The sequence below is a fragment of the Rhinolophus ferrumequinum genome, chromosome 21 (genome assembly GCF_004115265.2).
Source record: "Rhinolophus ferrumequinum isolate MPI-CBG mRhiFer1 chromosome 21, mRhiFer1_v1.p, whole genome shotgun sequence".
Classification (NCBI taxonomy): Eukaryota; Metazoa; Chordata; class Mammalia; order Chiroptera; family Rhinolophidae; genus Rhinolophus; species Rhinolophus ferrumequinum.
This window is the reverse complement of record NC_046304.1, coordinates 45,313,545-45,457,723: the sequence shown is the minus strand read 5'-3', so window position 1 is coordinate 45,457,723 and position 144,179 is coordinate 45,313,545. Positions and strand designations below refer to the sequence as shown.

The 144,179-nt window shown below is 44.0% G+C and overlaps 2 protein-coding genes across 7 annotated transcripts; one reads left to right on the top strand and one right to left on the bottom strand.

Annotated features, from left to right (window-relative positions):
- Positions 1-66,396: 66,396 nt before the first annotated feature.
- On the top strand, positions 66,397-108,241 carry FAM20A (FAM20A golgi associated secretory pathway pseudokinase). Of its 3 annotated transcripts, XM_033091155.1 has the most exons (12): positions 66,397-67,467; positions 95,768-95,952; positions 96,687-96,737; positions 98,173-98,251; positions 101,800-101,892; positions 102,653-102,768; positions 103,303-103,483; positions 104,505-104,632; positions 105,363-105,444; positions 105,950-106,009; positions 107,495-107,556; positions 107,643-107,755. In XM_033091155.1, exons 1-11 carry the CDS (start codon positions 67,064-67,066, stop codon positions 107,526-107,528), a joined length of 1,413 nt encoding a protein of 470 aa, XP_032947046.1. In that variant the 5' UTR covers positions 66,397-67,063; the 3' UTR covers positions 107,529-107,556; positions 107,643-107,755. The 3 variants fall into 3 exon arrangements, with proteins under 3 accessions (XP_032947046.1, XP_032947044.1, XP_032947045.1); XM_033091153.1 differs by lacking the exon at positions 107,495-107,556 and having other exon boundaries at positions 66,403-67,467; positions 107,612-108,241; XM_033091154.1 differs by lacking the exon at positions 107,495-107,556 and having other exon boundaries at positions 66,407-67,467; positions 104,523-104,632; positions 107,612-108,241.
- A 3,758-nt stretch (positions 108,242-111,999) lies between these two features.
- Positions 112,000-130,294, bottom strand: PRKAR1A (protein kinase cAMP-dependent type I regulatory subunit alpha). 4 transcript variants are annotated; one of them, XM_033090460.1, is made up of 11 exons: positions 130,142-130,294; positions 126,740-126,922; positions 121,474-121,644; positions 120,595-120,686; positions 120,322-120,383; positions 119,242-119,288; positions 118,395-118,553; positions 117,080-117,140; positions 115,851-115,972; positions 114,819-114,900; positions 112,000-114,470 (listed from the first exon to the last, which is right to left on the bottom strand). In XM_033090460.1, exons 2-11 carry the CDS (start codon positions 126,914-126,916, stop codon positions 114,298-114,300), a joined length of 1,146 nt encoding a protein of 381 aa, XP_032946351.1. In that variant the 5' UTR covers positions 126,917-126,922; positions 130,142-130,294; the 3' UTR covers positions 112,000-114,297. The 4 variants fall into 4 exon arrangements, with proteins under 4 accessions (XP_032946351.1, XP_032946350.1, XP_032946349.1 ...); XM_033090459.1 differs by having other exon boundaries at positions 130,042-130,234; XM_033090458.1 differs by lacking the exon at positions 130,142-130,294 and adding an exon at positions 129,732-129,889.
- Between the last annotated feature and the right edge of the window lie 13,885 nt (positions 130,295-144,179).

Sequence of the window (144,179 nt, the reverse complement as noted above, 5' to 3'; positions counted from 1 at the left end):
GAGTATATTTCCCCCACATGACAAGATGTCCAGAGGAAGGCAGTGCAGGGCTGGTAGGTGGCACCACGACGGCATCAGAGACCTAGGCTGTTCATGTAGCTTTCTACTTCTCCTTATTCTCATGTTCCCAAAATGGCTGCTCACCTCTGTGCATCACATCCACATTCCAGGCAGGAAGAAGACAGGTGGGTGAAGAGAAAAGAGAGAGGCACATTCTAGTTGAGTACCAGAAAACAAAAACTTTCCAAGACAACCCTTCCCACCAAGAAATTTACACATGTACACATACATACACGTGCACACGCGCGCGCAATGGAAAAAGCTAGATTAAAATATATCTTACTACTGGAAGTAAGAGTTAACTTTTCTTTAAGGAAGGGCAAACCCTAATAATTACGACGGTCCAAATTCTGGATCTGATGCAAAAACTAGTCTGGCATCCTCTCAGTGGGAAGATGGGTGTCACCAGGTGACCAAGGCCATGTCTCTTTTCTTTCATCAAAGGTTGCTTTGATGTTCATGACATTGGCCTTTGTGCTCCGGGTCCTGATTAAAGACTCTCCTTAGCCCTCCTCCAGGGCATGATTGACACATGCATCAGCTGGTGGCCGCAGCTCAGAGTGTGGATCTGAAAAGACAGACCCTGTTGGCTCTGATGCCCCACGATGTATGTGTAGAAACCGTGTGTGAGATAGGCTGACACATCCTGCCTCTAAACCACTTCATGATGCAAAGCAGCAGGCTTTGGTGTTGTCCCAGACCACCAGTGAGCCAGTACACAGGAGCCTCAGTTTACAAACTGTTAGCGGTGTCACAGTTAAACAACACGGGGTCGGCAGTGTTAGGGTTTGACTCACACCTGCACCCATTCCTCACATGGGCCCCTGGCCAAGTCCTTCAGCTTCCCTGCACCATTATTCCTTCACCGGTGTATTCGTTGTTTCATTGCCGTGTAACCAACTACCACAAACTTAGCAGCTTAAAACAACATCCACTTATTATCTCACAGGTTCTGTAAATGAGAAGTCTGGCACGGCTCAGGTGGGTCGTCTGCTGACGGGCTTGTCTGAGGCCCAGGGTCAGTGGCAGAATCCATTGACTTACAGCTTTAGAACTGACGGTGGCTTGCTTCTGCAAGACCCAGCAGGACTTGAGTCTCCAACCTCTTGACCCTCTTTTAAAAGGCTCCCCGAATTAGGTCAGACCCACCAGGATGAGCTCCCTTTTCATACATTTAAGTAGTACAAAGTGGTAGTTATAAAAGAGTCCTGGGTTGTAAAGTACAGCATAGGGAATATAGTCCATAATATGGTAATAACTAGGTCTGGTGTCAGGTGGGTACTAGACTTCTTGGGGGATTGCTTTGTAAGTTATATAAATGTCTAATCCCTGTGCTGTACATTAATATAATAGTGAATGTCAACTATAATTGGAAAAAAAAATAAAACCTCTTACCAAATTGAAAAAAAAAAGTCAACTGATTAGGGACCTTAATTACATCTACAAAATGTCTTCATCCTTGCCGTAATGGAGCGCAATCGTGAGTCATTTCCCGTCATATTCGTAGGCCTTGCCCACACTCGCGTGGAGGGAATTACACAGCGCATGCCGAGTAGGGAACAGAAGCTTGAGGCTTAGTAGTCTGCCTACCACACCCTGTAAAAGGAAGATACTGATAGGACCAAGGTCACATGGTTGCTCTGCAGATTAAATGAGATGGTGACCATAACAGGAAGTACCCAGCAAGCAGCAGCTGCTATAATTCTTTGAGCATTTTCTGAGCACTTGCTACATGGCAGGCCCCATGCTAGGAGCTGGGGATTCTGGAAAATAAGAATGCAAACCTTGCTGTGAAACAAATCGTGGCATTTCTCCAACGTTAATCGTTCCCCAGCCCCACCCCATTCAAAAGTTGGCAAACAGCAATGAAGCTTTCATCCAACTAAATGACTTTTTGATACAAAGACTCGGTTTTCTTGGCTTGTGGAAGCCACTGTCGACCATAAAAAGTGCTGACTCCAATCAAATAACTGTAATCCACCGGCTTATTATTTGCACCCGTAAAAGCCACCTGGTTTGACTGCTAATTTATAATCAGAGGAGCCACTATTGCTTCAGCACGATGAACTCAAACTCTCGCCCAGCCCCATGGCTGCACACATTTGAATCACCCGGAGGGCTTGTGCAGGTCCCATCTGCCAAAACTCAGGTGCATTTGGCCTAAGGTATGCCCCAGGGCTGGAATGCTTTAAAGCCCCTCGTGTCCAGGAGTCTCGGATACACTACCAGGGATGAGAACTGCTGCGGGGGCCAAAGGTTGAGAGTTTCCCAACAACGATCTGAATGCCGAATTCCCCTTAAAGAGAAACTGCTGAAGACATTACAAGCCAAAGAGACATGTGCCTTTTCCCATTTACTCTCAGCAAAGAAATTGAAATTCAACACATTTCACACCTTTTCAAGTCTCTCTCCCAGGTCTGGACTCCCAGGCGGACAGCCCACCTACGGTGGGGAAGAGCTGGGATAGTATTGAGAAGAAATGAAATTGCCCACATAGCCAAGAAAGCTGCTGGTACTCAGCACGTTTTCTGCTTGCTCTCTCAATGTTTACTCTGTCACCAACATACATTAAGCACCAACTGTATGCCAAGCTTCGTGCTGGGTGTTGGAGCTTCAGATCAGTAGAACACAAACTGCCTCCAAGAGCTCAGTATCTAATGCCAAGCTGCAGGTACCCTTTCTGAACCAGAGGAGAAGTGCTTTCAGGATTGAGGGCATGGAGCTGGTTTCTAGGTTATGAATAGTGATTTTTAAAACTTCCTCAATCTTCTATGATGATGTGTATCTCCAGGGTTTAATCACTCCCCAAAAGCAACTCTTTCCAACATCCCCTCCTTCACCCCCACCCACGCTCCTCCCCACCCCCTCCTCCCCCCCCCAAAAAAACAAACTATTACCAAGGATAGAAACTGAAAAACTGACAAAATGCCATAGTTATTTCACAAGGAAAAAGAGCAGGAGGAAGCGGCAGCCTCATTTTCTCCCACCCCTTCTGACTCACAGGTCTTTCTCCCATAATACCCAGGGGCACGCACACTCCACAACCCAGGAAGGCATCCAGAGGCGGGTGGGGGGCGAGCCCCTTCTACCTGCTGATGCTTCCTTGCAGGAGGGTTGCAAAGGCAGCAAAAAGCACACGTTTATTAACTGAGGAGACTTTGGCAAAGCCCAAGGAAGGTGGATTCCTCTTTTACAATAACACTGAGTCAGTGGCAGCTATTTGAGACAGAGAGCCACGTGTGGTCTGGTGTTGTAAAATTAAGACTGGATTTGCTTTGCCTGAGGTCCAAAGAACTTTCCCCCAAAAATATCACACGCTCCTACAAAGCCTTGAGATGCAATCCGAAAGGAAGTTCAGCTGGAGGGAAACCAAAGTTCTTGTTGAAGACAAAATCCTCTCCAAAACCCCTACCCCCTTTCATTTGTTTTCCAAACATTTATTGAGAGTTCACATTCTGCTAGTCTGTACTAGTCCACCCTATTCCCACCAGGGGAAAGTTTTTAAATATCAGAATCCCACTAGGGTCTCAAAAATTAAGTGTTTTGGCGGATCCCAGAAAGAGTCATTCTGAGTTAATTTTTTTATATACCTACTCTGACATCCTGGCGAAACTGCTATGTTAAGCTTACTTCATTCTCTATTTTTAAATTTTGTTAGAAGAGCAATGCTTCACCTCGGGCTGCTGGAAGCTTTCAGGAACCACATCAGCAAACACCACACAGGTTCCCCCCCTGGGCTCTCCACAACATCAGCTCCTAAAATCTGGGGAAAAGGAAATAAGCACCATCCAAGGTCATGGCTGAGAGGAAAATGCCAAAGAAAACCTAGAGATGCAGTCTTGCCATTATTTACCCTTCAGTGCATATATGTGGGACAATAAATAACTCTGGCTGGCAACATTAAGAAGTCAGATTACACTGAGACGGAACTGCATTGCATCCTTGAAAGTTGGTCAGGATGAAAATGGGTGATTAAGGGACAATGAGGACCTCATTTACTCTAGGAGTTGGGTTCCATTTTTCTTCTTCTCTTTCTCTTTCTCTTTCTCCTCCTCGTCCTCCTCCTCTCTCTCTCTCTTCCTCCCTGTCTCCCTCCCTCCCTCCCTCTTTTAATAAAGGAGAGCCTTGTATCCCTAAGTTGGTTTAAGTGTGGTCACACATAAAATGCAGAACATGGATTGGACGACTTCAATGTCCCTTGGAACACTAGATTTTGTCATTGAATTTGGCCCGCCAGCCTGGGTTTGGTTTGTTTAGTGCCTGGTCATGGGCCTGATGTCTAGCTTGCATTTGGATTTTGAAATTGCTGAAAAAAACTTCAGCATACTCATTTCTGTTTTGGAAACCAGCACTTGTCTCCTTGCAACAGGGGCTGTATTGAGGCATCACTAGGTAGGAGTCAGCGAACTATGACCCATGGATCAAATCTGTCCCACCACCTGTTCCTGGATGGCTTGCTAACTAGGAATGGTGTTTCCATCTATAAATGGTTGAAAAAGAAATCACAAGAATAATATTTTGTGACACATGAGAATTCTGTGAAATTTTACGGCACCCACAAATAGTTTTATTGGAACACAGACACACCTACGAATTTACATGTTGTCTATGGCTGGTTACCTCTGCGCTATAACGGCCATGATGTGTAGTTGTGACGGAGCCCACAAGACCCACAAAGCTGAAAATAGTTACTCTCTGGCCCTCTTCAGAGGGAGTTTGCTGACCTCTGTACCAAAGTAAAAGAATAATCCTGCACAGATGCTGAAAAATGAGTCATATGACTCATTCTTTAATCGACCTAATGAAATGACCGGGTTGGAGCCCCCGAATGATATTCCCTACTCAGTTAACCCCCCAGAGTGAGAATCACCTCAAGTCACATGGCCTTTAGCAAAACAACTGACCGATACTGCACCTGGCAAAGAGAAGAGCGCGTCATGCATATCACACTCTCAGCTGCCAGAAAAGTTCAATTTATCTCCTAACGAGCTTTCACTCTTGGCTCTTTCATTCCTGGGTTGAGGATCTGCTTCCTTCTCCATTGCACAAGCCTCTCCCTTGTTATGCCGAAGGGTCAAACACGAAGAAATTAACCCTGGTCTAGCTGGGGAAGAAGCAAGCACTGTGCAGGGAATCTTACAATGCGGCGTTTCTCTCCTCGTCTCCTTGGAACAGATTCGAGGGTGCCAATCCCCCTGAGACCTGCTTATCCACCATTAATCCCAAGTCCGAGCACCACCAAACCTGTGGGACGAAGCTGGGAACTGTCTCCTCCGATAACAAAGAGCTTCCAAATACACGATGTAAGTCTTCCAAGGATCCCTTTTTCCCCTAATCCTTTGCAGACTGAGAAGTGAGGCTGTGCCCCACGCAGGGCTGAGCTGAGCAAACGAGGTGCTGTGACTGACAAAGACCCAAGGGACAAGAGTAAGCGGTTTCTGTTCACTGCCATCCCCAACCCACCCCCATCACCTGCCTGCATGTGAGACCAGTGCAGGGAGAGAAGTGAAGCCCGCAACCCCGGTCATAATGCATTGAGCACCTCATTGGGGCTCCCTAAAAAGAAAAAAAAGATATCCTCAAAATCAGACCGTTTTCTGATGTTCCGAATGGCCTGTTTTGCCCCAGACACCTCTGTTTCTCCTCCTCGTCCTGAATTGCTGCTACACTTCCACTGTGGAATACATTGTGAGTCTTTATCCCCTAACCTTACCCTCTGGTTACTAGGTTCATTTCACTTTGTGTGAAAGACATGTTTTTGAAAAGTGTGGTGGTAATCTAATCCTTTGTCCTTATTGTCTTGAAATCCAGAAATGGCCCTCAAAACAATTACCTGTTCATGTGTCAGACTTCTGTTGAGCACCTACTATATGACACAATCCATGTAGATGGATAAAACGCAGGCCCTGTTTTCCAGGAACTCAGGGTCTAACTGGGACATGACTGAGTAGACAGACACATGCAGTAAGTCAAGGGGGGTAACAGACCCTTGGGGTAAATGGTTTGGAAGCCCACAAGAGGAGGAGCTAACTCTGAGTGGGGGGACAGAAAGGACTCTGGTGAAGGTGACATGTTATTGGAAGCCAACGTCAGAGTCCTGAAAGATGACTAGGACCAAGGCAGGAGAGGAGGCAGGGGAGGAGGAAGTCGATGCAGACAGGAGAGGGGACATATGCACTTTGGCCCTTATATTAAAAATGTGATGGTGGTGGTGGTGGTGATGACGACCCTTCTCAAGAGAGGCAACATGACAAGTCAGTGAAAGGTGCAGAGCTAGAAGAGGCCAGGGGTGGAGGCCTCTCTCATCTTTCACTGCAGGTACCGCTCTGCTCTCGGTCAGCTCTGGCCCAATCCAGGGTGATCGGGCTGGTCTGACCCGTGTAAGATCACGGACATCAATCTGCTTTCTTCAAGGTGGACTCTGGGAACCACCTTCCTTGGAACAGAGTCACCACCCTGAAGTTATGTATGTGAATTTAAACTTGATGCAAGAGAAGGTGACAGAGACCTCGGGAGAGTGCTCTCACCTTGCTGGGTCTCTGTTTCTCCTTCTGGACAAAGTGGGGTATTTGGTCTCTGAAATCCCTAGTGGCCTCTGAGTTTTGTCAGCTCCTCTGTCTCCAGAGCTGCTATCGCAGTGTCCTTCTGGCACCTTATGGTCAATGCTGGAAGAAATAGCATAACACACATCTTTGTTTCCTGCTGTGTGGGAGACAGGAAATGGCCTAACCCCCGAATTGGAATGAGGTTCCTGCGGTGTGTCCAGCCGAGCACTCCTCAGCACACCCCCACTTCCCAGGGGGTACAGCCAGAAAGGCGGACACCCTCAGCCATCAACAGCCAGAATCCATCCACTACCACCATCTTGCCAACCATAACCCTACCTCTGTAGGGTGTAAAATAATCAATATGTAGATAGACACAGCATCTGCTGAGCCTCATCTGCACACAAGGGAAAGCCAAGCATGACTGGGGTGGGCCCTGTGGCCAAGAATCTAGGCTGGACATTAGTCTCCCATTGGCCACACATGGGTAGAGCAAGAAGAGGTACCAGCTCTTATGGAGAAACTGATGAACAGGCAGCATTCGGGACTCTGTTGTCAGTCCAAAGAGGCTAGGCCAGAAGAGACAAAGCAGGTAAAGGTGAGATGATCAGGAACTGGAAAACCAGTTGAGAGCAAGCGTCAAAGCAGTTGAATGTCAGGACCTGGTGCTGCCACAGCTGTGGGAACCCAACAAGAGATGGCTTCAAAAGAGAGCTGGTAGACCCGTGGGTGGGCAGGAAGGGCGCTGTGAAGGGAAATTCTCTGGCTTGGAAAATCAACTGGGCACCTTGTGTCAGTGTCTTTCCTAGTGGAATGCAAACGGGGCTCCTTTGCTCCTCAATTTCTAATAAAAGTGAGATTAGAATCACAAGAGAGGACCCTCCATCACACAATCACACATCAGATCCTGCCTCCTACCTCCGGGAAGGATGGCCTTCAACCTATGGCATTCTTGATGTGCCAGTTTCACATAAACCATGCCATTTCAAGGCTGGAGGAGACCTTACTCCATAATCCATCATAGAGGGGGATGGAGAGTGGAGGTCCCATGCTGAGATAGCATGGAAGTGCCCTGACCCCCAGTCTACTGCGCACACTCCCAGCAACACCTGGGATGGGGGGTGAAGGGGGCTTGTAGCTGCCTCCCAAGGCCACAGAAAATTAGGAAAGGTAAACGGAAGTCCACCTAATGAAGGAGAGGCACGAAGAAGAGCTGCCTATTTTAAACAGCACACCTTGTCTTGGGTGACCCCCTGGGACTTGGTAACACGTGCTCTCTGGGCTCCTGGCTGCAGGTGCACGTGGCTGGTCTGCCCCAGCAGGGCCCCTTTCGGTGCTTCACTGACATGAAGGCGGAGAAGAGACTGGCGGGCCGGAAGGAGCGTCGCAGTCGCTACGGACACGTCAACGTGCACAAGTGCTATCAGTTTGGGCAGATCTTCTCCCCTTTCCATGCCCTCGCCACCACGGTGAGCAAGTTTTCTTCCGTAAAGGAACTCAAAGTCCTTTAGTGAGACCAGTGACAAACTCCAGTTCTTTCTCCTTTTGAAAAGCGGGTTAGTCAATTCCGGCCACAAAAAAAAAAAAAAATTATGCTGCATAACAAACCACCCCCAAACTCAGTGGTTTACATCACAAGCATCTGTGTTTCTCACTCCCTAGGCTACAGACAAATATCCTCATTCATTGTTGTTTACTGTAAGCTCCTCGGTTAGGAGGGAGTAAAGAATTGGGAACAATGATCCCATCTGCCACAAGAGACCGCCTTTAGCCTACCTGAAGGTCAGTGACCTGAGGTTTAGGGGAAGGTCTGAAGGCAGGTGGTCGCAGCTGTGGTGTTCAGAAACAAGGCCCTTTCAGGGAGAGGAAGCTGTCTGGAGAAAGGGGCTGTTGTTGTGATAAAGGAAGATGGTTCTGGTTCCCATCCCTCCATCTCATCTGTTACCTTCTGGACTCAAGTCAGTTCAAGTGGGACCATTTCAAAAACGCATCTCCTTGAAACTATCACTGTTACATCTTTGTGATACTTTCCAGCTCTACATTCTTGTGGTTCCAAAATTTGGGAAGCCTGATTCAAATGTGGTTTCCTAGTTGGGAAGGTCCTGGGCGGGGCCTTGGAATTGCCTTTTATAACAAATTCCCTCTTCACCACCTTTATGTATCAGGACACAGTCAGTGGTTCCCAACCATGCTCGCATCATCAGCTCTCCAAAGTCTGAAGAGGGCCTGTCTGTCAGGCCCCCTGGGACCCATTCACAGGTCCAGTGTGCATGGGAACCCAGGTCAGGGACTTTCACTCATCAATAGCTCTCATCCTTTTCTGAACTTCATTCAGAACCTCCTGGATAATCAGCCATGACAATGCCCAGGCTGGTTATCCAGTTGGTTCTGAATGAAGTTCAGAACCTCACCCCAGACCAATAAAATCGGAAGCTCTAGGGCTGGGTCCCAGGAATCAGTCTTTCTTTTTTGTTAATTTTATTGGGGAATGTTGGGGAACAGTGTGTTTCTCCAGGGCCCATCAGCTCCAAGTCATTGTCCTTCAACTTAGTTGTGGAGGACACAGCTCAGCTCCAAGTCCAGTCGCCATTTAGAATCTTTAGTTGCAGGGGGCTCAGCCCACCATCCCATGTGGGAATCAAAACAGCAACCCTGTTGTTGAGAGCTCGCCCTCTAGCAAACTGAGCCATCTGGTCGCCCCGGCATCAGTCTGTTTTAAAGCTCCAACTCATCCTGCTTTTCCCAGGACTTACTTTCAGATTTTCCCCCGGGACTTTCCATCCGTTAGCACTAGAAGTCCTGAGTCCCTCAGTTCTGGTTTTAAAACTGAACGTCTCCGGTCCCTGGGATTTGTGCAAACCAGATGGCTGGTCACTCTAGCCACACACGATTCCAATGCGTAGCCACGTTTAGGACGACTGCTCTCTAAACATTCTAGAAAGGAGCCCCAGTTCCTCGTGTCACAGGTAGCGGCTGCCCTTCTATGCACTCACTAGCTGACATTCACGCATGTGCACAGCCCAGAACTCAGCACTCTGGAAGACCCGGGAATGGAAACTTCTACCCTACTCTCAAGGAGCTTCACGTCTGCCAGGGAAACTGAACCACGAGCCAAAATCAGGCTGCGAAGACGCATGATGAACCGTTACTAAGAACAGCTCCATAAATTGATAGACCCGGGATGAGATGAGGGTTATCCAAATTTGACCAGCTTCCTGCTAAATCCAACCCCCTGAAGTCTTGCTGGAGAACAAAGTCTGCAGATAGGGACACCCTCCCAGCTCACAGTGCCACTGGGAAGAGCAGGTGTCTGAGCATGCGTGGGGAGCAATGGCAGCCGTGTAGTAGTGAGGTCTTACTATGTGCCAGGAGTAGTGCTAAGCTTCCCAAACCCTGATCCCTGCGAACCTCTCCCTATAAACACCATCCTCGTTGTATTGATGAGGAAACAGAAGCTGAGACAGGTTAAGGAACTTGCCCAAGGTCACCATTGGTCGGGGGTAGAGCCTGCGGTGCTGGAACAGATTCTCACAACCCCAGATGTCATTTCATTGCTTTACAGGAGATGCGGAAGCTTCCGTTTCCCCAAGACCTGCCCACGAGTCTGCACATGCGCAAAATGAGCATTGCATGCAGCAACAAAGGGAATCTCCAGGACTTATCTTTGTTTTCCACAGAGCTGGGCTTGGGGAAAGATTACAACATGCATGAGAAAGAAAAACCAGCGAGTCACATGGAAACACCCTTATTCCCCCCAATAGTTAAAGTGACAAAATCTCATGACGCAAAATAATAAAAACTGCAAAACTGCTTCTGACTCCCTGCTGCAACGCTTTGTACTCAGTCAGAGACCAGGGACTCGAGAATGCTGAAAGGTTCTCCAACCTGACTTTACATTTAAATAAGTTGTAATAAAAACTACTCAAAAGTACAAGCAAAATAACAATTACCCAAGTCACACCATTTAGAGACAACTAGTGTTTGCGTCTGAGAACCCTTAGATTACTTTTTTGGCTCTTGCGCTTTTTATCATTGGGCCTAGTTCCCTTTTTCATAGTTTTGATTGGGTTGTTTCTTGACACCACTGTCTAACATCTCTCAGAGTGTCACCCCGTCCACTTCCAGGTCCCCTCCCATGCGGCTGTGGCTACCAAAACCATGGCATCTGTTTGCACGATTGCACTGTCCCCAAGCAAGTGGTATACGCTGTCCCTGTTTCGAACTTTTGAATATATACTAAACAGCCCCCCAAAACAAAAACAAAATCTGTTCCTTCATGCTTCATCCTTAACCGTTTTCCCAGGTTCACAGAGGGCTTAATTTTTTTCCTAACATCCTCATGTTTATTTCCGAGCTACGGGATCTGCAGCAGACACCACCACTCCCCTCCTTTCTGGCACATGTCTTCCTTCCATGTGGGGTAAACACCTCCCTTGGCAGCTCTGTTGATGAATTCAGTTGCCTACTCGCTTTCATCTTAGTGATATCGTTTACAATTACACAGGCAGAATTGTGTATTTTAGTATTTCCCATTTCTCCTAAGCCAGGAACCCACGAACTATGGCTCTCGGGCCAAATCTGGCCCTCCTGTTTGTGTAAATAACGTTTTACTGGAGCACAGATACACCCATGCGTTCACTTTTGTCAATGGATGCTTTTGTGCTACAACAGCAGAGACGACGAGTTGTAAGAGAGACGCTACATCTCCACGAACACAAAAATATTTACTCTCTGGCCCTTTACAGAAAAACTCATGACTCTCCCTTTAGCCAAATTCCCCTTTATAACTTCTGGCTACGGGATTCTACTTCACTGATCTCTGGTTTTCAGATTTGTCCTAAAGGCTCGAGTCCATGACTACGTCCATCTACCAGCATAGGAAGTCAAGAACGTATCCAGTTCCCTTCCTAGAAGGACCTGCAGTACACAGACACATAATGCCGCACCCATCACTGCTCTACCTGTTCATGGGCTGACTTGTCATCTGGATTAAGAAACCATCCTGCCTATCTCATGCATGACCTGGCAGTGTGTGTACAAGCTTCTGTCTTTCTCTCCTTTTATTCTAACCATGAGCCATCCAGTCCCCACCTATTCTGTTCTCAGGGAGAGGGTTCTATTCTCAGGGGGAGGGTTGCATACAGAAGGGTAGTGTCATGCAGGGTCTCAGCTCTCGCTCCCTGCACAAGAACGCAGGATATGGTGAGGCCAAAAAGGAACACCAACGGAGCCATAGATAGGGCAGTCATAACACTATATTCTCACTGGCGGCTGGGTTGGAAACACAGGAGGCAAGAGCCGCGATCTGCTGTCTGCTTCTCTGCCAACCAACTAACCAACCCCACTTGCTAGCCTCAATCCGCGCTTGCTAGCCCAGACACAGCAGTTATATTAGTGGCTAATGGCTAACTGGTAACCTTCGCTTTCTCCGGCCTATGCTGGTTGGAGAGCCGTCCACGTCTTTCTACCCCTCCACGGGGGTCCAGCTCCCAAGAACAGTGGCCACCGGGCGCCACACACTGTGTGGGGGCCACATGTCCTCCCACCCAGAGTCAGACATCATTCCTACCTGGCTGGAGTCCCTCTCACCGTGCCAGGTATCCGAGTGGGTGGAGGCATCGGGGTTAGATGTCCACAACTCTAAGAGCCCATGGCAGCAGTGGACCACCGAAAGAAAGGTGATGCCCGCCACAGCCAACAGGGTGGCATGCCATCCGGAGGCTTGAGAGGCCCACCAATTCTCCGAGGGGTCACATTTCTCCCAAGCAGATTGCACCTCCTTTTTCTGGTGCCGCTCCTCACAGGCTTCCTGAAACTGAACTTTCATAGGTATAAACTACTCCATTACCCCTTTGGGGAGCTTAGGCTGGCACCATACTCTGCTCGCTGCACCATGTGTCATGCAGGGACTCTGGTCCCGTTCCCCGCACAAGAACACAGGACATGGTGATGCCAAAAAGGAACACCAATGGAGCAATAGATAGGGGAGTCATACCACTATATTGGTAGACACAGGAAGCAGGAGCCGCAATCTGCCATCTGCTTCTCTGCCAATCAACCAACCCCCTAACCAGCGCAGCCATGGCAGTTATATTAGTGGCCAATGGCTAACTGGTTACAGCTGACGGCCAACTAGTCACAGCTGATGGCCTTCTACTACCCGAGCCAGCACCTTTCCACGTGAGGCAGAGAGCCTGGAAACTCTTCTCCTGGCTCTGTCCCCACAGGTAGGCTTCGTATGGGTGCCAGGGAGGGCACCCATCAATGCCACTCCACCTGGGCGTGTTTTCTTTTAAACAAGGTGTAGCCTTCCACCCAGACCCAAGCAGAGATAAAGCTCCGGGCAGTTCCAGGGCAAGGCAATGGAAGTGGGAGGTGCACAGAGATTCCCACCACTTAGATCACGTGCCCAGGCATTAAGAGGAAGAACTGTGGATGGAATTCACAATTGATAATAAATCTCATCTCCCTATATTTTTGCAGGAACCCATTAATACACAAGGCAAGACCTGCATGGATAAAGTGTTCTGTCTACTATAGGACTTGAGCCAGGCAGGACTCATAGGTGAGAAGTAATAATAATGGCACCAGCCAGCATATCTTGAGTAATCACTTTGTTCCAGGCACTGGGTTCAAAGCTTTTGTGGATTTACCTCATTTAATCCACACTATTTGTTCCACTATAATAATCCATGATTACTACAGATGAGGAAGCTGAAGTTGCAAGAGATTATAACTGTGCTAGCACGCACCTACTATTCCCTCTTCCATGCAGGCATTTGACTGGGTGTCCTCTGCAGCTCAGACATGCTCACTCTCCCAGGCTGGCCCCGTGCAAACAGCCCCAATGAGAAATCATTTATATTCGGCCCTTGTTCAGAACCATCACATACATTCTTATCCCGTCCTGCCCTGCAGTTTATTCATTCTTTGCTCTTTTCTTAGCTCTCTTGATAAAATAACCCATGAGTAGATGACAAATGCTAATGGAGTCGTTTGTCACTGCTTGCAGATAACGTCTTTCAATTTTGGCTGCTGCCTTCTAGAGCTAATTTGTCAAAGTGAGAACATCAAGCTCCTGGCAGCTGAGTGGGGCAGGCAGGTTCCGTGGCAAGAAGCCCATAAGGGAGACACTGGAGCTTTGAAAGTGTTCGGGTGCCACAGGCAGGGAGCTTAGGAGGGATGGAGGGACAAGTGGGAGTCTTCTGGGATGGTGAGGAGCTCAAAGCCACTTCCAGTTCTGCCACTGGCGACGACAGGACCTTGGGCAAGGTGACTATGGGATGCTGAGGGGCCCAGCTCCTGGTGGAAAGCCTATATGTGTTTTCTCAGGCCTGACTCTATGCAATTCCAAGACTTTCCTTGGCAGACCTCATGGGGAAAGAAAGCTGCCCTCCCCACCCCAGGCCTGGTGGCAGCCATGCACAGCAGACTCTGAAGGGAGTTGCAGTCAGGGACTCAGCCCCCTATGTCCAGCCATGCTTTTCACACGGGTACCTCAGTTTTCGAACGTCTCCATTGATGAACATTTTGGTTTATGAACGCTGTAAACCTGGAAGTACCTGCTTCGGTTTTTGGACACGACTCCGAAGTCGCACATGTCACACAGCTTCCGCTGAGTGCAAGATCCTGAGGCCTAGCTGTTGGCTGTTTTCAAACGTTTCAGGACCCGTGAATTACATTCAAATACCGAGGTACCACTGTATTTGTGTTCCCAGCCCCGGCACCTTCATTTCCAGGTGTGTTTGTCTGAGGCCCCAGGTAGATGGAGTTCTGCTGAGGCTTCTTATGGGGCGAGGGTGACGAGGAAACTTAAAGACATTTTTCCCTACACTGACTCAGTACCCAGTACTTTTCCACTCCCAACCTTTCCTCTTCGCCCTCCCCTCCAACTTCAGGGTCCATCACCAGTGAGACAGACGCTCCATATCTGCACTTCCCCACCTGACCTTCTTGGTTCCATAGGCGAAAATGGACGGGGGAGAGTCCACATTTTCTCCAGTTCTTGCTTATACTATCACAGTAAGAGATGAAAGGCTTAACTCTTTCGTTTAGGGCTTATTGCTTGAATCGGCTGCTCGGAACACCTGACAGCCCAGCTCTCTTTCTCCAGCTTGCTGAGCTCCTGACAGCTGTGCCCCTCACTCTTTCTCGTGTGAGAAAGGAGATCGTGGCAAGCCTCTCTCACACCAAAGTCATGTGTAGAAAGTGTCTGGCACGTAATGAGTGCAAAATGGCAGCTGTCATTGCTTTCCTCCTACCTTTTCCCAACACTTGTACCATGCTTTCAAGACACTCAAAGGGGGTCCACGTGGCTGGAGTGTGAGACAGTGAGGAGGAGAAAGTGGACCAGGTGAGGGTAAACGGGCACCAGCCCCTGGTGCTGGGGGTGGAGGTGTCACAGAAGCCATGACAAAGACTTCCGATCTCACCCTAAGGGCAGCAGAAACCCACTGCAGGGTTTCAAGCCTGGGAGAATCATGCCATTTTGTCTGTCAAAAGGATGACTCTAGTTGCCATGTGGAGAGAGCAACAGAGTATCAGACAAGGGACTGATGCCATCATTCAGGCAAGAGACACGATGGCCTAGCCCAAGGGGGAGGCAGAAGAGGTGTACAGATGGCAACAGGTCAGAGGTACATTTCGGGGTACACTGGCAACACTTGATGTTTGAGGGAATGTCACAGATGTGGGAGCAAAAGTTTTCCAAAATAGCTTCTATATTTCTGGCTTGAGCAACTGGGCGAGTGATGGTGTCATTTGTTAGAATAGGATTATATGCCCAAACTGGCCTAGAGACCCATCTACCACCATCTCTGTGCAAAACTTAACTCCAAGTTCCAAGGCACAGATCTGGCAACAAACTACTGGAACAGGGCTCATGTAAAAACTGCAAATATCTTGTACTTTTATCATTCTAGCAATATCAGGTATTTTCAAACAAGGCTTGCTCTTTATAAGCATACCTGGGTCTGAGATTATCCATGTCCTTAAGAAGCAAAACAAACACATACACACACACACAAATAATTCACTTAGCTTTATTTTGTTTTGTTCCTATGTCTTGCTGACTAGAACTAAATGCTGCCATATGCTCCTAAAATGTCCAACGTTTGCATGTTTGTCTGGTTCTTTTTTAATTTAGTTTTATCTGGTCTAGTCAGAGCCTTCAGCTAAGTAACCCTATAATCTGTACTTCATGAATAACCATGTAATTGAGCAATTGCCGTAATCGTTGAGGGCTGCTGTGTGGACAGTAGGCTTTTGGGTTTTTTTCCCCAAATTTTTTCTGGAGTGCCAGGAAAGGGAACACTTGAGTCTCAGGGCCCAGTGGCCTTTGGAATCAGCAGCCTTCCTCCAGAATTAATGAAGGTGAGGAAATAGGGCCTTGGTAAACCAAGTGAATCCTACCCCAGGCTTGGAAGTGTTTTCCAGAATGATCTTCTGGGTTTTGTTTTTTTTAATTGAAAATCTGGGGATTAACTAAATCTGCACAGAGCCTACCTGAGCTAGAATGGGCTTTTTAAAACTCTGAACCATGCTATGTTTAGAGTGTCTCCCATGTCTCTGTGAACTGATATATCAACACTACATTGATACTACTAGCCTCCATTTTATCCCTTCTTCCACCTGCCCCATCCCCCTGCGGTTCAAGCCATTGTTTCTCAGTCTAGTTGTGTAGGACACAGCTCCCTGGCCCACACGGTGTTATGAGCCTTGCGCTCACCCCGGCTGAGGCAGTCGGTCGCCGGTTGGTCGGTCAGCAGCTCACAGCAACTCACGGCAGCTCTCACTGGCTGCCGATGGCTGCCGATGGCTGCCGATGGCTGCCGGCCACTCACGGCCCCCCCGCCACACACAGCCACACATGGCCATACACAGCCGCTCTTGGCCACACACGGTAGCCGCTACCAGCTGAGATGCTGAGATCCAGGGAGAGCTGTTGTTCCCAATCTTAGCTGTAGAGGGCGCAGTTCACTGGCCCAAGTAAGAATCGAACTGGCAACCTCTGCATTAGGAGCACGGCGCTCCAGCCACCTGAGCCACCAGGCCAGCCAGCCCCTACTGGTCTCTATTTTTCAGATGTGTGAGGCAGGCTGGTGGCTACTGGGTAATCTATAAAAGCTCAAGCTGCTCGTAAATTACAGCGACAGAAATTGAACCCAAGCCTGTCTAATGCTCAAAAAGATAAAGCTCCCCATTTTACCCTGAAGTTGTTGATCTGTGAATAAAGTGCACAGAGGTTCTATAGCCCTGAAACAACACCATTTGTATCTATATCCCTCTGCCCCTGCGTTCTAGACTTGCCTGGGTGTCTCTACATTCAATATATCCCAAACCCACAATATCACATTCCCTCCAAAGTGTTTATTCCCTCCCACACCCCCCCGTCTCATTTAATAAAGCTGCCAAATTGTTGGAACTGGAACTCTTGGGCTTCCAGTTTTAACATCTGTCTCTCCTTTCTTCTGTGTGTGTGTGTGAGTGTGTGTGAGTGTGTGTGTGTGAGTGTGTGTGTGTGTGAGTGTGTGTGTGTGAGTGTGTGTGTGTGAGTGTGTGTGTGTGTGAGTGTGAGTGTGTGTGTGGTATCACCCACCTATTGCTCCTACCTTCTAATCATCTTTCATATTCGTTACGTCCCTCATCTCCATCTCCCCTCCACTGTCTTAGCTTTAACCCTCATCATCTCTTCTCTACATTTACAATAACCCCATAACCATTCTCCTTGTCAGAAAGAGTTTTCTGAAATACAAACATCATTATGTCTCCCCACTCCTTGAACGGCTCCCACTGCATCTATACAATAAGAGTCAAAATCCTTAGCCTGTCACGCAAGGCCCGCTTCATCTGTTCCAGCCTCGTCTTCTGCTTCTCCCCACCTACCTTCTTCAAATTCCACAACCACCACCCCCCACACACACATCCAGGCTCCTCCACTCACACCAAACTTCTCTTCATCTTGGGATATCCTGGATTCTTACACTCTTCTGTAGCTTTGCACATAACATTCCCTCTGCCATAAGTGTCCTTCCTCTCCTTGTCTCCTGGGGAACCCCTCGGGAATCAGCTGGAAAGTCACCTTCTCTCACAAGCAGAATTAGCGCCCTCTATGTTGCTCCACTGTCATAATGTTTATCACAATGAATTGTGGTTACCTGTTGTCTGTCTTAAGGCTCTGCATTTCTGAAGAGCAGTAATTATGTATTCTTCACCACTGTATTCCCCCACACCCAGTCCAGTGCCTGGTACTCACTGGCTACTCATTAAATGTCTGGCAAAGAAGTAGATGAATGGAAAAAAAAAAAAAAAAAACATGGCAGCCAGGCTTTGGGAGATCAAGCGTGGTTTTGCACTAATGAGACAGCTGTGACCAGGAACTGAAGAAGATGCTAAAGAGAACACAAGGTGACTCAAAGGTGAGGGCAAGTGAGATGTTTGAAAGCTCCAAGAACTAAAAATGAACGTCAGCAGACTCCCCTGCAATTGGCAGATATTTTCCTTAAGCAGCACTGTGTGTTCTGTGTAATTGAACCAGTTCTGCCCATCTTATAAATCACAGTCTCAAAATGGCCACATTGCAGCAGCTTGCGGGGGGACAGGAGGGCTTTGCTTGGAGATCTTCCCCTGCCAGGCTGGGCAAGCCATTTCCCAGATCTCATTTTATTTTAACAGGAGTATATTATTCCCCTATTGGGTACCTGCCCTTTTGCTTTATACTGTCATGAAATTTTTTGAAGTATTTAAGTATTAGTTCTCTCTCCACTCGGGAAATTGCAGTCTCACTGGAAAAGCTAATATATGCACGTGGAATTATTACAAGTCACAAGACCATATGAGATCAATATCAGATTGCATAAAATGATTTGGGAGTAAAGAAACACCTAGAGGATAGATGGATGGATGGAAGGAAGGATGGAATGAACCAACAGACAACTAAAAATTCTCTGGACTTATAATTGCTTCAAGCTAATCATAAGATACGTAAGAAAATTATAGTACATTAAGGTACCAATCTTTCAACATTCCAAGTAGCACAATGATTTAGCCCAATTTAAAATACTCAGTATTCCTTTAAGAAATGATACTGATGAATGAGGCGTGAAAAGTGAGAATTTTTGGAAGGTTTCAGGTACTGATATTTTTTTTGGTCCCCAAACAGCACCTTCTTTGCCTGCATAAAATGCTAGTCCTGGCAGGAAGTGCCAGCAACTCCTTACCACTTAGGAATGAAAATAAGAGGCAAACAGGAAACCATGTTTATTTTTTACCACAGGTCATCCAAACTCCCACACCTATGCTGTGCATTTCCTGTGTTGGGTGTTATAAAATGCAATGAGAAAATGACGCTCCCTTCCTCCCTTTCTCCCAAGAAGCTATCTTACTGTTGCCTTGCTGGGTATAGAGCCTGTGAAAGATTGCAGTGGACAGGGGAAAAACACTCCATCCTCCACCTAGAATTCCTCAAGAGAGTTGTTTTGAATCTCTCCCTCGTAGGAAGCCATGTAGCTATTTAGCAATGGGCATACTGGTAGGGACAAGGGAGCTTTTGATGAAAAGCTCTAACGGAACATGACTGAGTCACAGGGTAGCCCAAGCTGCTGCTGAAAATTGTTCCGTAATGGAAAGACTTGGAAGAAAACAATAGAACCATGAGACATACTCCATGTTTCTCAAGCTCACTCGCCAGGGCTGGTAACGTTCACCCTCAAAAGGTGATTTGGCCCATGACTCCGTCAGTGAATTTTCTTTATCCTGTAGACACTCCTCAAGAGACGTTGGAACGTGAGTACCTGTTCTAATTTAGACTGCTCTTTTAACTTCATTTAAATTACTATTATCATACCCAGTCTTCCATAATGATGCACCTTGGTAGGCCAAAATGTCTCTGAGGTGCAGGCCCTTAATAAGGATCTTAGTCCAAGAGATATAATTTGACCAGTCTGCCATGAGGTATTCACCAGCTCAGCTGGACATTGTCCCCACTTGCACTGAACTTCCCTCGCCTCCTCAGGAAGCACTCTGCCTGGTTCTTTCCCATTTTCTTATGAAACAGGCACCTCACTGTGTCTTTCTTCTTGGATCTGCCTGTCCATTCTTCACATAACAATGACATCATAGTCGAACACTAACAGGCAGCTTGAAGAAATCTCCTTATGCATATTCACGTGGGTAAAAATACCATCTTAAGGTTGTCCAGTTGAGAACAACGTTGCTTTACAATGTGGTTGCTCTCCATTTTACACCCCTTGGGATGGCTATTATTTAAAAACAAAAAACAAACAAACAAACAAAAACAGAAAATACCAAACGTTGGCAAGGACGTAGAGAAAGTTCAACCTTTGTAAATTTCTGGTGGAAATGTAAAACGGTGCAGCCACTGTGGAAAACTGCATGGCAGGTCCTCAAAAATTAAAAATAGGATTACCATATGATCCAGTAATTCCACCTCTGGGTATGTAGCCAAAAGGATTGCAAGCAGGGTCTTAAAGAGCTATTTGTACACTCATGTTAAACGCAGCATTATTCACTGTAGGTAAAATGTAGAAGCCACCCAAGTGTCCTTTGGTAAATGAATTGATGAGAAAATGTGGTATGTAAATACAATGGAATATTATTCAGCCATAAAAAGGAAGGAAATTCTGACACATGCTACAACATGGATGAACCTTGAGAAAATTATGCTAAGCGAAATAAGCCAGTCACAAAATAACAAATACTTTATGATTTCACTTATATGAGGTACCTAAAGTAGTAAGAATCAGAGAGACAAAAAGTAGATGGTGGTTGCCAGGGGCTCTGGGGAGGGAGAAATGAGGAGTCACTGTTTAATGGGGACAGAGTTTCGGGTTCACAAGATGCAGAGAGTTCTGGAGATGGATGGTGGTGATGGCTGCACAACAGTTTAAATATATTTAATGCTACTAAACTGGACACTTAAAATGGTTAACATGACAAATTTTATGTTATATGTATTTTACCACAATAAAGAAATGTTTAATATTGTTGCCCTGAGTTTTTTCATATATTGAAAACTGGATCATTCTGACCTCTACATGCATACGACAGAACTGGAAACTCTTCTAGGAGTTTCAGAAAAGCAAACTGCCATTGTTCTCAGTGTAGGAAGAATCTTGACTTGAAATTATGCTGTGTTTCCTTGAGGATACAGGCATGAGGAGGTATCATGAGGGGCCTGATGGGCATATTGAATCATTTAAGGTTGATCCAATAAAAAAGTCTCAATCACTGGGAGACCAGAGGCCATTTTTGTCATTGCACGGTATCTGTCCCTCAGACCAGCCTCTCATGGACTTAGGTCCGAGTCCCAGGAAGAAAGGAGCTCTCAGTAATATAATGGAAATAGTATGAGACTGTGGGAACCAAGACCGCACTGGCCTGGAACCAGTGCTGGTAACACAACACAGACAGGGGATTTCCTGTTTGGTAGAAAACGTGAGCAACTTTGGTATCTCAAAGCACCACAAATTAGCCGTGCCCAAGGCTGCAGCACTGACAGTCTGAACGCCTGGGACACAGCTGTATTGGGAGCAGGAAGAGGCACTAGCAGCTCTGGGCCAGTCGAAGACAGTGCCCTTCATGGAGATGCCAGCATGTTTGACCAGCAGCCCCTCCCGCGGGCAGTGCCAGGCCAAGGCCCCTCTATAGCTCAGCAGGTAGAAAATAGCATCAAAGTTGCCTACGGCAGAAGACAAAAAAGATGGCTGAGGCTAGGTGAAGAACAGAGATTTACTTATGAGCACCTATGAGGACACTCAGGAGTAAGGAGTGGGGATATAGAAGGGAGCACTCCATCCTTCGTCAGTGAGTGGAGCACATCCAAAGTCAAGATCATTTATTACTTTTATTAATGTGAACCCATTATGACCCCCAGGTAGGTTGGCCTGGAGAGACCATGAGTTGTATTAAGATTCTTAAATATATTTGTCACATGAGTAATTCTCACCAAGCTATGTGTATAGATGGGCATAGGGACATATGGGCTATTACCTCCCTGTCCTAGGATGGGTTCCCTGTGAAACAGACTCTGAGATGGGGGTTCGTGTGTGGAAGGTTCACTGGTGAAGGCTCTTAGCAGCAACACTTGCAAAGGAGTGAGGGAAGTGGGACAGGGCAGGTGGGGGCCGAGCTGTGACGCAGTGGCAGTGGGGCCTCAGGGCATCCCACGGGCGCTCTGCAGTGTAGACGGCCCTTCCAGAAGGCTTTGTGTGTACTCCTGCGTCAGCCAGTCACTGGATGTGGGCTGCCCAGGAAGGCACGTGTTCGTGAGGAGGGAACCTGTCTTCGGCGCAGCGGAGGGGCTCCACTATAAGCCACAGAAAACACTGGGGAGGGACATCTGTAGGAAGGAGCACCTGGACCTGCAGTGCGGGGGTCTTAGTGGCACATGGCAGCATCCACTCCACCGCCTTTCACCCACCTTCTCTTTACTGCGCTGCACACTTAGTCCAGGGTTATCCTGGGAAGTAGAACAAAAAGACTCAGTTGTCGATGGTTGACCTTTCCACCTCCCGTCCCCCAAACTCACTTTAACCAGAAGGGGAAAAAATAGGGGAGGGGAGGGGATGTTAAGCAGAGACCCCGAGGAGGGAAGGAGACAGCACCAATAAACTTTAAATAAAATCATAGCGTACGTCTTCGGTGCCATCTGACCTTCCCTTCTTCATCCTGCCCCTCTTCTTCTTCTTGGTCAAGAGGAGTGAAATGACGCATGTCTTCATTTATCCTTATCGATTGAAGTCCTGTTCTTTCCCAGGCATTGTGCTAGAGACACAAGGGTGTACAGACAGACAGGACCCCTGTTTTCATGGAATTTCCTGTCTAGTTGGGAACACAGGTAAATGCTTACAGTATAGTAATGAGATGCTACAACTCTTGCAGTACCGAGGATGCAAGGAAGGGGACTCTAACCCCAACATCAGGCAAGACTGGAGGGCACGACTTCTAGGGGGACCTGTGAGCACTGAGAAGGAGGTCGGCAGAAAACGGGGGAGTAAGTGGGAAGAAGGAGAGAGTGGGAGGTCTGCTCATAAGCAGAGGGAACAGAGGCGCAAAGATGTCAGCTCGTATCATTGATTAGCCCTCTATCTGAAAATAAATAAGTTGGCTGTTGTGGGCCGTGATATGATAAAACAATATGATAAGCATGTATTATGGTTGTCCTTGTTTCTCTTGTTGTTTATTACAGTATTGCACCACCCACATTCCCTACCCCTCTACCCAACACACACCCAGGCCTGCCTTCAAACTTCAAAGTTTCTTTCCTCTCAACCCAAACTTCCAGGAGTTCTGCTGCCTGTGACTAAGCATGGAGTTGGCTGCCGGTCAGAGCAGTTAATACTAAGATGTTATAAGAGATAAATCGATCATCCCTATTAGCATTTTGAACTAGAAGACTCTAAATCCTAATGGCCTTCTACTCTGCAGAATTGAGCGGGAGAGATTTTTGTACCTATGGCTCTTGGCTCTCCCTCTTTTTAGAGCACCTCCCTACCCCCACCCTGTAGCTAGTCTGCAAAGGATAATCAGCAATCGATATTTCCTAAGGATCCTCAGCCCTTCTTCACCTTTACAAGAAAGCTCTTCAAGTGGAAAACGTGCACGAAAACATTCCAGGTATTCTCTGCAAACAGAGGGCCTCCATCCAGCATGTGACCCCAGACCCAGAAAACCAGGGAGGTGGTGCCAGGTTTGGGAAGAAGAAAAGAGAATCCTGAGTTCCAACCCCAGCGGTGCGACCAACAGTTGTGTCCTCTTAGACCAGTCACTTTCCCTCTTTGTTTTCTCTTATGCAAAATGAGAAGACTGCTTGCAATGAATCTCCTTTGGGGTCCTCTCTAGGTCTGGAACTCATTCTTTTAAAAGGTAGTCTGGGATCTCCAGGTTCTGGAAATACCTGCCTGGCCTGGAGTGACTGCACAGAGTGGTGCTCAGGGCTCCCAGAGCCAGCAGGCCACGTATAGAGATGTCAACCTGCCAGAAGCTGGAAGAGAGAAGCATCAATACGTGCATCATTGCATATACCATCACCCAGCTGGTTTGCCTCCAACCTGGATCCATTCTCATGTCTGACTTTTCTTGGCTTCCTTTTAAGGTGGAGAATTTAGCATCTGGAAAGTTGAACAGCCACAGCCTTCAAGAAGGTTTGCCAGCTGTTGTTTTTTTTGTTTTGTTTTTTTGTGGGATTTTTTTTTTATCTTGTAGGTGTTTTTTTTTCTATACACTTTTTTTTATTATTATTATTAGTTTCAGGTTTTTTTAATCAAAACCATACCACCCTTATCGCCTTCCCTTCTGGCCTGGCTAGTCTCTTTATTTCTTACCTTCCTCCCACCCCGCCCCAGAGTTGCAAACACCATATACTCAGACGCTAAGTAACAGATCAGTATGTAGTGTTGGCTGAATAAGAAATAGAGCAGTTTGCCTGGGAGTGAAGGGAGGTCAGTGCAACATTGGTTTGGTCACATTTAAAACCAAAAGCAGGGAAGGATGAGTGGAGGGAATAGTCTTCCTTCGTTTCCCCACCTCCCATGCTTACCACTATGCTGTCCAGAGGTTAAAATACACACTTAAATATTTGGTTCGTCCAGACGATCCAAACAAAATCGCCTCTTGTGAGTGGTTGGCTGCAGCCTTTTGGTCCCCAAGATGCTGACCTCGCATCTAAAACCAAAGGAAGTGCTGGAGGGAAGGCAATGACAAGGCAGGACTTGAACATTAACTACTGTTTCCTGAGGCCGGATGGGTCTGTCCTTAATCCTACTAATTGGTAGGTGACTGCTCTTATGGACGCCCTGGCATTTGGGCCTGGTCTGGTCTTGATTTAAGAGAAGAAAATAAGTCACAGATCCTTACGGGTAAAGATAATTGCAATGGGACATGTTTTTCCTAGCCAAAGTCTTTTCCTCATTGCCACTGGATTCAAGAGGACTCCATCTCACCAGTCTCTGCCACCGCTGCCTCCCCAGAGCGGGCATCTGGGTCCTTGCCCCCTTGGCAATTAATGTTGCTGTTGACTAATGTTTGAATTTCTCTTCTTCTACTTTCCACTAGGTATTTCCTGAGGCTTCATAGAAAAGTTTCCTTTACAGAAATAAATTTAAATTGTCCAGATAAAGGATTCTGTCCTTGTCTACCTGAAGTCTAATTTTTCAATTCATAAGTCAATGAATGAAGTGGTCTCTCATTTGTACATGTACTTGTTTTGTGAATTGGCCCAAGGGTCATGCACAACTCCTGAGTTCTTTTGGGAGATAATGATAGTTGCTAAAAAAGTTTAGAGTGGGAAAGGTTTAGCTATTCTCTCATAACTTTCCTGCCACGTTATAAGGAAAGAAAATCTCAGAGCAAATTCTTCCTATCACATGGACATTTATTCAACAAACATTTATTGGCAAGTAGACACAAAACAGCTCATGCAATCAGTTCTGAAGACTCAAATGAAGTCCCAGTTCTCTATCTTTTGTAAATTATGAATACCACCTTTATTAGAAAGGTTTTAGGGTTGGCCCAGTGGCTCAGGTGGTTGGAGCGCCATGCTCCTGACGCCGAAGGACACCGGTTCGATTCCCACATGAGCTAGTGAGCTGTGCCCTCTACAGCTAGGATTGTGAACAACAGCTCTCCCTGGAGCTGGGCTGCCGTGTGTTGCCGTGGGCTACTGTGTGTCGCCATGAGTGGCCGGCGGCCAGCGTGAGTGGCCAGCAGTGAGCCTGCTGTGTGCTGCTGTGAGCAGATGACTATCGACTAGCGACCGACTGCCTCAGCCGGAGGAGCGCAAGGCTCATAATACCAGTCTGGGCCAGGGAGCTGTGTCCTACACAACTAGACTGAGAAACAACTGCTTGAACTGGAATGGGCGGGGAGGAGAAAGAAAGGTTTTAGTCAAGACAGACACAATGTTCCAGAAGGAGGATTCAGTTACTCTCAGATTCAGGCAACCAGATATATTCCAAAGTCAGAGGCTGAACACAAGATTATTCACTGACCCAGCCTCAGACGCCCACTCTAACAATACGGGCTACACCCTGCAAGATTTTCATACCCTGGTCATGAAAGTTAAGAGGTGTCTCCAAAACATTTGAGCCAACACACAAAACCTGAATACGTTCCTTTCTTCAGTGAGAGTTCTTTTCTAACACTCATCATGCTAGATAACAAGATGTTATTTTCACCAATGAAAGTAGTTCTAATAGTACCATATTATCTAGAAATTTCTGCTGTTTTCAACCCCCCAGCCTGTAGGCATTTGTTACAGAAGACAGGAAACTAATACGACATTGAAGAGGAGACATTCAGATGTTGGTTGGCTCCATGGATCTGGAGCTCGGAAGACTAGTATATGAACTGCAAGTGAACAACAAATGGATGGTAGCTAAAAGAAAAGGATGAGGTCGCCCAGGAAAGGATATGTAGAGGGAGAAAGGCAGTATTGGACAGAGCTAGAAGGAAGACCAATATTCCTGGTCAGAGAAAGAGTGGCCTGCAAAAGACAGGAGTTTGGAAAAGCAAAGAGAGATGAATGAATGTCCTGAAACTTGTCACAGTAGCTCCAGGAAGAGATCTATTTCCAGAAGCTTGAAAGGTGGAAGTGAGAAATTTGTTGAGGATTGGGGCGGTTAGATGGTTAGAGTGCGAGCTTTTAATAACAGGATTACCAGTTCAATTCCTACATGGGCCAGTGAGCTGCGCCCTCCACAACTAGATTGAAGACAACGAGCTGCCGCTGAGCTTCCGGAGGGGTGGCCGGATGGCTCAGCTGGTTAGAGCGCGAGCTCTCAACAACAAGGTTGCGGGTTCAATTCCTCCATGGGATGGTGGGCTGTGCCCCCTGCAACTAGTAAGATTGAAGACTGCAACTGGACTTGGAGCTAAGCTGCACCCTCCACAATTAGATTGAAGGACAATGACTTGGAGCTGATGGGCCCTGGAGAAACACACTGTTCCCCAATATTCCCCAATTTAAAAAAAAAAAATTTAAAAAAAAAAGAAATTTGATGAGGATGAATGTAAAGAACGTGATGAAATTAGGGTAGGTACGAGATAGGGAAGCTCAAGAGACCGAATGAAGCTCGAGACCGAATGAACAGAGTACGACCAGGAGGGCCTGGGTGAGATGGGAGGAGGGCAACAGAATGCAGAGATGTGCGGTGGTAAGTATGGCAGGAGTGACACAGTGAGAAGTAGGAGACAGGGTTGACAATGAAACATCATCGTAGCGCTCTCTTGGGATGTATGGAATCCTACCACGCCCTACATCCACAACACAGTCACGAAGAGCAAATCAAAGCAAGTCCGGGGCATCCATATTAGTCTTTTTCTTTCTTTCTTTTTTTCCAATGCAGGCCTTAAACTCAAGGGAGGTGAATGATGTCCTAGAATTATAACTATTTATAGACTTGCCTTGAGGGGCCCCTAACGCTGATATCCCTTCACTTCCTTTGAAAATGGAATTCCTTTGAGTTGGCAGGATTTAATTCACTGGAGTCATTTGTATTAAGAAGCCCACACGGACCTGGGAGTATAGCTTTATTCTATTACAGCCTATAAAATGCTAATAAATGCAGATCTGACAGTCTCCTAGCTACTTTAGAGAAAAATAGAAAAGAAAAATTCCACTACAAACAATCCTCATTGAATTTTGATGATGATCCTAAAGCTTTCCCTCTGGTACCCAAAGGTAATTACACTCCATTGCGGCGAAGAAATCTTGTTTTCTAATTACAGAACAGATGTTTTATAGAAGCAATTACCCCTATGCCACCAGTAAAAAAAAGAAGTCAGCTAAAAAACTGATCTTTGATTTACAAAACAGCTGTGTGATTCTGCCAGCCACAAACACTTATTAGGAAAAAAAAAAAATGAGTCCTCATTTATAGACCAAATGCATTTCAGAGCAGCTTTTCCTGATTTCCCAGAATTCTGAGATTCCAGGAATTGAGAGCAAGTGCCTGTGGCTGCTGGTTCTGCGGAAGCAGATATGGGCAGAGGGTAGGGGTGGGGAGGGAAGAGACAACACACTTGATCTTGGCAGAGGGGAATTTCATGAATACACCTCCCATCATGTCTGGGTACACCTCCCATAATGTCTGCCCCGTAAAGGTACTGATAACTTTCGACAGGATGGTCCTGATCAATCACTCACTTAATTTTCCACCTCGCTGAGCACTGACAATCTCAGGCATAGTATCACTGACTGCCCTGCTCAAAAAACTTTCAGTCATTCCCCTGTTGCCGAATAAACTAAGCGTCACTGCTTCACCCCAGAATTGGAGACCTTTCATCGGTGCTCCTAAAACCCTCTTGCAGCCTCAGTTCCCTCTTTTCTGTGCTCCCACCAAGTTAGACCACGTCACCATTTCACTAGCATTCTCAGCTTTCCTGCCTCTCCTCCTTCCCACCCCCCTGGACCTTCGCAGCTAGAGGGAGTCCCGTTTTACATAAGGAATGTGTTTCTTCGACTCATGTTATCTTGGGACCAATTATCCTGTAACAACATATAGAAAGTCTGGAGGGTGTGTTCTCTGAACACATAAAGCTAGAAGCAATTTTGTTCTTACAGATGTGTAACCACCGGGTTTTCCATTTTCCCCATGATTGGGTCCAATGACAGAATTTTTGTGAACCTAAGTTGTTCCCACTGTAAAGTGCTCTCTGTTTTGTTATTTCTCAGCATTAGCACTCAGGTTTTGCAGACAGCAATCTTCTAAATTACCATTACGGCATATCGTACCACTGCTTAGTCTCCTTCAGGGCATTTTACCATATCTAACTCCATTCCGAAGTTATTGATTGTTTTCAGGCACATTTTTCTGTATCAGGCTTAGCACCAGCAAATAATAACAGTTTAGATAATATCATTGCATAACATATAAATATTTTAAATTGTTAATAATTGTAAAAGTTAAAATAATAGTTTAATAATGGCCGCAATGGTTCATAGAATGTCCACTACCCACAATCAACAGAATGGCTTTTGGAATAATAATATAACGACATGGAATCATGAGTATTTTGTTTTACCAGCAAAGAGGCATCGATATTTGTTAATAATTTAAACACAGTCTACTATTGTCTCAGCCCACCGGAAATTAATTTTATAAGGAATCGTGTTTGTGGTTGGGGGAATAAGAATAATTCCAAATGTTCTGCAGTCAGTGAGATTTTAACATCTCTAGACATCACATCTTCAAATTTTAGGTAGGACTTGGGGCTTTCCAGGAAATAAATGAGGGGGTGTGATAAAAAACAATGCATAAGTGGGAGGGGGTTGTATCAGTCAGTGTCGCCTAGAGAAGCACGACGAGTAGCAGAGATATATCAGGAGATTCATGGCAAGGAATTGGCTTACAGGATTGTGGGGACTGGCAAAGCAAGTACAAAATTCATAGGGCAACCAGTCAGGGAGGGCAGACTGGCGCTCTGGGCTGAGACTTGAAGCCACTGCTCACAGCTGGGATTTCTTTCTTTTTCCTTTTTTTTCTTTTTTTACTCTTTTAAAATAATTTTTTATTTTCCAATTACAGTTAACATACAATACATACAATATCATATTATGTCAGGTGTATGTACAACATAGTAGTTAGACATTTATATAACTTGCGAAGTCATCACTCTGATCAGTCTAGTACCCATCTGACACCATACACAGTTGTCACAATATTGTTGACTTTATTCCCTATGCTGTACTTTACATCCCCGTGACTATTTTGTAACTACCAATTTGTACTTCTGAATCCCTTCCTCTTTCCCACCTATCCCTCCACCCCCTCCCATCTGGCAAGCATCAAAATGTTCTCTGTATCTATGTGTTTGTTTCTGTTTTGTCTGTTCATTTATTTTGTTCTTTAGAATCCACATATAAGTGAAATCATGTGGCATTTGCCTTTGTCTGCCTGACTTACTCCACTCAGCACAATACCCTCTAGGTCCATCCATGTTGTTGCAGATGGCAAGATTTTTTATGTGTCTATGTACCACCTAATCTTTAGCCAATCATCCATTGATGGACACTCAGGTTGCCTCCATGTTTTGACTATTGAAGTAACGCTGCAGTGAACATATAGATGCACACCGCCCTTCAGAGTAGTGTTTTGAGTTTCTTTGTTTGGATAAATACTTGACAGGTAGGATTCCTTTTCATGAAAGTCTCAGCTCTGCTTTTAAGCCCTTCCAACTGATGGAATCAGGCACACCCAGATTATTTAGCGTAATCTCCCTGCCTTTAATTCAACTGATTATGAGCTTTAATCACATTTACAAAATACTTTCACAGCAACAGCCCAGCTTAGGGACTGCTTGCAGTAGAGACTAGTCTAGCTAAACTAACACATCAAAAAGACCATCAGAGTGTTCTGGATGAGATGGCCCCAAAAGAGTGACATTTGAGTGAAAACTTGAAGAGAGAGAGAAGCCAGGCAGAAGGAGAAACAAGTACACATCCCCTAATATTGGAACCATCTCAGCCTGCTTAAATTACTACAGGGAGGCCAACAGGCCTGGTAGGAGGAAGAAAGAGCAAAATTAAATGGGGTTTATCAAACTGTGTGGGTCTCTGAGGTCATAGAAAACTGTGTGGATTTTATTCTAATTAAAATAGGCAATCACTAAGAGGTTTAAGCAGCAGAGAAACAAATCTACATAATTTTTAAAAAGATAGCCGGTTGCTATGAAGCAAGACCAGTTAGAAGGGGAGCCGGGTGAGAGTGGGTTGTGGAATGACGGGATGCTGGTGGTGGAAATGGAGAAATAGGTTTGGGAAATATTTTGGAGGTATACCAAGGCAGACTTTGCTTCTTAACTACAGGCGTACCTTGGAGACATGGCGGTTCCGTTCCAGACCACCGCAATAAAGCGAGTCACACATTTTTTTGGTTTCCCAGTGCCCCTGAAAGTTATGTTTGCTTTATACTGTAGTCTATTAAGTGAGCAATTGCATTGTGTCTAAAAAAAAAATATACATACATACCTTAAGTAAAAAACACTTTATTGCTAAAAAAAAAAAAAAAAAATGATAGCCATCATCCGAGCCTTCAGCGAGTCATAATCTTTTGGGCGCCAAGAGGTTGGCTCACGATACCAGCTGCCACAAACCTTCAATCTGTGAGAAATGCAATAGTTGTGAAGCACAATAAAGTGGAGTGCAATAAAATGAGGCATGCTTGTATCCGTATTCATTCTCCCCGGTCACTGATCAACAGAGTATTAGTTTCGTTGGAGGTAGAAATACGAGGTCTGACAATTAAGTTCAAGAACTTGTTGCAACGACATTGCTAACCTTTTTTGATATCAGAGGGATTATTCATTATGAATTTGTACCAACTGAACAAACAGTTAACCAAGTTTACTACTTGGAAGTGCTGAAAAGGCTGCATGAAAGACGACCTGAACTTTCCTCCAACAATTCATGACTCTTGCATCACGACAATGCACCAGCCCACACGGCACTGTCTGTGAGGGAGTTTTTAGCCAGTAAACAAGTAATTGTATTGGAACACCCTCCCTACTCACCTGATATGGCCCCCAATGACTTCTTTCTTTACCCAAAGATAAAGGAAGTATTGAAAGGAAGACATGTTGATGACATTCAGGACATCAAGGGTAAACGATGACAGCTCTGGTGGCCATTCCAGAAAAATTGCTTTGAAGGGTGGAGTAGGCACTGGCATCAATGCATAGTATCCCAAGGGGGAATATTTTGAAGGTGACCGTAAATGATATTCAGCAATGAGGTATGTAGCACTTTTTCTAGGATGAGTTTGTGAACTGAATTGTCAGACCAGTATGCCCAACTGTAATGCTCATTATCCCCAGCTGTCCTGCTTCTGGAGTTGACCACTGATGTGTGAGACAAAGTTGCTGGGCAGGATTCCAGGAGAGCTCTTTTTAAGGACAAGCTGGACTGGCTTTATTTTTACCCTTTTGCCCTTCACCTTCTTCCTGCCTAACCTAAGTATGCAGTTTCAGGTACAGCAGCCATCTCTCAAACAGGAAGACAGAAGCTACACACTTATGTGTGTGCATTTGTGTGTCCATCTGTCCTAAGACAGGGTACTCAGATGTATATACACTAGCGTTGAGAAATGGAATCCATTATAAATGAACTAATTTGTTGAGTCTGGACTTGAGTTACCAGGAGTAAAAGTTCCAGAAATGTCTTGAAAAACAGAGCACACATTTGTCTTTTTTTTTTTTTTTTTTTTTAGCAGGACCCAATTAGGCCTTGATGTAGATATGACAGGTTCAACCATTATGATTCCATCCATCCTGCTCATAATTCCTTTTGTGCATTTGCATTTCTAAGGAACCAGATCAGAATAAACAAACTCCTGGCATCTTCTCAAATTTTGGTGTCTGGCATCTCTCTCTTAATAATTTCCAGAAGAGATGGTGGAAAAAGAAGCGAGCGTTCATTCTGGGTCAGCTTCCACGGCAACTGACTGACGTTAGCTTTGAAATCTTTCTTCTGATAATATCTTTAGACGAAAGAGACAGAAGTGTGGGTGTGATGCATAATCCCCATTTATTCTGAAAGGATGCAAAAGCCTCAACAGACATGTTTACAATCTTGTGCTTTTGGATCTTCCTTCCTTCCTTTTTTTGGCTTTGCTAGTTAGTTTTGTTAGGAAGATACCTCCAACTTGTTTCATTGAAGGTAATGTCACAGTGGCCTTTGGACTAATAGGACTTAAGAGTTTATTTGTAGCATCTCTTGTTATGAAACTAGAAATAGCAACCCTGGAGAAGCATTTGCTGCCCCGATGTTCTGTTCTCTCGGTTCTGGTTGCCCTGATTTTCATCTTCCTTACACATGAGAGACTAGCCTGCCAGAAGAGCAAAGGCCTACATTTTACAAAGTGCAGATTCTAGGGCTAATCCTCAAACCAACAAAGCAGAAACTTTCGGGGTGGGACCTAGGAATTTATATGTGATTCTGAGTACCTAGGATTCCTTCCCACCGTTCAGAGTCCAGGATTTTGTGATGTCTTCTGGAAGCAAACAGAAAAAAGGCATAAAGAGTTATCCAAAGGCCATGTCTGTTGAAATCAGCCAAGTTCAGAGCTCCCTATAAAACCTAGTAGTATTGGGAAATATGCAAGAGAAAAGCTACCAGACTTGCCACCATTTGTTGGGAAAATCCAGTCTATTCACATGGTAAAATGTTTCAGGAATAACACAGAGCAACATGCAGCAGAAGCAAGAAAATCAGCCATAAATGCTGACAGGATGAGTGGTAAAAGAATAATCAGTGTTTTTTTGCAAGAAAATCAGTTTGATTTCTATATTGGGAAACTGCACATCTGCATAAGTAATGTTGATTTGGTGACGATTATAGATTAGAATTAATTATTTTCAGCTCAGAAACAGAAGAATGAATATGTAGACATGTAGTATATGATGTAGTATGCTCAAAGTGGAGGGGGAAAATTATTTAATAATTGTGTTGAGGCTTTCCATTTTCAAAGAGGAGTTAAATCCCTTCTCATGCTATATATAATACAAAAACAAATTCCAGGTGGAATAAACATCTAAAGATAAAACACAAAACTACAAAAGCTGTAGAAAACATAGAAAAAATATAGTTTGAAGGCTAAGAAAGCCTTCCTACGCTGAGAAGGTATAAATGAAAAGATCTGACAGATTTGACAACACAAAAATGGAAGATCTGCACTACAAAAGACACCATCAACAAAGTTCAAAACAAACCAATAACAGCCTGAAAAGAAAATATTTCCAGCAAGTATAATAGATTTAAAAAATAATGTACAGAACGTAGAGTTACTGCAAATCAATAAGAAATGGGCAAACTACTCAACAGAAAACAAACAAACAAAACCAGGTAAAGGGTAAGAACAAACTCCAGGAAAAGAAACACAAATCATGAGCAAATCACAAAAACATGCTAACCTTCATTTAAACTCAAAAGAGATAAAAATTATTCCAGCACATATTTAACAAACATTGATAATACCCACCGTTAGCAAGAAGGCAAGATCAAAGACACTCTCATACACTGCTGATATAACTGAAAACCCATAAATTTTAATCAATCAATCACCTAATTGCGCCCCTATACCTGGAATCAGAAATTCCATTTCTAAGAATCTATCTTCCAAAAATACCAGTGCCACTACTACAAAGATGTGTGTAGAAAAACAAGTTCACTTCAGAATTGTTCGTAAAGGCAAAAAAATTAGGAACACCTTAAAGGAGAATTCTTTGGTCAAAGGTAGGAACCTTTTTAAGTTCCCTTTCCCTCTGGGAACTTAAAACTCTGGGAGTTCAAAACTCTCTGTACATTCTCTACATAGAGCTTAGGATAAAAGGAATTAAACGACCCTATAAGTATTCATTCAACAGTATTACAGCTCTACTGCTGCTCTGTACGCTGCACGAGGGCAGAGCCCCTGCCCAGACTGTGCCTGACAGTCGTTGTGGGATGAACAAAGCTTTCCAAGCCTTGATCAAACACCAAGTTCTGCTGAAATAAATAGCTTCAGCTATGTAGGATGGTGTGAGAGTCCAAAAGTGCCCTGCCTTGTTGAATGAACACCACATTAAGCTAGGAATTAGATGACTTCAGTTAAACTGCACCCATAACTCACGTCACCTTGAGTCATTTAACCTCACTGATCTCCAATTAACACATTTGCAAAATGAGGGGAATAACGTCTGCCCTTCTAAAGGACCACTCTGAGGATTAATGAAATAAACCTAGGCAGTGGAGCTTTAGCTCCGTACAGACCTGGAGTATTATGAAGAATGAGTATTTCCTGCAATAAAATGAAAATGGAAAGATCCTCATGGCAGCTAATTGCTTCCTTCAGGAAACAGTCCCTTCAGATTCTTAGAGACACTTATCATTTTACCCTCTCCCTGGCATAGACATATCCACGGAGCCAAGAGTAACCAAAATGGGTAACTCGTTCTGAGCTGTCAGGAAACAGGCTTCTGCTTCAGGAAAGGAAACAAATGCTTGTTGTTTTCAGCCTCACACATGGTGCCGGGGTTTTCACATGAAGTTAATCTTCACATCACCTCCTGAGGATGTGAGACTGCATCACAGCCAAATGTCAGTGCCAGTACTACGAAGACGTGTGTGGAAAAAGAAATTCACTTCAGAATTGTTCGTATTGGCAACAATACGAACAATTAGGAACACCTTAAAGCAGAATTCTTTGGTCAAAGGTAGGAAACTTTTTAAGTTCCCTTTCTCTCTGGGCTATTTCAAAATTCCCTGTACATTCTCTACATAGAGCTTAAGTTCAAAGGAATTAAAAGACTTTATAAGTATTCATTCAACAGTATTACAGCTGTACCGCTGCTCTGTAAGCTGCCAAGGGCAGAGCCCATGGGTAATTTTCAGGGTGCAGGCCCAGCATCCCGTGGCCCTGCCATTGTGCCCCTCTGAAAGCCATTGTGTGTGCTGTGACCTCATCCCCTGGTCACAGATCATTGGTCTAAAAAGGGGCAGCTTGCCTAAGCTGCACTAATCGGAGTGTCTCTTCTAGGAACTTGGAAAAGTCCAGCGTCTCTAGTGACTAAAGCTGTAAACTTGAACCCTGCATAGGTATAACAACCTTCCTCTGTATAGTCACTAAAGTGGGATTTTTGCATTTCTGCAAACTTCTATTCTGTCCCAACAGGATAGAATTTATCAGTAGAGGTAAGACTAAAATCAAAACCTGTTACCTGTTTCTGGCTTAGGTCTCTCTCTCTTTCTCTGTCTCTCTCTCTGTTTCTCTGTCTCTCTCTCTGTCTCTCTCGCTCTCTCTTTCTCTCTCTTTCCTTCCATCCCTCCCTTTCTCTCTGGTCAATCTTTTGTAATCATGCACATAAACAAAGGGGTAGGTAAAGTCACAAAACATTAGGATGTGTCGTGAACAATTTTCCCCCACTGCTGTGCAAATTTAAAAAGAAAACAAAACAACAACAAAAACACCAATAATCGGCTTTCTCATCCACACCCCCCACACTCTCCACCAGTTGTTGAAATATTATAAGCCAACTAAACAGCCTGTGGCTGGACAAACCAGCATACAGAAGCAGACAAATCACTTCTTAAGCCAGCAGCTCACTTGGACGCTGTGGGGAACATGGTGTGGCTTTTTCTGCGCACTTGAGGCAGATTTTTTGTAGCCACTGACACACACAGCAGAAGCTAAGCTGTGTGATCTTTGGCACTTCCGTTCGATCGATATGAGAACCAATTTTACAAAAGCCCTGTGTCACCAATATGGAAAGTCCCCAAACAAGTATTTGAAAATTATGACTTTCACAGCCAAGTTTACACAGATATCCTCCCTACCCCACCCCACCCACCCTCCCCCATAAGTAGCTGAAGCCAGCTTGGAGGGTGGGGTGGGAGAAGAATGAAGAAATTGGCAAGAGAAAAGGAGAAAAGAAAGAAGAAATCATTGTTCCTGGGTTTCTGACAGCTTTCCTCCTCCTGGTCCCTTTCCTTCTTAAGTTACAGGAGGCACTCCAGCAGCCTTAAAATAAATTCTTCAGTGTTTTGCTGAAGTTGGCTTGAGTGAGGTTCTGATATTTGTAACAAAAGAAGTCTAAATAACACTGAGAGACCTTACTATTCCCCTTTTTTCAGTGAGGCGACCGAGGGCCAATGAAGCTCAGTAACTTGCCCAAGGTCAAAGGGTTCTCCTCCCAGGTTTATTTATCTCTGAAGCCCAAGTGCTTTTCGTGGAGCTGATGAGGACAGGATGTGTCAGAGCCGATGGCAACGTAAATTACCAGGGTACACTGTCTTGTTGATTTCCTCCTTGGTTCTCAGTAAGAAGTTATCTAATGAGAGAATCTCATTCATTCAATGCTCCTAGACTCCCTTATGATTCAGTTGTCTTCCCGTTTTTCTGGTGAGAACTAGAACCTTGTTCCTAGATACAGCCCTGAAATCTCTAGGTCATGGACGACAGGTCAATAAGAGAGGAATTTGGGAACGAGAGTTTTTGGTACATCTCCTCCTCTCAGACTCAAGGCCGGAAAGGATGCCTGTTGTTCACCCCTGTATTATTTGATTGCGCACTTAAAGATTAAAAAGAGGTGGTGAATTTAAGTTCTCCCAGCCTGCAAAAGATCAACACACTCAATCTTCCCTCCCACTTTGTCTCACACAAAAGCCATTTCTGAAATGGGGAAAGTGGGCCCTGCCATTTAACAGAATTGACGTATTTGAATTTTCTTTATTTTTGTAAAAAAATAGAGGAATGAAAGTATGTATCATCCCAAATCCTACCATCCTAGCACTATGAGTATTAGAAATCTAGTACTTTTTTCCCATCCTTTTTGTTATGCGTCTGTTCCATATAGAGTTGTTTGGAAGGTATCTAATTTTGCTTTTTTTTTTTTTACTTAATCTCATATCATAAGCATTTTCCCTGTTGCTGCACGTTCTTTACAATTCTAAATGTAAGGTTAGGCGAATTTTAAGGGTATAGTATAATTATGGGGGGCATTTGCAAGGGTTTTTTTGCTACCCTGCATTTAACCTTCTTCTCTCCAAAGGTCAACGGGCTTATTGTTAGGAGCTGAGCCAAATATTCCCTCTTCCCACTTCCCGGAAGCCAAGATATGGGAACAGTCTATGGCTTCAGCCATACAATGCGTTAAGCCTAGTGAAAGAAATGTAAAGAATTAGTGAGGATCTATCGTGTACCCGTTCTAACAGGGCTGTCATCTCAGGGAGAGGCATGCATAGCTTAAAGCCAGCAGAGGTAATACAGGCTTTCTATTCTGGACTAGGGTTTATACCTAGTTCAACCGTTTGGAACTTCATAAGCACCTTAACTACTGACATCCGTCTAAACTTTGCTCAACTTTAACAACAGCAGTGATAATTGGGAAGCAAACTTATTTTCTGTGAAAATTTACTCTAGAATTCCACTAGAAAGCAAGTTCCACGTGAGCAGTGTGTTTTTTTGTTTTGTTTTGATTTGTTTTAACCATGATTCCACCTAGTATATTTCTATAGCCTTTTTCTCCTGTGGTTTATATTTTCTTAATATTTTTGTTATTGAATTTTTTAAAGTCAGTTTTATATAGGCATAATTACATAAAACAATACACATTTTAAGATACAGTTTCGTGAGTTTTGAAAAACATAAACACCTGTGTAACCACCACTACAATTAAGATATAGAACATTTTCTTCATTCCACCAAGTTCTCCCTCTCTACCCCCAGCCCCAGGCAACCACTGAATTGCTTTCTGGAACTATAGACTAGTTTCGTTTTCTCTGCTATAGAATGTCATACAAATAGACTCATATGCTATTCACTCTGCCTTCTTTCAGGCATCATAACATTTTTGAAATACAGCCATGTTGTTGCATGTACCAGTAGCTCTTTCTTTTTATTGCTGAAGAATGATTCCACTGAATGGGTATGTCACAATTTGTCCATTCACTGTTTGACGCACATGCGGGTTGTTTCCACATTTTGTTTTGTTTTGTTGTTGTTGTTATTGTAAACAAAAGTGCACAGCAAAGGTGGAAGATGAGGGGTACACATAAGAGATGAAGGAGAGTCTGCAGATGGGAAGACAGGCTTCATGGGGATATCCCAAGAGGATTAGCTGTGTGACATAATAGCAACCGATCCAAGTAGGAACCGAGAGGTTGGTAGATGTTTGTCACTCGTAAGCTTAGGCTCCTGGGTAAAAAGGATCCCAGAAAATTGGAGCAGAGGCCCAGAAATCATGGTAAGGGCAGCAGACCAAGTTTCTTCTCATTTTTGAATGCTCCAATGGTAAAACTCAGTTTAAAGCACTGCAGATTTTACCGGTCCCTGCTCATAGGCTTGTGAAAACCTGTCTAGAGCTTTGCAACTTGTGAATATCCAGCCTCAATTCATGTAAATGAGCTGTGCGTTCAGGGTGAAAACATCCTTCCCTTTGCCACCTCCAAACCACATGTCTGGCTTTTGGGCTATGAGTCCAGTTGTGATTGGGCAGATATAGCCTAACTAATCCTCCCAAAACAAGCATTTGGGAATATTTTACAAGTAGCCATGCCTCAAGTCTTGTCTATTAAAACCAGGGTCTTAAGTTTGCTAAATCAACATGCTCAAAATAAAGTATGTTAGAGCCAAAATTTCTACGGTGAAGGGAATGGCGGCAAACTTACATCAGAGATGTTACCTGCTTTCAGGCCTTAAGTGTAGTTAAAGAAAGGTCTTTGTCCCTCTTGGGGTTTTTTCCATCTCCATAAACAAGAACCAAACAAAGAACCTCCTTGAAGATAACTAAAAGGAGGAAATTTTTAGAAAGCCAACCCCATTTGTGTGATTATTTTTATAAATGAACATTTACTCTCTGCTTGCCAGGGGCCAGGCAGTGCTTGTACCACAGTCTTAGGATGCATTGTAGTATCTCATTCAAGCATTTATACAATCCTACGATACACTCCTATTATGTCCATTTGAAAAATTGGTAAGGTTGAGTAGCTTGCCCAAGGTCAACAGTATCAGAAATGCCAGAGCCAGGAATCAAATGTAGCCTTTCTCGCTCCAAAGCGGATGTCTTCACCACCACCCTCCAGGACACAATGAAATGATCTTCACACCACTATGATCTCAATAATCGAATTACTTACCATTCGTTTCTCTCATCTCACTGAAAACAAACATAGGATGGGCCATCACTCCCAGCCACATTTTCAAAACCATGACTCAACGAGATTCTCAGGTGTGTTCTGTTCCCCTCCTTCCTTCTCCAGCTCCCCCCGCCCCCACCTCCCCTAACTCCACAGTTCTTTGGCAGAGAACAGGTGAACTGGAGTAATGAACAACACATATGAGGAATAGCTTCTAGGAGAATGACAGTATCATTAAAATGTGTACCGGGTGGGAAAGAGTCTCAGCACACACGGATCTACACAAATTATGTCTGGCAATTCGTCTGGGCATTAGATGTTTGTGGAAGGTGATCAATTTCAATTGTTAAATCTATGTTCTCTCCTTTGTAGGCCCTTCTGTCATTTTTAACAGCAAGGCTATTTTATGCTTATTGGTTCAGGGAATGATGTAAAGAAGGAAGCAAAAGGGGAAAAAAAAATATTTTCCTGGCTCTCATGTTTTAAAAGCCTAGGATGTTAGGAGCCTGGAAAGGACTCTCAGCCTAGACAAAATATTTCTTGGAAAACATCTTGAATTAGAGGAAGGCCATGTAGGAACCATACAAACAGGAACAAGGAAGTCTCTATGGTAACATGCTTGGCCAATGAGGGAAAATCAAACTGGGTGGCAGATGTCCCACCCAACGCCCTCATAACCAGATTACATTAAAGAATAAGTAAACCCATGGGACATCGAGTTCCCCCACAATTTACATATTATCCTAGAGCAGGAAGAAACTCCAAATTAACTGATTAAATTTTTACCACCCTGATGAGATGGGCTTTGAAATGGAAGGGAGACTGAATTTCAAAAATTTAAGCAGTTTTTCTTATACACTCAAACTTCTGGGATAAGATTCACACCTATGAAAATTTATACAATTGAATGCAAACCCGGAGAGTATTGCTGGCAGACTCCTGTCTCAAAGAGAATCTTGAGAGAAGGTTGAAAGGATGAGGTTACAGGCCACTGGTTTGGGAGATTTCTGGATAGCAAAAGGGACAGGCCATGCTTTGCTGCCAAGTTCATATAAAAGGACAATGTGGCTTTTTATAGACATCCCAGAGCAGGGCCGTCAAACAATTTCGAAACACTTATTTTTAGGGAAAGGGCCAAAATGTTACATAAAGTGAAAAAACAGTTTGCAGCCCATGGCCCAAGACTGAACCCTCTGCAAATGTATTAGGAACCCTGTTGCCCCGGAAAGGGGGAGGGCTACAGCTTTGTGCTGTGGCCTTGATGCCATCGTTTGCTTTTCTCTTTGAGAGGAGCTGGGAACACTCCCTTTTTAGCCAACAGATAAAGAAAGGGAGAAATCCGTAGACATCCGTGTGCTGAATCTGCTTCCCTCCGATTGCCTAGCATGCACATGAAATAAATGGATGCCCTGGAGGCAGCCTAAGTGACAAAAGAGCAAGAGAGGGGCCTGCTACAATCAGAGAAGGGTCCTGGTCTTTCTATTCCAAGTGCCATCCAAGGAGCCACATCATCTGGGGGCTTGTTAGCCATGCTGGACCTAGGGCTCCCCCTAACGTGGGGCCCAGAAGATTTTTAGGGCGGTGAGAATACTCTGTATGATATTATACTGATGGGTAGATGCCATGATACATGGGTCCAAACCCACAGAATGTACATGAAGAGTGAACCCTAAGGTGAACCATAGATTTGGGGTGATTGTCCATGTAGGTTCATCAGTTGTAACACAGGTACCATGCTGGTGAGTGAAGTTGCTAATAGGGGAGTCTAGGCCTGTGCGGAGGCAGGGGATTATGGGGAATCTCCGTACCTTCTCCTCAATTTTGTTTTAAACCTAAAACTGCTCGAAGAAATATTAAATCTTTTTTTAAAGAAATGAGGTTCTCCAACTGCTCCAGCAGGGAGGATTCCTTGGATGGGAGGTGTGTAAAATCAGACGATGAGCATGGAGAGTACAGGCCCTGGAGTGAAAGTGCCTGAGTTCAAATCCGACCCTCTGTAGTTCCTAGCTCTGGAACCTTAAGCAAAGTGCTCTCTGGGCCTCAGTTTCCTGATCTGTAAAATGGGGACAGTGATGATAATAATGGAATTTAGTTTCCAAGGTGGTTGTAAGGATTCGATGACATGACACACATAAAACATTTGGAAGAGTGCCAGGCACAGTGAGCCCACCATAAATGTTAGCTTTCAGTAATTTTAAGAGCAAGCGTTTTGTGTTTTGCATACCTAACAAAGATGCTGAAACAACCTTGGAGATTCCTTCCATGTTCTTTCCTTTCGGTTGCAGAAGACAGTGGATGATTTTAACTGACAGGTCCATGCTAAGAAGAGGGTGGCCAATTCTAGGAGGGAATGGTGTAAATCAGTTTCTCAAACTTTATTCATTCCAGAAACATCTTCACTTTTTTTTTAAGTACTTTCATATCCAACACATATGTTTTATTTTTACTTAAATCAATTTACAAGGAATTTGTTTTTTACAGTCATATACTAAGCAATAAATAATATCTATGAAATCAGTAGTTTGATGAACTAGTTGTGTGTTTTTGTTTGTTTGTTTGTTTGTTTTTCCTAATCCACATTAAAGTGAAACCCTAACTATGGAAAGCAAAACATTCACACACACATAATATGCTACTTGGAAGTCCTGTAAGTCTCTTCATTCCTACATTAGCATTTTATTAGCTCTCAGCTGCAGTGCTAAATGTTTTGACATTAAATCTCTTCACCCAAGTGGTTCGAGCAAAACCTTTTTGGCTTTCAACTCATCCAGTTCATCTGGAGACCAGAGTCATCAAGTGATTTGCCCAAGATAACACAGCCTGTGCAGGACAGAAAGTTTAGATCACAGCTTTTCTGAACTACAGACGCAAGTCTGCCTCCCTGTTTGGTGACTTTTGTCTTGTTTCTGTCATTATTTAGAGCCCGGTTCCTTTCACATCAATATGATTGCTGGGTTCGTACTACAGAGCTAGAAGTAATTATTTTGAAACGTTATGGCTTTCATTTTGCAGTTTACCAACCTCAGAGGGGCCCAATATCTTTCAGAGTTATCAAGGTTTTTCTCACATAACCAAGGCGGCGGCCGATTTTCCTCCCCTCCTACTTGTCACAAAGCAGATTTCAAAGGATGAGCCTCCTGGGCCACATTCCATTTTCCTTAAACATGTGAAGTGACTACAAAAGGAATGCATGAGCGAGCTCCCATGAGAGACAGCCTCCAGCCCAATTATTTCTTACCCATTTTTTTCTGTGAATTATCTAGCAATATTTTAGCAATTCTTAACAACGTTAATTAATGCATGAGGAAGGAGAACAAATTAGCAGCAGTATCTGTCTGCTCTGCTTTATGGCCAGAATGATAATGTCATTGGACATTGTGTTATCAACATTCAGGTCAATTCAGTAAATATTTTTTAAGGATTCCGGACAAGTCACAAGTGCTAAATGCCGCAAGAGTTACAAGACTTAGATCCGGCATCTTACAGCCCTCACACAAAACGGATGTGTCTTTTCCATCGGGTCAGCCAAAGGAAAAGTTTTTAATTTGTGTTTATCTAAGTCATGCATTCTCAGTGGGGGCAATATTGCCCCTGAGGGGACAAAAAAATGGTTCTTGAAAGTGAAAATATCTTAGATACTACTACACTCAATTCTACCCAACGAAATCTTATTCTAGAGGATTTAATTTTTCTCACCAGACAGTAATGTATTAATTAATTTAAGCAATTTAATTAATTTAAGTAATTAATGTAATCTAATAATTTAGGTTAATTTTTTTCTTAGTGTGTGTGGGGAAACAAGGTTGAGAAACACTGATCTAAATGAAACTATATTTCAAATGTGCTTCTCCTTTGACCTAGCCTCTGTGCTTCTAGTATCTCTCCTAGAGAAAGAGGCCCCAAAGGAAGTATGCATACAAAGTTGACCTAGATCTGTGCTTCTAGTATCTCTTCTAAATAGGCCCCAAAGGAGGTATGCATACAAAATTGCTGACTGTGTCATCTTTTAAAATAGCAGAGCAACCTCAAGGTCCATCAATTGGAAATGGTTAAATAAACTATGATGCTTCTGTAGTATGAGATACTATGTGTCAGTTAAAAGGAATGGGGTGAGTCTAGATGCAGAAAGAGAAACTGACAGGGAGAAGCGTCCTTATCTTGTCACTGGATGGAGAAGGCAACCTGCAGAATACATACGCATGATCACATTTACATTAAAACAAACACCCACTTTACGTTTACAAAAAAAATACCATGTTTTCATATGCACGTGTTATATGCACAAATGCAAAAGAAAATGAAAGGAAGGATACACACCAAAGTAATAAATCCGGGTTATCTCTGGAGAGAGGAATGGAATGGCAGAGAGGTGGTTGAAGAGGTACACGGCTTTTTATTTATCTCTTTCTATGTGCTTTGTTTTTGCACGTCTCACAAAAATGAGTTGTGAATAACTTGTCTAAGAATAATAAATAAACGAACATTTATAAAAAATAAACCTTGCCTCGACTACCTGACTACTGCCTTGAAGAAAAGATTAGTCATTTCATTTCTGATAAAACTGGAAATCAAAAAGCCTGTGTGCTCCGCTTGTATTAAAGTTTTATCTTTTTAATCAAATTATAGAAAAGTGACATACAGGAATGCCAAGTCTCTGGAAAAAAAATAACCTACTAACATTTGAAGTAATAGAAGACATCAAAAAGTAAAGAGGGATCAATTTTACTATGTAAAAATGAACAGTGGGCAATATTTCTAGAGGGTGATTTGGCGATATGTATTAAAATGTAAATGAGCATACCTTTTAATCAGCGGTCACAATTCTAGGAATTACACAAGAATATTTATTGCTGCATGCTTTACAATAGAGAAAAATCAGAAATCACTTAAAAGTTCATGAATAGAGGATTAGATAAGCAAAATCTGGCAGGTTCATACAAAGGAACACTTTACATGCAATCCCAATGATGGTCTATTTATCTCCATGGAAAGAGATCCACGGGATGTTATTGTATTAAAAAGCAGGTTATAGAAAAACACAAAGATCTTATTTACATAAATATTTACAACCACTCTGCTCTGGCTGTTGGCAAGAGGACTCAGTTCCTCAATCATACCCTCTGCTACCCTCTGCTTGAGTGGCCCCATGACATAGCAGTTGGTTTCCCCCAGAGTGAGGGGTCTGAGAGACTAAGATGGATGCAGCAAAGTTGGACCTACCCTCAGGCGCCAACCCTACCAATCCTGTAATATCCTAATGGCCGCATAAGTCGGCCCTGATTCGTGTGGAAGGAGATTGCATAGGGCATGAAAATCAGGAGGCAGCAATCACTAGGGAACCTCTCGAAGGCTGGCTACCAAGGGTATATATATTTTTAAGCTCTTGTAAATCTTACCGAGGCAAAAATGGGACATAAATAAAGTAACAATAGTGCTATTACTTTAGAGTTCACATGTATTACTGTTTTTTTTAATCCAATCTAAAATACCAACAACTGAAGGGCATACTGTTGTTTTCTGTACCTCTTAAAAATAAATAAAATGCTGCCAATAAGATTGTGACATGATGCTTTCTTATCACTTTGAATTTTTGTTTACTTACGGAAAGAGCAGCTTCAGACTTACATTTAGTGCTAGTTTATCATACATCGCTTGTGTGTCCTCATGAGAAAGAAAATAAAAGAGAAATAAAACGTTCAGAGTCTGAATGTCCTCAATCATTTTTCAAATCAGAGCCATCGATGTCCATGTTTTTTCCACACAAAAGCATCCTTCAAGCTAAAGACATTCTGCTCTGAGGTTTTTCTTTTAATACTAGCACCTAGCCTGCAAGTTTTTAAAAATTTAGTTCTTTATTTTCAATTCCAGTTGACATTCAATATTATTTTGTATTAGTTTCAGAGGTACAGTGCAGCGGTGAGACATTTGTATGATTTATGCAGTGATTCCCCCGACTAGTCTAGTACCCATCTGACACCATACATAGTTATTACCGTATTATTGACTACATTCCCTATGCTGTACTTTACATCCCCCTGACTATTTTGTAACGACCAATTTGTACTTCTTAACCCCTGCTTTCTTGATCTGCTACAATGAATCACAACATCTTGTTGCTTTGAAATTTCTTTCATCTAGTCTGTGGAATTTCACAATTTCTACTGCCTTCAATTGCACTGCTTAGCATGGGATTAAAAAATAAAATCCTCTTACATGTATTGCAGGAAAAACAAACAAATAGCACAGCTTTATCTCCTCATGAATATCTTCCTTTGGTTCCGTGAAACAGTCATTGTTCTGTGAGGAAAAAAAAAAAAACATGGAATTGTGGTCATTTCTCCAATGATGAATATTTACTTCACAGGTATCAAGTTTATAGCCCACCTCTATGGCAGTAATTGCAAGATGCATCCCTGACTTCAGAGATGCTAAAATATAAAAAATATGCATCATACAATTACCGCAATGTAGTGTCCTATTTGAACTTCCCTACAGCCTTTGAAACACTTACTGTTTTTACAGCTGAGGATGCTGAAATTTAATTAGATATAATAGCTTGTCCAAAGTCACACCATCAGAAAGACAGAATAGAGATTCAACTCTAGGGTCCTCTGACTCTCTCACCACGCACACAACCTCTGTGCTGTACTACACTCGTCAATATAGCCATTCCCGCCACCGGCAGCGTCACCAACACTGCCATCGTCATTGTCATTCCCTCACTCTTGTCGTCCTTATAATGATCATGGTCATGTTTCTCATTGTCACCGTCGTCATTGTCACCACCACCACCACCATCAGGCTAATATTTACAGAGCTTGACTTACTACGGGCTAACTCTGTGCTAAGGGCTTATTCAGTTTGCTTCGTAACTACCCTGTAGGTAGGTTTTATTATTACCTTATTCCACACACATGGACAGGGAGGCTCAACAAAACTAAGTAACTTGTTCAAAGTGATTCCGTTGAGGCTTGAGTTCACACCAGGCCATCTGACTATGGAAACTACCCTGTGACCTACCACCAGAGTAAGGATGGTACTCAGTCAACTGGAAGCACTCAAGACTTGTGCCTGTCCCAGTGACTGGGACACAGAAAACCAACAATTATTAATAACAACAATAATAGCAGTTACGATGTGCCAGGCATTAAGCTAAAGACTTCATATTTATTTCTCTTAGTCCTCATAGTAGCCTAATGAGGCAGGCACTATTTTTATCCTCATTTTACAGGTGAGGAAATTGAGAATTGGGGAAATGAAGAACATGCCCAAGGTTATACAACCAGTTAATGACTCAGCAATAATTCAAGTCGAAGAAGTTGGATTGAAAAGCCCATGTTCTTAAGTCCTACACAATATTGCCTCTGACAAGGAGTATTATGAGTGAATTTGTTTGTTTTCAGTGACTCACCCCATAAATATTTCCTGAGCACATACTGTATACTGCATGTTGTGCCAAGTGCAATGGATGCAGGAAAGAATAAGACAAATATGAACCTTGCTTTCATGGGAATTACAATCTGGATGAAACATCAGTAAAAATGAGAGCTGTGAAGACCATTTAGACAGATGGTGATGGAAGGCTCACATTTACCTCCTACCCTTCCCAAAACTCTAGTAAGAAGATAATAAGATTGTGATGAAAACTAACATTTACTCAATGCTCTCGTGTGTCAAACATTGATCTGAGCATTTTAGATTTGTTATAACATTTAAATCTTATAACAACTGTTTTATAGATGGGAGGGAGGGAGGACAGGAGGAAGGGGGAGGAGAAAGAAAAAGGGGGAGGTGGGGCAAAGAAAGGAGGAAGGGAAACAGAGAATGCAGGATATTTTTTAATGCTAAATGACATCCTTGGAGAGATATAAGAAGATAATGTATCCACAAAACAAGAATTTATTAATTAGAGAGCAAAGAGGATTTCTTAAATAATAAAGACAGAGCACCAAAATAAAAATTTCCATGGATGAAATTGAAGATAAAGTTCATCCTAGTTTCTTTCCCGGAAAGAAAACAAATAGAGATAAGGAGATGGAAAATATTGGGCGGAGGAGAGAGAGACATGAGGGAAAGAGTCAGTCCAAATGGTCTAGCAGCCAAATAACAAGGACAAGAGTTCTACTTCCAAACAGAAGACAGAAGGCAGAAAAAAATATACGAGTATGTTCAAGAGTGAAAGGAAATTCCTGTTTGAAAGAGCACTCTAGGAGCTCAGCACCAGAAGTAAAAAAAACCTACTTCAAGTCACAACATCACAGAATTTTACAAATCCGGGGTTAAGAGCCACCAACAACACCTCCCCCAAAGCACGAGGTAAATCATGTTTTGAGGTTGAGACACTGAACTTACAAATCCTCACACCTTCGAACCCCTTGATTTTCTGCCACAGCTATTTTGCCAGTTCCTGACCCTGAATAAAGTCAACCATCCATTTCCTCTGTTCCTGCTCCCAGACTGCCAAATATCGCTGAAGGAAATTCTAAAACCATGCCAACTGGTTCTGCTGCATCCAGGATTCCCAGCCTCAGCTGCGCTCGCTCTGTGGTTCCTGCCCAGTAAACAACCTTTCTCACCCCCCACGGCAGCAGGAAGATAATTGTATACATATGTATATTCATATATATACTGATACATTTATACAGGTATATGTAGATATAGTATATGTGGTTTATATATATATATATGTATATATATATATGTGTATATATATATATATAGGTATATACATTATATATAGAATCAGATAGTGCTAAGTGCTCTAAAATGAAGTAAGTTGTTCAAACTCACCACATTTCCTTCCTGAATAAGACTTTCCCATAACGTATTGCCCTGTTTCTAAGGTTGTTACAGGCACCCTGTTCCCTGGGCAATTCTTTCTCATTGTTAGTGTCTTGATTCAAATCTCCTTTCATCCCAGAGGCCTTCCTTGACGCCCCAACACCAACATATTGAGGTGCTCAAGGGAACCGTGGGGAACTCACAGGGGGGCACCCTGGGCTCTTTTTCAGTTTCAAGGGAAATGATGCAAAGATAGTTGACATCTGTTGGACATGGTAAGAATTCCTAGTTCAAGGCATGTTTTTGCAGTTTCAACATTAGGTCACTCCACTCCTTTTGATGACCCCAAATGTGAGCAAAGTTGGGTTTGGGGTATTGGATGTGGTAACAAAGGCAATTGCCACCACCTGAAAATCAGTGTGGAAAAGGCTATGAGGTGACCATGTCCTATCTGGTTCCAAGGTTTAAGAAGTTGTACCGTGCTCCATAGGCACACGCATCTTAGAAAGAAATCTTTTATAGGAACCAAATTACAATTCCTATTTATATGTATAAATAGAATTAGTAGGACATGAATACTAGGACATAATTGTTAGGACATGAATACCTGTCAAGTGTTTTGGACCTGGCCATGTCGTGCACAGAATGCTTAGGTATTTCTTTTGGCCTAGGGTACTGAGAATGGATTCCTAAGCCACCAAGGGCTCTGTGAACCCAGAAAAGTTGGGAATCTCTGTCCTTGACTTACCTCCCTTCATATAGCATTCATTATACTTCATTGCAATTACTTGAGTAGGAAAGTATCCTGCCTGCTGCTAGGATAGACAACACACACACACACACACACACACACACAAACCATTTGTCTCCTTTCAAATGCATGAGAGCTTTCTTCATGTGTAGTAGGCTTTTTAATGAGAAAATTTGGGGGGGGGTGAAATAAACGAAGTGAGGAAGAAAGCAGGAAGGTAAACAAAACAATGCGTGTGCCCGGCTCACCTCCCTGGGTCTCTTGGAGCTCCGTGTAGAGGGAAGACGCTAGAGGCAGAAACCAGGAAAGCTGGTGCAAAACTCCAGACAGAAGAAGGGATCCTTTGTAAGTGCAGGAGACAAAGTGGAACACAAATCATGGACAAAGACCCATCCAGAGGTGTCCTCTTGCATGTAACATTGAGGTTTTCACGAGCACAGGTTTTCTTCAGGCAATGGGAATAGAACAGATAAATGGGAGCTGGAGTAGGAGAGTATAAGCAGAACAAATGTACTTGTGACAACTGAGGGAGATCAGCTGGCTTCTGGGCCCATTCGTTTGGAGATTCCCCTAAAGCTCTGGGAAATAGTTTGGATGAGGGTTGAGGGCCTGCCATTCACAGGTGGGAAGAGTTTGGATCAACTGTAATCTGGATGATACAAGGACAAGATCTGGCATCTTTACTGCTGTGTGTCCAGTACCTAAGACAGGGATCACCACATAGTACATGCTCATTTATTTGTTTTTGTCTATATGTGTTTCTTTGTTTATTTCTAACTCCTTGCTAGAAAAGTAGACATCTTTCCAACTTATCACACTCAACATATCCAAAACGAAACTCACTGTCTTCTCTCCATTTATTCCTCCTTTGTCTTGGAAGGTTCTTGACCTATCCCATGTTCTTTGATACCCCATATCTAATCCTCCAGTTCTTTCTCCGACATTTATCCTAAATACTGCCTCCTACAATGAGCCTTTCCTCCATTCTAGCCCATCCTACACACTACTTCCTAAGATGCAATTGTTTGCTACTCTGCTCAGAAAATTTCCATGGCTTCTTATTTCCTATTGAATACAGACCAAATTCCTTAATAAAGCTTGTGAAGGCCTCTACCACTTTCATTTCTTCCGTTTCCCTCCCCTACACTGCATACCAGCTGCCCTACCTTGCATGTCTGTATTTCTATCCATGTGTTAGGCTATTTCTTCTCTCTCATGCTAGATTTTAACTTCCTTGAACCCTGGGACCTGCCTTATTTATCTTTACATCTCCCTGTGCTTAATACAGTGTGCCTTGTTTGGGGAGGAATCCTTAATACACAGCCCAGGGGAAGGACATTCGTTGGTGTGATACTCAGGACACTCTCTTCACTGTCAATGACATTACCCCAGGGAAGGAGAAGATGACTTACCTGGTTCATGAGTTTGGCAAAAGGATCTGAGTTTGCTCAACTCCCCACCCTACATTTTCTTTTTGAGGAAACAGCCACCTGTCGTTAACCTGTATTCTCATCGAACGCTCATTTCTCCTTGGCCACTCAGAAAGTTTATCGGGCAGGATCTTTCCAGCAAAGAAGGCCTCTGGTTTGAGGGAGGGCTACAAGTTTGATCCAGTAGAGTATAAATAAGCTTGTTGGCCAGATTAACCCATGCCCTTCGGTATAGTGCTTTATGAGTAAGAAAGGTGATCATTTTTATCACCATCTGTCTGATTCTTCCATCTATTTTTTTCAACTCTTGTTAATTACGGTAGATAGGGGTGGGGGGGTGTTGTATTTTAGGTCATCTCAAAACCTGGTGTCTAGTACAGATGATGTGTCCCCTATATGTGTCCTTGATTTAATTGACTCAAGTTCCATCCTCGAGATTTATTTCCAGCTTTCTCATGCTGAGTAAGATTGAGCAAACAAAGCCTGACTTATAAATAGTATAACAGTAATGTGGCATCTTTCAACTGAGGAAATTGAAACATTTGGGGTTTGAGAAACATCATTTGTTATTTCACAAACAGCAGGAGGTTGGGAAAGCCAAAAATGGATTTTCCATGTTAACTTTCTCTTCATCTGTAAATCCTTCCCTTCCCATGCAAATTTATAGGTTTCTGACTTCTTTTCCTTTTGGTCATCAAATTTAATTTCCCAGGAGGATTCTTTTTAAGTTTGTAGTCTAAACTTGTAAAATGTTCGCAATTCTTTTTCTTCTTTTTTTAAGCATATATATATACATATATACATATATATACATATATATATGTATATATATAGATATATGTATATGTGTGTATATATAAATTTTATTGGGGAATACTGGGGAACAGTGTTTCTCCAGGGCCCATCAGCTCCAAGTCGTTGTCCTTCAATCTAGTTGTGGAGGGCGCAGCTCAGCTCCACATCCAGTTGCTGTTTTTTATCTTTAGTTGCAGGGGGCGCAGCCCACAATCCCATGTGGGAATTGAACCAGCAACGTTGTTGCTCGCCCTCTAACCAGCTGAGCCATCCGGCCACCCAAATGTTCCCAATTCTTGATGGCCCAGATCTTTTCCTTTCTCTTTAAACAATCACTTCTAACCTATTCCTTCCCTCTATTTCTACTCTCTACTTTTTTTTTTGAGATAATTAATTTCCCTTTATTTATTAAATTTAATACGTTTTCATGATAGTGTACAGTTACTGCTCTCTACTTTTATTCCTCGATAGATTCAGAGATGACCTGCTTCTCTAAGATCCCTTTTGAGCTTTTGTACTTCTTTTGTTGTCATCTCAAAACATCCACCAACTTTTTTCATCCGCCCTTCCAGCCTCCGATTCTTTGCCTCTCTTCCTCTAAAAAGGGAACTTTTCACTTCTACACTCTTTAGACCTGGGAGAACCACATTTCTCCATTTCTGTTCATCCGTACACTCACTTCTTCCCACCCACCTTTAAAATTATCCAGATCTCCCTGTTTTGGAAAACCTCTCACTTTCCACTTCATTTGTTGTTCCCCTCTCACCTGCTTTCCAGTGACTATCAAACGTCTGAAAACATCATGACACATGTTCTACCTGTATTTCCATATCATTGGCTTGCTCCACAGTTCCCTGACCTTCTGCTTCCAACCCAACCATCCAACTGAAAGAATTGCTCTCCAAGTTGACCAACAGTTTCTTCGTTGTCACATTTTTCACTCTCTTTTCAGTCCTCATGCATCTTGACTTTCTTGCTATAGTTGACATGGTGGACCACTTTCTTATCCCTCTTTTTATGTTAAGGGTACTACCCAACCAACACCACTCGCTTACATATCTGTCTTTTTCCTGTATTAGCCTCAAGGTCTATCTCTCAAAACTGGGATGCAGTCCTGGGTCTTGAGGAACTCTGTGGCAAGCACTTATGGTTGCCATTTTCACTTTCTCTCTTACTGACAGAACAAGGCGCTCAACCATTATTTGACAGCGATTGGGGTAGAGATGGGCATGTGGCCCAGTTCTGATCAACGATCAGGGAACACCTCCAAGGGGCTCAGGGAAATATTTTGCTTCCTATATAAGAGGCACATATGGAAAAAAACATGTTGTCCTGCCTTTCCCTTCTTTCTTGGAACGTTATCACATAAAATCACGAAGCATTGAGCCATGTCATCTTGCCACCATGAGAGAAGGTCAAGAGAAGAGCAGAGAAACAAATGCTGTCCTCTGACATCAATAAACTGCCACTATGATGCCAAATAAATAAGTTAATGATGTCACTATCCACATGCTTGAATAACAACAGGTCTAGATTTAAGTAAGCAACTATTGGCTATATTTCTATTACGTGCAGCCAAATACATTGAAGCATTCTTCCAAAACTCTACTAATCCATCTGTTCTCAAGAGATATATTGTGATGTCAATGCTGATCTCATCAAATTCCCTATCTGCAAAGGTCTTTTTCATCCCAAAACTCCCCAAGCACTGGATATTTCCATTCAGATTTCATATCATTGGATTAATGCAACATGTTCAAATCCAAACTCATCATTCTCTCCTTAAAATCAGCTAGTCTTTTGTCATCTTCATAAAGATTAAGAACCCCTTCAAACTTTATTAGAATATAAGTTCCAACTTCACTAGAGCTCCCAGGTGGGGGTTGGGGGACATTGTAGACAGGTAAGACAGAATTTAAGATTTACAACTTAAGGTGGCTTATTCCTGTGTGGGTTATGCTAGATATTTCACAATGGCATGTAGGTATAACACAGCATGTCTGAGACACAGCAGGAAATAGCCAAAGATAAAGCCGAAATGGGAGCAGTCATCAGACCATCAGAGTGGCCTTTCTAAAGAGTTTCACCTTTACGGTGTGGATAGTATAAGAGTTCAAGCTATGGAACAAAATGATTAGATTTACATTTTGCAAAAATAGCTTCAGCAGCAGCATGAAGAATGGATCAGGAGGTGCAAGACTGAGATGAATAAAACAATATAAAAATACTCTAGCCTGAAAATAATGTGGTCATAAACCAAGATTCTGGCTGTAGCAATGCGGAAGTAAGGGAATATTTGAAAAATAATTAGGATAGAATTCACGAGACCATAAGACAGATTGAATATGGAAAGTGAGAGAAAAAGGAGAATATAAAACGAGAGGTTTTGGTTGCCCAAGTAGTTGGTGGAATAACTGTATAGAAGGAAACATAATAATTATTGTGGGTCAGTATAATGGAGTTCATTCAGTTTAGTACATGTTCAAATTGAGTTGCCTTTGGGACATCCAGGTGGGAATGTCTGGTAGACAAAGGAATACATGTTTCCAAATCTCAGAAGAAAGGTATGATCTGGAAAGACAGATTTGGGAATATGAAAGATACTATGGATATAGATGCTCAACATCCATTCCAATCCTCTTATTGCATGCTTTCTTTCCTGCAGAAGCTAAAATGTTTACTTAAAAAATCTATATTTCTCAGCTTCCCTTGCAGCTAGGTGTGGCCATATGACTATGTTGTGATCAAAGATTTAAATAAGAATATGTATGGGACTTCTAGAAAAACCAGTTAAACTTAGATGACTCAAATGGAAGTAAGCTCTTTCTTCTCTTCCACTCTTCCACTTTTCTTCTGCCAAGATGAAAGATGTGATAGCTGGAGCTCCAATAACCATTTTGGCCTGAGGTGACCTTGAATATAAAAGCCATTCACTAGTATTTTAGAGTAGAATGATAAAAGCATCCTGTATTTCTGGTGAACATGGAGCCACCATACCAGCTGTGGACTGAGAACATTCAGATTTACATTTAAACCATCGTTATTTTAGTTTTATGTTCTATGCTCCCAAATGCGATCTTAACTAGTACATCAAATTATTGCCAACTTAGAGGTAATTCCTGGCATAGAAGATAATAAGAGGCCACATTAGAGCCATGAAAGTGGAACAAATCTTTCAGAAATAGTCTATAGAATTGGGGAGAGGAATAAGCAGAGATTTCTAGGGAACCTCAATGCAAAGAATAGAGGAAAACAAGTCAGCTAATGAGACTTGAAAGGAAGACTCAGAAAATCCAAAGAATGTGTCACACCTAGAGATGTGCCACTCAGATCCCCCTTCAAGAAAGGACTTGCTGTCTAGCTGCAAGTAGTGTAGTTAGTTGACATCCTCCAGCTGTTAACTCCATCATGGTTCACCTCATCTTTTAAGGTCATTAACTGAGGAAGGCAATGATAGCCAAGATCACTTCTTCTTTGGACAGTCCTCTCAATGACTGAATAAAGCATGGTACAAAGTTTCTACAAAAACAGGATTCCTGTAACAGGCCCTCTTTGCTCCAGGGCTCTCCATCGGGCTGATAGAGACTATCAGATCTGCATTGCAGTCAGATGGCCCCCTCGGCCCCACAAATCTTTTGCACTGCTAACTCCATTTCAGCATCTGCTTCCCAGACAACCCACCAGGTGTGGAGGATATTAAGAGGCTGCATGAGTTAACACATATTATTTGATTTGGTTACATAAGGACTGAATAAGCATTAAAGTGAAGAGGTAGGAGGTTAGTGTTTACTCAACTAAAAGTACAAAATACAAACCCAAACTACCAAATACAGGTATTCTTATTTAAAGCAATTCACTTTCCAATTAATGGCCTCAGTTCTCTCTGGTTTTTTTCTCTGTTAATCCAGAATATAACCATATTTCATCAACAATCCCTGCAAAATATCATCCATTTATATTGTCTCACTTTCCTCTTAAATTTTACTTTGCAATCAAATATTATGTGGGAAAAATAAACATGAACTAATAAACCATGAGTAAAGGATTTCACTCAAGCCCCTTTGTGTATGTCATTACTGGTTATTTTCCAGATTCAGCTATATTATAGCATAAACCACAATCATTCAACACATAACTGCATATGGCAAATGCTCTGTATAATAAGATGAACTTGTAAGGCAAGGACTAAACCTGTTCCCAGAACATAATGGCCAGTGGAATTAATTGAAAAGATTCTTGTTTCTGAGAATCTAACCATTTATTTCATAAAGACAGAGATTCATTTTCTCTTACTTCCTTTTCCGCCAATGATTTAGTCCAAATTAATCTTCCAAGAAAAGCACATGTAACTGCAAATATATTGTCATTTCTTTCTTCCAAGAAATACAACAAAGCAGATAGAAATCTGATTCCCTGATGCTAGAGAGCTAATATTATTGGTATACTATTGCAACTTTCTGATATTTTCTTTCAGGGGTCAGCAAACTACCACCCATGAACTTCATCTGGCCCACCACCTGATGTTGTAAATAAAGTTTTATTGGAACACAGCCATGCTGCTAGTTTATGTATTGTCTGTGGCTGCTTTACTACTACAATGGCAGAGTTGAGTCATTGCAACAGAAACCATCTGACCTACAAAGTCTAAAATATTTACTCTCTGGCCCTTAGAAAAAAAATTGCCAACTCTTAGTTTAAAAAGTATGATAGGTTCTTACATTTCTATTTATATTCATTCATTATTATTCATAACATTTTAACTGACATCTCAACATGTTAACATCACTGTTAATAAGTGTCAATCTGAAATCAGCAATGATTTTTAAAGAACATAATGAATGCTCTCCTTTGCCTTTAATTAATAGGTAGTATGTATTTCTTTAATAAACCTACTTTTTAAAAAAATTATCTCCTACCCAGAAGACAGAATCTTGAGTACAGCACTTGATATTCACCCATGTTTTAGGCTGGCTTTAAACATCAAGCTTTAAAACAAACAAAAAAAAGATTAGTCTTCAAAAGAGACTAGACATAAAACATCTACAACTTTAAAAGAAATAAAAAGGTAATGATACCATAACTCCCATGTTTTCCTTTCTTTCCTTTTGGAAAGATTGCCTCTCTAAATAAAAGATGACAGCCTTCTAAAAGGCCTTTCATCCTCAGATCTGGATGTCACAGATTTGCCTGTGTTAGTGGAACAACATCTTCCTAAGAATTCGTCAATGGATTAGAGCAAAAGAACAAGAAGAAAAGGGAGGAGAAGAGGTCTGCACGGAAAGACAACAATGCAGGGAGATTCCACACTGGTTTGCGGCTCTAGATGGTGAGGGCTAAGCAGGCCACAGCCTTGCTCAACTCAGATGCCCAGAAGGCTGAGCATGGGTTTCCAGTTACCAGCTTCCCTGTGTCCAACTTTTTCTGGGAACTCTTTAGGTTTGCTCTAGAGCATAAATGAACATAGGTCTCATGCAATGAATTGGCCCCTCCAGCTGAGTTTTAGCTTCTCCTACTGTTTCCTTGTCTAAGTAGGTACAGTTATTTGAGATTTTGTGAACTATGGGTTTAACCACGTCTTCAAGATGATTAAATCAGTACGTCTCAATGTAGTCCCTCATTTCTCATCTGCCAAGTAGTTTTTGACTGTCTTTTTATTTCAGAAGTAATACAAAGATTTCTGCATAAAAGTCATAAACATACTGGTAGGCAGAACAAAAAGAAAGTAAAGCAAGAAAAAAATATTCAGAGTATCTATAAATCCTACCTCGCAAGGAAGCCACTATAAAATGTTGCTATGTGTTTATTCACACATGTAGTGGGCTGAATGGGGCTCACTCACCCTCTCAAAACATATGTCCAATGTGATTACATTAAGGATCTCAAATGAGATCATCCTGGATTGTCTGGTAGGCCCTAAATTCAATGATGAAAGTTCTTATAAGGAGAAGAAAACCCACAGAGGAGAAGGCCATGCAAAGACGGAGGCAGAGTTTGGAGTGATGCTGCCACTAGCCAAGGAAAGTCTGGAGCCCCCAGAAGCTGAAAGGGGCAAGGAAGGATTCTCCCCCCAGAACCTTCAGAGGGAGTGTGGCCCTTAAGTTCAGACTTCTGGTGTTCAGAATTGTGAGAGAATAAATTTCTGTTGTTTTAAGCTACTAAGTTTGTGGCAATTTGTTACAGCAGTGCTAAGGGCTAATACAATACATTTGTTGATTAAATATTTATAAAACAACTATGAGCCAGATATTATACCAAGGAGTTGATGAATAAGACACCAAATCTTTCACAGTTGTCTTCTATGCATACATAGAAATATATGTATAAATATATTTTAATGAATCATAATGTAAGTTATTAACATAAAATTTTCACCTAATAATATAAATGTCTTTTCATGATAATAAATAAATGTGCCTTCATCTTATAGATGACCATGATATTGCTCAAGCAGTTCTTAATTTTTTGAACATTGAGCTTGTTTCCATTTTTTTCTGTACTGCAAGAACCATTCTTTATCTACATCTTATGCATACCTTTAATTATCTCCTTAAATTTTTAAAAACGAAATTCTGGGAGAGGATCCAACATGGTGAAGTAGATAAATGCTGTGCTTGCATCCTCCCATGATCACATTAAAATTACAACTAAATCTAGAACAATCAACCTGGAGAACCATCTGAAGTCTAGCTGAACTGAAGTTTTATAACTAAGGAAATAAAAAGACACATTGAGACTGAAGGAAAAAAAAATGAAATAAAAATGGAATTCTGAATTCAAAGTCTATGCCAGTTATCACTTTATCGTCTCTCAGTTCCAAATTGACCCTTCGTTCCCCTGCTTGGTGAAAAAAGAAGCTGGACCCTGTGAACATTTCCCCTCTTCTAGTTGGTACAATCGACTTTGCCAATAGAGGGCGCTGAAGGACCACCACCAAGCCGTAGTGACAGGAAGACACTTCCTTTCTGAATCCCAGTCCTCCATTTTATTCCATGTAGCATGGGAGCCCAGCAGCCGTCATATACCAGCTCCAACCACACTTCCCCTTCACTCTGTAGCTATTTCCAGAGTAGCTCTGGCCATGGCCTCAGGCATCTGTCTCGCCTTCCCATGGACACAGCTACAGATTAACATGGCCTGCTACATGGAAAGTTTCTTCACCACCAATGGCTGGGTTTTCCAATGGTGGACACAGTCTTCAAAGACATCTAAATTTCGACCTTGGGCTGGGGATGAAGGTAACAGCCCTAGTCCTAAATTCCCTCATTGTCCACTTTTCCTCATCCTCCATGTCATAGCTTCTTTTCTGCACATGCTACCTCTAGATCCTTTAGAGGTGTCTTACTACTTTTACTAGTTAACAATTATTTTGATTGTTAACTCTTTAGGTTTGCTATATCAATGGACATAGGTCTTGTGTAATGAATTGGCTCCTCCTCCTGGTTTTAATTTCTCGTACTGTTTCCTTGTCTAAGTAGGTACAGCTATTTAGGGTTTTGTGACCTGTAGGTTGAACCATATCTTCAAGATGATTAAATCAGTACTTCTCAATGTCGTCCCTCATTTCTCATATGCCAAGTACTTTTTCACTTCAAAAATACAAATATTTCTGCATAAAAGTCATAAACATATGGGTAAGCAAAAAAAAAAAAAAAAAAGCAAGAAAAAAATATTCAGAGTATCTACAAATCCTCCCATGAAGGAAGCCACTGTAAAATGTTGCTACGTGTTTATTCACACATGTAGTGGGCTGAATGGGGCTCACCCACCCCCTCAAAACATGTGTCCAATGTGATTAGATTAAGGCTCTCAAATGAGATCATTCTGGATTATCTGGTAGGCCCTAAATCCAATGATGAAAGTTCTTATAAGGAGAAGAAAACCCACAGACAGAGGAGAAGGCCATGAAAAGATAGAGGCAGAGTTTGGAGTGATGCTGCCACAAGCCAAGGAAAGCCTGGAGCCTCCAGAAGCTGAAAGGGGCAAGGAAGGATTCTCCCCTGGAGCCTTCAGAGGGAGCATGGCCCTTGAGTTCAGACTTCTAGTGTTCAGAATTGTAGAAGAATTTTGATCAAATTTTTCTTGTTTAAATAACTGGAGCATTTTCAGTCTCCTGACTGATACAAAATCAAATGCATTTACATTACCAAATGAATTTTCAGAATACTTGCTTTAATTTAAAATTCCTTTCCAAGCCCTAATCAATTTTGAATATTTTCATTCATTTGTGGCAATGACAATATGATAAGAAAGAAATTATATCCCCTTGTCAATTGTTTTCCTTGGTTTTTCTTTAATTACCAGTAAGAGGAAAAACTATTTGACTATGCAATGTAGTGAAAGGAGTCATACCAAACCAACAGTCGTTACCTCCGGAACAGGAAATGAAATGGAGAGAAAGAAGGATGGGGTCTTCCACTTATTACTCTAAAATCTTATGTAGTGTCCAAATATTATGCAAAGAGAAGATATTTGTGTGCTATTTATATAATTAAATATATATGTATCATGAAAATAAGGTGCTGCTGAGCCCTCTGTGACTACCCAGGACGGCTGCAGTCAGAGTTGTTGCCTTCCTTAGCAGAGCCGAGCAATCAACTTCAGAAACGAGTTATCTAGACCTATAACCACAGACCCCAGTCCTGACCACTGACTCATCTTTCTGAGGCTGCATCTAGAACACCAAAAGGAAATGAGGACTTGGCATCTGTGCCTGGTCATGGCAGCTGTAGTTCCTGTATTTTCAGGGATCGGAGAATCATGATTTTTTTTCATGCCCTTCCCCATTGCAAGAGCATGTGTAAAACTATGAGTTGGACCCTAAGTTCAGATTTTCAGTTCACAAACTACAGTCACCATACATCTTGGGAAGACCTGAGGGAGTGTGTAGAGACCATAGGGTCCATTTGCCTTTTCCTATCGGGTGAACACAGTTGAAGCTTGTGAAATATGGGACTTAGTCTAAAATAGAGAGAAGAGGGCATGACTAGTTCAGCACAGAGATGGGTAATAGTCATGTTTCCAAAATGATCGATCATCTTTTATACCATCCATCCTTGCTTCCAAATTAAAAAATAAAAACAGCATGAAGAGAGTTAAGGCAATGTAATTGTATTTACAATTGATTTTATAATTCTTTGTCTGAAATGGCTAAAATATTGTGGTACTGTATTACAAATACTTGAAATCCTCCTTTCAGGAAGGAAGGATTCTTTAATGACCTAGCCAGCTAGTGGACCTCCGTCAGCCTGAACTATGTAGCAAATGGAGAAGGCACTGGCAACCAGCAGGCGCAGGGCAGATTGCCCTATATATGAAAGGACTCGGGGCCATGGGATAAAGAGATGAGAACAGCATGGTGGGGTGGAGTTGTGGGGGTGGGAGACAGAGGGGAAGAAAGGGAGAAGGTGGAACATAAAGTATGGACTTTGTGAAGAGAGAGAAATGTATGAAGGTTGTTTAGAAAGGTATAGAGTCATCGTATACCTGACTAACGTAATTCTCACTTCTCCAGCCCCTCAAAAGTTATTGAGTCAAGACCTATGTTAATTTTCAAAGCTTTCTGGAGTCATTTCTATTTATTTTAGCTGTATTGATATTCTGAGACTGAACTTTGAGCCAGTCCAAAATATTTCTTTGTGTAACATTTGTTTAATGTTTGTCTCACCCATTAGCAGTGAATTCATATAATGGATTAGGAGTTGCTAGACAACAGTTAAAAAATTTTAAGACATGACTTTCTAGAAGCCCCCAAAATCCCAACCTCTCACCTTCGTAAAATAGACATGCTGTCAAGGTAGTAAAAACGGAAACAGAGAAAACACGTCTGTTGTTAGTCAGGTCCACAAAGCTCATACAACATGCGCAAAGATGCTGCTTAGAAGAGCTACACAGTCTGAAAGCAGCTACACACAAGGGCGTGGGCTTCCTCCAATTCAAACTATAACTAGGGCTAATTTACGTTGAGATTATTCTCACGCATATTCTTTGCCCTCTATCATGTATCTCCTTTAACAAGGTGCAAATTTAAAATGGTGCAAATTTCTTGACTGTTGACTTTCACTAACCTGGTTAAACTTAATATCAAAGCTCAACCCTTTCGTTCAACTGTCTCTTTAAGGAGACAAAATAGTGCAGGATATAAGGCCACAAGGTAAATCAAGTCAAGTTTTTAATGAAATATGATAAGTATACAGAAAAGTATAGAGAATAATAAGACCAACATCTATATACTTACCACCCAACTTTGTCAAATCTCAGCATTTTGTAATATATCCTTCAGATCTTTTTTTCTAAGACATAATTCATTACAGATACTATTGAAGTGCCATGTCTAATCTTCAGCGGTCCCATTTCTCTCGCTTGACTCTCATAGTCAACCACTATGCTGAATTTAGTGTTCATCATTCTCACGCAATATCTTTGTAATTTTACTACATATATATTTATCCGTAAATAGTATCAATAATTATTTTGCCAATTTTGAGGTTTATCTAAAAAGTATCATACTGCTACACACACACACACACACACACACACACACACATCATATATAAATATTCCTACCCTTCATTGCTGGTAATGAATCTCTTAGTTTTCATTCATATTTCATCATTATTCCTGAAGAAAATTCATTCTAGAAGGGAACTGTACAAGTGCCTAACTTAAGGCACTCATTTTGCATATGAAGAAAATGAAGCCCAGAACTTTTAAACAATTTGCCCCCATGTCACCGAGCTAGTTGATGACTCAGCCAGGACCAAAGTCCACACTTCCTGACTCTTAGTTCAGTGCTCGTATGCTTCCTTGATTGCCAACTGCTTCACTCTTCTCAAAAAGAGCTTGATTATCATGTGCTAGTACAATAAAAAATTATAAAATTATCATTTTTTTCCCGAACTGAAAGGTACCTTAGAGATCATTTATATCTGGGATTCATGTTTTAGATGAGGAAACTGAGGCCCAGAGAAGGTAATTCAGTTTTCCAAAGGAAATGTACTAATAAGGAGAAGAATGGTTTTTTACAGCAAGACCACACCATTTGTAAAGAATGGGTACGGGGGTGATCTGCTGGTTGGGTTGTTGGGAGATTGCTTGCTTCGTTTTCCCCAGTAACAGTGATGGATTGTGCTGGGCCAAACACACATTCTCTCTCTGGCGCCATTATGACCTTAGGATACAAGTTAGACAGGACTGGACAGTGGATCCTAGCTAGACAATGTATAATCAAATCTATGGCTGTTCTCTTTAGCACTATACTCTCCACCAGTGATTCCCAAACTTCCGTGTATATCACAATTGGACTTCAGGGTGTGCAGAATCTCACAAGCTTATGAGAATCAGCTTACTGAAGTTGCACATTCCTGGCCTCACTTCCAAAGATTCTGATTCACTAGATCTAGGATGTGACACTGGAATTTGCATTTTTATGAACATCTCTAGTAATTCAGATCCACCAGCGACGCTTTGAGAAAACTCTGGCCATATTGACGTATTATGTTTTGGTCATAAATAGGAAAATTCTGGACTTCCTGGCTCAGAATGAGAAAAGAGACTGGGTAGAACACAAAATCTGTATCAGGTTTCTTAACCTCACTCTGTTTTGGATCTGTCATCTAATTGCCCCCCTCCTCCCTCACTGATCGCTGAGACAGCTGGCAGCTAAAGGTAACGTTGCCCTCACACACACCCATACAGTGACAAAAGGCCTTTGAAAGCAAGAAAAGGAAGGAAAAAGCATGGTGACGTTGTACTCATGGAGTTACAGTCCAGTGTAGAAAACCCCACAAATGAAAAACAACTAGTCTTTTAAACAACATGTGAACATATATGTGAGATAAAAATAGAGTACAACCTTCACGGATTGAGGCATTCTTGTGTTTAAACGTGGACTCTTGTTTTCATGATTTAATTCCTGAAAGTAGAGAGCTTGATATTTAGCTAGACGGAAAGGAAACACAAGTGCCCTTTGCATTTCTCCTCTGAAAGCGTGCAGTGTGGCACATATTCCCTAATCTTCTCAGTGTACTGTCTGGTACTTTTTCTGCATTGTCTTATTGGTACAGACAGATTTTGTTTCTCTAATAATCATAAAAGATGCCGGAAGGCAGGAGCCATGTTTTACATTTCTTCTGTGTCTCCTCCAGGGTCCCAAACTATGTTATTTTATTATAACCAATAAAGCCCTCTGTACAAAGTGTACAAGCCCTATGTAAGACGCTCTGGTTGCCGAGATGCCTTAGACCCCTGCCCTCTATGGTTTCCCTTCATTTACGCAGCGAAAATTTCTTGAGCATTCCCCCAAGTGAGAGTCTCTGTCCTCAGAGCTCCGCTTTCCCTCCATGCTGAAGAGGTCAAGCGCCAGTGAGGAAGGTAAGCATGCGTACTGTATTAGATCACAAGGGCTGTGGTAGCAAAGTACCTACCACAAACTGGGTGGCTTAAACAACAGAAATGTACTGTCTCACAGTTCTCAAGGCCGGAAGTCTAAGACCAAGGTGTCAGCAGGGTTGTCTCCCGAGGGCTCTGAGGGGCAATCTGTTGTGTGTCTCCTACCCATCTTCTGCTGATTTGCGGGCAATCTTTGGTGTTCCTTGGCTTGTAGAAGCATCAGCCTGGTTTCTGCCTTCATCCTCACACGGGGTTCTCCCTGTGTGCATCTGTCGGTGTCCAAATTCCCCCTTTTTATAAGGACACCAGTCACATTTGATCGAGGGCCCACTCTATTCCAAGATGTCCTCATCTTAACTAATTACATCTGCAATGGCCCTATTTCCAAATAAGGTCACGTTCTGAGGTACTGAGGGTTAGGCCTTCAACATATAAATAAATTATGGGGGGACATAAATCAACCCATAACGCATACAAACAACTACACACAACATAGCCAATGGTTTAAGAGGAGTACATGCGAATAGCCGTGAGAGTATGTGAGAGCACACGGCACTGAGATAAGTGGACAAGAGGACAAACATCAGAGAAAATGGGACAAGGGGGACCAAAGCTTGAGTAGACCATGAATATTCTCCAGGTGGGGAAACAGAACAGAGCTTTTGCTTAAAGGCCTGTCTGTGAGAACATGAAACACTTGGGGAAGGAACTACATAAAGTACTATGGGGTAAAAACTGGGGGTCATATAAAGGAGAGGTGGGAGATGAGGCTGGAAAAGGAGACAGAAGCCGAACCATGAAGAGTCACATCACAAGTCCCCTAATCCTGAGGCAATGAGACGTTCTGGAGGCTTTTCAACCATGCGAACATCATGGTTGCATCTGCATGCTACAAAGCTAACTCTGGCAAGAGTTTTGATTCGATCAAAACACAAGGTGGGCCCTGACTTGGGGCCATACTGGAAACAGAGAGACCAGGAAGGAGCCTGTTTGTAAAAGTCTAAGAAAGAAATGATGAGGTCATGGGTACTTTCAAGAACAGTAGAAATGGAAAGGGGGTATGGACTTGCAATGAGAGGCTTGAAACAGAACGATGGGTCCCCGTACACAGCAGTTGGGGACAATTTGGGTGTGAATGGAGGGGATGTATATGAGGCTGGTAAGGAAAGCCAGAGGTGAAGAAACAAAGAGTCAGTGCAGGAGCAGAAAGGAAATGCTCGTTTCTGGGAGGGAAAAGGAGAGATTTAGACAAACCTTAAGGATAGTTGCATCTGACTGCCAATTCTGCCTCCAGGATGGCCACTCTCCCAACCCAACCTCATTCACACGTAATATCTGACTTCCACATACAGTTTTGCCCTTGACTTTTACAGGGCAGGAAAATGTGTTTAGATCATCTCCAGTAGAGTTAGGAATTTTATTCCCTGAATTGAGGCCAGACAAGAGTCCATTCAGGGGGCATGACCCCAGGGGATGGCAGAGAATTAAAATTACAAGACTTGTGATGGCTTCACATCCATCTCCTTTGCCAGCCCAGAAAAATGCAAACCAGTTTGCCACCTAGTCATTGCATATGCAGCACCGTTCAGCGCCTGACTTCTTCACCCACTGCCCATAACATGTCAGAAGCTGCATAGTTTCTCAGAAACTGGAGACCAGTTAAAATTTAATTCCAGATAAAAAGAAGGAGGTGGTTCAAGAAACCTTAAAAATGCCCAACACCAAATGCCGATGAGTGAAGCAGCTGGCAATAGTACCATCTTGGACTTAACACGTGGACTGGTCATTCCGACCACTGTGTGTTCCTAAAAACAGTCCCTTTCTGGTATCTTCCTTTTTCCATAGTTTTCTATTTATTCTCCCACTCATGAACAGCCTCTAACCTACCCCAACACCCTGCAGGAACCAAGAAGTGATCCTATTTGTAGCAAACACATATTTCACACAGTGCTGGGGGCTGTTCCAAGCAAGTTATATACGTTAACTCATGGAAGCCACACAATAACCCTATGGAGTAGGTTCTATTGTCATCTTCATTTACAGATGAGAGGCTGGCGGAGGGCATGAGAATCTCCCCTGAACCACAGGCGGGGAGAACTCTGGCCTGAACCCACAAGTCAGAGTGTGTCTGAGGTGCTTGAATCCAGCAAGGGAAGGAGGTGGTTAAAGAGTAAGATTAAAATACATGGGAAGGTTTGCTGCCTCGGCAGGCAGCTCAGGCAATAAAAAAAATGCTTTTTCCTGAACGTTCAGGAGGGCAGGGTACCTCCCCAGTCAGATTTGACCTTCACTCTCCTACCAGGTCATTAAATAGAGGAGCCAGGCGTTCAAGACTGGGCTTTCCCTCCCCCTTCTTCAAAAGGAAAATGGGGTGGGGAGTGTAAATTACCTCACAGAGTACCAGGAGAAAGCCTAACATGTGTCCTCCAGGGATTCACTTGGGTGGACTACTTTCACACCACGTTAAATGCAAAAGTTCAGAGTAGGGTCATCAGGAAGCCCCTCCAACCTTGGGTGCAAGAAAAATTTCCTCTTTGTAAAGCACAGGCACAGTTGGAATCAAACGCCATCCAAACAGGAAATCTCCAAGATTCTAGGTAAAACTGGTGCCTTATTTTTAAAGGTCAAACTTTTTCATTCACTAAGTGTTTCCTGAGCCCCTATTTAGGAGCCAGGCACATGACACATAGTTGTTATGGATCTGGTATGTGCTCTGTGGGAAGAAACGAAGAGAGAAACGACAACACACACACACACACACACACACACACACACACACACACACACCTAGCCAATCTACAGGAGAAAGGCTTTCAGGGAGCTGTCTTTTTTCTGAAAAGCACAAATGAAATTAAACAGGATTATGAAATTAAACAGAAATGAAATTCTCATACACACACACACACACACACACACACACACACACACCGCTCGAGTCCCCATAAAAGTCTGGACTGAACTCTGAGCAGGGAAAGTGGGAGGCCTGGGAGAGGGGGGATGGGCGCGACAATCGGCTGGGCGACCAGGTGGAAGGGCAGAGCCCGCAGAGGGATCGGAGTTGGCTGGCGAGCTGCGCCAGAGGCAGGTGCCAGCTGAGAGTGGGCGGAGGTGCGGGCGCCCGGCCAGGCGGGGGAGGCCGGCGCTACCTCTGCCTCTTGGAGTCGGGCGCTCAGACCAGCTCGCCGGGAGGAGCCGGGGCACGGGCGTCCCCGCCGCCCGCCGAAGGAACCGAGGGAACAGTCGCAGCAGCCGCGCAGCGCCAGCATCCTCTGGAGAGACGGCCCAGGCTCGGCGGCCGCCTTGCTCCTCCCAGAGGCAAGCCCCGCCGCCCGCGCCGTGCGCTCCTGCCGGGAGTCGTCCAGCGCCCCCCGCCCGTCCGCCCGCGGGGACAGCCACACCCGAGCCCCCGGCCCGTCACCTGCCACGGTCTCCCGGGCGGGCGGGCGCGGGGAGAGAACGAGCCAGAGACGGGCCAGGGAGACAGCGTTCCCTGGTCTCCACTCCGCGCTGACAAGGAACGCCCGCCAACACTGCGAGCCCCTGCGATCCCTGCACCCAGTCCCCAAGTTCAAGGGTGACACCCATCAAAAGCGGAGCTCTCCGGCGCGGTGAGCACTCCGGCCTCATCGAGCCCAGCCGGCCGGCGGCTCTGCAGGCGGCCCTCTGCGCCCGTGCGCCCGGCGGGGCCATGCTCGGGCTGCGCCGGGACCGCCTGCTGACCCTGCTGCTCCTGGGTGCGCTGCTCTCCGCCGACCTCTACTTCCACCTTTGGCCCCAGGTCCAGCGGCAGCTGCGGTCCCGGGAGCGCCCGCGGGGCTGCCCTTGCGCCCGCCGCGTGTCCTCTCCGGCCCCGGACCCCGCCGCAGCCGCCGCGGACCTCCACACGGCCGCGCACAACTTTTCCCGAGCCGGGCGGGGAACTGAGCGGGACCATAGCGGCCGCGGTGGCCCCGGCTCCAAGCTGCAGGCCCTCTTCGCCCACCCGCTGTACAACGTCCCGGAGGAGCCGCCTCTCCTCGGGCCCGAAGACTCGCTCCTGGCCAGCCAGGAGGCGCTGCGGTATTACCGGAGGAAGGTGGCCCGCTGGAACAGGTGAGGACCCCGCCGGGCAGGGGAGGGCGCAGGCGCCGGCCCCGGTTTCCCGCGGCCCCCCCACCACCACCCTGCCCCCGGCCCTGGCCTGCCGCGGCTTAGCCCAGCGCTCCAGCCCTGGCCCTGAGGTCCGAGTGTGTTCCCCTCCAAGACCCCACCAGCTGTTGCGGACCTCAGAGTTCAGCCCCGAGTAGATCTCAGTGCAAGAAAAAGTTTCTTCTGTTCAGCAGCACAGGCAAGAAATGCTTCCAGCCCCTCCTCTCTTGAGCTTCTTGTAGTTCACTCCTTAGCCAGACTTCTCTCCCCCCCGGCCATTTCCGCCCTCTCTCTCCTTGTCCTGGTGTGGAAAGCCGCTGCTGGACTTCGGTTTTCCAGAATCAGGTTTCCAAACAGAGCAATTCCAGAGCTAGTTGGAATTCAGCACTTAACCTCTGCTCGTTGGGCAGATCTGAGAGCCTTCCAGGAAGCGAGGCTTCTCCCTGAAAACGCAGCTCTTTCCCCCTTCCTTATTCCTCTGCCCTGTCAGCGATCAGGAGAGGTCAGCTGGGGCAGAAAGTAAACCGTCATCGCTCCGTTTTATTGAAAACGTGGCTTGTCCCTCTCTGGTAAGGGTTATAACCTGAAGTCAGCTTTACTATCCTGGTGATTTGGGTTGACTTAGATCTGTGGCGTGATGCTTTCACAGAGGAAACAAATATCTACCTGAGAGTTTTTTAAACCCAAAGCAAAGTGTACGGGCGGGGAAAAAATGCCAAACATATTTAGGATAAAAATAAGAAGGATGTTTTTGTAAAAGAGCAAGGGTGTGGGGGGGGGTGGAGAAGATGGACTCTGAGATCCCCAGCTAACGGCAGAAAGCTGTCATATGAGTTAGGACTCTGTCTTGAAGTACACACTTGTCCAAATATCACTCACATCCAGAGTTCACTTTTCTTAATACAAGAGGCTTCCAAATGAGATGTCATCGGGTGGTTTTATAGTCCTTCCAGAGGATGGGGAGAGCAACAAATCTCTGTAGAAACTCAGTGCTAGCCTTAACTGTTTGCTCATTATTCTGGAGTGCTGAGACAGACTGTCGGGTGCGGGGAGGGTGGGGGCGAAGCTTCAGAAAGTAAAAAGAGAGGCTGAGAATTATGGGATCACTGGTGAATTTCAATTGCCACTCGGATGATTTTACATTAGAAAAAAAATGGTACTCAATTCCATCGCTAATTGTGTGCAACAAAAAGGCAGTTTGTGGTTGCTTCTCAGACACTGTCATTTTCAGTATTACCTGTATTGCATCAGTAGCCACGGGAGTCCGGATCAGTTAACTTAAGAAATTTTGCCCTTAGAAAATTACCTGCAGATTTACGAATGAGGGGCTGTGGGCAAAGTCACTTGCTTTTGTCAATGTAGATCGCCATTCACTGAGTCACTTTGCTGTGACCTTAAACTTCCCTATGATACTTTGGTTCTGAAGGAAGTTCCAGAGGAACAGAAAAGCAGACAAGCAAAAATATTTCTCACCAATCTGTGCTATAATCGATTTTGAGGTTGGTTTGCTACACCGCTGTGTGTCACCAAGACACATTGACTGACCAGAAATGATCTCGGTCATTTAATCGAAGATCAGCGGGGGCTGGTGACCTTGCTGTATTCAGAGGGAACTGAGCAGTTTTATGTGGTTAGCTGAATGTGAGAGTGGTGATATTTAGTCATCATGTCCTTCTAATAATACATGGGATTGCAAGTGAGATTTGTGGGCCGTAGCAAAGTGGTCAGCTGCAGGAGGGTCCAGTTGAAACTGGACCTCAGAGGCAGAGAACATCCTACCTGCACCCAAACTGCATTGCAAACGTCAGTGCGATATTAATAAACACATGCATCACTACATACATCAGGGTTACAAATGGAACATGGAAGGCTCGTTAACCAGAGAGAAGTTGAGTCACGCTCAGAGCTCTATTGTGAGAGATAGCCACACATTACCTTAGGGGACAGAGTGCCCTGACAAACAGGATGACATGTAAAAGCACTGATGAAGCCCACATGCCTGCTGCCACATGCAGAGCCAGTGAAGGCTCCAGATCGCGGTGCAGACAAAGAATTAGAACGGACAGCAAAGAAAGAAAGGAACAGCCTTGCTAATAGCTTATCTCTCGCACAGATAAACCCCCATTTGTAGCTACAACACAGCCAACATTTAAAAACCAGGGATTTATAGACATACGTGGATGCTACCATGCATCCAATTGCCTCGCGTTAACTGCTATCCAAAACAATCGTTATCAGCAAACCATCTGCCAGACCAGTAGACGTACAGGTAATAAAAGAAGCCACGTCAGCATTATTCACCACTTGCCCAGAAGAGACCATTAGTCTGAGTGAGTGATTTATTTCTACCATTACACTAATAAGTAATGGTATGAAGCCAGAAATCATCTTTCTGTAACTTAGGCTCATTACCAATAGGAGATAGGTAATGGCCCGTCTTTTTCCCTCTGACATTCCTTTTTGATTTCACACCATGGAACAGGGAGCTTATACACTGTTTTGAATGTTTCAGGTTCTCAATCAATATTTGTTAACTGGATGTCAATATTTAGTGAAGTCGAAATGCAAAAAAAGTGTCATGTGTAGGATGTCCTATCGTGTGCCGACACACAAGCTTTCTGCAAACCTCCTCCACCTGCTGTTCTTCCCTCCCTTCCTCAGGTTTCCCCCCTCAATATGTAACTAAATGTGGCACAATCCAGGTTAAAAATTTAATCAGGGAAAGTGTTTCTGTCAGGTGGTGGGCCACAATCACAGCAAGTGAGCCAGCGCCAGGCTCCATCAGGCACGATGACACATTTGGCACCTGTCTTGAATCGTGAAGAGAAGAGAGCACAGGGAACAAAGGAAATGCAGTCTTCACTGCTTCAGACCATAAACCAATAAGCCAGGTGAAGCCTCTTCCTTTCAAAGTAATCAAGGAAGGCAGCACTTACCTGGAGCACAGGTAACTAACTGTTCATGTTATTGCTAGCCTTGCATCTTAGAGACTGAGTTTCGGATTTCTTCCCTGCCCACAAGCTGCCCAAGCCAGACAACATGTGTCCTTTGACATGTCAAAATCGTTCAGCTTGGCCTGGCCTTTTGCCGCACATATATTTGGTTGGTTCTTTTGGATCCCTGTGGTCTTGACAGGGAAGGTCAAATAGGGTCATGCCTCCCTCATGTAGAAACTCCAGCAGCTACAACACAAATATGGGTTTTCTACTGTCTGCTTTTCTTTCTTGACATCTTCCTCAGGTATCTGGAAGGTTATATTTTCCAGCAACTATAGATCCAGCATTCTTCAGAAGTGTGTGTGTGTGTGTGTGTGTGTGTGTGTGTCCCACCCTTGGAAGCTCCTATCTTTACCTCTACTCCTACCTTCTTGCTGGCATGGAAAGAAAGTCCAGCCCTGAGTCTCTCTTTGAAAATCACAGTGAAGAGACTGGGCAGCTTTTCAAAAATGACAGTTGCTCAAGGGGAATAAATTAGCCCGCGGTTTTCTGGGGGAAGCTTTGAGAAGACCCAGAAGCTGAGGCAGATATAAGAGAAGGGCGAGAAAGAGCCAAGAGAAAGGAAAAAGAAATCAGCTGGAAGTGAGAATTGTCTAGTCTAGGAGTTTTTGAACGAAACGCTTCTTCCCACCATGGCATCTGTGGAATGAAAAATACAACCTCTTTATTCTCACTCCCACTTTTTAAAATCTCTTTCCTGCTTATCTCATGCTGGCCCAGACCGTTTGGAACATTGATTTATAGGTAGCAGGCAGTTCAACCCACAGAGTGGATAAAAGTTCAAGTTCTTACTCATGGGTGGTGGCCATCTGCCTTTCCCCAGAGTCACCAGGGCCTGGCCCATTATCTGATTCTTCCGCCAATGATGCCAGGCTGAGAGAGGAAATGGCCTTCTTGGATTTGAGATGGACCTCAACCACGACCTGTGTGCGGTTAGTGGAGGGAGTGAGAATATCCTGACTTCTATTTCCCACTTCTCCCAATTAGAGCTTTGCTTGGCTGGTTTGGGAAAAGCTATTATTTTGGTGGTTTCTACATCCCTGGATTGTAGCTGGAGGAAGCCTCTTCACTTTTCTGAAAATCAGGAGCTCTGAGCAGATGGGTTCTGAGAGGACTAATCCAGAGGCCATTTTCCGGCCCCTTCTCCCTCATTCCAAAGCCCCATCCACGGCTATTACCACAGCAAAAGTAGGAAGGATCTCAGTGTTGTTCATCCGAGGAGGACAGGCACTTCCTGTTTCTAAATATATCGAAATGAAACTCCTTAGGCAAGAAGTGGAGGATGTTGTTCTTCCGTTGTTCCATTGTTCCCAACCCCGAACACTCTCTTTCACCCCAACCAAGTTCTCACCGATCCTGGGGACTCAACTCGCTCATTCTTTGCATCCAAATCTCTACCTGAATGAAACATGCTGAATATGTGCCAAGAACTTTACCTTCACTTGCTAGCTCCGGCCTCACACCTTCCCTAGAGGTAGGTGCATGTGGTGGACAGACCCTCAAGACAGCCCCCTAGGTTCTGAGCCCTGGCCTAACACACACCTTCTCCTGAGCAGTCAAACAAATGCTGCTCCAGGTACTGCCACAAAGGGTCGTCAACGGGATGGGGAGATTGTCCAGGTGTGCTTGACCGAGTCACATGAGCCCTCTAAAAGCGGAGCGTTTTCTCCAGCTGATTGAAGAAGAGAAAGTCAAAGATTCAAAGTACCGTATGGATTTGCCAACTCGAAGACGGAGGGGGCCATGTGGCAGGCGAGGTGAGCAACCTTTAGGAGCTAAGATTGGCCCCCAGCTGACAGCCAGCGAGGAAACAAGGACCTCAGTCCTACAACCACAAGGAAATGAATTCTGCCAACAACAAGAAGAAACTTGGGAGCAGATTTTTTCCCCAAAGCCTCCTGCCAAGAATTCAACCTCACCGACAACTTCACTTCCACCGTCAGCCCTGTGCAGAGAAAGGCACACCAAACTTGACTTCTGACCTACAACGCTGGGAGCCCATAAATGGGTGTTGTTTTAAGCCACTGGTTTGTGGCAAGGTTGTCACACTGCAATAGAAAACTACAGTACTGCTGCTTACTTCATTTTATAGAGGAAACCGGGGACACGGGGGTTATATAACCCGCCTTCTAAAGTCAGGCAGCAAGCAAACCACAGGCAGGCTTTGTACCCAGAAGGTCTGGCTCCAGAATCCATGCGCTAACCAGCAGCTCCATTACCAGGCAGCCTTTGATGTCCACAGGTCCTCACTGTTCTCCTTCTGGAAAGGCTGTTCCGGCTACCTCCACCCACCATGATCCTTCCCTGATGAGATGCACCCTCTCCATTTAATACCATATTACTTTTTATGACTGTGCACTGTCCAGCTTCATGGCAGTTGTCTGGAGCCCCACGTGAGAAGGCATAGCCACTTGCTCCTGGCATGCTCATGGTCACACTAACACCTTTGTTTCGTGGTGTCCCATAGAGCCCGAGTAAATATCTGTGGAGCAAATAATTGGGAGCCGACAACATCATGATTTGGGTGCTGCGAGTCAATAGCCTGTTATCTCCTATGAAGAAAGCCTTGAACAAAAACAATCCCAACTATAAAATCAAATCACCTCACCTCTAACTCGTCTATTCCTCCCTATAAAAGTCTAAGGCAAAACACCACCTTCCTGAAATGTGGATCGGGGGTACTCTCCCTATTGCAGTAGCTTAAACAAAATCAATTTCCAAAAAGAAAAAAAAAAATGCCCTGAAGGAACGTTGAGAAGGTGTCATTTGCCAAAAAGAGGGAATTTACTCAGCTTCCTGAGAAAGAGCAGCGAAGACTTCTTGCACTGAAGAAAAGTGGGAACACAGAGACCCTGACTTAGCCAAAGCAATCTCTGCTCTGCCCGTGGGCAGGTGCTGACCTGTGTTTTTCTTGTGATTATTCATTAAGCTGGAGGCTGATGAGAGCCTGCGGATTCTGCTGAAGTAAGCTGCAGATGGCTACAAGCCGAGTGGGAATCCCATTCTAAAGAGCTGCAGTGTTCATGGAGGAGAAGTTACTAGACATAAGAGCATCTGTGTACCTGTTATTATAGGCAGACACTCACATATAAGCCACATGAAAACCATAGGATGGAAATTTTAAACAAAAGGGCTTAGTTCGTTTTGTGGCCTGTCACTTGGCAGGATGTCCTCTGGTTGAAATGTGAAATCAGGACAGAACTGAGTTGGAGCGCCTTGGAGAGCTGGCATCCAGGACTTTCAGTCCCTGGAGCCTGACCTTGGAGGCCAAGCCCTGGCAACAGCCAATATAATTTGGCTGGAGCAAGAGGCAAAGTTTAAGGGCCTATTTTATTGGATTCACTAGTAACAAACCAGATACATTTGGGAAGCCACAGGAAAGAGAAAATGGTGGAGGATTACGGTTCCTAGGAAGCCAAGAACGTGTAATAAAATTCAGCAAACTATGGAGAGTGAAAGAGAAAGTTAAAGAGTGTTGGCACAGGGACACATGGACTGAAAAGCTGGAGCATTAAAAAAAAAAAAACAAGGTGGCCTGGGAAGAAAACTTGGGAGAGGTTGATGGGTTAGGAAAAAGCGGTGCTGGCAGAACAAACTGAAAGCTGTTCAGCCTGGAAAGTCAAGTGCAGCTTCCCCATAGCAAATTTGCCTTCAGCTCTCACTACCTGGGTCAAGCTCTGTAGGTCGTAAGTAAATATTGTTGACCAAAAGGGAGTCTACATGGAGGGACAAATGGTCTCTCCTGACCAATTCATGTAACCCACAGGGTCTCAATTTCATCCGTTTCAAATGGGATTTTCGTGTTTCTCACTCTTTTTCTTCTCTGGCTGGAGGGAAGGTGTATGTAGCTGCACTCACAGCTCAGCTCATGTTTTTTCAGTCTTAATTAAAAATTATGCCCGACCAGTAGCAGCTTATTTATACATTCTATGCTCCCCTGATCATCCAGAGATACTAGAGAAAGTCAAATTGACCAACCACAATGCCATAATCAAATCAATCCCTTTATTGTCCATCCTTTCATTGCAGGGGTGTTTTTCTGTTTTTTGGTTTTTTTCAGAAATAGTTTTCAGTGCAGGTGTTTTTTTGTTTGTTTTTAGATTTTTATTAGGGAAGGGAAACAGGACTTTATTGGGGAACGGTGTGTACTTCCTGGACTTTTTTCCAAGTCAAGTTGTTGTCCTTTCAATCTTAGTTGTGGAGGGTGCCGTTCAGCTTCAAGTTGTTGTCCTTTCGGTCTTAGTTGTGGAGGGTGCAGCTCAGCTCCAGGTCCAGTTGCCGTTGCTAGTTGCAGGGGGCGCAGCCCACCATCGCTTGCAGGAATCGAGGAGGAATTGAACTGGCAACCTTGTGGTTGAGAGCCCACTGGCCCATGTGGGAATCGAACTGGCAGCCTTCGGAGTTAGGAGCAGGGAGCTCTAATGGCCTGAGCCCCCAGGCCAGCCCTGCAGGGGTTTTTTTAATTGGGGTCCTTAGACCCCACTGATGAGGTCTATAGTTCCCTTAAAGTTTATGCAAATTTTGCATCCTATGCATATGTTTATTTTCTTAGGAAATAGTTTATTATGTTTGCAAAGTATTGTCTACATTCACCAGGATCCTTTGGTTTCAAGCAACAGAAACCCAACTCAAACTAAAGTAAGCAGGAAAAGGAAATGCAGACTCAAGAACCATACCTCAGTAAGGACAGCTGTCTCTACTATCCCTCTCCTTGGTTCTCATACCTCTCTTAATCCCCTCCTGTGGTTTCAAATACCAACAGCCCTGGGACCACAGCAGTTAGAGGGCTTCTCTGATTTCCAAAAAGAAAGATTCTGGGCAAAGACGCTGATTGGCCAGGTCTGGGAACACAGCCTGACAGTAGAGGGCTGTGATTGGCCCAGCTTTGAGGCGGATGACAAATTCTCAACCAATCATTGACATCGGGGAGGCGGAGTCATTGGAAACGCTCCATTCAGCTCTCCATTCAGGCCATGTGACTCAGAGTGGGGAAGGGCAGTTCCCCCAAAACCTAGCTGAGTGCCCAGACTGCAAGGGTCCTAGAAGAAATGTTGTTACCAGAGTGATGCGGGGAAGTTTCTCAGCTTATGCCTGCTACAGGTTCTGACTCCTACAGCCACTGTTCTGGAGTTTTAATAAGACGTTTTAAAAACAAATTTATTCACAACAAATTCCTAACGTGCAGATTTTTTTATACCAACCATCGAAATCCTCCCAAGAAGATAGAAATCTTTATTTAGTTGAGCTTTCCCTTAAATCACCCTTACTCTCTTAATGGGAGCCTAAAGAAGAAATTGATGACCCAGCTCATTCATGGGCTCATGTCTCTTTCTTCTGAAAAGAGATTCCACTTGGAGCCAACATACCTGTATTTTAATCCTGAGGAAAGCACTTACCTTCTTCAGGACTGTTTCTCCTTTTGAAATTAAGAGGGTGAGCCTGTGGTCCCCGAAACTTTCTGAAGCTGTTTTCCAAGCATTGCACACCTTCAATCAGGATTTATTCTGCAAAGTCTTTCACAGCGAAAATATGGGACATTTTCCAAGTGTGCTTCACGGACTTCTAGGGCTCTGGGTGGCACTTCCTGGGTTCTGCAGATGATTGATTAAATTATCACCTTGGAAAAAATGTGCTTTAAGGTCATTTTGGTGTACTAGGAAAAAACTCGCTGTCAGTTGTGTTAATGCACATTGTAGCACGTTGAGTCTGCCATGGGGAACTTATGCAGACAGATGGCTTCTCCTGTGTGTTTAATTGAGGAGTATCCTGAGATTGCAAGGTGAGCTGTTAAAGTACGTCTCCCATCCCAACTACTTACCTGGATTTGTTATACTCTGCTACCAAAAACAATATGCAGGAATTAATTGGGTACTGAAATAAGACTATTCCTGTCTCAGCAGGAACCACAAGTGCTGCCTCGTACTGAAAGCCTCAGAGCCCGGACCTCTCAGAGAACTCTCTGTTGAAATGGACAAAACTCCCTCAGTGCAACTCAAGGGCATCACAGCCCACAGGGAAAAGTTGGTGCTCTGTGTTTATTATAGTCATAATCATTATGTTAATATAATGGAGAGAAAATGAGACTTTCATATAACTTGCTATCAGAAAGTTAAATACACCATCAAGGATGGGTTTGATACCACAAACTGTTCTGCATCAGTAGCCTGGACCCCTCACCAGAGAAGCCTTTATGAGCTGCACAGCATCAGCTGGGTGCCTGAGATGTCACACTTCCAGGAAGCTGGAAGTCAGGTGTTTAAGCCATCAGATCTCTTGGCATTTCCTGAGCAAGTTCTGAGAAGGAATTCCGTCACTGTATTTTTTTTCTAGGGCTACCGTAACAAATTGCCACTGTTTAGGCCACTGTTGGTGGCTTCAAACAACATACATTTATTCTTTCTCAATTCTGGAGACTGAGAGCTGAAATCTAGGTGTTGGTGGGGCAGCACTCCCTCCAGAGGCACTATGGGAAAATCCGTTCTTTGCCTCTTCCAATGTTTAGCGGCCGCTAGTGTTCCTTGATTTGTGGGTGCATCACTCCAATCTCTGCTTCCTTGATCACATCACCTCCTCTTCTATCTGTGTGTGTCTGTGTCTTCTCCTCTTCTGTCTGTGTGTCTCCTATAAGGACACATGTCATTGGATTTAGGGATCAGCTGGATAATCCAAGACGATCTCATCTCAAGATCCTTAACTTAGTTACATCTGCACAGACCTGTTTTCCAAATCAGGTCATATTCACAGCTTCCCAGGATTGGGTCATGGACATATCTTTTAGGAGAACACCATGCAGCCCACTATCGTCACGTCCAGTTTGAATACAAAGGTCACGCACTTACCATTTTCATTATTTAAAAAAAAAAAAATTTAATCTTTTACATAAAAGACTATCTGCTAGATAATCTTTTAGATACATCATAAAGATAATGATGATATCTTATTATAAATAAATGTACAATGGTTGAGAAAATGGGTCAAAGGGAAAATAAGGACACACAAGGCCGACGGAGCCAAATGGGAAGAACTCAGAACACTGGCCATGAAAACCTACTCCCTGAAGGTGAGGTCTGCTCGGGGAATCCACCAGCCATATCTGTAGGGTAAACAACCAGCCAGTGGCCCAGGAAGGGCACAGTAATTCCTGGCAATTCCATGCACAACTCCCTCCTTCCCTCCTGCACCTCATAGGACAGTGTGGTGTGAGGACCAGAGTCTCCCACCTTGGAAGAGTTCCCCATTGATGGCTCTTAGTGCCGTCCTCAGCATAAGCGGGCAACATATCCCAGAGCAAGTCCATAAAACCAGGTCCATACAGGCCCCCACACTGGCCAGTCCTGGCACTCAGGTCTGCCGGCTGGTCTTCTCTAAGGAGAGAATTTAAAGCACTGGGGCTCCAGAAGAATGCGCGGTGGGTACATCCTGTGGGTAGTCCTCCACAGTCTTGCTTTCTTAGCAGAGCTTCTGATCCGCATTGAGTGGCAGCGCATTTAGGATGATACTCCAGGCAGCACCTGGAGGGCAGCTTGTCAGGGGTATCATTCAGCACAGAGACACAGACTTGGCAATTAGCTGAACTTGGAGGTAGGAACAAAAGGCTCTTTGTGAAGGCCGTGGACGGGAGAGTGAAATCAAAGCCACCGACCTCTATCCAGAGGGGAGCCCGAGGTCTGAGGGCGGGCTGGGTTCTCCTCAGACAATACTTTTGAATCTCCTGTGACAGGCAAGCCAATGGTTAATCAATGATTAATCAATGTAAGTCAGAGCCGTAAGCCATGGAATGTGGCTGCAAAATGTTGGCTGGAAAAATATTGAAATAGATTATAACCAAATTCTCACCTTAGGTATGACAAAAACCATCAATAAAACAATCATTGAATGCCTAATTTGGGCAGTGTAACTTACCCGTGGCCCCTTGGGTTGAAGTCATTGCAAAATGTACATCCCAGGTAACCAAATGAGGTGGCATTCTGTTCTCTTATTAGCTGTGAATCCATTCAAAGGAAGGGGAGGTCAGCTGAAAACCGTGAGCCTGGATATATAGCAATTGATTGACAGCCCTTCTTTTTGGCAGGAACAGAGCTAGTGGTCTGTGTAGGCTACTTGTACCTTGTGACATTAAAACCACTTGGTCTGCATATATGAACATGCTTCTTCTTCACTCTGCTGGCAGGGGGTGCTGTGCCCAACTCATCCAAAAATACTATTTTCTGATTAAGGTATAAATTAACAAGCGAATAGGCAAGAATGGCTGTACGCCACGGAACATGGTCCGCTGGCTCTGCCTCGTCCTTCAAGTCTCCTTCCAGAGCTGCACGCTCAGAGAGGGCTCTCCTGTTCCCCCCAACCTAATGGGACCCCAGACCCTTTTACCAACTCCCGCTTTATTTTAACATGATTTAACTCCTTGTTTATAGATATACTTAGCGTATAAGCTCACTAGATTGTAAGCTTTATAAGGATTGTACTGAATTGAATGGATAAAATCACATCTTAATCCCCAGAACCTATCACCATTGTCTTATTTAGGGGGGGAAAGTCTTTGCAGATATAATTAAGTTAAATATTGAGAGAACGAGATCATCCTGGATTATCTTGGCGGACCCTAAATCTGACAGGTATCCTTCTAAGAAAAAAGCAGAGCGAGATAAGGCACAGACGTAAAAGGGGACGACAATGTGACCAGGAAGACAGAGAAGGGAGCACTGTGGCCACAAACCAGGGCACCCCTACAGCCACCAGAAACTGAAGACACAAAGAGTGGATTCTGCCCTGCAGCCCCCAGAAGGAGCATGGCCCTGCTGACACCTTGATTTCAAACTCTTGGATTCCAGAACTATGAGAGAATATATTTCTGTAGAAAGCCACCCAGATTGTGGCGATTTGTCACAGCACCCACAGGAAACAGAAGGGTGGAGCTTTATTTGCTTCTTTGGCTGTGTAACCCAGGTCGAAAATGCTGCTTGTACATAGTAGGTGCTTAATAAGTGTGTAGTAAACAAAGGAGTAAAAGAGTACTCAAGAGGCTTTGTTGTTGGGCAGTCCTGGGTTTAAATCCTGGCTCTGTCACACAAGCCCTGGGAGGCTCACACAAGACCTGAGTCTCATTTCCTCCAGCCTCAGGTTCCTGTTCCCCAAGGGGTGTCGGGCGGACACAGTGAGGTCACGAGTGTGACGCAGAGTGCAGTGCCTGGTTCATGCAGCTCTGAGTCACCAGTAGGTGAAGGAGCACCAGGTGGTCATTCTTTTATGTTCCTTATGGGTTATTTGACAGCCATTAACATGCCATATTGATGGCTATGATCCACTGATGCTTGATGCCTAGGCTGATGATAAAGAAAGAGCTTTCCGGAAAAGTACCAGCACTTCCGGCCTGGCCACTGCCCCGGCTTTCCTGGCTACATCTGGGGCTTCCAGAGAGAAAAAAGTACATTTATCGATCTCTCCACGGTCATTTGATGTCAAATACCTAATGCTTGCGGACTGGGAGGAAACACAAACGGGGTCAGTGTGCAGTTTAGCCTGCCTGTCTCAGAAATTACACACACACACCCAACACACATATTATGGAGGGAAAACTGGTCAGCTAACATTCCTGAATTACTTGACGTTGAAATGACAGAAATTAAAAAAAAAAAAAAGAAATGACAGAAATTTTTCGGATTCCAGGAATGACTCCTTTTCTTTTCTCTTTTCTCCTCTTCTCTTTTCACAAAGCATTTCTTAAGTCAGTTAAATAGGCTGATCCCTGCTCACTGGAGACCTTCCCCTTCAAACCCCGCTGCACAAATTCTCTCATTTAACCCTGACAGCAGCCCCAGAAAAGAGGAATGGTGCTTAGCCCCATTTTCAGATGAAGGGGAGGCTCAGACAGAACCTGGATTTCAAAGGCAGAAACAAATCTGAGATGAGATTTGAGGGCAGGAGGCGGAGAGGGCAGCGCTCCCAGAGTGCCACCCCTGTCATCAAGGCCCAGAGGTAGGTGGCAGAACGGCTTCCAGGTCTCTGCTGTGCAAGTAGAGATGGCTGGGGCCTTGCTGGACGGCAAGTTGCCAAGAAGCATTAAGAGCTTGAAAAGTAGCCCAACTCCATCCATCCTTCTACACCATAGACCTAATTTATTTTTACACTGAAAATATTTGCTTTTATAATCATTGTTGGTAGAAGCTCTCGTCCATGGTGATTTCAGACTTGGGTTTAGTCACAAGCCTGCCACTTCCTAGCAGTGCGATCTTGGGCAAGTCGTCTGCGCTGCCCTTCCCGGGTTCCTAGTATCTGTAAAATGGAGGGAGTAACAGTGACCTTATCGGGAGCTTCTGTGAGGATTCAATGAGTCAGAACTGGAAACTGTAAGACAGTGCCTGGCCCTGTGTTAGGGCTGTGTGTGGGAAAGCTACTTCCCTTGTTATTATTCAGACCTATAGACCCATTTGGGGTTGCTGGTTCCTCTTGAATTAATGTGTGCTTGTGAGGACGTGGTTCTCATGTGTCTGACAGGCCCCTTCTCATTCGGGCCTCCTCTCAGCCGGGTCCACGCCAGCTCAGAAGCCCCATCAATCGTCTAAATAAATCTTTGACATAGCATCTCTTTCTCTGCTGCCTCTGTGAAAGAGCAGAGACGGCTGAGGTCAGAAAGCCTGGCTGTTGGTTCCTCCTTTCCATGTACTATGTTGTCACTTCCACATTGTGGACCTTAATTTCTTCCTCTGGCTCAGAGGTATGGTCTGCTCACAGGGCTTGAGGGGACTAGAATAAGATAATACATGAGAAGAGCCCAAACAATATATTTGTAATAAGCTCTACGCAAGTGCATCTTACTAATAGCATGACATGAAAAGACACATTCGACATTAAATAAGTACCATGAGGCTGTGGCAGAGGCACCGAAGTCCGCATGTCCCCCTGTGTGTCCCAGCCCCATTGCAGCTAGGTGGGGCCATGTGACTATTTCTAATTGACGTGAAGTCCATCACTTCCTGGCCAAAGCATTTAAGAGCCAGTACTTTACCAGTTCCTTCCTTCACTTGCCCTGGGGACTGTGAATGACACACATTGGGATGTTGGTGTGTCCGTCAAGCTGGGTCCCGGAGTCACTCATCAGACTCCCTACTGACCGTCATTAGACAGGTAGCATGAGTGAGAAAGCAGCCTTGGATGTGTTAAGCCACTGAGATTTCAGGATTAAATTGTTACTCTAGCAGGACCTGATTTCACTCCACAAACTCAAGGGTGAAAGACATGTAACATTGATTTCTTTTCTCAAACTAAATCAAACGGGACTTAGCCCCTTTTCTGTTAGGTTGGTTAGAAATGCAATGTAGGTCATCACTGGAGGGAGCCCCTTTCTCCAAACCCCCTAGTGTTGGGGGAATAGTCTTAGGGTCTTAGGTAACAAAACATTTGAGGGGGACCCTCTAGTCCCTGCCCCATCACCTGGTCTCTGCAAGTGGGTGGCACTGTTGGCACTGTTGTTCCTGTGCCAAACTTGAGCTCAGGATTATTTGCTGAGGTAGGTGTCTGGTGCCCAAAATGCAGGTTCCTAGGCATACCACACGGCCATTTCCCAGCATCTTGGCTCCCCTCCAGGAAGCAGGCCAGACATACGACTCCACAACAACTTTCCTTTCCTAATTTTGGAGCATCTGTGTATTTCCCCAAACGTCTATGCCCCCCGACCCCCACCTCCCATCTAGCATATTCCTTTACTGAGTTTAGGTTTTCGAGAAATAAAAAAATAAAGCTAGAGAGGGAACAGGGTAACCTGTCTAAACATCTGCTTGGTCCTGGATCAGAAACACCCTCTGAGACAAGGACACACAAACGCCCAGCTCTCTTCTTAGAACAGGGTGCATACAATTCCACAAGAATTTTAAAAACACATTAATATCTCACTAAATTACCCTGCCACATGGGTGACTGCTCATGCTGTGGAGGAAAATGGGCCCAGCTCTGCAATCATTCAGTTTGTAAATCAGATGGGAAAATGATACCATGCAAATTGGCCCTCACTCACAGGCCACGGCCTTGAAAGAATTGAACCTGTGGGTGAGCCACCAGGAAATTTGCCTACAAACCAGGAAAATAGGTGCCCCCAGGCTAACCCCCTATTGCAACCCCCTACACTCTGACCCCTCTCTCCTTCAAAGGCCCATGACTGTGTGATAGGCAGGAAGGCAAAGTTCAAAATCTTTTTAAAATAAATGTGTTCTGGTAAACCCTGGATTATTAGAGGTCCCAGGGTGTGGTTTTTTTTTTAAAGCTCCTGCGTTTTCTTAGCCCACTCTGAATACTGCCTTTAGATCACATTTTTTGTTTGCTGCACTTAGGAAAATGGTAGAGGAGAGGACATATATCCATCCAATGTCAGTGTCATTTGCGGGGTGTGTGTGTGTGTGTGTGTGTGTGTGTGTGTAGATATAACAGATATTTGTTTATTTCAAACATCCTTTCACAGTTGGAGGATGAAAAGAACCAAAATTATGACATTTAAATGATCAATATTGCATCTTTTGCAAGTAACACGTGTGTTTGTATTTTATCAATATGCTTGTTAGATTGGTCTGACAACTAAATGACTGTGACTCACATGTGTTTTTTAAAACAATTAAATAACATTTACACTTTTTGCTGTGCTGGAGATACAGAAGGTGTGTAGGAGGCCCTGAGGAAGGCTTTTATGTTATCTATGGAAAATACCAGACTGCAGAGTCCAGAATCCACCCTAGCCATTTTTAGGTCCTCGTCAGAGGATTAAGTGCTTTATTTGCTGGGATTCTAAGGCTCCCACCCAGGGTTTCTCAATCTCAGCACTACTGACACTTGGGGCCAGGTAATGTGTCGTGGTAGGCACTCCGGTGTGACAGCAGGATGTTTACCAGCATCTCTTAGCCCACGTGCACACACACACACACACACACACACACACACAAACGACTATGACACGAAAATGTCTCTAAATATTGTGACCCCTGAGGGGTGATGTTGTCCCATTGAGAACCTCTGGTCAACAGCAGGGAGTTGATCGTCCTATGGAGAAAAAGTAGTCTGCAGCTCTGGGACCCCTGCTCTATGAATTGTCACATCACAATTAGGCTGAGGGGCTCCTCGGTCCAGGGTTAATATTTCGTGTTTCCCAACATGTGTTGTGTGTGACACAGAATCCCGTGAATGTCGACAGGTGCTATGTAAAGGAAGAGTTTACGAAATGCTCTCTGAACAGGAGGCCTCACTGCAGGACTTCTCAGAGCCTTGACTGCCATTATATAACTGCAACTCTCCCAGAGGGGCGACAGTGTGCAGCTCTTTCCAAAGGTATTTGTGTGTGTTTGGTAGTCATTTTGGTGCTTAGCTCTGTGCCCAGGACGAGAATCAGAAGCCTGACCCAGCTAGAGGGTATCTGCTACTTCCCTGCCTTGACTCTGGGGACCCCTTAGACCAGGGCTCATTTTGCCCTTCTTCTTCAGGGTGTCCAAACTACTCACATTGTCAGCGATTGATCTGGAAGTGGTTTTGGAGATAGAAAAGCAGATTTCTCACTGAGGCCGTAGTCCCAGCTCTGGGAATGTCCCTTCTAGCTTTCCATAGGCATCTATCTCATGCTGTGAGAGTATCCAAAATCAACAAAGTCTGCAAAATGGGCAAGTCTAGTCACTTTGATAAGACCATGAAAAAAAAAATCACATTTTGGGTCATAAGGACCTAGATTTCCTCATTTCATCTCAGATTTTTCTGTCACATAAGCAAGTCACTTTATCCCCAAGTCCCCAACTACACGTAGCTAATGTCTTCTATGATACCTTCCACCAAATGTCTGAAAGATGGCTACGGTGATGCTCTCCCTGCCTGGATTGAGCCTCCTGGTTGCATTTATGGGCCTAGAGATCCCTCTCCCTGGGCTGGGAGGAGCAGGGTGGAGCCTGGGAAGTCAGCGGGTAGCCTCAGCTGAGAGCTTCCATGCGGAGGAGCCAGAGGGTGGTAAATGGACGAGATGGGAAAGGCATGTAGAGTGGTGATGAAGAGCTTGACCTCAAAAGCCAATTAGCCAGATTCAAATCAGCTCTGTGGCTGCCACTCACCAGCCAGGTGACCTTGAGCTATCAAGACAGTGTCCTGCTTGTGTCAGTCTCCTCATCTCTAAAAGAGGGCTGACAGGTGTGATTATCTTCAGGGCCCACGCAGATAATCCAGAATCATCACCCCATCTCCAGATCCCTAACTTAATCACCTCTGCAAGTCCCTTTGGTCATGTAAGGAAACATTCATGGTTCTAGAATTAGGAAATGCATATCATAGGCGATTACTCAGCCTGCCACAGGGGCCATGCTATAGAATGCAAATTAGAGTTCTTGCTCTTACCCTAGTAAGCAGAACTCAGGTAACTAGGAAATGAAACAGTTGTTGCAAATAATTCTTCAGAGTCCTCCCCTACCCACATAAGACATACAGACCAGATCATAGTGATAATAACTCATGTAAACAACTATTAAATTCACTCAGTCCTCACCAAAATCCTATCAGGTACATTTATTATCTTTTCAGATGGCGTGAGGCACAGAGAGGTCAGATAACTTGCCCTAGGTCACACAGCCATGAGTGGCAGCACCAGGATTCAGAATGAGTGGCCTATGTCTCCCACCCTCCCCTCTCTCTGCATCTGCCAACTCATCACTAAGAGCGACTCTGATGTGTAGATACAGTAGCATTGCTACCTGTCACCTTCCCCTAAAAATTGAGTGTTGGTCCATGAGCTAGCCGAAGTAGATATTCCTTTAGGGCTGAAAGACAGACTCCAGAGAGTGAATGCACTTCTATCTTGGGAAGTGAAATGAGGACACATGAAGCAGTTGGGGAACTCCCTTGGGGGTCTGCCGGATGGCTGCAGCTCTCGCTCACTAACATTGCCTCACAGCTGCCATGGACTTCCCTTCCACTCGAGGGCACAGAGATAAATGGATGAGGAGGCAGATCACCAGAAAGGGACGCCATGGGGATCCTGCTCTTTGAGCCCATGGGATGGAGCGGTGGGGAGACATCTGCAAGCATTCTGTGGCCTGTTTATAATGAGCCACAGGATTTTGATGGTGAGTCAATCACCCTGCTGAAGATGCATTTGGGGAAGAGCTGGACATTCCACAAAATTCTGTAGTGAGCCCATGCAAACAGCAGGAACTCAGGGCTTGGTCTCAGGAATAAAGTCCATTCGAATGGTGAACAGAAAAACCATTTCCAAAAGCCCATGTCCTCCTTGGTCTCAATCACGAGCACTCAATGCTATTGCTCGGACGTTCTCAGGTACTGGCCAGGAGAATTGAGAAGGTCCATTAGATAGGGCCCTGACTTCCCTAAAATAATGTGCCTGAAAGTGACATGCTAAATATTCAGTAGGTATTTCTGGGTTGTGCATTGCACAGTTGCCTGTCAGAGACAGGTTTACCATAACGTTTCAGCCCAGGTGGGTACAGAGAGCTGGGGTGGGGGGCAGGGAAGTGAGCTGGTCAGGCAGCACGTTGCAATCAAGAGATATTTCTTGAAGTATGAAATCTCAGAAGAAAGAGATCTAAATCTTCGAGGCACTTGTAATTTTTTGACATCTTTTCTCATTCTAAATTTTTTAAAAAATCACTCTCATGTCTACTTTTGTATTGATAATTTTGCACTGGTCCGCCAAACTGTGTAAGCACCAGACCTTGCTAAACCTGGGTCCTTCTTGGTCACAGGAGAAATAGGACAGTACAAAGGAGGATTTTTCCAAGCTCATAACCACCATAATAAAAACAACTCTGAGAAATGTTCTTTCTAAGACTCATGTCAAGAAAAAGAATATCAAAACAGACATATGGATCAAACAGATGCACAGATTCAATTCAAAAGCCAAGTCCCACAGAACTTCAGTATAATGCTTTTTCAATTTTCTTTATAGCAAAGTGCTTTTGGAAATTCTTAACATGAGTAAGACCAACCTTATGCATTCCGTCCCAACAGAGAGAGAATTCTAGTGCAATTCCTTTGTGCAAGAAGAGATTTAGTTCCCCCAAGACTTGACACTAGTGTTTCAGAGTCTGGTGGAGCTTCTGCAGCAGGATGCCTCTACAGGCATCTCAGAATCGGTTATTTATAGAGCACTTAGTTACTGTGTGCATAGAACTTCGCCAAACGCTGAGGAAGATGCCAAAGAAATCCAAGGCAGGTCCTTGCCCTCAAGAAACTTAGGGAACGCTTGAGAAGAAAGCATGTGGCTCTGAAATCTTTCACTGTCGCTCCATCTCTCTTTCAATGCTATGGCACCGTGGTCACTCAAGTGAGTTCCCAACAGAGAGAATTTTGACTGAGTGTGTCACAGATCCACTCCCACCTCCCTCCTGCTCTTCAGAATTCTGAGTACAGATGGCAAGGACTCCATGAACCTCCCTAGGTCGTCCATCCCTCCTAAGCCAGGTGATGGAGCAGGGAGCGCCCCATCATACCTCTCCACCTGGTACATTGCTCAGGAATGAACAGCTCCAAGAAATGTAATTAGCAAATAATTAATGGACTGTCACCAAATTCCTCCCCAGGGGACCCTAGTATGGGCTATTAAAGCAGATGGTGTCACTTCTCATAATAGCTTCATAACCAGTGAATTTCGCACACTATAAATTCCATGGCACGCAATTTAAACAGCTAGGTTTGAGAGGGCTTGGCCTCGTTGCTTTTGGAAGGGAACTCATGTCCAGACACCAAAGGGAGACTAGTTACTTCACTGGAAAGGACACAAGTTATGTCTCAACATCAGTTCAGTCCATTCTGACTCAGGAGAACGGGGAAATTTAAAAAGCAACACAGTTCATAAGAGGGTGGCAGGTAGGATTTCTGGAGATTTGAATATTATAGCCAACACATGATATGCAAAAAGCATGCACATCAGCTTCTCTTGAGTAAACCTGTGATTCCCATTAGCTGTCTTTCCAGAAAAATACAGAGGTTAGTTCTTATAGAGTTGTGCATCTCCTATGGGTGAGAGCGGAGCACATTCATTCAGGAAATAGTAAGTGACCACCTGTCACATGCCGAATGCTAAGGATCCAGTGTCAAACAAAAACAGGAAAGGACTTTTCCCTTGTAGTGCTTGGGGTGGATTAACACAAGCAAATGTGAAATGAAGGGTAACATGTATAAAGGAGGATACATGATGCAATGGAACACAGAAATAGAGACATGGGATCTGTCACTTGCAAGGAGGTGAGGCTTGAGCTAGTGGACAGGTGAGAAGGACTTAAGTAGGCAATGAGGAGATGAAAGAGTGCCCCAAAGTGTCCTATTCCCAGCCCCCACAGCGGGATGGATCCATCACCTCTGGGGCTGGAGTGCAGGGATGTGGGTGTAGACTGATGCTGTCCAAAAGAACTTTCCTCAATGACCACGCAGCCAGTGATGTAAGAGCAAAACCAAGAGAGTTCCTTAAAAGTCAAAAGACCAGAAAAACATCTTCGCCGCTGTTCATGCATGTCTATCTCTGAGGACACTGGAAGTTTTTATTTTCTTCTGGAGAATAGCATTTAAAACCATCCGTCAAAAGAAATGTGCTTGGTCCAGGACTTTCTAAAAGATTTTGCATTCAGTTATTTGGAAGTAAGTTTGGCCTGATGCAAATAAAAACGTAAAGCGCTATCCCTTACACCTATGCCCAGCCTTGGTTCTCAGTGACCTTCAAACTCAGAGAGAGCTGTCCAGCCTTCCCAAACCTTTTGCTATTTACCTCCCTGACTCACGTATATCATTGCCTCATTCCCATGGAATTCCCTAATGTAGAAATTTTCCAAGACAACTTGGAGTGAAATAATCAAAGACAAGATTTGTCTTGAATTATCAACCATCAAATCCCTGAAATATTCTGTAGCCCCTCAGTACCAAAAGAATATACTCAAGCCATAGCATATGTTGGTGCTACTTGAGAGCTTCCAACCTCTTTCAGTAATAAATGTGAGTGCCTCCTTTTCAAGGGGCTGGGTTAGGTGGCATCAGGGGTGCAAAGATGAACAAGACATTACCGCTGTTCTTGATTTGGGAGAAGGAATGAGAAACGTGACTAAACCTGCTATTCCTCAGCATATGGCCAGAGCCATAGGAGAAGTGGGAGTTGTATGAAAGTTGGCGGGAGAGGGAGAGAAAGATCACATCCGGGTGTGGGATTGGAAATGCTTCAAAGAGGAAGGAAGTTGCATGGGCGTTTGGCCCTGGAGGCTGGGAAGGGTTTCAGGAGATGAAAACGTGGAAGAAGGCGTTCCACGGGAAGAAGCAGCGTGAGGCGGGAAGAAAGTCTAGGAGCACTGAACACTGAGCTTAGGTAGAAGGGCAATGGGTGGGGGTGGGGAGGTGAAAAGATGAAAAGAGGCCACACTGGGGAATGCGGGAGTTAGGAGTTTGGAGGATTTTGCCGAAAGGAGGCGCTTGGAGGCTGTGCTTTACAGTTAATTTGTCCCCCCTGCCCGGAGTGAAGAGGGAAAACCACTGAATCATGAATATCAGTTACGAGAATATTCCAGTCTCCAGGTATGAGGTGTCCCAGGTAGCAAAAAGAAAAGGAGAATTTTAGTGGTTGTGGAGGTGAAATTATAGGATTTAGAAATGATTTGGAGGGGAAAGCCGTCCAAGATGCCTGCCCTTGGGAACGAATGGTTTGCTCCTTAGTTTTGAGGAGAGCGAATGGAGGCCTCGATTTCCCCTTCCAATACTTTCTTGGCTTCTCCACTTTCACGGCCAGTGGAGAATAGCCTTGTGTGTATATTTGTGTGGCCCAGTGACACAATTATTCCAAAAGGGCCTGACCCCAACCCACAAGAAACCTGTAAATAAAACAGAGGCATCCATCCTTGAAACCAAGTAGGGAGAGGGAGTCAATCCTATTCCTTCTCTTTCCTCCAGACAAGACAGTGTAGGCACCGAGGAGGTTTTTCAGACCTGAAACTATGTGGTCAGTGATGTGGAGCACGGGGGCCTGCCCAAGCCTCTGAGAACCTTCCAGATCCTTCCTGAACCATCTGAGTCACAACTCTCCTCCCTCCTTGCCAGGCGTGCTCACAGCACCTGGCTAATTAACACTGCACCCCAGTGGCTCTGCCCTCAGGATCCCAGAAGGGACAGGGGCACGGGTTGTCAGACTCCACATGCTCTCAGCTCCCCACATCCCAGGAAGAGGATCCAGACCCTACTGAGCCCAGCGGGAGCAGCTGAGGTGCCCAGCTCCAGGCTTCCTACCCCTCTCCATGCCAGCAGACGCCCATTCTAGGTCCCAAGGCCAGACATGCCTGAACACGCAAAGGATGGAAAACAGCGTTTCTGTCTAAGAGAATTTGGATACTGCTGAGTGTGCACATGCAAAGACCACAGACAAGCTACAGCGGGATTCTGAGGTCCCGTGGATGATCCTGGACCTTGCAGGCATGTCAAGCCACGCCAGTGGTTGTGTCTAATGCAACAGTAAGACATAGGTGTCATTCCCTTACTTGTGGGAGGTTCCAAGAGGTTTTGCTCTGGCTTGCAACGCTGGTTGTTCCTAGTTACCCGCTACAACTGTGTTTTTGAAAACATCATCCACCCTGGTCTCTAGTCTTTATAATCACTAACAGTAATAATTAGAGATAGCAAGCATTCTTGGATGCCTATTCTGTGGTTGGATATTACTACACTTAATTCGTATGACACAATGATGTAGGTGTCAGCGTCCCCATTTTCTGCAATAGGTAAACTGAGGCTTAGAAGCATTAAGCTACTTTTTAAAGGCCATGCCCTGTCCTCAGTCTTCTCATCTGCAAACTGGGGCTAAGAATATGTATCTCGTAGGCTGTAGGCTCACGAGACCCCGTGTGTATGGCAGTGGCGCCTAACCCGATCCTCAAGGTCATTCTGCCGCTAAGAGGCAGGATCAGGTCTTTGTGACACAAAACCCTGCATCTTTTTTTTACTATTGCACTCCTGATTAGCTCCTGCTCAGTCTCTCCACGTGCTAACGTAGCAGTAATGTCTACATTCTGCTCACCTCATTTCAGCAGGGGTAGAACTTTGTCATTGTCATTGTCACCCAAAACAGGCCTCAGGTTTTGCTTTTGTGCTATTTATTCTTTACTTGGGAGAGTCAAGGAAATGTCCGTGCTGGAGATGGGGACAATTGAGAATGTCCTTGTAGGAGTTCTGTAGGTAAAGACTGCTATCACAATGGACTGAAGACATAGAAGCATCCTAAGAAAAATATTTAGGGTCATCTAGAAAACAGAAAAAACTAATGATTCTAATTTCATCTGGAAATGAAGCAAGGGTTTAATAATTAGGTACTGAGTGATGATGAAGATTATTGGAAAAGGTACCTACCATGTTGACTCGCATATAAGATGGGATGAGGGAAGTGGTTTTGTTTGTTTATGGGGGAAAAAAGTCCCTAACAATTGAGGACATGGGGAACAAATTTCAAAGTCCTTATTGGAACCCAGGGGCAGGTGAGATGACCGGGCTCCACCCCACTGTGGTGTGAGTGGGTTGTGTAGCGTGGGAGCTGACACCATCACCCCAAACCAGGGCATGCGTGTAACACATCAGGAGTGAGAAGGGTGGGAGGCGACCATGATACCCTCCTGTCCTCCTCCCCACCTGCTCCCCAGGTTGTGACACTAGCTCTGGCAAGGGCAGAATAGCAAACCAGAGAGCCACCTGTTCCCACCTAAGAGTCAGTGTGAACTCTTAAGAGCAATTTGTCCTCATCCAGAAGTGACACTCAATTTGCCACATTTTTTTTTTTTTTAATTTAGATGCTGTATTCCAGACTGTCGTAGTAGCTGGAATCCGTCAGTTATCAGCTCCACTTAAGAAAACCCCACCCCCTACCCACCCCTCCTCCCAAAACCCAACTGGGTCAGACTAACAGTTTCTCTTTCTCCTAACTTATTTTCTGTGCTGTTTTAGTTCAGGGTGACGAACTTAGCTCAGGACTTTGCAATCTTTCCAGCCAGACTCCCAAGAGAGTTCAGCAGTCCCATCGCTTTAGCGTCAGAGTAGCCTTGGGAACTTGAGCCTGGCCCCACTATTTTTTCCAATAAAAAGAAATGTTAAAAAAAAGTTTCTTTAAAAAGCTGGTGGGTCTTTAACACCCTGGGTCTGAAGCAGTTTAATACGTGTCGCTTTCAATCATTATATCAGTAGTTCAAATATTCCCCCATCCCAAGTGGGAAGGCTCGCAGAGGACTTTTGGTCTCTTGGGAGAAGAGTCCCAGCCATCTTTCTCTCTCTCTTGCTCTTGGAGACCAATCTTAAAATAAAAATGTTCCCTTGCTTTGTCCTGTCTCCTTTGTACACGTTCTTCCCCAGAGCTAGGTGGGAGGAACGTATCTTAACATCACCTTACTCTGGCCCACGTCACATCTGCATTTGCTTTAACAGCATAGGGCACAGAACACACACTGGCTGCTATGTTTGTGGTTGTTTTTTCCAGCTTAATTGAGGTGTAATTGACAAAAATTATATGTACTTAAAGTATAAAACTTAATATTTTGATATATATGTGAAATCATCCCCACAATCAAGCTAACTTATATATCCATTACCAGTTACCATTTATGTGTGTGTGTGTGTGTGTGTGTGTGGTGAGAACACTTACGATCTGCTACCCTTTCAGCAAATTTCAAGAATACAATACAATATTGTTAACTCTAGTCACATTGCTGTGCATAAGATCTCTGGAAGTACTCGTCCTGCATAATGAAAGCCTGTACCCTTTGACCAACAACTCCCCACGGCTCCTCCCCACGGCTCCTCCCCCCAGCTCCTGGCAACCACCATTCTACTCTCTGCTTCTCTGAGCTTGACAATTTTAGGTTCCACATGTAAGTGAGATCATACTTCTCAGGTTCTTGAACAATTAGGAAAATTACTATCATAAACGGAAAAGATAATGATGGACTCCTGCTTTGTTTCCATGACTTTCCTTTCCAATTTGGGAGTTACTTGTACAGGTAGAGAAAGTAGAGATGGGTGCCTCACAGATGACTCCTGGTTTCTGTGTCAACATTTCTCTGCTTTGTTTTCACCCTCCTGGCTAAAGAAGTACTCTGCCACGTCGTTAAAAACAGACCAACAGCAACAACAAAAACCCTAGAAACTCTTTCTTTTAACTGGACAAAAAGAGAAGCGCACTGTAGACCAAAGTACCTTTTTAGGTAGAAATATCCTCACCTATTTCTGAAATAAGAAAAATCAATTCTGTTTAAGTCATGTTTTGCATCTTAAGTAAGTGTTCTCTACAGATGAAAGTAGTAGCATGTTAGAATGGAGAAATAAAAATCCATATTGTTGTGAACTTAATGATTGTTCCCTCCACCAAATTCGTAAGTTAAAGCCCTAACCTCCAATGTGATGGTATATTTGTAGGTGGCGTCTTTGGGAGGTAATAAGCGTTAGACAAGGTCATGAAGGCGTGTTCCCCATGATGGGATTAGTATCTTTATAAGAAGAGGACGAGACACCAGAGTGTCCACTCTTTCCATGTAAGGACATAGTAAGAAGGTGGTCATCTGTGAGCCATTAAGAATTGATCTTAGACGTCCAGCCTCCAGAAGTGTGAGAAATAAATGTCTGTTGTTTAAGCCCCCAAGCCTGTAGTATTTTACATGGTAGCCAGAGCAGACTAATACACAAATCCTGCTGGCAAATACTTATCTTAGCACCCACAGAAGCGGATCCAGGAAAAAATGAAAGCATGTAGGCCTGCCTGGCTGAGACGGGTCTAACAAAATTGTGTAGATGGGTGGAAATGTGCCCAGAGAGGAAGTTCCAGCTATGCACTGTTTCCTTTCAATCCCACCACCTCCCTCTCCTAACTCCCTGACCTGTTAGACGAAAGTTCTAGGGTGGACCTTACTGGTGATTAGCAGCAGATTGTGGGTGAACAAGTGTTAAGGACCGAACTGTGTCCCCCCCAAGAGTGCTATATTGAAGGCCTAACCCCTAAGGTGACTGCATTTGGAGATAGAGCCTTTAAGGTGATAATTAAGATTAAATGAGGTGACAGGGTGGGGCCCTAAGCCAATAGGACTGGTGTCCTTACAAGAAGAGGAAGAGGCCCCAGGGACGCACTCACACAGAGAAAAGACCATGTCCGGAAACAACTAGAAAGACAGGGGCCACCTACAAGCCAAGGAGAGAAGCCACAGGAGAAACCAAACCTGCCGGCGCTTTGAGCTTGGACTCCCAGCTTCCAGAACTGTGAGGAAATAAGTTTCTGTTGTTTAAGCTACTCAGTCTGTGATCTATTTTTTCAGGCAGCCTGAGCGTACTAAGACAGCCGGGCAGGGTCCTTTATCCATTAAACTGTGGACAGAGTACCTAGAATACACAGAAGCTTTTAAAACACTCCAAGACCTGAACGAAGACAATGTATGGGCTCAAAAATGAGAATTCCAACATCAAAATGAATTAATATAGAATGAAATGTTTACAAAACAATGAGTCAATGTTGATGCGGTTCTATTACTACATGCTTTACTCATAACAGAATTCAAAACGATAAAAAAGAAACTTTCAAAAATTAGCGCACAAAAAAAATTGAAGGCAGGGTGGGTTTTAATATGTTTGATATGATATGAGGTGAAGGTCTCCAAAAGTAGGGGTGCCCTGGAATGGGTACCAAGAAGGCCAGGACCAAAAGCTGCCAGAGAACCATTCCTTCACATCGGTTTATAAAACTGTGCTTCTTCCTCAAGACAAATGACTTTCACCCAGGACAGAAAACCTCAGAGAAGGACAGCCATGTTATTTTACTTGATTCACACAAGGGTGAGGTGAGTGACAGCTCACTTCCACCTTGGGCCAGAACTCAATGAGGCAAGTTGGTATCCAGCACTTCCCAAACTCTTCCACTAGGGGGCAGTGCAGAATAAAAACAGCCTCTACCCCTGAGGGTCTGGCCTCTTGGAGGTATATAGTCTGAGGTGACCATGTAAAATTTTCTTTGAAAAGTCGGGTTTTATCTTAAAAAGCGATCATGTATTTTTGCTTTCTTCCCCATAACGTGTCTGTATTTACTTTACTATAAAGGCAAATTGAAAAACTATTTACCAATAAGAAAATTGGACACTCAAAGAAGACTGGCCACGTTTGTTTTGTTATTCACTCCATCACAGACCTCAGAGGTGAGGTATCACAGTTTGGATGAAATAGGGATGCACAGGAACACCCAAATCCTGACCCCACAGTTCCACCTACTCCCCACGATCAGCTTTACCTCGTCAGATGACCTCCTGCTAATTTCCCTTGCTTTCCGATCAGAAGGCCTCCATCTTTTTCTTCAGCCGTCCATGGATTCAACCTTCCTCTCTAATCCTCAGATATACCTGTCCTTCGCCTGCCTCTCACATGCTCATATTGTCCCAAACCCAGGAGCGCCCTCCACATCTCTCCTTCAATCCGAACACCACCCTCTTGAATCCAGCCCAAGTCCACTTTCTCCTACCGTGGTCTCCCTCTGACTGCTTCATCATCAATCATCTCTCCCTTCTCCCAAATGCTAAGGTGTTTTAGTCCAAACCACACGTCTAGCAGTTGATTTACAACCGCCTTCTCTTTCGCTCTGATAATTTCGCGGACACACAACTTTCCCACCTCTGAATGACAGTGACATTGCTTTTTACTTTTTTCTTTTTACCCTGGCAGAAAAGAGTCCTGAGCAGAACAAACAGTGAATGGCTCGTTAATTCTTCTTTTCCTATATGATGGGTTGATTAATCTAACTCAGCTTCCAGCTCTACTTACAGACCCTCACCCTCCATTCTTTTCATCCTCACCGATTACCTTCTCTGCCCTATCTCCTGACTCCTGAGGACAGAAAATATGGAGAAACACAAGATATAGACTTTTTCATGGGAAAGTGCCCACACAGGCTCAGGATCACTCCCTGGGATCCCAGATTATAGGAGGTCCCTGATTTTACTCTTAACTAGGTATTTGCCCTTTTCCTTCACAGGATGTGTCACAGTTTATATTAGGTATTTGTGTATTGTGTGTGCTATTGTGTTAACTGCCTGTTTTGCTCACTAGATTATAAGCTCTCTGAGGGCACAAAAGGGCCATGTGGCTGTTTTGCCCTCAGGTATGCTAGTACAACATAAAGCCTGGTCCATATTAGGTGCTCAATGTCCTTGTTAAATGAATGAAAGACAGGAGGATGGAGAGTCCAGACAAGGTGTTTCAGCAAGTCTTGGCATTCTTGTTCCTCCAATTAAAAACATAATGAAACCCTTCGGCTCTTTCAGACGACACAAGATATACAAAGAGCAGCTGAACCTCACTTCCCTGGACGCCCCACTGCAGCTCCAACTGGAGGCCAGCTGGGTCCAGTTCCACCTGGGCATCAACCGTCATGGGCTGTACCCCCGGTCCAGTCCTGTCGTCAACAAACTCCTCCACGACATGAGGCACTTTCCCACCATCAGTGCTGGTGAGGCTCACAGCGCCATGCAGGATGGACCGACTGTCTCCCAGAGAGGCTGAGTAAACCATCTCTGGCGGGCTCCAGGATGCAATATTAAAGGGTTGACTCTGACTCCTGATACAGAGAAAAACAAGAAGAAAAACAATCCATAGACACCCACCTTTTCCCTTGGAAAGAGATCTTACAACCACAATCTTATCACGACCCCCTAAGGGAGGCTAAGGAGCTGTTCTGTCCATGTAAAGAAAGGCGATCACTACTATTGAGCGAGTGCTTCTTTTCAACCTGGCAACTCTCTCCTACGCAATGACCTTAGGACGTGGGCATGGTCATTGCCATTTTACTGATGGGAACACTGAGACTTAGAGAGGTTCAGACCCCTGGCCAAGGAACGAGGTGGGGCTGGGATTCAAACATGGGCTGCTATCTCCAGGTCTGTGCTGTCAAGCACTACGACAGTCTAAGTGACATAGCACGTTCTTAGCAGAGACCAAACCAGCATCGGTTTCCCAGCCAGGTGCTGCTAGAGTGCCCTGGAAGAGCTAGAAAGATGGGGCCTGGGAGAGAGCAGGGTGGGAGACTACAGCCAACCCGGCTCTGGGACATCCCCTATTGAATGACTAAGAGCCCCAGGCTGCTTCAGTCACCCTGTCCGGTGTCAGAACCCAAGTCACAGCCCCCATGTCAATGGCTCTCCCAGAAGCACGGCTGACTGTTCTCACTGCCCTTCTCCTTCACAGATTACAGTCAGGACGAGAAAGCTTTGCTCGGGGCATGCGACTGCACCCAGAGTAAGTGACCTGGCCCTGCCCCCATCCAGCCCTCCACTGTCACACCTTTGTCAACCCCAGAACTTGGCAACAACATGAAGGGCCCATTGGCCACTCCATGGGGGTCCTGGTTGGGAGATGAAGAGGCATGACTCTCTGCCCAACTGACCTCTGAGAACTCAACACGTCTCCCCAGCCACCCACACAACAGGAAAGGCCCTTAAGAGGAGCTCTCGTCTCGTGCAGGACCCTGCTGGTCAGTGTGTGGTCCAGGAACCAGCATCATCACATCATCGAGGAGCTTGTTAGAAATGCAGAATCTCATTCCCCCTCTGATTTTCTGAACCAGAATCTGGATTTTACTACAATCCTCAAGGGATTGGAATACATTCTCAGATTTAAGAAGCAATTGTACAGGACAGTGGTTCTCTACCCAGCAACATAGCAGAGTCACCTGGGGAGTTTTACAAAGTGCTGAGGCGTGGCCCCCACCCCAGGAGGTTTCAATGCAGTTGCATAGGATGAGGCCTGAGCATGAGCATTTTAAAAATAATTCTAATGCAGCCCAGGTGGAGACCCACTAGGGTCAATGATTAATAGAACCAAAAAGACAGGTGTGAGATACAGCACGGTTCCCTCTCAAGGGGACTGTGAATTGGATACAGTTGGGCCTGGACACTGCACAGCTCTCGAGGGGCCGAGTCACGCCTGGACACCAAAGCCCCCAAGCCAGTCACCTCAGCCATGTGTAGTCTCATCCATTTACCTCCCTATACCAAATACACATCAGAAATTTCTATGTGTGTCGTAACGTGTTACAGGTTTGAAAAACAGAGGTTTGTAGGGCCCGGGGCTTCCCTTTTCTGTAACACCTGCCATTTGCCATTTTATAGAACATAAAGGTGAGTGAGACATTGTCCCAACCCTCAGAGGGCTGGTCAGGGACACGGTGTGGCAAGTGAGGTGCCCAGGACACAGCAGGTCAGGAGGCAGCACTCACTGTCAGGGTCATTCGAATACCACTTCGGTGCCTTGTTCCCCCAGCCCTGCCCCAGCCCAGGTGTACAGTCTTAAATAGGAAGAGATAGAGACAAACTAGTCTAATAACGCAAACTAACAGATGGCATAATCGAAATCTCTAAGGGTGCCAATGAAGCACCACGAGGAAGAGGTCAGTTCTTCTTAGGGGAACATTCTTCGGCATTTGCAGTGAGTGTCTACCTGGGAGAACCTGTATTGTTTGCCCTCGTCCCCTAACAGCAGGAAAGGTATTGTCCTGAGCTCCTAGATTCACTCTCCATGGCCTGACACGATGGAATTTACCCTGCGAGCTGTGAAGAGCAAACCCTAGTCTGTAGGGTCTTGTGACGTAAGAGACAAGAGAAGAAATCGGCTGGGTTTATTGAAGGTCTCGTCCCTGAGTTTCATGGTTACGTCACCTTTCTCCTCCTCGCAGTTGTGAAACCCAGTGGGGTCCACCTCAAGCTGGTTCTGAGGTTCTCGGACTTCGGCAAGGCCATGTTCAAACCCATGAGGTAAGTGACCACCTTCCTTACCTGCACGCCCAGCTGTGGCAGCCCGGAGGGAGTTTGGACCCCAAATTAGTAAAAGTGGTCTAAAATATTCACGCCAGTCATTTGTAGACTCTCTTTAAGGCAATCTGCCCCAGCATGTAACTGTTTTTGGAGAGAATAATTAAAAATAGTAAGAGCTGGTCCTTATCAAGTCTTTGCTAGTATCTATGCTACGTACTTTATAGGATTGTGTCTTTGGGTCATCAAAGAGGTGCTATTAAAATGGCCACTTTACAGATGACAACACTGAGTCTTGGAGAAGCCAGTTCACCCCAAGCCCCGAGCTGCAGGCCGTGGAGCCAGGATTCAAACCCAGGCAGCTGGATTGCTAAATTCACACTCTATAATTGGTTCCCACGTTTTTCCATGACTAGGACCCTCAAAAAGTTTATAGAAATTGACCTAATCATAATACTTGGTTTGGTTGAAAAAGTAGACAATGGAAAAGGCTACTATGAAGGCAATTGTACTTTTAAATTAATTTCTATTTGATTCATAACAACAGCAAATACCTGCCTTTCAAATTTTGTGGTACGCGGGTGAAATAATAGGCATTCAGTTTACAGACAGAGCCTGGTGTGCGTATGGATTCCTGGCCCCCAAAGTGTCCACAGCCCACGGGGTGGGGACTCCTGAAGTCGGAATGCTTCCCCTGGAGGTGACATGCACAAGAGAAAATGGCCCAAATTGGGGTTCCCGTTACCCCCGTCATGCCTTCCCCCTAGAATGCACTGCATTCCAGTGCAACCCAAAGAGATCGACTTAGGTTCCAAAGCATCAGTCATTTGAGAGGGCTATGGAATGGCTCAGTGGATGGTCCGAAGGCAAGGCCCAGGAATGAGCTGGATAAAGACTTACTTCTAGTCCCTGCACAAGCACCCGTTAAGGAGGTCCTTTGCCGTAGATCAACGGCTGGTTGAAACCATGTAGCAAGCGTTGGAAAATCCTGATACCCAGACCCCACCCTCGGGGAGTCCAATGGGCGGGTCTGGAGGCGCGCCCTCTGGTCACAGACAACCTTGAGAACTGCTGCTCTATAAAGCCATTTCCCATTTTTCCTAGATGAAAATCCAAAATTTAAATTTGGTAAAGTTTAAATATATAACTTTTCAGAGATGTACATGAAACCACTGAATGTCTGATTATATTTAAGCTATTGATTTTTTAAAAAAAAAAAATCCTATCATATGAAACTATAGATATCGAAATGTTGCCTCCCACCCCCAGTTTCACATTTCACTTGTCACGAGAGTCACGTTTCGGATCAATGTCAAATCAGTGTTGAATTCTTTCCCCATCACCACCACCAGTCTGTTCTAACCAGTTTTGTCAGGTCATAAAACCAGCACAGACTGAAGTCAACCCAGGTTAATGAATTTGTCCCAAACAAAAGAAATAAAAACTGAGAGGGGACCCCGACATTTGAGAAGCTATGCAGGACTTGAATATAGAAAGATTCCTTTTCTGAGGGACAGTTTTGGGAGGAGAATCTCATCTTATATTCAGGAATATATAAAAGTACTAAAACAAAAAAAAAACAAACCCGTGTTCCTTTTTAAACAGCGCTATAGCAGTGAGCTCACATGGCCGAGGTTCCACAAGCAGGCATGTGACACTTTGGGGTGCCACACAGCAGAACACAAGGGCCACCATCGAGCTCAGGTCACTATACCGTTTTAAGTTATTGTTATGGCTAGTCGTGCACATTTAATGTTTACTCATAAGAAAGCCCCAGTTAAAGAGAGGAGGCATAAGGATGCTGATACAGAAGCACGAGACGTTAAAGAGAAGCATAAAAATCACGATAACTCTACAAATTCACCACACATCATCAGATCCATCAATTGCGTTCTCTGAGAAAAATTCTTATGTGGCACTTGATGACATCTCTAATTTTTACAAACTGGAAGCTAACATAGAGTAGAGTTCCACTTTCCCTTTCGGCAGGAAAAACTACTCAGCTTGCTGTGTTTTATTTGCAGGAAAGCACGTGAAGTACCAGCCTAAAACCTCGTCTCTGCCTTGTCAATGACAAACAAAATACAAAGATTGTACAAATTAACCAGTTTCCTTCCTGATATAATATAAAACTTTCCAGCATTAGGTCATAAAAGCCATTTTTGCTATTCTTGCGCTGTACACAAAATTTATTCTGTATTTCTATAAAATTTAGCTCAAAGAGAAACATAGTATCTTTTTAAAATGTATTTCTTGAAAAAGCATGCATTTTTTCCTATAAGGAACTTAAAGTAAACATCACTTGTCCCTTGTTAAAAGGGAAAGTGGACATTTATCTTTGGATAATATAAATCATGACCCCAATTAAAGATTATATTTTGAAGGTAGTATATATAACATGTACCATGAGGGCATACTTTTCAGAAGCACTGACGTAAAGTTAAAATGATATTCAAATTTAAAATCACTTCTGTCATATGCCATACAAAAATGAGGAAATGATGATTTAGAAAATTCTAAAGGGCATCAGAGAGATTGTATGTTCTATGGATGGAATTCAGGACTTAAAACGAGATTAGGACGCATGGAGAAGCCGGTCAGGCCTGGACTGTACTTTAAATGTGGCTGCACTTTTTAAAACGGAAGCCCTGCCTTGGGCAGCCCCTCAATTTGGTCTCCAGGACTTATTAGCGTTTTTTGGCAAAGTGCACGTCACGGTTTCCATGGCTGGTGCTGTTTATTTATTTACAGCTTTTCACAACATTATGTTTATTTTCATGTAAACTGCTTTGGCAGCCATTGTGCCTTCCAAGATCGTCCTTCCTCCCTGTTTATTAGCGTCGAGGCCAGAAGCCACGATGTCATTAATGACTGTAAGGGACGTTTCTGAACATACACAGCTAGCTGTCCACCACTCAGGCAGGCTGAAGCTTTTCAGGAATCCATCAAAGATTTTTAAAGTACATAAATCAATATCCTCTACACCAGGCTCCCTCAGCCTCTGGCTGGGCCCACTCTCATGACCCAGCAGAGGTGCACTTATTTCTCCCTATCACAACCAAGATCCAGAACTTTCTGTCCTTCAAACATCAGTCAGGTACACTGCATCCCTAGGGCACTCTTCCTTTTATAAAGTCCTGTCTTACACCCCACCTCTCTTAATCTTTGGTATCTGTGTCTTTGCTACTCTGGTTCTGCTAGCCAGTCCCCGTGCTTCTGTTTATGTCTGCATTTCTTTTCTCTCAACGACTGGGTTTTTGTTTTGTTTTGCAAAGAATCGGCCAAGTCACCAAAGCTGCCTAAGTAGGAGACTTAGCACTGAGGGGTACCTACAAGACAATGGCTTGCAAGAAGCTTGGCTCCTCTTACTGAGCAAGTCTTCTCCTAGCCAAGGAAGCCACGGGCCATTCTTGAGTTGTCACTCCATCAACTATCGTACATTAAAAGCCTAACCACGCGTTTTCCTTTCCCTCTGGCCGTGCTTCTCAGCCGTCTTCTCAGGCTCCCAGCTGAAGTCTGAGTCCAGGGCATGATTGCTTCCTTCTTTCCAGACAGCAGCGAGATGAAGAGACACCCGTGGACTTTTTCTACTTCATTGACTTTCAGAGACACAACGCTGAGATCGCAGCTTTCCATCTGGACAGGTAGGATGTGGCCCCACAGACGTAGCATTGACTGCAAGGGCCAATCCCGAGAGCTCAGGTGGGGGCTTCCTGGAATGTCTTTTCTCGCTCTTTATCTTCACGAACCTCACTGATGCCTTGGAACCCAACGCATCCCACCCAACCCCACGGATTGAAAAACACGCAGACTTTTAAGGTAATGAAAAGAGTAACTTAGAAAGGACACAACCCTGCCAGGCGGCTCACACTGCCATCTTGGGCATGACACTGCCCTTTGCTCTAGTGTCCAGATCTAGAAAATGGGGAGAATGCACCCACTCCCACTGATGCAAGGAGTCTTAAGGTTATGACATTATAAGGTGAAAGCACATTCCTAAACTTTCTAGCTCCTCCTACTGGCCCAGTCATTGCCACTTGAGGTGTGCTCTATGGTCTGGCAGCCTGGACACCACCTGGGAGCTTTTCAGAAATAAACTCAATCAGAGCCTGCATTTGAACGAGATCCCAGGCAACTCATATGCATATTGAAGTATGAGAAGCTCTGACCTAGAACACAGCTTGGATGGTGGAAGTTTTGCCCAGGAGGCTTGATGGAATAAGGATTCCTGTTCCACCCCTTCTCCCATCCCTTTCAATGTAGGTTTGCCCTGGGCACTGTCAGCTCAGCACTGCAGAGATCCCTGCAGCAGGGTACGGTCAGAAACACCAGTCCATTTCTAGAGGGCGACCATCGAACTCCCTGACCATCCCTCAGATCTGAACAGGGCTCCCTCTCTTTCAGGATTCTGGACTTCCGACGGGTGCCACCAACGGTGGGGAGGCTAGTCAATGTCACCAAGGAGATCCTAGAGGTCACCAAGAACGAAATCCTGCAGAGCGTTTTCTTTGTCTCTCCAGGTAGAGTACAGGCCAAAGCAATACTCTGGGTCTAAGAACGCGGGAGGCCAACATGGCCACTTACATTCAGCGGTGGTCTGTCCTCCTGCTGGTAGCACCTTTCATTCCCGGGATGGGTGTATGCTGCCATCAGACACTCCCACCTGGTCCACCTGAGCATCACACAAGGTGAACTGGGGATGAAAAAGGGTCATACATGAGATGCTAACTAGCCTGGGTGGGCACTTAACTCTACCGCCAGCCTCCCTGGGAGTCTTCAGTTACCCATTCAAACAAAGGACACTCTCGTCAGATGGATAGGATGCCGGGAGGCTGGGTCCCACACTTTCTCTGCTCTGAGACATTTGAAAATTGGTACTCAGGACATCCACGAGCCCCTACATCTGGAAAAGGCAATGTTTTCTTCTGCTTCTGTCTTTCCCCAAGCTGTGAGTCCAGGGTTTCCCTTCCTTCCTAGTGGATTTCTTGGGGCAGGAAGATGGTCCACCTCTGAGCCCTTCTCTCACCCCCCTCTTTCTCTCCCCGACCCTCCAGCCAGCAACGTGTGCTTTTTTGCCAAGTGCCCGTACATGTGCAAGACTGAATACGCGGTCTGCGGCAACCCACACCTGCTGGAGGGCTCCTTGTCTGCATTCCTGCCGTCTCTCAACCTGGCCCCCAGGCTGTCCGTGCCCAACCCCTGGATCCGCTCCTACTCACTGTCAGGAAAAGAGGAGTGAGTTGCCCCCCCCGCCCCAGCCACAAGGCCATGGCCACGGTCCCATGGTCTAGCCCAAGAGGGACCACATGCCTATACCCAGGACTAGTGGCTAGCCTGGCTTTTGGACCCCCAAATCTGCCTCCGTCCTCCTTTGCCTCATCTCATATCGATCCTGGGACCAGCTGGCCTGTGCCTGTTCTCTCCCTTTAGTTCATGTATTCAGTTCTAAAGAGCCTACCGTGGACCCAACACTAGGTACTAAGGGATACAGAAATGAGACACAGGCTCCCCCCTCAAGAAGCTCCACGGTCTAGCTGCGTGGTCAGAGAAGTAGCCAGATTATGAAAACACAGTGCAACACCTGCTGATACAGAGAAGCCCACGAGGAGCCCGCAGGAGGGACACCTGGTTCCCCGAGTAAGCCAGTGATGCCAAGGACCCCACTGTTGTATCCCCAGGGCTTAGCATGCTCCCTGGCGCTTAGTAGGTACTCAGTTCATGTTAGTTGACTGAATAAACAGGTTCACAATCCAGAAACCCCGATCGTGGTGGGAAGAGAAATAAACCCAGGCAGAATTTCTGGAGGATGTGACAGATCCTAAGGGACTTGTGAAGGCTAAGAACCCACCAGATAAAAAGGGACACGGGGGCATTCTAGGCAGAGGAGTATGTGTGAGTGACAAGTGACAGAATGGCTTGTCGGGGACTACGAATGGCTCAGGAGAACGGCAGGGCCTGAGAGACTCGGTGAGAGGTGCTGCAGAGCAGCAGGTGAGGGACACTAGCCAGCCTTTCCCGTTGCCCGGTCACCTCCTCGGGCAGGTGGTATCCCAGCTATCGGGACAGCGCCCAGCAGAGCAGATGCTCAGAGAAGGTGTGGGAGGACCCAGAACCTTCTCACCCTGTGCAACCTCCGGCCTCCCCAGGTCCTCCTGCATGCCGAGCAGCCGCCAGCAGCCCAGGGCAGGCTTTGGGGGGCGGGGGGAGGTGTGAGGGGGCCCCCAACACCTTGCCATGTTGGCTTTTCCGGCCCCAGGACGTCTTCCCCCCCCAGGTGGGAGGTCAATCCACTTTACTGCGACACGGTGAAGCAGGTCTACCCATACAACAGCAGCAACCGTCTGCTCAACATCATCGACATGGCCGTCTTCGACTTCCTCATTGGTGAGCCCCCGCGCTCGGGGCTCCTGGCGGGAGGGGCTCTGCTGCTGGGCTGGCACCCCCGGAACGTCGGGCACCCGCTGTAGGCTGGACCGTGAGGGCTGACTAACCCTGCCCTGCCCCCAGCAGCGGTGGCGGGCCCCAGAGGACAGAAGTTAACACGCTCCCCCACTCCCGGGACGACATCACTCAGCAGGCAGGCACACGGCCCTGCCGCCAGGCCTGAGCGGGCCTCGGTTTGGAAGCGATGGGTTCCCTTGACCGAATAAGTGGAAAGCTCTGAGGCAGGGAGAAATGGTAGCCGTGGGAGGGCCTCCAGAAGGCGCTGGTCCTCCACCATCAAGGCCCTTGGGGACCCAGGAAGCCTCGGGCGATGGTTATGAAGATGGCCAGCACACACATGCGCAGATCTAAGTCCTACAGCACCCGCCCCAGCTCACTCTCAGGCCCTCTGGGAAGTTAAGCTGCATCTGCTCCCCATAACGGGCCTCAGTTGAGGAGCACGGGTGGTGAAAGCTTAGATTTGAACACAGTCCACAGTAGACTTTGCTTGTCTAGCTTCCTTCTCCCTCGGCAACTTCCCTAATAACCGTGGGAGATGACTTGTGGCCCGGGGTTCAGACACGTGTCTGAACTGCTACCAGGCCTCCGTGCCCTGGAGAGAACACCGAGGTCAGGAGCACCTGCCCCCTGGCCTTGGGCCCCAGCTCCAATGTCTCCCCCTCCTTTACAGGAAATATGGACCGTCACCATTACGAGATGTTCACCAAATTTGGGGATGACGGGTTTCTGATTCATCTGGACAACGCCAGAGGGTAAGTGCTAGGGGTGCCAACACACCCCTAGCCCAGCTGAACCCCCTCGTACAGCTGCTCAGGGGAAAGCACAGCCCGAGAACGAGGGGCTCTGCTGCCACGTTCCCAGTCTCCTCACCCCACTTGGGTCGTTCCTTTTCTCTCTTGATCTTTGCTAAGCACCCTGGGATTCTCCTCTACCACAAGAGCACTAGTAAAATACACTGGAGTTTTCCACAACTGTTTTTCTGGAAGGTTCACTCCTGGGGGCAGGGCACACATGGCTCATCCTGTGTCTGGCCCCCTGCAGTTGAACAAATGAATGGATGAATGATTGCTTGGTTTTAACATCTTTGGACAGAGGCTTTCTGTGACCTGGTAGAGGGGCTGGAGAGGCAGCTGCCGTGATCCCTGGTATTTCACCCCAAGCTGTCTTTCAAAAAAGGGCTGAGGTACAGGAGAGAGAGAAAAAACACTGAGGAGGCAACGCTGCTTGCCGCCGGTGAAAGCACGCTTCTCCTCCTAGGTTTGGACGACACTCCCATGACGAAATGTCCATCCTCTCGCCACTCTCCCAGTGCTGCAGGTAAGCTTTCAGTTCAAGGGCAGGTCACAACTGTGACACATCATCCTGCTTGCCACCAAGCTCTGACAGACTGAATCAGGTTTCATTGGTTTTAAGACATGGGTGGACAGAATGATGGGAAGTACCAACAACAGAATTTTCCCCCAAGGACTTAGATTCTTTCATCTTTCAGCCTGGGATGAATTAGGGTCTACTTCTTTTTTTTAAACCTTTCAATCACCAACTTTAATCTTTCGCCCGCTCGGATAATAACCACCCCCTTTGGCAGAGCCTGTCTTTTTTTTTTTTTTTTTTTTTTTTTCATATATATTTTCAACTTGGTGTTTTTTTTTTTGTTTTGTTTTTTATTTATTTATTTTTAATTTATTGGGGTGACAATTGTTAGTATAATTACATAGATTTCAGGTGTGCAATTCTGTATCACATCATCCATAAGTCACACTGTGTGTTCACCACCCAGAGTCAGCTCCCCTTCCATCACCATACATTTGATCCCCCTCACCCTCATCCTCCCCCCCCAACCCCCTTACGCTCTGGTAACCACCAAATTACGTTCCCCAGATTAATTTTCAAACCCCGTGGCCATCCTGTGGTCACCGACTGCCCTCCAATCCCCTCACCCTCCCCCCCCACCCCCCACCCCTCCCGCCCATCTGTCTTTGATGTGCCTCATCAAACCTCTGCTTCGCCCAGCGCTCATGTAAGCTTATAAATATTACTACGTGCTCACCACCTACGAGTCAGTCAAACCCTGTTTAAAGTTCCATAAACCCATGTCAGATTGAAGGAAGTACTGAGACCTTTGCCTGGCTACCATTTCTCTAGGGTTTCAAATCTACTTCCGTGCCTCCCTGGTCTCAGCCAAGCTTGCGAAACTGCCCAACGACGATATCCAGAGCTGGTTAGGAGTATGTGTCCCACCTAACCAAACCATCGCATTCGTTTTCAGCTGGAACACTCAGAACAGAGCCTGAATTTTCCTTACCCACCTCGTGGGTTCCCACGAGCTTCCCTCGTTGCCTCCCTTTCCTCTCCTCCTGGGTAGCATAGGCAGTAGTTGTCTGACAAAAGTCAGAAAAGGAAACTGCTTACATCTGAGTCCAAGTCCAATTTCTGCACCAGAAGTAATCAAAATCTTAGGTCAAGATGGGTCCCACCCCAACTTCATCCCTCTGATTTGGGAATCTGACACACTTGGAGACTAGCAGTACCTAGGGCTTTTCAGATGGCAAACTTCATCGTTTCACCTACGAGAAACTTTGTAGCTTTACTTCTCCTTGAAAAGTCATTACTTCCGTTTTGATTCCCTCGGCCACGTCAGATGCGTATGGTCCAGCACCAGTGTGTGACATTACAATTACCAACACTATCGATGGCTCGGGAGGCCTTTGACCCAAAAGGCAACTGGGGAAGGACTGCAGAATATTGGGTCATCTTTTAATCATTCTTTTTTTACCTGGTTTTCCTTCAAATGTGCTTGGGAAGACACTGGGGAAAGAGGCTCTCAGAACAGCTATAACAGCTTCTCGTGGGGGCAAGAAGTTCAGGCAAGTTGTTTCCTTTACATTTACTTACTGGGTTGCTATGACTTTGTCCTTCCAGGATAAAAAAGAAAACACTTTTGCACCTGCAGCTGCTGGCCCACGCTGACTACAGACTCAGCGACATGATGCGGGAGTCACTGCTCGAGGACCAGCTCACCCCCATCCTCACAGAGCCCCACCTCCTCGCCCTGGATCGGAGACTCCAAATCATCCTCAGGACAGTAGAGGGGTGCATAGAGGCCCACGGGGAGCAGAGTGTCGTAGCCAATGGCCCAGCGGGACAGTCGGCCCCCGACTCTGGCCAGGCTAACTGGACAAGTTAGGGGCAGGACGAGGCCAACTTCAGAAACTACACCGGGAGCCGGCAGTGTGGACACCTGAATGCGGACCACTGCTTCTGGATGTGCCTGTCACTGCCGGAGGTCCTGGGTTGTGAGCTCAGAAAGCAGGGAGGGCACTGGGATAACAGTGAGAGAGCCAAAGTGGGATCCACGAACTTTCTTCCTTGGTGCACTGCTTCTCCAGTGAGCGGCCATGGCTCCCTCTTGCCCAGAAAGTACTGCTTCACCAAGGGCACAGACCATCTCCTGAGCCCACTGGGAAATTGGGATACCGGTCAGGCTTGAAAGGTTTGGAAGCCTTGTTCCCGAGAATATTAACTGTTACAAATAAAAGGACATCAAGTGGACACCTACCTGACCTCCAGGTCCTTATTGTATCTACAAGGATAATCCCCAATCCAGATAAAACATCTGACGTATCACAGACAGACAAGAAAGTCTAAAACTGGTAATTCTCCAAGTTGGGCAAAGTAGACTTCACACTTTCTACTCATATTGCAGGCACTGCGGCCCAATCTGAAGACAATAATCACTACAGACCAGTCCCCTACAGTTACTTTCTAAGACACGTTATTAAAGGAGGTAAAAGTAAGTTAGGGATTTGCTCAGACTATCCAGAAAAGGAGTGTTCCAATCTAAAGAGAATCTAAATACCAACTGAAATAACATGAAATGTCAAAATTAGCATCCAGGAACAAGGAGTTTTAATGAAGGGAAACAAGGGTGGGCTTGAAGGTGGGACAGGACAGGAATGGGCCTCGCAGGAACAGGCCTGGACTAAGGGAGGGGAAAAGCCAGGGCCTCGCACAGCTCGCCAACCACAATCCTTTCCCGTAGGTCCAGGAGCTGTCCCCCACCTGCCCCCAAGAGGAGCAGGGGGCAGGGGGCCACCTGGAAGTCTGGCACGCTAGATGCCCCACCCCCCCAGCTGCTTGCTCAAAAAGAACCCCATCAAGTTTACTTTCCGTCCCTAGTGGATGTGTCGGGGACTCCGTCTCCCCAACCTTCTCCCTACTGACTTGCTGACACCGGAAACGCAATAGGAGGCTTTGTTTCTTATTCCACAACTCATGACTGAAAACACAAATGACAGGAAAGGATTCATTCTATAATAAGTCAACAAGTAAAAATTCCTGATTTTATCAGATCAACTTTGCTGATACAGGCCAGAGACTCCAAGTGTGAGGCGGTAGAAAGAAGCTGTCACTAGAGGGTACAAGGTCAAGCTCTGTCACCCGACTTCCGCAGTGTGTCCAAAGGCAGCCCCGACAAGACAAGCGGGTGTTTCTGACCCATCCTGGCACCCCACATCACTGGTACACTGCCCGTGAACCCTGTCTCCATGACATCACTCCCTTTCACTGAGCTCTCACCACACGTGAGAACCAACACACAGGCTTCCAACCCTCCCAGACACAGACAGAATCCCCTACTCCGAGGTACACAGAAGAGAAATAATGCTGAGATGAACGAAAATCACCCAACTTAGTGACTTAAACCTATTCCAAAGTGTTCTTTCTGCTGTAATACTGACACCCAACAGTACATTTGAAGTTATCTTTGTTTGCTTAAAAAAAAGAAAGCGACCCTTTAATAGAGGAACCTTAACGGCAGAGACACCGAGTCCTGAGGTGACGCTACTGCAGCTCAGGCTTCCCCTTCGTGAACTGTTTCTGCTCCTTCCAGCCAGTATTTCCCTTTGCAAGGGGGACCGGGTAATTACACACAGAAGAGAGAAAAATAGTCAGCCAGAGACATTCAAAGACTAGCACAGCGTCTGGGACTTCCAAATCACAGAGCATCAGAAAGGTAAGCGACAGCTCCATCTCACACTGAGCCTTTTCGACAATAGACTGGCTTTCAAATGGCCTATAATCCAAGTTTTGGTGTACTTTACAAACTAAGAGAAATAGAATTGAGTCTGACCATAATATGTAGAGTACTAAGATACCTAACTATTCACTTACCTTAAGCATGCCATTATTTTTTCACTAATAACAAAATTAAGACTATTGTCGAAAACAACAGAGAACAAGACTCTAAGAATTGTCAAGTTCATTTTGAACCATTGTTCAACTTCCCTTGACATAAAGACTTTCCTGTCTATGTAAAAAATGTTCATGTTACTACTGACAGCGAACTAAAAACTGGAAAGGAATTCTACAGCACGTGACCTGGTGGAGACAGGGGTTCAAAGGAATTCATCAGAGCCTTTCCAAAAGTCAGGCGTTTGAAGACTATAAAAAATAGTTGATTCTCTTTTCCATGGTAGTTTTATGGTCTATTGAATCACCACAGACACTCAATTAATGGATACCGAACCATTTGCTCCTAGAGGAAATACAGGATTTCGGTTCCTGGGAGCCGCTGCTTACATTCTGTCAACCAACCAATATACAATCTTGTCTTATGTGTGTTACGGTGTGTTGAAGGCACCTTGTTTAATATATACTGCTGATTCATTGACACTGAACTCGTGGCCAACAGCACCATAAGTCTTGCCTGAAAGAAGCTTGTTTAATACACATATTTTCTCCAAAAGGCGCGTCACAGCCTTCTTGCCCTTAGGAACGCTGGCCAGCACTTCAGCACTACACTTGGGGGCCGTTTCAAACAGCGAAACCACCAACAGAGCGCACACAACTCAGAAACAGTGGCCCTAAATAGATGGTGAAAAGGACATCTGATTACAGTGTGAGCTGAGACAAAAGGCAGAGCGCCGCCTTGTCTGACCTGAGCTGGCACATGAAGGTCCCGAGACCCAAATCCGTCACCATTCCTCTTATGTGAAAGGCCTGCGAGTACTGACTTTGGGGTTACAAATAAATTTTAGCAAGTGGGCAAATTCGCAAATACAGTATCCGTGAACAATGAGACTCCACTGTAATTCATTTTCAGATCAACAAAGATGAGAAAAAAGCTCTCCATCTAGTGGTGACTTTTAATATAACAAAGCTACTCAAGGTACATTGGCAGAACTTACACAAAATGAAAATACTACACTCGTTAGTGGTTTTGGTTGACTCACAGCAGAACACAAGTGGAATCATGATGAAGTCATAGCTCTGAACTTAGGTCAACAGACAAGTTCTAGCTTTTTGTATGTACACAAATACTGATTTCCATGTGAAAGTCCCCTAGGGTAAGAAGAGAGATTCAAGATTCCCCTTTTCAATTCCCCTATCTCCTATTGTGATAGCTATCTTGGGGGAACGTATTAAATGCTTCGTAAGGTTGTTTTACCTATTTAGAAAGAAATACACTGTCAGGGCCTCACAAAAATAAAAAAGGGTTCAGTTACTAATTTGTAGTTGGAGATAACACCGGTTTAAGAAAACTGACATCATGCTACTTCGATTTTGAGCCGTCAATATTTCCTTGTAAGTCATTAAAAAACCATTGTATAGGAGCCAGTGTGTTAGAGGGAGGATTAAACGGTAAGCAGTACAACCAGCCCAGGAACATTTTCTTTAGTTACATTCTGTTGTGCCTCTAATGGGCCCCACTCCAGTGAGGGAGGGAATGGATTACTGAATCATCAACACGGGGCATGTGTTATACTGCACTACAAATTACGGGATGTTCCAGAATATAACGAATCTCCAACTTCACTGGACGTCAAGAAATTAATACCAATACATTAATGAGTACAACTTAATCATCTCACTTCTCTGAAATCTGAGGAACAGATATCAGAAATAACATTTTATACATGCAAAATAGGCACACCTAAATATCTAAGTGAATATATTAAATTTAAACCAAAAAGTTTACTGATTCAGAAATGTTTCCCCATTAAGTCTGGGAAAGTTCCAAGGCCAGAGAACCAATCTGTCTTCAATAAATAGGAAATCTTCAGCTTCTGAATTAATCTTTTCCTTCTATAACTCGGTAAACAGATCTGCTGTATCTCCATTATCCTTTTAAGCAAGATGCATTCTTTGACAAACTGACTTGGAAACCAATTGAAAACAAACATATGACTCTTTTCAAAACACCAATCCCATAACTGGCTTGATTTTCATTCTTGCCCACCAGATTAGGAGATTCTGGGGGAGGTGGAGAAGAGAAGGAGAAAGGGAAGAAAAACTGATTCATTTAAGAATTTAAATTATTTCACCTTTTTTATTACTTGACCTACTATTAAGACAATCTATAACAAAAAGAATAGAGTATATTAGCACACACGGTATAATCAGACTAGTAACCAGGACATAATACAAACAAAATGGTCCTTTGGCCATCTCTACTTTCTAGAGCAGTAGACCGCAGAGAATCACTTACCACACCCAGAAATCACGACTTCTAAAGCCCTGAATATTAACTAAGACAAATTACGCCAATCATGGTTTCTCACACATATTCAGATTGCACAAAGATAAAGCTTTAGATGTGATAATTTTTAAATTTAGACTTAAAATTTCTTAGATTAAAAACTACAAAGGGGAGTAAACAGCAAGCCAAATTATTTAAGAGCAAAACTCATTTCAAAAGCATTTATATGTATCTAAATATACATGAACATGATTATACTATACATATATGAAACTGTGCAAATTTATGGCATTCTAGATAATTCACTGAAGTACAGTTTTGGCATTTAAACAAAGATCAAATCAAGCTTTACGCTAATAACAGAATTTTTATTTTTAATTTTTTAAATATAAAAAGGTAGCTAAACACAAAGTATAGATCAGAAAACCCTCATTTAATATAGATTATTTGGGAAAATAAAAAATTTGTAATAGGGTAGCTTTCTATCCCACACTAAAATGTAAAACTTCCCAGATTTATACTCCAAACTTAGTAACAACCTAAAAATTGTTCAAATCTATGAAAAAAAAATAATCTACCATGATCAATTTAAATTACCTGGGAAAGGGTAGAAGAGGAGATTAATAATCAGAGTCAGTTGCATACAGATGGAAAAATGCTTGCAATCACTCCCAAACATAACCCTACATTATATATAAATCACAATGAAAACAAAAGTGCCTACGTTATGGAACTGTGAGAATTTGTTTTAAAAAACAACAATAAAAATGAACTGTTAGGTACCATTGGTGCACATGGAAAAATGTAACATAAAGTTGATAAGGCTGGAAAATACTGAAATACAGTTAAGACTCAAAACACAAGTTTTCTTAAAAATAAAAAAAAAGTTTGTCAGAGAAATAAATGCTAAATAGGAAAGCAGAACTGTTCAGCAGGATGGCCTTTTAGACCCATTTGAAACAACACAGACACATCCGACCCCACCCCAACCCCCCCCATAAATTCTAGCCGATGTAAAAAGGAGGGAAAAGGTCAAATCAAAGTAAAAACCATCTCCCCAAATCTCTTGCCCCAGTGAAGTGAGTGGGGCAAAGTTCCCAACACTGAACCCTGTCCACCTGGCCTTTATTTATCGCTTTTGTAACATCACCTCCATAGGACATTTGTTCCATCTATTCTATCTATTCTCATCAAATCCAATCTTCTGGAATCAGCATTTAACGAGCACAGAAGATTATCCTGGAGTCAACTGAAAGATGTGCATCAACCAAAAGCTCTAAGTTAAGAACCGAGAGTGGAGACCTCGAATTCTTATTCTCAATTCAGCATCTGATGATCATTTGGCACGAGCTGAGCTGGATAAAGGTCTAATCAGGATCTGTGAGCTGAGGCAGATGTAGTTAAATCATAACCCAATATATGCAGCCTATGATTTAGTTTCAAACTCAAAAGGCAGGTGTAGATAGCCACACCTAAACGTATTTCAGAACTAGAGGAAAAAAACATCAAACGATACCAGGCAAATTAGCCTGACAAACAAAAATTCTGGTTAAAAAGAAAAAAAAAAAAAGGAACAGATCATATCTATCTGATAATTAGCAAAAATGGGCATTTTCCCACCCTTAATCTAGTTTAAATACAGGCAGATATCTTTCTAAGACTCTTTTATATCCATTTTTCCTAATTCTTAGAGCTTAATGAGAAATCATTTATTCTATAAAGAAACACAGCATATATGGCCAGTCTAAAATATGCTTATAACTAGAAAATTACATCACTTAAAAAAAAAACCTTGCACTGTTACATCGTTACTCTGGTAATTCATCTGGTGCAGGAGTCTGCCCTCCCCAGAAGGCGTGGCAGGACTGCCCACGCTGAGTACTAACTGCACAAAGAGAAGCATAACAGCAAAGTCTCCGTAAAACTCCTTCTATTTATTTCACTGTGTATGAGCATTCAGTTAATGCTCCAAATTAAAAACGGTGCAATAAAAGCAACTTTTAATATAAACAGACAAGAAGCTGCGATGCCAGTGGCCACGTGGCGCTGCAAATAGGGGAAATAAAGCATCTGCGAGAGTGAAGCATGGACTGGGGGGAGAAGAAAAGGGAGGCACAGGAGGCAGATTTCAGACAGACAGTGACACAAAACTGTTGTACTGCTGGATGTTTCGTTTGAGAATATCTGAGCATGGGCCAAGGACACGTTCAAATCTAGGTCGGTCCAGCTTAACGCACTTCAAAGGGCCACGAGCCACCACCGTGGCAGCACGAGGACGATTCATCAGCAGTGCTATTTCACCTGTAGGAGGAAAACAAGAAGGATAAGAGGCGGCTAACTTCTATGGGGAACATTTTCTTCGAGGCACACTTCCGAGAAAGTGAGAAAACAAATGTGTGTTTCTCCCAGTAACTAAGTACAGGCCACACCACGTCTGCACTTAAAAAAAACCTGATAGGTATGAGACAATCGATAACTTAATTATTAACTGAGTTAAGGTCAAAATCTCATACCACTTCTCTGAGAGGCAAAAAAGACCACAATTAAAAAACTACATTCAGGAGAAGAAAAGACAAATTATGAAAGACGGTATCACACTGAAAGGTGACTTAAAGAAACTATGCATGTATTGTGAGGAAATCTACATACCAAAATAATCAGAAGGCCCCAATCTTCCCACTTCAACAAACTCTTCGTTTTCTGACCTACGTTGCAGCACAGCAGCTGAGCCCTATAATAAAATCACCAAAAAGCAAAACAAGTACTTTCAAATCCAGGGTGTCATTTTAAATATCCTACGCAATTTTAACGGCTTTGCCAAAAACAAAAAAGGATTCTGTGGTTATTTCAAATTCTGTGTTCATCTGAAAGCTGACTTAAGAGTCACTGCATGAGCTTTGATTCCTATTTACCCAGCAGCCCCCGCGAGGGGCCATCTCATGAGGCAAAGGTACTTGAAGAGTTCAGACTCAGGTTAGTGACTGCAGCTGGGAGCACAGATCCCAAGCTTGATACCAGACACCTGCTTTCAAACGTAAATTTTTATAGGAACACCACGCCCAATTCATTTACACAGTGTCTACAGCTGCTTTTGCACTATGACAACAGAGGTGTCTTCACAACAGAAACTTCAGGCTCACAAAGCCTAAAATACTTCCCATTGGGCCCTTTACAGACAGTCCCTCAACCTCAGGTTAAATAAAACACATTACCATCTACTGAGCCACATTCATAGAAAATCCTTTTGGATCTACTTGGCAGTCAAAAGCATCTGCTATATGTTTCCATGGATTGTGAAAATATGAAACATAGTAACTTTTAGAATTTGAATACTTGCCTTTGATACTTGGATGCCAAATGGCCCCAACACGATTTTAAGAAAGATGGTGCAGAATTATCAGCTTGCTATGCTAAATGCTTAGCTTGCATGAGGATTAATTTTGAGTGGGTCAGAATCTGGCTATTACTTTATGAAAAACCAACCCTTCCACAATTCTGAGTCCAACTCATTTAAAATGTGGTGGTCTGAAGGGAAACCAAATAACAGCATTTCAAAGTGAAATGCAATTTTTAAATAAAACTGTCAGACATTCTTTAAATCTAAGGTGTGAATCAGAGGTAACCCTTTTTTCTCTCATAGAGCATACAACTTCTTAATGTGTCAAATGTAGAGTTCTTTACCTCTAAAATAATGAAGAACTCGTCCCCTGGCTCTCCTTGCACCACAATCTTCTGCCCATCTTCAAACTGGACCGGTTCCAAGGCATCAGCTACCGTCAGACGTTCCCATTTGTCCAGAGATTCTGAAAAGCAAGAATCAGAAGAATTCCTCTGCATTATTTGGTATTGCTAAAAACGTCCAAACAAAAAGTATAGAGACTCAACCAAATAGCCATGCCTATTCAACACTCTAGTCGTGTCTCCGATTAAACATGGCACCTGTCTTCAATTACCTCTAGTCTCAGCAAGATGCCCCCATTACTTACAGAGAATCCTTAGATCTTTACTTCAGCATCCCCAGTGACCAGGTTAATTTATACTAACTGCACCCAATGGTAAAGAAATTTAAAAATGTAATCATTAAGTATTCCTAAAGACTGCCATCAATGCAAATCAAACCTGTAATTACAGGAGCCAAAAGTAATAGTGTCATCATCCATATTATTCCACAGGTTCACAGAAATTATCTATTTAAATCCTCAGTTGAATTAATTTATGAAACCAACAAGAACTAGAAAATAACTTTAGTTCCCAAAGGCCAAACTAACACCCAAGACACTAAGAAAATGTAACCATTTCAAAGAAAGGACAAAAAAAGGGGGGGTGGGGAATCAATTCACTGTAACAAAACAATGGCAGAAGACATTTTACCTTATAAAAATCACCATCTTTCATCTCAGTGAAGAACAGGTTGTAAAAATACATTTATCTCCAAAATCTCAACAAAACTTCTGGCAGTTTTTCAGAGAAAGCCAATAAATGACACCTAGTCTTTCTACAAAGGAAATGCATTCTTGGAAATACTCCCTTTCCTCAGCCAATAAACTCACTGATGGAGCAAGAGAGACAGAAGCCCCAGGAGGCATGAATAACTGTGGAAGTCCACTGTCCTAAGGGGAACACTTTTAGCCTTTTTGTCTCTCCAGGAGAAATGAGGAGCATGTAATTCCAGAAGGCTTTTCCCTGGTCCAATCATTTCTAATTAAGAGGTTAGTGACATACTAGCAAATTAAACACACTTCAAAATTACTTCTTAGTCCAACTTCAACTCTGTATTCCATGTGTTTGCATTACTATTAGCAAAAACAGAACTGATAACTAGAGCAGTTTTTATGAAATACAACAGGTTCTGCTTAAATATCGCTAACACTTCAATTTAATAATTCTTCATGCAATCTTCCAAAACTCACCTAAAATGGAAACTTTACTAAGAAACTCCTCATACATCTTCCGCTTTCTCAGAGTGCTTCCCTATAAATAAAAAAAGTAACAAACGTCATGTGAAAATGTGTAATTATCATATAATGCTGTGGAATAAAAAAGTTTCAAGTAAATGAGAAAAAGAGAAGTCACAGTTTGCTGCTGCTGCTGCTGCTTAATACATGAGTATTTTTCTTCATGTTGAAGAGGGTAAGGCCCTGTTTAGCTCAATAAAAAGCTCTTAATCACTTGCTCCTAAAAGGAATGTCAGATGTATGGCCAAAGATAGTTCCGAGTACCACCAATTAGTGAAATGCCAAAAAAGCAAATGATAAGTTCTCCAAAAAAACAACCAAGTAATATACTCGTATGTCACTATAGCTAAATATATTTCCAGCCCAGGCTCCTTCCTCACAGCGCCAATCCTCCATGGAAGTAAGGAAATAAAACTGTTACCACTTATAGCCCACGCCCCCACCCCCAAAAAAAGTGCCACATCCCCAAACTTAACCAAGTTGTCTTATCTGCAAAGTTTGTTAAATATATCTGGGAGGAAAAGGGAGAAACACAGCCCTCTATAATAAACATTCCTTACACAGTAAATTGCCTTGGCAATTTATGTACTTATAAAATTATAAGTGTGTATATATGTACATCTGTATCTCCATTCATCCCCCAAATACAAAAAATTTTCAAACTGCATCCAACTGCATATTGTCAAATAGCCCAACAAGCAGTGTACAAATTTAGAAAACCATTCAAGATGACAAATGCCATTAGCGGGGACTTAAACACCCAAAGCTGCTCTATAATTTGTCACAAAGTTCTCAAAAAGTCTGACTATATCAGCAGGAAGTTCCAGTGGTTTTATTATTTTACTTATTCGTTTGGAGAGAGGGGAGGTGACATTTGCATTCCTGATGACCCACTTTCTGGTAGGGAAGCTGGTAACTTATGAATGGCCTTACGTAACCTCATGCACTTAGCAGCAGCAGCATCTATCAGACTATCTGTGATGCGTAAAGATTCAGCGAGTGAAGACGCATCTATCGGCAAATGGAGAGTTCCAAACATGAGCTCACCATTCCGTAGACACCACATTTGTTTCCCATGTTATTTCTGGCCCAACTTTTGTTCTAAAAGATCACTGTTTCAAATGGTACAATAAAGGATGCTACATTGGGCTCGATGCAAAGCATTCATTTTCATTTTAATTTGGTGTTATTATTCAATGATTCACTGTAAACATTAGTTATAATCTTAGACGGAATTCTACATCACACCCCCGAAGCCCTGGCGTCTTACCATAAGGATTCTTCTATAGCTGTCTCGGTCAATGCCCCACAACTTCACATTTGTCTTGGCTTTGACAGTGGCCGCTCTAGGTGTTCCATAAATCAAAGCAAGTTCTCCAAAACTCCCTCCTTCCCCAACACTGGTCGCCCATTCATTGTTGACATAGACCTAAAGTGCAAATGACAAAGAACTGTTTTGTCTACATACACAAACACCTCAGTATTAAAACCCTGCAAACCTCCTTCAGGAGTCAGAAACCTGAACTTTGTTTTAAAATAGAATATATTATGTTTTCAGTACACAGCAGAGCAAAATAGTTGACTTCTGACAATGAGTTCAGTAAGTTCAGAGTGTCTGTGATTTCCCTGGTTTAATTACCTGGTAAGACAAAAGTACTGTGTGGGGACGATCACAGCAAGACGGTGAGCTAAGCACGGATGACAACCATCCATGTAAGAGTGCCGGGCTGAACACTCCTGCGCTAATAAGCAGTTTACTTGCATGAGGCACTGACCAGTCTAATAATCCGGGGAGCAACACTATTACTGTCCCCATTTCATCTGTTAACCAAACCTATAGAATCGAGACACTTGTACCAAGTCTCATAGCTGACGACTGGCTCCAGACACCCCCTTACATCCATCTTACTCCACAGCACGCATGCAAAAGTTCTGAACTGCATGTCAAGCTAAAGAAATTACCTTTAAAAACTTTGTCATTAAAATATTTTTCACAGCGTCCTGATAAAATTTGACATACGAGGGCTGTAATAGCCCTTCAGAAACTCTTAGAAGCAGTAAATATCAATACATGGACTTAAAATTGTCAACATATTTTTGCTCCTGTTAAAACTTACATCCATTTCTCCTTGATCAATCACATAGAAATTATCCCCCTCGTCACCTAAAAGAGAGTAAGAAAGTTAAAAGCATTTTACAAATTAAATAAATACAAACAGAAACTATCAAGTTAATGTAAAATAACACTTATTTTATAGTGGTGCTATAAGAGAAAAGTGTGTTATAAATTTACACAATCTTTCAGGGAAAAAAGTCCAGCAATATATTTCAAGTCATAAAATTGATCAAATTTTCAGTCATTTCATAAAGAGTATCTCTGAAAAATAACTAAAAAGGGCTATATATGTGTACAAAAATATTAACTGCCTATGATTTATCACAACAAAATAAAACCCAAATAATAAGTAACAAAATCTCACATTGTCACAAATAGGAAAATAAATATATGGATTATCAAGACCCATGAAAATATAAGATTAAGAAGAAAGGAAAAAAAGGCAAGGGATACCAAAAAGATTAGATCCATGTTAGTACCGTGTTTCCCCGAAAATAAAAGCTAACCGGAAAATAAGCCCTAGCATGATTTTTCAGGATGACATCCCCTGAACATAAGCCCCAATGCATCTTTTGGAAAACTGAATATAAGACCTGGTCTTACTTTCAGGGGAAACACGGTATGTGTGGGCAAGAAGGTAAGAATCATTAGAAGGCATAAAACCTCACAAATGGATGAGCTACATGATAAAGAATGCATGTGTTTTGCTTATTTCCTACTTTACTGTATGAGTAGGTAACAATCAACATAAAGGGTATATAAGATAGATACAGTTCTGAAATTCCACGCAACATTCAATATAAAAATGTAGGAATTTCCTTTAACAGTTACTATCAACAAAACTGTATCAGATACTAGGGAAATACTAGTCCCTTAGGGAAAGTGTGCATTTTAGCTCAGACAGTGTTATTTTAAAAAACAAATAGTATAAAATCCAGTAGTATGAAAGAAGTATAAAAGAAGCATAAAAGTATAAAAGAAGTGGTATAAAAGAAAGAAAAGGGTAAAAGGAAAACAAACTTCAATTTTGAAAAATCCTAGTTTCATCACATCTCCAGGTCATGAAGGCAGCAGCTCTTACCTTGCTGAATAACAGTTTCTCCAGCAATAAAGGAAACTGGAAACATGGCATCAAAAATATCACTGCAAGGGATAAAAGGCCTCATGTTAAATTTCATGTGCCTCTTCTATGGATTTCAAACATTAACCTTAAAATTAAAGCTCCCAGATATTCAGCCCATATTGCCATCAGGTAAACAGTAGTAAGCCTTGAAACCTGCCTTGAAACACTGATGAGACTAGGTTAGGACTACAGCCAAAATGGGAAACAGTGTAACAAAGAACCTGTACCTACCTTCTCTCATTATCATCAAGATGTGAAAACAGCACATTCTTTTCAATGGCCTTGGCTAAAGCAGCCATTGTCTTATAATCTTTTGGTATAACCTAGAAAAGAATAGAAGGTCAAGTGACGATTCCATAAACCAAAAACATTTCACGCTTGTAAACCTGCATTTCATTTAAATGTCAAGCTACATTATGGCATTTAAACAAGACTGCTTTGAGTTAAGTATTTTCAACATAACACACTTGTACTACCTTTGATCCAGAAAGTACAAAACAAATATTGACTAATTAATCCCCTTTCCTACAGCCAGACGGGTATTTAAAGGCTGGTATTTGTTCCCAGATAACAACTGAAAAAACAAACCAAAAACCCCTTGACCAAGGTCATTATTCTGAGGCGAAAGTAAACACTTTATGGTAATTAGTCATTTTTTAAACTGTAATCATATACTAATTAGTTTCACAAGCCTCTTGCCAGGACAATTCTCTTCCCCCTTCAGGTTAACAGCATAACTGGAAATAACAGGCAGGTTCTAAGGAAGAGCCGATTAGGATGAATGAAGCTTCTAAGATGAAAGGTTAAATAAGCCACAACATGAATTACAGGATGTCAAAAAATTGACACCATGATTCAAGAGAAAAAGGAGTACGGCCTGCTTCTACAGCAAAACAAGGACATGGAAAAGAAAGTCCCTAAATACAATCAGTCACTGCTTTATAATCACTGTTAGTACTGTTCCCCAGTACCCAAGACCCATACAGGATGGAGTATGATCCATCCTGTTTGTGTTTTACTATTCAGAACCGTGCGTGCATTCATCAAAAGAACCTAGGACTTCCAGTGGGTCCCGAGAGCACTGGCCCTGTGTGTACACATCAAAATTACCTTTCTAACATAGGATGCAGCATCTTCCTCCGTGTAGACTTCAGCGCTGATGGCTCCACGTCGCCTCCGGCCTTTCACCACTGGGTTGGGTGGAGGAGGAGAGATTTCATCCTCCCTCGAATCTCCACGAGTGCTTACTTTCTGCAGATTCTGAATCTGTTTTGCCTCTTCCTGAAAATAATTATAAGTTTATAAAATGAGATCTTTCCGAATGTAAAGTTGGTATTTTCATATTCCAATGAGAGTCCGTCCACCTCAATCACTTCAAATCTCTTCCTCTATTACCAATGTGAAAGTTAAGAGGAAAGGCCCATTTTAATTGGGAAAAAATGGACTAGAGCTTGATAAGAAATACTCTGAAAGGGCTATACTGTTTCTCAAATGATAAGAGATGCTATACTTATTAATGAATGAAAGGCTTTAATTATTACAAGGACATGTAACATGCAAGTAAAAAACTAGATACTCTATAGTAATACATTGATAACAACGATTTGTAATACACACAAGAGCAATAAACGGCTAAACAAAATCTTGAGGAATGAGGGTTTTTGTGTGCTGCTGCAGATAACATGAAACGCCCTCCCCACAAAAGGAATGTTATCTAAGCACAGCAGTGATCCAAGGATGTCGTCTACATTACCGGGTTATTTCATTAATTCAATAAGCATTCTCGACCTGCATGTCAAGTCTGCGTTAGGCAAGGAAAATACAAAAATCAGTAAGAGGATCCTGAGCCCATGGAATTCATTTCTAGCTGGAGTCTCAGAAACAAACAATGAAATGATGTGTTGGTAACCAAGAATTTTAGTAAGATCAGATTTAACAATACTTCTCCCAGCAGAGCTAGAAGCATTCTTTATTATCAGCATTTACACTTGATGTTGAGCCAAAAAAGAGTTTACCTTCTTTTAAAAACTTCTTGTTAAACCAATTTATATAAAAACTGAGATGAACTATTTAACATTATTATTTTTCAAATCTAGAGCCTTTAAAAAATTCTTCTCAGGTCTGCAGTAAAGAATGAGTTATTACGCCTGACATAAAATAATAATAAAAAAGCAAGACTGTGTTATCCACTACTTTCTTGACTCATTCTCCAGTATTTTTCTAAACCATCTTTGAAATTCAAAATTAACTTATTAGCATTTATTTCAGAAAATTTTTTGATAAAAATGAAACTAAGGAGATGCCTTCTTTTTTCTCTCTCGCATGGTACTCAACACTGCTTTTGGCATCAAGACAAATAAAAGAACTACATACATGCAGCAAAAAAGGTCCAGAACAATTACCATCATGGTAGTAACAGTGTTAATTTCTATTAGTAGAATCATGCTTGAATTTTATTTTATTTTATTTTGGAGGGAGGGGTTTGCTTTTTCTCATTTCTCTGAATTTTCTAATTTTCAATTAGAAAAATAATGGGAAAAACGTAATAAAAATAGCTTTAGAATATTTGTATATTTGATTACAGATGCATTTACTTCTTAACCAAGTAATCCAGTAATTCCACGTCTAGAAATTTATTCTAAGATATGCATATAAGGTATATATATATATACAAAGTTAGTCATTGTATCATAGGTTTTAATAGAACACTGGAAACAACCAAATTGGTCATCAATGGAGTATTTAATTAATTATACTATACCCATACAATGGAATGCCAAACGTGTTGGAAAAGACTAGAAAGCTATTTTATATATGAATTTGTCTGTAAATGCCCATATACTACCTATGGAACGCTGGATGTGTTCAAGGAACACAACCAAGTGGGATGGAGACATTTTATTGTTACACTCATTTGTACCTGCAAAATTTTGAACATAAGTGAATATGTAACAAATTTTTTAGAAAACTCCATTTTCATTCTGGTAATCGCAATAACCAGTAAGGTTTTCCCAATTCCCTATTAACACAGAACTATAAAACTCAAATCTCCTCCAAAGTTTCAAGTTTAAGAGTATAAATGAAAACACAAATTCTACCCCCAAAATGTGTCATTGGAATTTCACAAAAAAGTCATTAAAAATTTCACAAATAACATCTCATTTGGAACTGTATTCTAACTGAATTTTTAAGATAATTTTGGAGTACCAAAAGCATTTTGATTTTAAGGTATCACTTCATCTTAATGACTCAGAGCCACTGAGATTGATTTCTAATATGTATTATGATATATTTTTATATCCTTTTTCTTAGTCTTATCATTCTGTCAGTCTCATCCCTCTTCACTTCTTTCATGTATTAAAACAATCCCCTCCCCTCCCAAAAAATAAACCTTCCCAAGCTACCTACTGGTGAATAACATTATGTTCTAATGTGTTTTTTTTTAAACTGGGGTGACTCTGGTTAATAAAATTACATGGGTTTCGAGTGTACAATTCTGTAACACCTCATCTGTACATTTCTGTGTTCACCACCCAAATCCTACCTCCTTCCATCACTATCATGTATTGGAATGTTCTAATGTTTTAAGTTCCGATTCGGTCCCCACCACTAAATATGCTTTCACAGTTATCTGTTTCCTCCCAGCCCTTCCCATTCCATCCTTCCCTGTGGGTGAAGTACACTTCCCACTGACTGAAGTGGGGCTGGGCCGTGGAATGGAAGTGAAGGTCCACACCACATGTGGTTTGTATGGTTTGGCGCTGCCCCCTGGAGCTTCTGTCCCCTCTCTGCCTTGACAACAGCATGCTCTCTATAGTGGCTGCTCCTTCTACTCAGCCCAGAACACGACACTGTGCAGTGAAGAAAACAAGATGGGCTGAGCCCAGAAGAGCAGCGTATGACTAGGCACTGAGGAAGGTCTGTCGTAGTAAGCCGCTGAAGTTCCAGGGCTGCATGCTGCCGCAACAAAAGCTAACTGTCACACTGCATGACCATAGACAGCCAAGGTGCTTAATTTCTCAGTTGTATCTGCTACTTCTGTAAAATGGTGATGATCACCGACCTCACATGTCTGAAATAATGAGTACGTATGTATGTATGTAAAGTGCTTCACACGGTACCTGGCACAAAGGAGACACTCAATGGCTGTAGCTATTAAAATTCCTCTCATCTAGCAGACAGGCAAGGTTCTAATAAATATACACATAAAAGAGGACTCAAATTCCAGTTGAGGGCCTGAAGTAAAAGACTTCAATAGACCAACTGTGAGAGTTTCTGACGCACTCAGTAGCTGAGGATGCCAGAAATATGACCCCTGGTTAACACAAGGAAGGAAAAGACAAGAATGTGACTGTATTTTCAAACATATAAACCTACCCTAACGCACAGACTAAAGACCTGTCTAAAAGCTGAAAATCTAGCTACTTAGAAGTTTCCATATCTATATTCAACCCTGGCTACAGGAATGCATGCAAGTGAACAAAGACCCTTGCATTATAGGAAAAGCTGTGACTTTTATTAAAAGAAGCCAACACATATTAAATCTAACAATTCCATCTGCAAAGAAACTAATGATTTCTTGCTTTCCCCCTTGGGGAGTGCTTAAACAATGCAATGGCAAGCACAGGCTTTGAAACTAGCACCACACACTCAACACTCCCTATAAAAAGACACACGCTTAGGGGCAGCTGGATGGCTCAGTTGTTTAGAGTGCGAGCTCTGAACAACAGGGTTGCCAGTTTGATTCCCACGTGAGACAGTGAGCTGTGCCCTCCACAACTAAATTGAAGACAATGAGCTGCTGCTGAGCTTCCGGAGGGGCGGCCGGATGGCTCAGCTGGTTAGAGCGCGAGCCCTTAACAAGGTTGTGGGTTCAATTCCTGCAAGGGATGCTGGGCTGCGCCCCCTGCAACTAAAGATTGAAAACAGCAACTGGACTTGGAGCTGAGCTGCGCCCTCCAGAACAAGATTGAAAGACAACTACTTGGAGCTGATGGGCCCTGGAGAAACACATATTCCCCAATAAAATAAAAAAATAAAATAAAAAAAAGACACACGCTTAATGTCTCACCAACTTCATCCCCTCATTTAGTGGTTTCTATTGACATCCAAAGAGAAGAGGGATCACCTTACAAAGACCCATTTCAGAACTAGATCTCTAGGAACATACTTTATCTCAAAACAAAAACATCCCTAGCAGCCTGGCTCTAACGTATTTCACTATTTGGAAATTGCTTAAAAAAGAGAAAACCAGACTTCCTACTACAATTCTGAGACAGCACGGCTATATTTACAGAGCTGGTTGTTATTGTTAAGATGCCTGATCACTGAGCTACCCAAACATTTTAAAATCTTAGTATAAACAGATTATTTTACTAATAAGCTGTGCTGATTAAGAAACTGTCCAAACCAATGGGATATATTACAAATATTTCCATTACGCAATTAGATAATGATCATATACCTAAGGAATGCTTAATTGGTTCATAATCATCATGAACCACGTCAAAACTTCAATATGCATAAGAAAACCTGTGAATTCATTTCACTGATTTACAGAAGCAAATCAAACTACTCAAAACATTTAGTGATCCAGACTTTCTCATTCATCATTTGTTGAGGGAATGGAATTAAAGCATTGTCCTTGATGCAAAATTATCATTTTGCTTAGAAAAACGTACACCATATGTCACACTGACATACACACAATGAGGATGAACAAAAGAATAAAAACTGGAAAAACAAAGAATAAAAACTGGATTAACTTTCTTCAAAAAGAAACACATCCTGACCAAAATTGTAAATACAATTTTGACAACCATCAACCTTGATCTCTGCTCTATAGTCAATTCATCTGAGGTATTTTCTACAATAAAATGAACTTCACTCATTCAGAGTTTCTGATACATCAGTCACAAGCTAGATTAAAATGTTTCACTACCTTGGTTTCAAAAGGCTGGGGTAAGTGTTAAGTTTAGTTGCTTTGCTGAGGAAGAGAAAAGCATTAACTGCTTTCAAGTACTACAGAATTTCTCATTTCACACAAATACTGTTACTACTACTGTTCAATTGTATCTGATCAATTGTAATCAGTTTATTTTAGCCAGTTTTATGTATCAATCAAAACAGTTACAAGTTTGGAAACCTTTTGTTGGTCAAGTAAACTTTGCACACAGGTATATTTTCTGATAAACTATGATTACAAAGCTAAAAATCACTACAAATGCCTTAACTGTATTTCTTTTTTCAAATTCTATTTCAGACTTATTTGGTCAGAATTCCTTTTCTCCCAAAAGCTACAAATTAGTGACATTCTACAGCACTGCACTGAACAGTTGTCAGGGTCATCTCGTCATCTCCCCACACTTATTTTTACCTTCTCCAGCCTCTCAAAGTATTCCCTGAGGAATGCCATGGGTCTCTCGGGCCGGACGGTGCACAACTGCACAATAGAATCTTTCAGCAGGGCCTGAATGTTGTGCTTCTGCACGTACAGCTCACATTCCCGGAGGCTGCGCTCCTCCTCGCTGGCGGCAGTGCTGCCAGACGCCATGGTTCTCTATGAGGAAAAAACATATGCTTATGTAAACTATTTATAAAGAGCAAATGCCAATTTGGCCTTTGACTTAACAAATTCATTAGGACTGATTCACAAGGATTTTTTTTCCTAAGTAGATGTTTTTTTAAAGGGAGGTGGGGGCTGGGGACTAAGACGTACAGAACTAGCATTCTTCCAAGGAAGTGTTTCATTCAGTTGCTGCAGCAGGATCTAGACTCTGTAGGCAGCAACAATAAGAGGCCAACAACCTCAGCTCCAGGGAGGAAGTATGAGCTACTATCCCTGCAGAGGGAGGCTGCCGAGGGGTCAGGACCTTAGGGAATTTCATTCTGTTCTCCCTCTGTAAAAGAAACCATGATGACGTGGGAAGTGTGTAAATGGTAAACAGGACAGAGAATTACACGGGCACATGAGCAGGCCCTAAGTGGAAGCAAGTAAGCACAATGAAGAACATCTGACATTCCCTATACCGAACTCCTATCCCAGGGGATGCCCTAATGTCACCCAGCAAACCAGTGGAGCAAGGGATCTGATTAGCCAACTACTAGCGTAATTAAAAATTTTTAAAGCACAAAAGGAACCTCAGATGAATCTTAAAAGCAACCTTTTATTCCAGACTCTTTTAGCAGATTCCAGCTCTTAATTATAACACTTACTCATTGGTAAGAGGGAAAATCCTTAATAGAAGGAAAAAAAGCTTACCAAGTAAACTATAAAAGATTTGGACAGGAAAACGTCAAAACATTTTTTTCATCTGGACAGGAAAGTATTAAAATATGTTAAGTTTTAAGCTTACATGAAGATTCAATATAACAAATTACATTTAATGAAATTTAAAGGGTTCGAACTACCTCGATGTGAAGTAAAATAGAGAGAGAGCAATGTGCAGCTAACCTTACACTGGAATAAAACCTTAGTAATTTAACAATAGTCATAAACTGTTTTCCTTCTAACTCCTAATTACTAAACAGTTAAAAGTAAAAAACGAGGTCTCCTCCACTCTGCAACTGAAATTAATACTAATCAGACTTTTCCAAATATAATGCACACAAACCATTGAAATGAAACTGTAAATGTAAAAGAAAGGCTAGAATAAAGAGTTACAGTGCTACACTGTTACTCATGTTGTTTTGACAACTTTCATAAGGGTCAATAAAGACTGGATTAACAGATCATGAGAAAGTGTGCAGCTACCTGACAACATACATTAGAGAACACAGAAAAAGAATCGTGCTGCTACTTCAGAAATACACACTAAAAAAAAAAGTCATTCACTTGAGAATGGATTTATACCAGCCACTTTTCCATGTCAATCGTAAGAACTAAGAATCTCCTTCAGTAAAACTTTCTACATTTCAAATAATACTGAAGACTACCAAGAACAATGATAAATCGCATCTTGCATGCTTCAAAACACGCAGATATATTTCAGGAATATCAATACATATACTCAACTGACCAGAGAAATCATTCAAAGATCAGCCCCTGGTTGGTAGAAATGAGAGGATTGGGTCTAAGATGTGAAACTGTTTTTTTTTGTTTGAAACAAAGTAATGTATTAAAAAAGACCAAACAAATGACACTGGTAGATGCCCCCAAGATAATGCAGTCACCATGCAGAACCCCTGAACATCCGGATTTCACGGCCTTAAGATTTTCAATCGAATACACCTCGATTGACTCTGTACTTAAGTCTTAAGAGCCCAACAAGTTGGCTGCTCCTCCTCAAAATTATTTAATACTTTAAAAATTTCAAAGAATTGTCTCTACTCTTAAGAAATCACACAGATTCTTTCTTTTGGAAATTCAGTTGTGATAAAATTGTTTCAAATGGCTTACATGCCAGGAAATATTTAAAAACACTGAGAAACTCTTGCTGATTCAGACTGCACCCAGGAAGCCCAGCCAGGAACACCTCCTTGGGGTCATCTGGAGGAAGTGTTAGCTTTCTTTCCTCTGAAAAGACCGATCCTATGGGACTCTCGCAGGTAGTTAAGTCGTTGGACATCACACATGCAATCTGCGCCGGCGGGGTTAATAGTTACCGTCTATTTTCGAGAGGAAGGACGGGAGAGTGCCCTCCACTTATGCCAGAGTGACGGCCACAAAATGAAGAAGAGAGGCAGATCCCTCATCCCACTCTAAGTCCGAAGGCCACAGTGGTGGCGAGGCGGCCTCGGGGAAAAAATTCGGGAAAGGCAGGGCGGTGAAAAGGGACAAAAGGAAATACAAGAGTAAGGCGAAAATCCTTGGGGGTGGGGGTAACCCCGGGAAGGAGGAGACGCGATTGCTGGAGATGGCGAGGAGACCGGAGAAGAAAACAAGACCTGCTGGGTCTCAAGACCAGCCACAAACGCCGACGGCAACCACGGCCGATTCCGGTAAAATCGAGCTGCTGTCCTTCAGAAAACGAGAGCGAGCGAGAAGGCCGCGGCGCGCGGGGACGGAGGCGGCGGGGGCGCGTTGGCCGCGGAGGGCCGGTGAAGGCCGCGGAGGGCCGGGGGCCTGAGCAACGCGAAGTGGGGGGGAGCGCGCGGGAGTGGGGGGCGGGGCGGCCGGGGAACCCCGCACCGGCGCGGACGTTCCCGCGGCCTGGGGGCCTTGGAGGTGCAGGATTGGGGTCGGGGGCGCCGCCCCAGGCGTGAGGCCTGCGGAGAGGGGCCTGCTGGGGCCGGGGAGGGGTAGGGGGTGCGGCCGTCCCCCTGCAGGTCGCTCCCCGTGACGCCATCTTGGATCGGTCCAGCTCCCCCAAACGGGCGGCGAGGCGGCGAAGCTCGCCGCGCCGGGGCCCCTCGTCGACCCCACTTACCTGGGGACGGGCGGCGAAGGGCGCGGGACTGCGAGTGCGAGTCTGCGGCTTGCTGAGCTCCCTCAGCACTTCCCTCCCAGCCCTGCTCCACTCTGCGATAGCGGCTCCGCGGCGGCTCCACCGGAAACAACCCGGCCGCAGCCAATCAGCGCTCGGCTGCTGACGTCAATGTGCCTCGCTCTGGCCAGAGCCGTTGCCTAAGCAACCTTAAAGGCGCAGCGGCCCCAGGTTCTCCCTGGCCCCTCCTTGAAGGACCCCCCAGTCCCCCTCACTCTCGAATCTTTCTCCTTCAGCTCTACTTTCATCTTACCTCCGTCCTTATCCGCAGGCCCTTCCTCGCTCCTGCCTCTTCTCCGTTCTTCGCTCTCTCTAGCTCAGCACTTGCCTTCTGTTTACCTGTCCCTTCTTACCTGTTCCTCTCTGGATGCCTTGGATCCACTTTATTCTTCCTTCGACTCTTCGCTCCCTCTGTGCGCAGCTTTCGAAAGCTGCCTTCTTTCCTCCTCCCCTTTCCTCCCCTCTTCTCTCCTCCCCACTCTCACTCAGCCTCCCTCGCCGCCTCTGCCTTTTCTCTCCCCTTCAACCCCCGCCCCCCACTCCAGCTGGCCCACGTGGGGCGTCTCGGATGACAGGTGGGCGACTCCGCCCCGTGGCCCCTGCAGGGGGAGGACTTGAGGCCCGGACCGGGATTCCTGCCGTTTCCAGGCACCCGGGAGGCGGCGGCCCGGGCGGATCTGCGGCAGCTGCGCTGGGGGCCGAGCGCGGGCGGATGCCCGGGGGCCGAGCGCGGGCGGATGCCCGGGATGCGCACGCCGGACCGCGCATCCTGTGCCCCGCCAGAGTTGCGCGGGCCTCCGGGCTAGGGCCCGCCATCCGGTCCAGGAAATCTGAGCCCTGCCAAGTGTCTGCTTGGCCTTTGAGCTACTCTCCTCTCCGGGGGTGCTGTCGTCCGTCCGTGGAGGCCACACCGTCCCCATGGGCACAAGACACTGGAAAGGACTTTGTCAGGGTCCAAAAGAGGCCTGAGCCCTTCTGGAACCTGAAATGCCCCCCGTCATCACGCCTGACCCCCCACGATGAGAAGCATAAACCTTGCAGATTGGTACAAACACACCGTGACCATACACGAAATCCCAACTGCCCGCAAAAACTGCACTAATCGAGGATGATTGGTGAGGGAGCGACTTGACTCCTTCAGCCATTTTTTTCCATCAGAGTATCTGCCTGTGGAGGAAGAAAGGGGGAGCAGGGGACAATTTTAGACATATATGTCGCTAAATGAATACAGAAGGCCCTTGGAAGACATGTCTTGTTGTGTCTGACTGGTACCTGTTGTACTCACATGGTACAACAGGGTTGTATGTGTAAACAATAGATTTAAAACAATGCAAAAAATATATTAAAATATCTCATTAATAATTTTTATATTGATTCCATGTTGAAATGGTAATATTTTGGATATATTAGGTTAAATATTGATAAGATTAATTTCACCTTTAAAATTTTTTTAAATATATAATAGCTATTAGAAAAATTTGAATTATATATATATGGCTGGTGTTATATTTCTGTTGCATAGCACTGCCCTAAGAGGCCAACTGCTCCCCTAAATCCATCGGGCTATAATAAGTGTCCTGCTCATCAGAACATTTTATTTAGTTATGGTTATCCCATTTTCTGATAGAGGAAGGGTAGGAACTGTCAGAAAAACCATTATGCCTGGTGTGGGTGGAAGTGTAGGAGGGAAATTTCTCCTCTCACGACCCTTCACCCCCATATGTTGACCATTGGTCTTTTGCCAGGGATGGATGGAATGGGGGATTAAAGACAGAGCCTCAGTCATATAGGATTTCACCCTCGTCGGTACAAAGAAGAGCTAATAAACTGAACCCTAAGCTGGCAAGCAGGAGAGGGAATTCGATAGCATTGAGCAGGCCCGGTCCTGTACTGAGAAGAAAACAGTGCAGTCAAATAAATCTGAGTTTGGTGTCAGGCTCTGCCATCTCCGGTAATTGACTTAATCTCCGTGAGCCTCAGTTTCCTCAATCATAAAAGAATGAGCAGGGCTGTGTTAAAATTAACCAGTAAATATAACAACAGCAAACACGTACATAGCACTTACTATGCCTGGCACTGTTCTAAGTGCTTTACACAATACTTAATTTAATCCTCATAATAACTCTGTGGCATAGGAATTATTATCACTGTTATTGTTACAGAAGAGAAATGAGGCATGGAGCAGTTCAGTGACATGCCCAAGGCCACAAAGGCAGTGGTCTTAATTGCTCTCCTTTGCAGTATGTATGTAAATACAATGCCGAGCACAGTGTGGGATGCAGTAAATGTTAGTTTGCCTCCCACTTCTCCTCCCCCTTTCTAAAGAACTACCCAAACTACAAGGTTAAAAATGAGTTGTACTGGGTCCCACCATTAGTGTTACCTTTCTAAGACACTTAGAATATGAAAACAAGCAAGCTGCTGACATTGAACTGAGTGCTTTGAGTGACAGCTGTTTCCTAGCTAAGGCCTGGGTGTATGTGTTCCCTCCCCCACCCCCATTCAGTAGCATTCAGGCGCCAGTCCAGCAAGGGGCCATTTCCTGTGTCAGTTGTGCTCAAGCTTGTTCTAGCTGCCAAACCCTCATATGCTGGGGCTTTAAAAGACAAAAAGGGAATTGGGCAGTAGATAGTTGAGCCTGGGGAGAGTTCACAGCCTGGACAGCTGTTTTGAAAAACAGTCCCAGTGGTTTCCAAATGGTGTGAATGCTCTTTCAGTGCCCCTGTGCCATTGCAAGAATAACACCTTGTAAATTACATTTCAGAAATGACAATGGTTCCACTAGTTTCCATGGTTTCCTCTTCTCCAGAGGCCTTCTACCCTTGATTTGAAGGGCTGTGGGCCTTTCCTTTGGCCCATGTCATTGGAAAATTCAACAAAGTAAGTTTCTAAGAGTAGTGGGGCTGTAAAATTTTCTCTTTATAACAGAATTCCTAATTGCCATTACAATGTTTGTGAAACAATAGCAAGCAACTTTAAAAACAAAATAAGTATCAGCAGTGCATTTAGTAAGCAGAAGTAGAACTAAGAACCAAAACATAAAAGGAAGGAATACTTTGGTGGCCCATTGCTTAGTGTTTCCTGTACTCAAAGCTTCCGTTGGCTAAGGATGGAGCCACATATTTCAGATTTCCAAGGAGAACTTTTCAGACTCCCACCACCAATTGGTGGTGTGCAGTGGAGCTGAGCATTTTTGCTTCCTGTGGAACTCAAGTTGTGGTTTCAAACTCAAACTTAACCCAATTCCAGCGAGTATTCAAATGCCAGATGTCTTCCTACTTTTTTCACAGGCAAATGCTTATCTAAACTGAGAAGTGGTGTTTATCTTGAGCATTAATTGAAATTATCAACCACGAAACCAGAAGAGTGGCAAACTTGGGTCTAATACTAAAGAGAATTGCAAGTTAAAATATCTTCAAAACATGTCTTCATCCAATATCGCATATTTAAATCCACAATGTTCAACAAGAGAGACAGAGTACTATTAATTAGTCAGGTTCTCCAGGGACACATAACCAATAGAATGTGGAGAGAGGGAGAGCAAGATTTTAAGGAATTGGTTTATGCAATTGGGATGCTGGCAAGGCTGAAATCCGCAGGGCATGCATGTAGACTAGAATCCCAGGGGAGAGTGCATGTTGCCACCTTGAGTCTGAACGCAGTTTGGAGGCAGAACACCTTCCTCGGGGATCCTCAATCTTTTATCTTAAGACCTTCAGCTGATTGGGTGAGGCCCACCCACATTATGGCAGGTAATCTGGTTTACTCGAAGTCTAGCGATTAAAGGTGAGTCACATCTAAAAAATGCCTTATCAATAACATCGAGAGTAGTGTTTGACCAAAAACTGGCTACCATGGCCTAGCCAAGTTGACACATAAAATTATTCATTATGATCATGAATCAAATCAAGCCCAGATATTTGTATGAATCTCTTCTAAATATTCTTCCTCTGGATCGATTTCCTATGCCTGTACTACTTCTAACTAATACTAATCCTTTATCAGTAGGGCATGGATTTGAGGCTTTAAAAAATAGTGATGGGTCTGTCACCCACACAGACCTTTCAGGTGTGTTGACTAGGCTCAGGAATCTTCTTTGATTCTGTCAAACTGACAAAGTCAACAAATCTTATTAATGTATGCCTGTTAGCATTTTACTGACCATGTAGCTAGCTATACCTCTTCCAGGAAATACATGTATGTGTATGTATGTTATGGGCCCCTTTGAGAAGCTCATAAAAACCATGAGCTTTCTACCCAGAAAATATGCACAAACATACATATGACATTTATCATGCTATTTGGGTGTGCTCACAGATTCTGAAGCCCATCCACACGTGATCACCAGGTTCAGAAGCCTTTAAAAACATTTCCTGAGCATCTATACAGCAGACACTGGGTGCCAGGGTTGCAGAGACAAAGAGCCAAGGCCCCACCCTGAAAAGCTCACGGTCTTAATGGACCGGCAAGAACATGGTGCTTTCCCTATAAAGGCCAAACTATGAAGGTGAGGGGTTGAGGAACACTGACAGGACACCTAACTCCGACTGAGGAGACCAGAGATGGCCCCCCAAAGGAGGTGCTCGGACACAGTGGAACCCAGTGAGTCCTGACTGGTCTTTCCTGCACAGGAAACTGATGGGTAGGAAAGAGCATGGATTTTTAGAGAATAGCTCAGGATTGCGGAAGGATAAGATGGGAGATGGCAGGGCGAGAATGGATGAGGCAGAATGCAGGCAATGGCCTGGTGCAGAAGGACTGGATGTGCCTTAAACCAGGGGTCTGTACGTTCTTTCCTGCGAAGGGCCAGATAAATGTTTTTAGGCTTTTCTGGTCATCTGGTCACTGTGGCAACTTCTCAACTCCACCATTCCAGCGTAACAGCAGCCACAGATAACACGTGGTACGTCCAGACAATGGTATACTATTCAACACTAAAAAGAAATGAGCTATTTCTTTTTAGAGAGGTGTGATGTGTTCCAATAAAACTGTAGGCACACTGACATTTGAAATTGTTATAATTTTTAAATTCATAGACTTTATTTTTGGGGGAGCCGTTTTAATTCCACAGAGCAACTGAGCAGCAAGTACAGTTTCCAGACACCACCCCACCCCCATCCTCCACACAGGTTCCCTATTATTAAAATCTTGCATAGTGTGGTACATTTGCTACAGTTGATGAGCAATATTGATACATTATTATTAACTAATGTCCATAGTTTACATCAGAGTTCACTCTTGGTGCTGTACATTCTATGGTTTTTGACAAATGTATTATATAATGACAGGTATCTACTACTACTGTATCACATAGAATACTTTCATATGGAAGTTTCACTGCCTTAAAAATCCACCGTATTCTACCTATTTATCCCCTCCCTTCCTTCCACCAGGCTGCTAGCAAGCACTGATCTTTTTACTGTCTCCACAGTTTTGCCTTTTCCAGAATGTCATATAGTTGGAATCATACCCTCTGTAGCCTTTTCAGACTGGCTTCTTTCACTTGGTATTAATGCATTTGAGGTTTCTTCCATATCTTTTTGTGACCTAATAGCTCATTTCTTTTTAGTGTTGAATAATATACCATTGTCTGGAGGTACCACATTTGATTTACCCATTGACATATCAAGGGACATCTTGGTTACTTCAAAGTTTGGGCAATTATGAATAAAGCTGCCATATGTGAACCTAAGTTTTCAGCTCACTTGAGTAAATACCAAAGAGCACCACGGCTGAATCATATGCTAAACCTGCCAAACTGTCTTCCAAAGTGGCTGCATCATTTTGCACTCCCACCAGCAATGAATGAGAGTTCTAGTTGCTCCATATCCTCAGTAGCATTTGGTGTTGTCAGTGTTTTGGATTTTAGATATTCCATTAGGTGTGTAGTGGTATCTCATTGCTATTTTAATTTGCAATTCCTTAATAGCATATGATGTTGAGAATCTTTTTATAAGTTTATTTGCCTTCTGTATATTTGTTTTGGTGAGGTGTTTGTTCAGATCTTTTGCCCAGTTTTTCCATTGGGTTGTTTTCTTGTTGTTGAGTTTTAAGAGTTCTTTGTATATTTTAGATAAAGCCCCTATAATTTTCACACTGCGTTCTTTTTATTTTTTTCAACAATTTAAAATAGTAACAATTATTCTTGGCTTGTGGGCTGTACAAAAAGAGGTGGTGGGCCAAATTCAAACCACAGGCCATGGTTTGCCCACCCCTGACTTAGAAGTTGGGATTTTCTTTGAGAGCCATTGGGCTTTCATCGAGTGGTTGCATACAGGGAAGAGGTGTGGCCAGGTACACACTTTATCACTCTGTCTGTAATGAAGCAAGGACAGGAGTCGGGAGTACAAGGGAGCCTTTAGCAAGGATACTTGTTAGGAGTTTGTTGCAATGATCCAGGTGAGAGGTGTTGATGGCTTAAAAAAAAAAAATGCTCCAATGTTCATTGCAGCTTTGTTTACGGTGGCCAAGACATGAAAACAACCAAAATGTCCTTCGATAGATGAATGGATGAAGAAGTTGTGGTATATATACACAATGGAATACTATTCGGCAGTAAGAAAAGATGACATAGGAACATTTGTGACAACATGGATGGATCTTGAGAGTATGATGCTAAGCAAAATAAGTCAGACAGAAAAAGCAGAGAACCATATGATTTCACTGATATGTGGTATATAAACCAAAAACAACAAAAGAACAGACAAACAAATGAGAAACAAAAACTAATAGACACAGACAATAGTTTAGTGGTTACCAGAGGGTAAGGGGAGATGAGGGTAAGGGGGATCAAATATATGGTGATGGAAGGAGAACTGACTCTGGGTGGTGAACACACAATGGGATTTATAAATGATGTAATACAGAATTGTACACCTGAAATCTATGTAATTTCACTAACAATTGTCATTCCAATAAATTTTAAAAATTAATTAATTAATTAAAAAAAGAAGTTCTGATGCAGGTGAATAGAGCTGGGCAAATTCCAGAGATATTAAATAACAGGGGTGACAGAACCTAGGGATTGATACATTGATAAGGGGGACACAGAAGAGATGATACCTAGGACTCAGACAATGAATTAATACTGCTCCAATTCACTCATTCAGAGAACACAGGAGGGGCAGCGAGGGTGGATAAGGTGGTGTCAGGTTCAGTTTGGAATATTTGGAGTTTGGGACATCCATGAGGGGCTGTCAAGTTGCTTGCTGGTTGAAAGTTCAGGAGACAGCTAAGGGTTTTGAAATCATCCGCTTATTAATCACAAAGCCATAGTAATAAATGAAATCCCTCCTGACAAAGGGTGTTGAGAGAGAAGAAAGGGGAAGAAGTAGGTGGCATGAGAAGGGCCAAGAACGAGAAGATAAAGGGAAGACGTGGACCCAGAAGGAACATTTAGAAAGCAGGCAGCAAACCAGGAGAAAATGGGGGTTGCAAAAGCCAAGGGAAGCGAGTGTTTCGAGAAGGAGACAGATGCTGCAAAGAGATGGAGGGAGAAAAGAAGAGTCAGGGCAATTCACACCACAAGTGGGATCCTGGAAACCAAGATGTCACTTCTGATCTGCCATTAAGGGGGACATCTGCTCGGAGCTGTTTCTCCACATCTGCATGGACCCACCAGCAAAAGGCTAGAGAATAAATAATCACGAAGCTGTCGTTCTGCTTCATGTTCATTTGAAACTTGTATCAAAAGGCACAGGGAAAACACACGGAATGTCAAGTCCACATGGTTTTCACTAACTGCTTTTCTACTCCTATTGCGTGGTGCAAATCCTAAACAGTGAGCGTCCTTACCCAACCACTTCAGCAATACGATTTTGAGTGTTGTCCCCAATTGCCACATTCCCCAAGCCTGGTTCTCACACGTTCCTAGAGGTTCTGTGAATTGCCCGATATACAGTCAATACATCCCTTTTCTACTTAGGTCATCTAAGGTTTGTTTCTTTGCTTACATATAAAGGACTGATGTAAGTCCCTTCGGCGATTCTGGAAAATAACAGTTTAAAAGTTTCTAAGGTCCTGTTTAGATAATTAGGAACTGACCTATTCGTTAATGAGCAGTCTCCATGTCACCCAAGAAGGGAAGTCCATGAGAGGGCAACCATGATCAGGACGACAGTGACAGCCCAGTCTGGCACACTTTGACCATCCCTGACCCATGCACACCTGAAGGGGGCAGCCCAGAGCAGCATGTTCTGATCACTGGCCGTCTCGTTTTGTGCAGAGGACCAACAAAAAAAATTCTCCTCTGTAATGTGAAGAAAAGTGTAGAAAAATTTCCAACACCTACACTGAGAAACCCTGTATGCCTTTTCCACTTTGAAAGAAACAGTCTATAGGGAATGGTCTTATTGATGGTGATTGGTGAGCCTTCCTGAGCACCTCTTTGGCTGGTTCTTCTGGACTGAAACCTGGCTTGCTGCCCCAGCCCAGTCTGCTCCTAGATTTGCATGCCAGCACGGAGTTCGGTGCCCCATTTCTGAATGTTTTCTCACCCCTGGTCGCTGAGTTGGTCTTATCTACTTATTTCTCCCTCCTTTTTCCCTGTCCTGCTTCCATGACACGCCTGCCCTCTGAACTGAGTTTGGCATTCTGGGTTTTCAGCTAGCCTCCTGCCTGTGACCCCACGTTCTCACAGAACCTTCTTATCTTCGAATCCCCCATCCTTTTTTTTCAAATTCCCTGTCCCAGCATTCTCCTGCTCTTCCCCTTTTTCCTACCACCCATCAGTTCTTCAGCCATAGTCAGGTATATAAGGTGTTAGCATTTTGTGCAAAGCGCAAATTCCAGAAGTACCCCCATAATTTAAGACGGATTCTGAGGAAGGCTGCTGGGTCTTGTTGGTTTCCAGCTAAAGTGGCGCCACCAAGTGGCAATAGTATAAACAGTTTAGTATTCACTCTGGCTTTGAAATGATGTGGCTGCAACTTGGTCATCTTATTTCAGATTCGCATCATTCTAACACATATATTTTTTGTCTCCAGTGTGCCTTGAGTTGACCAGGGCAGTCATCCATTCATTCAATAACAGTTTAATGTGAACCTAGTCTACCAGGAACTGCGACAGTTCCTACAAGGGTGAGCCACACATACTCCCTGGTCTCTAGGAGGAGGGAGGCAGAAAAATATACAAGGGGGAGGGAGGGTGGAGAGTAATCAGGGATGGCTTCCCAGAAGAGGTGACATCTCAGCTGAGATAAGAATGAGGCAGTTGGTGAAGAGTTGGTGGAGAGGAACACTTTCCAGACAGAGGAAACTTGGGCGAAACACCCAGAGTTAAGAAGGAACAGGCTGGAGGGTATTTGGGAAACTGCAAGAAATTCAGGACACATGGAAGGAACCAGAAACTTTGTGAGGGGAACTGGCAAAAGATTAATCTGAAGAGTTCATAACAATCAGGCTAACACACACGTGGGGTGCTTACTTTGTGCCAGAAACCGTTCTCATGTTTTACATATGTACATTAACTCACCTGATCCTCACCAGAACCTTCTACAGTAGGTACTAATACTATTCCCATTTTACAGATGAGGAGCCAGAGGCATAGAGAAGTTTAATAACCTGCCCAAGCTATATAGCTAGGAAGAGCTAGATCTGGGGTGTGAACCAGGACCTTGAGCCAAGCTAATGAACTTGGGCTTTTATCTGAGAACAAGTGAAACTCTTCAAGGAGGGGTACGACGCTTTAGAAAGATTATAGCATGTCAGCGTGTTCTCTTATGCCAAGAACAAGATTGAAACCAAGGACGTTTGGGAGTTAACACTCAGAGAAGATGCCAACAGACATCAGAGCCAGTCCAAGAAGCAAGGGGCAGCAGCATGGGATGAAATTAGGGTCAATTGCTAGGTTTCCAAGAACTGAGAGGGGAGCTGCCAGGATTCCAGCCAAGGCTGCAGGAGAAAGGTGTCTAGAGGTGCATCTGCCTGGCTCAGGGCTATTTCTTCAAGGCAGAAAGAGCCACCAGCCTGCTTAGTCTCCCTGCGCAACGCCTGACACCGACTTATCTTTTCAGACTGACCTCTTTTCAGACTTATCGTCTTGAAATCACCCTAGATCCTCACCCAGCTTGAACCTATTTTGTTATTTATACCCAGACACATTCACAAAAGAACTGAAGGAGCACAACAATAAATAAGCATATGATAAAATTAGATTAAAATGTGACGAATAAATATTAAGATCAGAGAAAACATAAATAAGAGCAGAAATCAAGCTTGGATGGTGGGGATGTGGAGACTGGAGAACATTGAAACACAAAAGATCAAGCCGTAGGGTTCTCCTACTGATGCTACAGTCCAGCTCAAGTTTGGCGCTGTTTCCAGGCAAAGCGAAAAGGAGAGACAAGGTCGTTTACATAGTTGCTATTGATAGAAAAGAGGAAGCGCACGCCATCTGTCAAGAAAATTTTGTGGCCTTTGGCTAGTGAGGTTCTCACACGGGTTTTCACACCAGACCGCTCTCCAATGCCTCAACACGCCCTCCACTTTTCCGTCACTTTTGTCTAGGACAGTGTGTCCTCCACGCGTACAAGCACATCGCTATCCATCAAAATCCCGCCCAAATATCACAGCCCAGCTTAAGTAGTTTGGCACCCATGAAAATGTCTCTTTTCTCCCTGGTTAGACGTTCTTCCCTCATTTATTTCCTGGCCTTGTTTTCACTTCTTTCACAGCAGTCATCACATTCTTTTCTATGTTGTCATTCAATGTGTATATATCTTATCTGACCGAGGCGGGATAGCCTCGTGGTCGGGGTGACAGCCCGGGAGGCAGCCTACCTGGTTTCCACTTTTGCCACTCGCTACGCTGCGTGACCTTAGGCGAGTCACTTAATCACTCTAAGCTTCAGTTTTCTCATCTGTAAAATGGGCATCATTATAAGAGCATCATCCTTGCTCTCTCAGCACACGGTTCCTGGCACTTGGTGAAATCATATCACTGTCAGCACCTTCAGAATCATCATCTCTTCTCCGAGCACGGAGCTGGCCCATGCAGTCACCACCAGTCACATAATGAACGCAGGGGCCCCTCCGAGGTTTGGCTCTTTAAATTGAAATTGATTATAATTACATAAAGTGGAAGTCAGCCCTCAGTGGCACTAGCCTCACTTCAAGTGCCCCATGTGGTAGTGGGGGACATGTCGGACAGCGCAGGTAGAGAGCATTTCCATTACCATGAAAGTTCTACTGGACATGGCAAGTCTAGAGCAAGGATCAGCAGTTTTTTTCTGTACAGGGCTAAAGCGTAATTATTGCAGACCTTGCAGCCATGTGGACTCTATTGCAACTATGCAACTCCACCAGTGTAGCAGGAGAGCAGCTCTAGACTCTGCCGAAATGAATGGACATGGCTGTGTTCCAATAAAACTTTGCTTATGGACACTTAAAGCTGAATCTCCTGTGATTTTCACACGTCACAAAATATGATGCTTTTGAGTTTTTCCCAACCACTTAAAAACATAAAAATCATTCCTAGCTCGTGAGCTGTACAAAAACAGTTGGTGGCCCATGGTTTGCCGACCCCAGCTCTAGAGGAAAAGCTCCTTCTGGACAAATCTCCCATTTTATTCATAGCTCTACATCCTGGAATACCTATGATTAAGTGCCTACTACGCAACAGACTTCTGTTGTATGTTGGATGTCGTGCATAATTCACAGCCTCTGTATTGTAAGAGCTCACAGACTATACTTAGCAGAATAATGGCTCCCCAAAATATCCCCATCCTACTCCCCAGAACCTGTGAGCTGTTATATTTCATGGCAGAGAGGAATTAAGTTTGCTGATCAGATGACCTTGGGATGAGGAGATGATCCTGGATTACTGGGGTGGTCCCAATGTAATCACAAGGGTCCTTAAATGTGGAAGAGGGAGGCAGAAGAGCCAGTGTCAGAGTGATGCCATGTGAGAAAGACTTGAGCAGCCACGGCCGGCTTTAAAGATGAAAGGCAGCCACAAGTCAAGGGACGTAGGAAGCTTCTACACAATGTAAAAACCAAGACAGCAAAGGCTTCTGGAACTTCCAGAAAGGAATGCAGCCCTGCCAACACCTGGGTTTTAGCCTAGCAAGGCCCATTTCGGACCTCCAGAACTCCACACAATAAATTTGTGTTCTTTTCAGGCACTATGGCAATTTGTTACAGCAGCAAGAGGAAACAAATACACAGTTATCTATTGCCACCTAACACATTAACCCAACACTTAAAGCAACAGTCATTGTATCTCATGGTTTTGTGGATCAGGAGCTTCGGCAGAACTCCACCGGGTGATTCTTTTGCACCACATGGCATTGACTGAGGTCCCTGCATGGTAGATAACTGACAGATGGGCTGGTCTAAAGGTAAAGGATTCCAACGGCTTCCCTCACATGTCTTCTGCCGTGATGGGGAGGACTGAAAGACTGGACCTCTCTGGGGCTGTTGACCGGAGCACTAAAGGTTTGGAAGTCCCAGGATGCCCGACTACTTCCATGATGGCCCAGAGCTCCCAGCGAGTGTCCTCGGGGACCCAGAAAGCTGCATAGCTTTTCATGATCTAACCTGGAAGTCCCAGAACATCATTTCTGCCACATTCTCTTGGTCAAACAAACGACTTCGGCCAGCCCAGATCCAAAGGACAGGACGCTGAACCTGATCTCTCATTGGAAAGAGGGTCAAAGCTCCTTGGCCATCTTTAATCTGCTACAACGAGGACGAGGGAGACAGAAAAGGGCTTTTTTTTTTTTTTTTTTGACTGTGTAGGGTTGTTTTCAACTTTTTAATATGGAAAAATACCAAAAAGAAAATTAAAATCACCCACAATCCCACCACTCAGAAACACTGTAAAAATTTTCCTTTCAATACTTTTGATGCTCCCTCTTTTCAGACTCGCTGTGTATTTTTGTCCCTTTCCACTGATGGGCTTTAAATAGGAAATAGACATTATTAAATTTGCATGTTGAAACATTGCTTTGGCATCAGTGTGGAGACTTGTTTAGCAGGGAGACCAGTTGGACAGCTATTGCTATAATGGAGGCGGGGGCCCCTCCATTTGGCTGAAGAAGAACAGGGAGTTGGGAGGAAGCTTCAGCTATTTCAAGAGCTCCCCTCAACCCCACTTAGTTTTTTTGATATGGACAGTTTAACTTTTAAACATATTATACAAAGTGTTTTGCAAATACAACTTTAAGGCAAGCCCAATCCAGAAACAGGCTGGAAAAAGAGCCATCTGAAAGTTTATTTCTCACTTACACATACTATGTACCCATCAGGTGACCTGAAGTTTTGTTCTACATTGTCTTCACACCAGACCTCCAGTTCAAAAGTAACATCTTTTTAGCACATTGTGGGAGAAGGAAAGAAATGTTGGAGATGTCTCTTCAACATGTCAGTTCCTCTCTCATTTCAGTGGTCAAAGCAGATCACAGGCCAACAAGGTTATATATGGGCAAAGAAGACCGGCAGTGGCCTACAAGCCCCTAAGATCTGGCCGCCGCCACCTCTGATCTCAGGGCTCTGCTCTCCCGCTCACACATTCCTCCAGCCACACGGCTCTCCTGCTGTTCAAGCAAGCCCTGGGCCACATCCGCTCAAGGCGGCTGTTCCCCCCACCTGAAACCTCCCCAGACAGCCTCAGGGTCTGCTGCCTCCCCTCTGTCAGGTCTGAGCTTAGCTGCCACCTGACTGTCTTATTTCAAATTGTAACCTTCTGCCCACCTCCATAGTACCTACCATGTTCCCACTTACGCCACATTTATCACCATCAGCATATATTTATTTTACTAGTTTGTTTATTTTCTCTCTCTCTCTCACACACACACACAAATGTAAATTTCATGAGTACAAGGTTTTTGTTTTGTTCACTGTTGTGCCTCCAATACGTACAATAGTGCCTGGTGTATAAAAAGTGTCAGTGATGAATGAGGGAATACTAGAAAGATTACTAGCCATAAAATGTTGACTTAGACTACAACTACACAGCATGGTGTCAGCCTAAATAAATATGGAATAACTAACTTGGTAGCCTGCATTTGGAAACTCCAGAATGTACAAGCGTACCTGGAGGTACAGTTTATTTCCCAGCAGTTGAATTATAGGTAGTTCGAGTTGTCTATGTTTTTCTGATTTTTATTAATAAAACAGTATTTTGAGCTCTCACTACGTGCCTGGCACATATAGCATGTGCAGAACGTCTTAGGAAACCCACACAACATCAGCTCTGGGGGGTAACTACCATTACCACTCGGGGGTGACTGAGGTGTGTTAGATGAGTGATTTCTGCCAGGTAACCCAGCTCGTCAGCAATGGAACCAGATTTCAAACTCGAGTTTGGTTCTGGAGCAAGAGTACAGCCCCCACGTCCCTACTTTCTAGAATGTGCGTGGTTTATTTTCATAATACAAAGAGGAAGGGAGAAA

Coding starts and splice junctions, on each gene's coding strand:
- FAM20A (XM_033091153.1), top strand. CDS start 67,064: ATGCTCGGGCTGCGCCGGGACCGCCTGCTGACCCTGCTGCTCCTGGGT. Junction 67,468..95,767: donor AAGGTGGCCCGCTGGAACAG/GTGAGGACCCCG, acceptor CGGCTCTTTCAG/ACGACACAAGATATACAAAG. Junction 103,484..104,504: donor TCACTGTCAGGAAAAGAGGA/GTGAGTTGCCCC, acceptor TTCCGGCCCCAG/GACGTCTTCCCCCCCCAGGT.
- PRKAR1A (XM_033090460.1), bottom strand. CDS start 126,916: ATGGCGTCTGGCAGCACTGCCGCCAGCGAGGAGGAGCGCAGCCTCCGG. Junction 121,645..126,739: donor ACTTTGAGAGGCTGGAGAAG/GTAAAAATAAGT, acceptor AATTATTTTCAG/GAAGAGGCAAAACAGATTCA. Junction 114,901..115,850: donor AGTTCTTCATTATTTTAGAG/GTAAAGAACTCT, acceptor ATTTTATTATAG/GGCTCAGCTGCTGTGCTGCA.